Consider the following 115426-nt stretch of genomic DNA (forward strand, 5'->3'; position numbering starts at 1 on the left):
GGGGAATTCAATATTCCACTGATAGCACTGGACAGGTCATCAAGACAGAAAGTCAACAAAGAAACAATGGACTTAAATTGTACCCTGGAACAAATGGACTTAACAGATATATACAGAACATTCTACCCAACAGCTGTAGAATATGCATTCTTTTCATCAGCACATGGAATATTCTCCAAGATAGACCATATGATAGCTCACAAAACAAGTCTCAGTAAATTCAAGAAAATTGAAATTATATCAAGTACCTTGTCAGGCTACAGCAGAATAAAATTGGAAATTAACTCCAAAAGGAACCCTCAAAACCAGGCAAATATATGAAAATTAAATGATCTGTTCCCAAATAATCTTTGAGTCAACAATGAAATCAAGACGGAAATTTAAAATTTCTTTGAACTGAAGGATAATCATGACACAACTTAGCAAAACCTCTCGGACACTACAAAAATGGTGCTAAGAGGAAAGTTCATAGCATTAAATGCCTACACCAAAAATCATGAGAGAGTACAAATAGACAATTTAAGGTCACATCTCAAGGAACTAGAGAAACAAGAACAAACCAAACCCAAACCCAGCAGAAGAAAAGAAATAACAAAGATCAGAGCAGAACTAAATACCATTGAAACAAAAAATTACAAAAGCTAAATGAAACAATAAGCTGGTTCTTTGAAAAAATGAACAAAATTGAGAGACCATTAGTAAGATTAACCAAGAAAAGATGAGAGAAGATCAATCAGAACTGAAATCGCTCAATTAGAGCTGAAATGGGAGCTACTGCAAACAATACCACAGAAATACAAAAAAATTATTGAAGGCTACTATAAACACCTTTATGTGCACAAACTAGAAAATCTAGAGGAGATGGATAAATTCCTGGAAATATGCAACTCTCATAGATCAAGCCAGGAAGAAATAGAAACTCTGAACAGATCAATAACAAGCAGTGAGATTGAAATAGTAATAAAAACTTACCAACAAAAAAAAGTCCAGGACTGAATGGATTCACAGCTGAATTCCATCAGGCATTCAAAGAAGAATTGGTACCAACCTTACTGAAACTGTTCCAAAAGATAAAGAAAGAGGGAATCCTCCCTAAATCATTCAATGAAGCCACTGTCACCCTAATACATAAAACAGGAAAAAAACATAACAAAAAAAGAAAACTACAAACCGATATCCCTGATGCACATAGATGCAAAAATCCTCAACAAAATACTGGCTAACTGAATCCAATAGCATATCAAAAAGATAATACACCATTATCAAGTGTGCTTCATAACAGGAGTGTGGGGATGGTTTAACATATGCAAGTCAATAAATGTGAAACATCACATAAACAGAATTAAAAACAAAAGTCATATCATCATCTCAACAGATGCAAAAAAATCATTTAACAAAATCCAGCATTTCTTTATGATTAAAACCCTCAGTAGCTGGCGCAGTGGCTCACCCCTGTAATCTCAGCACTTTGTGAGGCCAAGGCAGGCGGATCATGAGGTCAAGAGATCGAGACCATCCTGGTCAACATGGTGAAATCCCGTCTCTACAGAAAAAAAAAAAAAAAAATTAGCTGGGCATGGTGGCATGCACCTGTAGTCCCCACTACCCAGGAAGCTGAGACAGGAGAATCGCTTGAACCCGAGAGGTGAACGTTGCAGTGAACCGAGATCGCTCCACTGCACTCAAGCCTGGTGACAGAGCAAGACTCCGTCTCAAAAAAAAAAAAAAAAAAAACCCTCAGCAGAAACAGCATAGAAGGCACATACCTCAAGGTAATAAAAGCCATCTATGACAGACCCACAGCCAACATTACATTGAATGAAGAAAAGTTGAAACATTCCCCCTGAGAACTGGCACAAGACAAGGATGCCCACTTCTACCACTTCTATTCAACATAGTACTGGAAGTCCTAGCCAGAGCAATCAGACAAGAGAAAGAAATCAAGGGCATCTAAATCAGTAAAGAGAAAGTCAGCTGTCAGTGTTTGCCAATGATACGATTATATACTTAGAAAACACTACTCATCCAAAAACTCCTAGAGCTAATAAATGAATTCAGTAAAGTTTCAGGATACAAAATCAATGTATCAGTGTACAGAAATTAGTAGCACTGCTATACACCAACAATGACCAAGCTGAGAATCAAATCAAGAACTGAACCCTTTTGACAACAGCTGCAAAAAAGAAAAAAAAAGAAAAAACAAAAGAAAAGAAAGAAATACTTAGGAATATACCTAACCAAGGAGGTGAAAGATCTCTACAAGGAAAACTATAAAACACTGCTGAAAGAAATCATAGACAACACAAGCAAATGGTAAAACATTCTCTGCTTATGGATAAGTAGAATCAATATTGTGAAAATGACCATATTGCCAAAAGCAACCTACAAATTCAATCCAATTTCCCTCAAAATACTATCATCATTTTTCACAGAACTAGAAAAAAAATTCTAAAATTCATATGAAACCAAAAAAGAACCGCATAGCCAAAGCAATACTAAACAAAAAGAACAAATCTGGAGGCATCACATTACCTGACTTCAAACTATACTACAAGGCCATAGTTACTAATATAGCATAATACTGGTATAAAAATAGGCATGTAGACCAATGGCAAAGAACAGATAACCCAGAAATAAAGCCAAATAATAGAGAACCCAGAATTACAGCTAACTGATCTCCAGCAAAGCAAACAAAAACATAAAGTGGAGAAAGGACACCCTATTCAACAAATGGTGCTGGAATAATTGGCAAGCCATGTGTAGAAGAATGACTGAATCCTCATCTCTCACCTTATACAAAAACCAACTCAACATAGATCAAAGACTTAAATCTAAGACCTAAAAATAAGAATAAAAATTCTAGAAGATAACATCAGAAAAACTCTCCTAGGTATTGGCTTAGGCAAAAAGTTTATGACCAAGAACCCAAAAGCAAATGCAACAAGAACAAAACTAAATAGTTGGGACCTAATTAAACTAAGAAGCTTCTGCACAGCAAAAGAAATAATCAGCAGAGTAAACAAACAACCCATAGAGTGGGAGAAAATATTCACAAACTGTGCATCTAACAAGGGACTAATATCCAGAATCTACAAGGAACTCAAACAAATCAAGCAAGAAATAATAATAATAATCCCATCAAGAAGTGGGCAAAGGACTGAAATAGGTAATTCTCAAAAGAAGATATACAAATGGTTACAAATGGCTAACAAACATATGAAAAAATGCTCAACATCACTGTCAGGGAAATGCAAATCAAACCCACAATGAGATACCACCTTACTCCTGCTAGTGTGGCCATAACTTAAAAATCAGAAAAATACTATCATATATGTTGGTGGGAATGTGGTGAAAAGGGAACACTTTTACTGCTGATGGAAATGTAAACTAGTACAACCACTATGGAAAACAGTATGGAGATTCCCTAAAGAACTAAAAGTAAAGCTACTGCTTGATCCAGCAATCCCACTACTGGGTATCTACCCAGAGGAAAAGAAGTCATTATATGAAAAACACGCTTGCACACATGTTTATAGCAGCACAATTCATGATTGCAAACATATACACCAGTCTAAATGCCCATCAACCAATAAGTAGATAAAGAAAATGTGGTATATATTTACCATGGAATACCACTTAACCATAAAAAGGAACAAAATAGTGGCATTTTCAGTAACATGGATGGAGTTCTAGGCCATTATTCTAAGTGAACTAACTCGGGAATGGGAAACTGAACATCGTATGTTCTCACTTATAAGCAGGAACTAAGCTATAAGGATGCAAAGGAATAAAATGATATAATGGACTTTGGGGACTCAGGGGAAAGGGTAGGAGAGGCTGAAGGATAACAGACTACACACTGGGTAGTGTACACTGCTTGGATGCTGGGTGCACCGTAATGTCAGAAATCATGACTAAATAATTTTCCATGCAACCAAATACCACCTGTTCCCCCAAAACTATTAAAATAAAAAAGATTTAAGAATATTATCTTGTGATAATATTAATAAAATATTTAGTTATTTTCTGATTTAAAATTATATGGTCAGAAACATACTTCATATTTTTCAGTTATTTTAAATTTGTTAAGTGTCTTTTAATAACATAAGATGTGCTCTGTGTGACTATTCCATGTGCACTCGAAAAGCACGTTTACTATGCTGTTGTTGGATGGAGTGGTCCACTATCTTCAATATGGTTCAGCTGAATGGGGATGCTGTTTGCCTCTTCTTTATCCTTGCTGATTGTCTGCTTATGGTTCTATCAATTATTAAGCCAGGCATGTTGAAATATTCAACTAGTATTGTGGATTTGTCCTTTACTTTCTTCAATTTTGTCAGTTTTTCTTTTGTGCAATCTGAAGTTCTGTTGTTAGGTGTCTTCTTGATGAACTGACACTTCTCTCATTAGGTAATGTCCCTTGTAATCCCTGGTAATTGTCTTTGCTCTGAAATCTATTTTGTCTGATGCTAATTGCCCAGCTTTCTTTTGATTTGTGTTTACATAGTATGTCTTTTTCATACTTTATTTTTTGTTTTTTTTGGGGGGGGTTAGGTTTAACAACTTTATTGAGATATAATTTGCATACCATACAACTTTTTGGTCTTTCCGCTTAAACTATACAATTCAGTGAGATTTATTGTTGTTGTTTTGGTTTGTTTTTTGAGATGGAGTCTCCCTCTGTCACCCAGGCTAGAGTGCAATGGCGCAACCTCAGCCCCCGGGGTTCATGCTATTCTCCTGTCTCAGCCTCCCGAGTAGCTGGGATTATAGGCACCTGCCACCACAGCACCTTAGCTCATGCCGGTAATCCCAGCACTCTGGGAGACTGAGGCGGGTGGATCACCTGAGGTCAGGAGTTCAAGACCAGCCTGACCAACATGTTGAAACCCTGTCTCTACTACAAATTCAGTGGCTTTTTAGGATATTCAGAGTTGTACAACTATCACCACAATCAACTTCAGGACATTTTCATCTCAAAAAGAAACATTATACCCTTTAGCACTCATCACCTTATCCTCACCCCCACCATTCCTAAGCAGCAACCACTAACCTACTTCCTGTCTCTATAGATTTACCTATTCTGGACTCTCATAGGAATGGATATACCTGAAGCTACCTAGGAGAATCCAACCATCAGCCGATCATTAGCATACAAAAAGACATCACTTTGGCTATACTAAGGATTTCAGAAGTTATATGCCAGGAAATTGGATCAAATACCAAATATATATTTCACAATATCACAATTTGTCTTGGATATATAGCTACGAGTGGAATTACTTGGTCATATGGTAACTCTATGTTTAATCATTTAAGGAACTGCTAAACTGTTTTCCAAAGCAGCTACAATATTTTTCATTCGCAGCAGCAGTGTAGGAGGGTTCTGATTTCTCCATATCCTTACCAGCATTTGTGATTATCTGACCTTTTCATTCTAGCCTTCCTAGTGGATAAGAAGTTGTACTTCATTTTGGTTGATTTGCATTTCCCTAATATTCAAGCATCTTTTCAAGTGCTTGTCTTCCACTTGTTTATCTTCCTTAGAGAAATCTATTCAGATATTTGCCCATTTTTCAATTGGATTATTTAGGGTTTATTATTATTGAGTTGCAAGAGTTATTTATATATTCTAGATGTATGTACCTTTTTTGATTTGCAAATATTCTCGCCCATTCTTTGGGTTGTTCTTTTCGTGTTTTTTCTTGATGTCCTTTGGGTCGCAAAGATTTTAACTTTGATGAAGTCAAATTTACTTATTTTTCTTTTGTTCCTCATGCTTTTGGTATCATATCTAAAAATCCTTTGCCAAATCCAAAGTCATAAATATTTCTCTGTATGGTTTGTGATGGTTAATATTGAGTGTTAACTTGATTGGATTGAAGGATGTAAAGTATTGTTCTTGGGTGTGTCTGTGAGGGTGTTGCCAAAGGAGATTAACATGTGAGTCAGTGGATTGGGAATGGCAGACCCACCCTCAATCTGAATGGGCACAATCTAATCTAAACACTGAGCTCTCAATATGGCACCATTCCTTGGGATGATCAGCCAGCTGGTTGGTGGCAGGGTGATTATACTGACTTCCTCCATCATGGAAAGGGCAGCAGTTTGTTCTCACCAGAATAGATACTTACCCTGGATATGAGTTTGCCTATCCTGCATACAATGCGTCTTCCAAGACTACCAACCGTGAACTCACAAAATGCTTTATTCACTGTCATGGTATTCCACACAGCATTGCACTCACTTTACAGCTAAAGAAGTGTGGCAGTGGGTTCATGCTCATGGAATTCACTGGTCTTACCATGTTCCCCCTCGTACTGAAGCAGCTGGATTGATAGAACAGTGGAATGGCCTTTTGAAGTCACAATTACAACGCCAACTAGGTGACAATACTTTGCAGGGCAGCAGCGAATTTCTACAGAAGACCATGTATGCTCTGAATCAGCGTCCAGTATATGGTACTGTTTCTCCCATAGCTGCAATTCACAAGTCTAGGAATCCAGGGGTGGAAGTGGAAGTGGCACCACTCACCATCACCCCTAGTGATCTGCTAGTAACATTTTTGCTTCCTGTTCCTGCGACATTATGTCCTGCTGGCCTAGGGGTCTTAGTTCCAGAGAAAGGAACACTGACACCAGGAGACATAACAACAATTCCATTAAACTGGAAGTTAAGATTGCCACCTGGACACTTTGGGCTCCTCCTACTTTTAAGTCAACAGGCTAAGAGAAGGGAGTTACAGTGTTGGCTGGGGTGATTGACTCAAACTATCAAGATGAAATTAGTCTACTACTAATTTCACTCCACTATGGAAGTAAGGAAGAGTATGTGTGGAATACAGCAATCCATTAGGGATCCATGTAGTATTACCATGCCCTACGATTAAGGTCAATGGGAAACTACAACAGCACAATCCAGGCAGGACTACAAATGGCTCAGACTCTTCAGGAATTAAGGTTTGGGTCACTCCTCCAGGAAAAAAACCACAACCTGCTGAGATGCTTGCTGAAGGCAAAGGGAATACAGAATGGGTAGTAGAAGGGTAGTCATCAATACCAGCTATGACCATGTGACCAGCTGCAAAAATGGGGACTGTAATTGTCATGAGTATTTCCTCCTTCATTAAGAACACGTCTGTGCACATATACACTTGTACTAAGAAAATATCTTCATTTTATTTCCTTTTTTCTTTATCATGTGACATAAGATTTATTGACTTCATGTCAGCATTTAAGTATTGTTAACTTTATATAATAGCATTTGAGTTGGGGATTGGTGTGTTTCCAGTTATATGAAAGATAGTTGTATTATGTTAGCCATAATTATTATTACCTTATTATTGTCTTTATTTGAAGATTATGTATGATTTCAGGAGATGTGTATGGGTTCAAGTTGACAAGGGGTGGACTTGTGATGATTAATACTGAGTGTCAACTTGATTGGATTGAAGGAGGCAAAGCATTGTTTCTGGGTGTATCTGTGAGACTGTTGCCAAAGGAGATTAACATTTGAGTCAGTGAACTGGGAAAGGCAGACCCACCCTCAATTTGGGTGGGCACCATATCTAATCAGCTGCCAGCTCAGCCAGAAAAAAAACAGGCAGAAGAATGTGAAAAAACTAGACTGGCTTACCCTCTGAGCCTACATCTTTCTCCCATGCTGGATGCTCCCTGCTTTCAAACATCAGACTCCAAGTTCTTCAGCTTTGGGACTGGGACTGGCTTCCTTGCTCCTCAGTTTGCAGACGGGCTATTGTGGGACCTCACCTTGTCATTGTGTGAGTTAATGCTCCTTAATAAACTCCCCTTTATGTACACATCCATCCTATTAATTCTGTCCCTTTAGAGAACCCTAATACAGATTTCTTCTAAGAGTTTTAGTGTTTTTTTTTACATTTAGATCTTTGATCTATTTTGAGTTAACTTTTTGTACAGTGTGAGGTAAGGATCAAACTTCATTCTTTTGGATGTGACTATCCATTCCACCTAGTATAATTTGTTAAAAAGACTATTATTTCCCCCATTGCATGGTCTTGGAGCCCTTTTCAAAACTCAGTTGACCATAGATGTATGTATATACTTCCGGACTCTCAATTCTATTTCATTGATTTGTATTTCTATCTTTATGCCAGTGCCACACTGTCTTGATTACCATCACATTGTAGTAAATTTTAAAATCAGGAGGTATGAGTCCTACTTTATTCTTCATTTTTAAGATTGTTTTGGCTATTGTGGATTCCCTGCAATTCTATATGAATTTCAGAATCAGTTTGTCAATGTCTGCAAAAAATCGCTGTGATTCTGATAGGGATTACTTTTAATCTGTGTAACAATTTGGGGAGTATTGTCATTTTAACAATATTATGTATTCTAATCCATGAATATGAAAGGTATTTCTTTTTGTTTAGATCTTCTTTAATTTTTCATTGTGTTTCATAGTTTCAAAGTATAGTAAGTTTTGCAATTTTTATGTTAAATTTATTCTTAAGAATTGATGTAAATGATGAGTTGATGGGTGCTGACGAGTTGATGGGTGCAGCACACCAACATGGCAGAAGTATACATATGTAACAAAGCTGCACGTTGTGCATATGTACCCTAGAACTTAAAGTATAATTTTAAAAAAGAATTTATTTTTGATGCTATTGTAAATGAATATTTTAATTACATTTTCAGATTGTTCATTGCAAATGTGTAAAAATACACAAAATTGATTTTTGTATATTAATCCTGTATCCTGTACCCTTGCTAAACTTGTTTGTTAGTTCCAATAGTTTTTTTTTTAAGTGAATTGCTTAGACTATTCTATATACAAGATCATAACATCTACAGTTTTATGCCTTTCTTTCCAAAGCGATGGCTTTTATTTTTATTTTTCCCTAATTACCCTGGCTAGAACTTCTAGAACAATGTTGTATATAAGTGAAGCGAGAGGTTATCCTCGTCTTGTTTCTCATCTTGGGGGAAAGCATCCATTCTTTCACAATTAAGGATAATAGTAGCAGTGGGTTTTTTATGGTTACTTTTTATCAGGTTGAGGAAGTTTTCTTCTATTCCTAGTTTCTTGAGTATTTATATTATGACAGAGTGTTGGCTTTTTCCAAATGTATTTTCTGCATCTTTTGAGATGATCATGTAATTTTTGTATGTATTCTATTGTTATTATGTATTACTTTAATTGACTTTCAAATGTTGAATCAACTGTGCATTCCTGGGATAAAAATTCCACTTGGTCATGGTGGATATCTCCTTTTACATGTTGTCAGATTTGGTTTGCTAGTATTTTGTTGATGATGTCTGCATGTATTCATAAGATATATTCGTCTTTAGTTTTTATTTCTTATGAGGTTTTTGTCTGGTTTTGGTATCAGGGCAACTAGCCTCCTAAAATGAATTGGAAAGTATTCCTCCTCTTTTTTGAGAGAGTTTGTAAAGAATTGGTGTTAATTTTTTAAAAAAATTTTTTGGTAGAATTCAGTGGTGAAACCACTTGATACAGGGCTTTTACTTTGTGGGTAGATTTTTTGCTTAGCTATTCCATCTTGATTATTACAGTTCTTTTTAGGTTTTTGATAGTTTATTAAATCCGTTTTGGTAGTTTATATCTTTCTAGAAATCTTCCCACTTTATCTAAGTTATTTAATTTGTTGATGTACAATTGCTGTCACAGTCTTCCTTTACAACCCTTTGTATTTCTGTCAAGGTCAGAAGTAACGTCTTCTCTTATTGCTGATGCTAGTAAGGTGAATCTTCTCTTTTTCTTGGTCAATCTTGCTATAGGATTGTCAGTTTTGTTGGATTTTTTTCAAAGAACCAGTTTTTTATTTTATTGATTTCCTCTATTGTCTTTCTATTCTCTATTTCATTAATTTTCATTTTAATCTTTATTTTCTTCATTTTGCTTGCTTTAGATTTAGTTTGCTCTTCTTTCTCCAGTATCTTTAAGTGGAAGGTTAGCTTATTGATTTATTTTTTTCCTTCTTGATATAAGCATTTATAGCTTTAAATTGTCCTCTAAGCCCCCATCTGCTTTCACTGGATTCCATAAGGTTGGTGTGTTTTATCTTCATTTTCATACATCTCCAAGTATTTTCTGATTTCCTTTTTGAGTTCTCCTTTGATCCATTGGTTATTTAGGAGAGTGTCTTTACATTTCTATATATCTGTGAGTTTCCCAGATTTTTTCCTGCTATTAATTTCCTATTTTATTTCAAAGTGACTAGAGAACATATTTGTGTTATTTCTGTCCTTTTAAATACATTGAAGTTTGATTTTGGCCTAACATATAATCTATCCTGGAGAAGATTTCATGTATATATACAGAAAAATGTATATTTTGTTTGTGGCTAACATGCTTTATAGATGTCTGTTAGCATTGATGTATTTGCCTTCAGGTTTACCATTTTGTTATTTGTTTTGTTTTACCTTCTGTTTTTCATTCTTGTTTTTTCTTTCCTACCTTCCTTTGGATTATATGAACATTTTGTAGCATACTATTTTTATTTATCTATTATATATTTATTTAACTATGTATTTTTTCATAGTTTTAAAAGTGTTTACTCAAGGAATTACATTACACATAGTTAACAAAATTTTCACAGTCTACTTACAATCAATATTTTACCACTTCAAGTTAAATGGAGAAACCTAAGCATCATATGGGTACCTCACATCTCATTGTTTTTACTTCTAAAACGTGTGACACCAAATATGTGGGCTTTTTCTACACCAATGACCAATATTTCAACTCTTCTGACACCAGCTGGGTGTCCAGCTATATATAATAAAGAACATATATTTGGTTTTTATCCCCAGTTCCTGGCACAGAGCTCCTAAAATTCTTATAATTTTCTGAGTGACAGGAGTGAGAGAACCATCTTTTATTATTGACAATAAGCCCTTTTCAATCATACCTGAGTTTATGCTAGTAAGATGACTCTTGGTATGCCCCTAGATGGCTCCAGGATGGGGTCTGGTTATCAGACAAAACAACTCTATAATCAGAGGGTTGGACTTTCAGCTCCATCTCCCCCTCCAACCTCTGGAAAAGGGAGAGGAGGTGGATACTAAGTTAGTTACCAATGGCCAGATTTAATTAATCATGTTTTTGTAGGAGAGCCCTCAAAAAGCCCTTAGTAAAAGGGTTTGGAGATCTTCCAGGTCAGCAAATGCATTCGCATTCCAGATGGAAGGTGCACCCCCAACTCCATGGAGACAGGAACTCTTACACTCAGGACCCCTTTGGATCTTTCCCTATGTACCTCTTCATCCGGCCGTTTATTTGTATACTTAATGATATGGTAAATAAACTGTTTCCCCTGAGTTCTGTGGGCAAGTCTAGCAAATTATTGACCACAAGGGGCAGAGGGTCATGAAAATTCCCGATTTGTAGCCATTTGGTCAGAAATATAGAAGGCCCAGAAGTTGTAATTAAAATTTGAGATGGGACATTCTTGTGGGACTGGGCCCTGAACCTGTGGGTTTTGACACTAACTCTAGGTAGTCAGTGTCAGAATTAAATTGAATGCTAGATACCTCGTTGGTATCCAGAGGGTCGGATAATTGGTTGCTGGTGTGAAAACAAAAACATGTATTTAGTGCCAGAGTGTTAGGAGTAAAAGTAATTCATCATATTACATCTACATATGATGCATACATTGGAAACCCCAACAGATATTATAATTGTTGATTTCAACCATCAAATCATAATCATTTTTAAAACCCAAGAGACTAGTCTTATATTTCCTTATATAATTACCATTTCTGATGTTTAATGTTTTTGTCTGGTCACACATCTCTTTTGTGTGAAAAACTTTAGCAGTTCTTTTAGAACAGACCTCCTACCAAAGGATTTTCTTTCTTTTCCTTAATTTGGGAATATCTTGATTTCACCTTCATTCCTGGAAGACATTGTCCCTGGATACAGAATTCTGGCTGACAGTTCCTTTGTTTAAGCACTTCCTTCTGGTCTTCATGATTTCTAATGAGAAATCAGCATCCATTTGAATCCTTGTTTTCCTAATAAGTAATGCATTATTTTACTGTGGCTGTTCTCAAGGCTTTTTTTGTCTAGTTTTCAGTAGTTTGATCCTGATGTATCTTGACATGGATTTATCTGGATTTATCCTGTCTGGGGGTGCTGAGGTTCTTGAATCTGTAGGTTTAAGTGTTTTTGCTAGATTTGGAAAGTCCTTTGCCATTATTTCTTTAAATATTTCTTCTGTACTCATTCTTTCTTATCTCCTCCTAATATTCCAATAATACAAATGCTAAGCCTTTTGGTAGTAATCCAAAATTCTCTGGTTCTGTTCATTTTTATCAGTTTTCTTTCTCTGTTGTTCAATTTGATAATTTTGTTGGTATGTCTTCAAGTTAGCTGACTCATTCCTCTTTTATCTTTGTTGTGTTTTTGAACCTGTCAACTAAAAATACAATTCAAAACCCTGCAACCGACTGAATGGACTCCCCCTCTCGGCCAAAGACATTCCAAAAAATCCTGAAAATGTAGCTCAGGCCATGATGTGAAGGGGGAGTGGGGCGGAGCGGGGAACATGCCTCATTATACTCTCCTCCCTTTGAAGTTTCAGCATTAACAATAAAATAGAGCTTTTTTTTTTTTTTTTGAGACAGAGTTTCACACTTGTTGCCCAGGCTGGAATGCAATGGCGCAGTCTCAGCTCATTGCAACCTCCACCTCCTCACCTCCTGGGTTCAAGTGATACTCCTGCCTCAGCCTCCCAAGTAACTGGAATTACAGGCACCTGCCACCACACTGGGCTAATTTTTGCATTTTTAGCAGAGATGGGGTTTTTCCATGTTGACCAGGCTGGTCTTAAACTCCTGACCTCAGGTGATCTGCCTCTGTCTGCCTCTCAAAGTGCTGGGATTACAGGCATGAGCCACCATGCCAAGCCAAAACAGAGACCTTAAGAATAACAAAATAGGCTCTTTGTACCAGTAAGATACCAAATTCCACATCACATGACATAGCAGGCTATGAAACAAATCAAAATATATTTTACTCCAAAAATCGGAGAAATCAAAATATACTTTACTCTGAAATATATTTCTTCAATATATTTTGAAGTGGCCCTGTAAACTGTCTCTTGCAAAGACAAGAAACAGCTTTATAAGGCCATTTCATTCCTTTACTTTCTGTACCAAGTCCCCTTCCCTTTCCAGTCTTTTTTGATCCAGAGAGATTTAACTAAGAGCCTGACAATTTTTAAAGTCTGATGATCTGTTGTCTCTGAAGCCTGCTATCTGGAGGCTTCATCTACATAACAAGAATCTTGGCTTCCCCAACCCACCTTACCTTAACCCCAAATATTTATTTCTGCTGACTTCAACTCTTTAGGCTCTTTCAACCAATTGCCAATCAGGAAATCGTTGAATCTACCTATGACCTGGAAGCCTCCCACCCCACTTTGAGATGTCCCACCTTTCTGGGCTGAACCAATAGAAACCTTATGTGTATTGACTTATGTCTTTGCCTGTAATTTCTGTCTCCCTAAAATGTACCAAATCAAGCTGTAACCCAACCACCTTGGGCACATGTTCTCCGGATCTCCTGAGGCTGTGTCATGGGCCATGGTCCCTCACATCTGGCTCAGAATAAACCTCTTCAAATATTTTACAGAGTTTGGGTCTTTTTGTCAACTAACCCATCCAGTGAGAATCTGTTCCATTCATTGAAGTTTTAGTTCCAATTTCCACTGAGTTTTCTTGATATCTTCTCTCTTTGCTGAGAATGTCCTGGCACACATTTAGCCTGATATTTTATGATTCTTAGAAAATGGAAAACGTGTGTTAATTGAGGTGTAAGTTAAAATCTCAATGACGAAGCACACTAGAACCTTCTTACACAGGTAAAAACCCAATCATCTAATCAGCTTTTCTGAGGAGAATCTGCTCCACCCAGTAATTCAGCACCCAGGCTCTTTCCCACTCCTGGTTCCCCCATTCTGTATGGACTAAGGGTAACCCAAAGATCACAAACAAGGTAACAGCTGGGAAACAGCAGCCTTGGGAGGTTTTATGCAGGGCTTTCCCTTCTCTCCTATGGCAACAGCTGAGGTATGAAACAATAACTGATATTTAGGATGATGACCCTGAATTAATAAAAGGTCTTAAGTCATTAAAAAGTTAAATCATTAAAGATTATGAAGTGTACTAATGAATGTACTTGCATTTTAACTATGTATTCAATATTAAAGTTTCCAATCTTTCATTTAAGAAGAAAATTCAATTAATGAGAGCACCTGTCTCTGAGTCATCTCATTAACCAGGGTGTTACTTTATCCTAGTATGAGTGAGCACTGACAGACAAGCACATCCACAGTATGGTTGCTGTTACATAATAGTACACACTCTCAGTGCACACATTAGCTCTGAAACCACAGAAGTCAAACCACAGTGGAAAATGCAGCTACCCTGGAGAGAAATGGCAAGATAATCTTCTGCAAGGCTTCCTATTCTAGTGTGCTCTCTATGGTGGCCTATATTTCTACTACTTCTTCAAGCCCACACAATTAAGGAAAAGTTATTATTTATGCAAATATATATATATATGTGTGTGTTCTCATATGCTGATGAGAACATATGGTGTATTAAATAGTGTCTGCAATACTATGCTTTGTAGAAAACAATTAGGAATCCCGGCAGTTAGAGCTTGAGGATATACAGCTTGGCTCTGTATTCCATCTCACAGGAAGGTTTAAGTATTATTGAGAAAATTTAAATAGTTCATATAACTTAAGGTTTTGCGGCTGGCTGCAGTGGCTCATGCCTGTAATCCCAGCACTTTGGGAGGCCGAGCGGCCATATCACTTGAGGTCAGGAGTTCGAGACTAGCTTGGCCAACATCATGAAACCCCGTCTCTACCAAAAATACAAAAATTAGCTGGGCGTGGTGGCACACTCCTGTAGTCCCAGCTACTCAGGAGGCTGAGGCAGGAGAATCGCTTGAACCCAGGAGGCAGAGGTTGCAGTTAGCTGAGATCACGCCACTGCACTCCAGCCTGGGCAACAGAGTGAGATTCTGTCTCAAAAAAAAAAAAAAAAAAAAAAAGATTTTGCTCCTTTTCAATACACAAATAAATCTCTGAGAATTCTGAAAATCCTCAACTCATTTTTAGAAAATTACTTAGGTTGGGAAGTAAACATCACTTATAAAAATGATCTGTTAAGCATTCATTTCTGTATATGTTATGCTTTCTACATATTATGCGTATACAGTCAGCCTGTGTATCCATGGGTTCTGCATCTGTGGATTCAACCAATCATAGACCAAGATATTTTAAAAGAATAAAACAAAAGGTGATCAACAATAAGAAAATACAAGTTAAAAAACAATAAACAACTATTTACATAGCATTTACATTGTATTAGATATCATAATAGAGATTTAAAGTACACAGGAGGATTCGCATAGTTTATATGCAAATATGACGCCATTTCATACTAGCGACTTGGTATCCTCAGGCATCCTGGTACCAAGCCCTATGGGTGCTCAGGAATAACTGTATTCCATTTATATTCCAGTGTTCTCGGAACTAGGATGTGGAAAGTCTACTGGATTTTATTCAGTCCTGAAGCAAGCACCTCACAAGAGGAGATTATTTTTTCCACACTACTGCAGTTGAGAATATTTCCTCCCAGGAGGCTTCTGTGACTAACAAATACAGTAAAGTCAATCACTGATAGAAGTGATAAGGATATTGTGTGTGGTGGTGACACATGAATGTCATGGCAGCAATATCGGTTGATAGCCCCTTCTGATAAGAGCAGCCAAAAAACCCCAATTATTGTAATGAGCGCAAAAACCCACTACTGTTCGCTTTCTTTCCCCTTGGGAACACTGACTCGCAGTGGGCTCATCCCCACCGTGTCCAGCGTGTCCGTTCCTGCCCTTCCTCCTCCCCTGTCCCCAGCTCCTCCTCTCCTTATTGAACTTTCTCCTCCTGGCCCTGGATTCTGTCTCTCACATTCTGTTAGGCTCTGCCACTTTCCCTCTCCATCTTTACCTCACCTCAAGGAATCAACCAAATAGTTGATCTTGTAAAGTTGCTCATTTAAACACTATTTTCCTCTACAAACCTGTATTTTTTTCAAAGTCTTCTGAGCCCTCAATTTATTTCCTCAGTAGAAAAATAAATGTAGGCCAGGTACAGTGGATTCATGCCTGTAATCCCAGCACTTTAGGAGGCCAAGACGGGCAGATCATCTGAGGTCAGGTGTTCAAGACCAGCCTGGCCAACACGGTGAAATCCTGCCTCTACTAAAAATACAAAAATTAGCTAGACATGATAGTGTGCCTGTAGTCCCGGCTACTCAGGGGGCTGAGGCAGGAGAATCACTTGAACCTGGGAAGTGCAGGCTGCAGTGAGGCGAGATCACGCCACTGCACTCCAGTTTGGGCGACAGAGTGAGACTACGTTTCAAAAAAAAAAAAAAAAAAGAGAGAAAAATAAATGAAAGGCTTTCTACTGTTTTTTAGGAGATGCATTGCCAAATATTTTTCTAAGCCCATGGCAAGATTTTTTCTTTCTCTTTTTCAAAGAGGTGGAAATAGCTGCAGATAAACCACTCCCACAACTCAAGTGGTTTGACTTGAAAATGTGAGCTGGATAAATGACCTATTTTTTCTTGTCATACTAGTAGTTATTTTATGTAGATGATCTTATTAAATACCTACAAACAAGTAAAAAAAGAAAGTAGTTTTAGCATTTTGGAAGAGGAGGTGCTTTCAAGATATTAAATAATTTTAGTCATTACTTTCACTGACTTTGAACACAGCTTCCCTAGACATGAGCAGGCATGCTTGTCTTCTAACGGAGGCCTGAACGGTCTGCCTTGAGCATCAGGACTTGATGTTGCCTCAGAACATGTTCAGCTGATAACACAGAGGTCACACTGGCCTTCTCTAGAAGGCTTTGCTTTCCCTCCCAGGTGATCGCACCATCCAGGCAGCTTGCTCGCTGCAATCCTAACTGAGGCCAGCCACTCGGTGGAAACGGACAGTTCCCAAAGTGCCAGAAAGTTAAGACTGGGAGAACTTAGTCCAGTAGCTTTCCCTTTGTAAATGTTAGGAAAAAAGTGCTGTTTCTCTCCCTGTCCACAGCCCCCTGAAGCACCCTGAGAGCCCTGGAGCTCCAACAGCCCGGAGCGGAAACACTGAGAAACAGTTCCGCTCCCACTGGTGAAAGGTGGAGCCCGGGGAAGCCAGCCAGGCTGCCAGGGAGTGGCATGGCAGGATCCAGAACCCTAGGATTCCGACCATGGCCCACAGTACTTCCCTTTAGACAAGGCCACCTTTAATTTCCCATGAGCACTCCTTCGTTCATGTACTGCATTTATTTGCTATTGCACCTAAAACATAGATGTGTGCAAATTGACAAACTGTTTTTCCAAAGGCTCATTTTAACACCTATTCTGACTTAGCACTTAAAACTCAGAATGTTCCCATTTCTAGGGAATGTCTAGACTCTAAGAAATCATCATTTGATTTTAAGGCAATGTATGGGTCAATGAAGCCCAGCAGACATTCATTATAGACATTATAGACATTCATTATATCTATTATAGAACATATGCCTCCTCCACTGATACAGAGTACAACAAAACAAAGTTACTCAAGCTTCAATTTTTGAAAGGTTACATTTCAAAAGTTCCCTAGTATGTCAGTGGGTTATGTACATCTCTCTGTAGGAATATGTGTACTAAAATGTAGAAAACAGGGTCCAGGCCGGGCGTGGTAGTTCATGCCTATAATCCCAGTGCCTCGGGAGGTCGAGGTAGGTGAATCACCTGAGGTCAAGATCAGCCTGGCCAACATGGCAAAAGCCCGTCTCTACCAAAAATACAAAAATTAACCAGGCGTGGTGGCGGGCACCCATAATCCCAGCTATTCGGGAAGCTGAGGCATGAGACTTGCTAGAACCCGGAAAGCAGGGTTGGAGTAAGTTGCGATTGCGCTACTGCACTCCACCCTGAGGGACAGGGCAACACTCTGTCACAAAAAAAAAAAAAAAAGAAAGAAAGAAGGAAAGAAGGAAGGAAGGAAGGAAGGAAGGAAGGAAGGAAGGAAGGAAGGAAGGAAGAAAGAAAGAAAGAAAGAAAGAAAGAAAGAAAGAAAGAAAGAAAGAAAGAAAGAAAGAAAGAAAGAAAGAAAGAAAGAAGGAAGGAAGGAAGGAAGGAAGGAAGGAAGGAAGGAAGGAAGGAAGGAAGGAAGGAAGGAAGGAAAGAAGGAAAGAAAAAGAAAGAAAGAAAGAAAGAAAGAAAGAAAGGAAGAAAGAAAGAACAAAAAAAGAAAATGGGGTCTAAGCTCCAAAAGCATATTCATCTTCTAATGCACAAGTGTACTTCTACTTCCTGCTCTGAGGCTTTGCAGAAGATACATCCTTAGAACTCATCATCCTGTACATGTTTACATTTTTTAAAAGATCACAGACAGTCATGAAAGGTTTGTGCATAAAATTTATTTAATTTCAACTGAACAAAACCCAGATAGTAGGAAACTGCAGTAAGTGGAACAGTGTTTGACTATCGCAATGAGGTCTATGATGAAAACTAGAAGTATGTGGAATCATTTTGAAATCCACACAATCAGAAGTTCTGCCTCTGGTATAGGGTCACCTGGTGAAAGGCAAGGGATGTCCTCCAGGATACATTGTTCTAGTAAGATGCAGGAAAGGGAGGGATTTCATCTTCCAAAGAGTTGTCAGTGGGAGTTCACAAAGGCCCCTGGAAATAAGCTCAGGGTATCCACTAAAGGAGGTGCAGCCCCTTTCACATGGTTTTTCTTCCTCTTCCTTCCTTCCTGCATGCTCTACTTCCCTCACTTCCAGTCTCAGGTTCTTTAAAAAACATAAAATTTTATAAGTAAGTATAATAGTATTCTTGGGTTTGTAACATATACAGAGGTAATAAGTATAACAATAATAGCACAAAAACAAGTGAAGAGGACCTAGAGCTATAAAGAAGAAATTTGTTTATATCTCACTGGACATAAGTTAGTATAAACTTAAGTAGATTCTGATAAACTGAGAAGGAGATTGTATGCCCTCAAGCATTCACTAAGGAAATAAGTAAAAATACAGTTAAAAATAATTTAAGAAATTAAGTTGTTAAACTAGAAAATACTTAATGCAAAAGAAAGCAATGAAGAAGAAGCAAAGCCACAAAAAGACATGAGACATATGGAAAACAAAAATTAAAATTGCAGACACAAATCCAGCCATATCAATAGTAACACTAAAAATGAATGAATTAAACAATCCAATCAAAAGAACTAAAAGTTATCCAACTACATGCTATCTACAGGAGAAAAACTTGAGATTCAAAGATATAAATAGACTCAAAGAAAAAGGTATCATACAATTTGCCACAGTAAGAGCAAGAATAGCTATGCTAATATCAAACAAAATAGACTTTAAATCAAACAGACAAAAAGTACTAAAGATAAAAAGCAATATTTTACAATGATAATAGTGTATTTTACAGTGATTACAATACCAATCCATCAGGAAGATATAACAATTACAAATATGTATGCACCTAGCAACAGAGTTCCAAAATACAAGAAGCAAAAAATGACAGAACTAAAGGAATAAATAAATAATTTAACAATAAACGTTTCAGATTTTGAAACTGCCTTTGTAAATTTTAACAGTGAGAAAATTATAACAGTGAAAGAGATCTGATCTAACCAACTCCATCTTGACTTTAATCTCCAAATTGCCCTGGGTCATTCTTGGGCATGGGCCAAGCTAACTTTGGGAGAAATGATTCCAGTTTATAGTTTAGATGATAATAGCCCTGCCCCCCAAAATTAAACTGCCTTTGTAAAACTAATGAAAGGCTACCAGGTTAGGAGAATGTGAGGGGCCTGAATTCTGCTAATATATAGGTGTAAAGATTATCACTTATTTTTTACAGAGGTCACAAGATTTGCAACTTTCCCAATTACTATAAATAACTTGACTATTGTAGACCCTAACATTTGAGATGACTTTCCAGGCTTTTGCATTTCTGACAACCAGATGGCCCTACTTGAACCTGTACCTCTTGAATTCTTGGTTCAACTCATCCTCTGGCCCCTACCCAGAAGCTTAGTACACAAGAAACATTTGGTTTCTTAGTACACAAACTCCTGCCCACCAAACTATCCTTGAAAAGCCCTAGCCTCCAAATTTCTGTGAGGCTGATTTGAGTAATAATATAACTCCAGTCTCTTGTTTAGCCAGTTCTATGTGTATTAAACTCTTTCTCTACTGCAATTTCCCTGTCCTCATAAATCAGCTCTATCTGGAAAGCAGGCAAAATGAACCTGTCAGAAACTTACAAATCCAATGCCCCGTTTTCTTTCTTCTTCTTTTTTTTTTTTTTTTTCCTCTTTTGAGTCTCACTCTGTCACCCAGACTGGAATGCAGTGACATGATCTTGGCTCACTGCAAACTCCGCCTCCAGGGTTCAAGCAATTCTCCTGCCTCAGCCTCCCAAGTAGCTGGGATTACAGGCGCATGCTGCCACACCTGGCTAATTTTTGTATTTTTGGTAGAGACAGGATTTCTCCATGTTCGCCAGGCTGGTCTCGAACCCCTGACCTCAAGTGATCTGCTGGTCTCGGCCTCCCAAAGTGCTGGGATTATAGGCGTGAGCCACCACGCCCGGCCAATGCCCCATTTTCAATAATGGATAGAACAACTAAGAGTAAGATCAACAAGGAAATAAAAGACTTGAACGACACTATAACGAGACCTAAAAAACATCTGTATTAGTCCGTTCTCACATTGCTAAGAAGAAATAGCCACAGCTGGGTAATTTATAAAGGAAAGAGGTTTAATTGAATCACAGTTCAGCATGGCTGGGGAGGCCTCATGAAACTTACAATCATGGCAGAAGGCAAAGGAGAACCAAGGCACCTTCTTCATAGTGTGGAAGGACAGTGTGAGTGCAAGCAGGGGAAATGCCAGATGCTTACGAAACCATCAGACCTCGTGAGACTCACTACCATGAGCACAGCGTAGGGAAAACCACCCTCATGATCCAATTACCTCCACCTGGTCCCACCCTTGACACATGGGGATTACGGGGATTACAATTCAAGATGAGATTTTGGGTGGGGACACAGCCAAACCATATCAACATCTCTCGAACAGTTTACCCAACAACAGCAGAATAGATGTTAATATTTTCAAGTGCACATAAGACATGCTCCAAATGCAAATCTAAACCACAAGGAGATACAATGTCACACCTGCCAGAATGTCAATATTTAAAAGGAGCGATCATAAGGAGTATTCGTGATGATATGAAGAAACTGGAAGCTTCATGCATTGCTGGTAGGGATATAAAATGGTGCAGCTGCTTTGGAAAACAATTTAGCAATTCTTCAAAATACTAAACATAGAGTTATTATATTACCCAGAAGCTCCACTTTTATGTACTCAAGAGAAAATAAAGTATATTATACATCTACACAAACATTGCATATGAATGTGCTTAGCAGTGGTATTCACAACAGCAAAAAAAAGTGGAAACAATCCAAATGTCCATCAACCAATGAGTGGATAAAGGGTGGTCAATCCCTACAATGGAATATTGTTAGGAAACAAAAATAAATGAAGCACTGACAAATGCTACAACACAGATGAATCTTGAAAACGTTTTGCTAAGTGAAAAAAGCCAGTCATAAAAGGCCACATAGTGTATCATTCCATTTATATGTAATGTCCAGAAGAGACAACTCTCAAAAGACAGGAAGTGGTTGCCAGACAGAGAGCTGAGAGGAACAGTGGAGCATAGGGAGTTACTGCCCATGGGTACAAGGTTTCTTTTTGGGGTGAATTTTTCAAAATGTACTGTGGTAATTGTTTTTTTTTTTTTTTTTTTTGAGACGGAGTCTCGCTCTGTGCCCCAGGCTGGAGTGCAGTGGCCGGATCTCGGCTCACTGCAAGCTCCGCCTCCCGGGTTCACGCCATTCTCCTGCCTCAGCCTCCCGAGTAGCCGGGACTACAGGCGCTCGCCACCACGCCCGGCTAATTTTCTTGTATTTTTAGTAGAGACGGGGTTTCACTGTGTTAGCCAGGATGGTCTCGATCTCCTGACCTCGTGATCCGCCCGCCTCGGCCTCCCAAAGTGCTGGGATTACAGGCTTGAGCCACCGCGCCCGGCCCGGTAATTGTTTTATAGCACTTGAAGTTCATAAAATTTAGAGTTGCCTTCTTTTCAAAAGTGAATACAGAAGTATATAAAATTACCTGTGAATGAGGAACAAATCCCAACAAATCACAAATTTTAAAAATCTGACAAATACCACAAACATCACAAAATCCAAAAAACTAGGTTATCTGTAACTGCCTGGCATGCCTTTTTGAGACATGTGTGCTACATTAAACAGCAAACGTTTTCATATCACCTTTCCATAGGACAATGCTTTTAAAAATATCTTTCAATAGAGATAAAAAATCAGTTTACTGTGTTGATCAAAAATGATTTTTAATTATTGAGAGGTTTTAAGGGTTTCATCAATCTTTTTTTTTTTAATGTCATGAAAGTGTTAGAATTGTCACATTTCTAAAAACCTTTTTCAAGTTCTTTTTTCACATATGAGTTTAGAGGATATTTCACACTTTCAGTGACTGAGAACATTTAGTGATATACATGTTCTTTCAATGACATTCATTATCCAATTTTTCATTAATGTCATCATAATGGCATATTACAGTTTTATGTTATTTACTTCAATATTTTGTGTCCAATCAGTAATAATTTGAATATTTTTACCATGTATTTGCACGGTGTCTTCCCCTTCAGTAACTGCACTGTCAAATCACGGAAGAGCTCCTCACCATCTCTGGGCAACACGGAATTTACGAACTACTGTTTTGATATAATTTGAAAGATAATTTGTTACAATTAGTTCTTTTTTTTTGAGATAGGGTCTTACTCTGTCACCCAGGTTGGAGTGCAGTGGTGCAATCTCAGTTCACTGCAGCCTCGACCTCCCTGGCTCAAGCAATCCTCCTGCCTCAGTCTCTCGAGTAGCTGGGACCACAGGCATGTGCTACCATGCCCAGCTAATCTTTGCTTTTTCTTTGTAGAGACAGGGTTTCACCATATTGCCCAGAATGGTCTCAAACTCCTGAACTCAAATGATCCTTCTGCATCAGTCTCCTCAATAGCTAGGACTACAGGTACAAGCCAAGATGACTAGCTAATTTTTATATTTTTTGTAGAGATAGGATCTTACCATGTTGCCCAGGCTGGTCTCAAACTCCTGAGTTCAAGTGATCTGCCTGCCTTGGCCTCCCTAAGTGCTGGGATTACAGGTGGGAGCCACCACACCTGCCTACAATTCAGTTTTAATGTCCAGATGATTTCTAATGTTGGATCACTCATCTTTATCATGCAGATATCTAAAAGGAGAGCTAAATAAAGATGCTCATCATGTGAGTTAAAGCTTGTGTGTTATTCCTGGGCAGCACAGTCTGTGGTATACTAAGAATTGTTGTTTATCTAATCTCATAATTCTCTTGTGAATAAAACGAAAATGCAGGTTTTTGTGAAAATCCTTTTCAATGTAAACTCTTACAGCTTCCACCGTGAAGCTCCTCTGAGTGGTAGTAGAGTCAAGACCAGAAATCCATGGTTTCTGATTCTGTGTCTCATGTTCTTACCACAATACCACTAATAGGGATATGAGAAAAAAGCTACCAGGTCATAAAAATACATCACAGTAGCTTAGGGGGCGAGAACTTTGAGGAGGAAGTGACATCTGAATTAGGTTTTGAAAGGGGAACAGATATTCATCAGAAACTGAACAATCATCCGAGAAATATTCTCTCTTCTCCTCACTCTTAACATTTAGTTAAGACACTAAGTGCTGCGAATCTTACCTTCTTAATAAAAATAGTATTTACTGAGTACTGGTGACTTGCCAGGAACAATGCTAAGCTCTCTGCAGGCATTATTTAATTTAAGACCAGGGCAACACTGTAAGGGAAGGAAGCATTTAATCCCCTTTGCAGATGAGAAAACTGAGAATATTGATATTAAATAACTTGCCCAACATCACTCAGCCAAGTTGCCCATCCAGGCTTCTAACCACTGTAGTGGAGTTGCATGATTTATATTCAATTACTCTGCTTTTCCGCTTTCCTGCAGGCGCCTGTTGCCCCCACAGCACCTCCCTGCTGGTAGGGGACCCCTCCCCTGTCTAGGGTGGCCTGTGCTCATCCCTCATGATTCTGCAAGGGCTGCCAATCACGGGCAGATCCCATCAGCCCATCAGTTTTTCAGGTCCCAATGTTCAAATATCGCATTGAGCATCCCCTCCCTGAAGGTTGGCTCACAACTTTGCACCCCCATGCGGAGCACACCGGCATTCTCCCAGCCACGTTTCCACAAGGACACTGCAGGCAGCACCCCCTATTTAGCACATGCTGAGAGCCAAGTGCTTCCATGGTCCCCACTCCTAGGGGTCACAAATTGGGCTCCCCAGGAAATGGACTCTGACCCCCACAGATTGAGTTTCCTGCCAGCAGTTTATCAAAAGTGCCCCAAAGATCAATGCCTGCTGGAAGCTAGAATAGCAAGAGGAACTTGCCAGGCAAGCTCTCAGGGAGCTTTGGAGCCAGAATGGACTCAGGCTGAGAGGGCCGGGCCTCTTACCCTGAGGCAGAACGGTTGTTGGATGGAGCCCCATGGGAGGGCCTGGCCTTGGTGACATAGGTCTCTACAGCGGAGGCCATCCCTGGAGGAGGCCATGAGAATGCCCACAGCAGCCAACAAAGCCCTTCGCTGAAAGGGATGTGGTGGCACATCACAGGATGGGGCCACCTCTGCATCTGTGGGCAGAGTGGACAGAAGAAATCAGCCAACTGCTTGTTGAAATGTACGGAGTGTTAATTTGCATAAGCAGTTCTAATTTAGAAATTAGGCTAAGAAATTCCGTTTCCAAGCCTGCAGTTTAACTCCAGGAACACACTTTCTGCCAGAACTTACTATGAAGAGGTTTAGGTTTGTAGGAACAAATGGCTTTCTTCTTTCTTTCCCTTCCCTCCTCCTTCCATTCTTCCCTTCCTCCATTCCTTTTCCCTTCCCTTTCTTCCTTCCTCCTTCCCTCCGTCCCTCCCTTCCTTCCTTCCTTCCTCTCTCTTTCTAGTGTGATGGGTATTTTCTTGGAAATGTGTGTTAAATAAGTTGGGGTAGATCAAATAAATGAGCCCCGCAACAAATGATGACAAATAAAAATAGTGGAGAATGTCTTCCATATATACCTAACCTCTATAAGTGTAATTAATATATAGTTAATATATTTACACATAATAGTGTATGTTAAAATGTAGAGAGAAAACTAGAGGGAAACGTGAAGTTCCACCACTTACCTGCAGGGGGAGCACAGCCCCTTGGTAGAGCAATGCCTGCAGCAGAGATGAACCCAGGGGAGCTGCTAGAAAAGGCCTGGTGCTGGGGCAGGAGAGGCGCATGGGCAGGAGGGGCGCTGGAACAGGAGGGGCGGGGAGTAAAAGCGAGGGAAGGACCACAAAGGCAAATGCAAAGTAAAAGAAGCAGGAACGGGGTCGAGGCATCTGAGACGAATGCCCAGCGCATCAAAAATGTGGAGACTCCCCAGCACAGCCGGAAGTGTGGCTTTCAGGAGCTGCTGTGATACTTTTGCTATGGGGAAAAAGAGTGTTAAATGTGTAGTGCAACTGCTTCCTCTTCTATCGGAAGAGCAAATCCAGAGAGAAGCTCTGTACCTTAAGGCCGTATTCCAAATCCGTAACTGCCTGCAAGAACGGCCAGACATGATGCAAAAAGCTAACCATTTCTGCAAACCTCAAATTCTTGGAGCTTTCAGGGGCAGTTCCTTCACCTCTTACCCTGTTCCACTTTGGCCACTTTCCACTGAAAGACAACGGAGAGGACGATGCACTGCTTGTACCTTTATCTAGGGAAGAGAGAATGAACTCTATTACATGCCTGAAAAAAATATTTTCCCAAATCGGATGCTAAGAAATCTGTTGTGAACAGTGCTGACAGTAAGGAGATCAGCACGCCTCGTCCTGCACATTCGCACCTGGACTAGCTCCTCACACTCGGCACCTGAACACTGTGGGCGGGACCAGCACGCCTCGCCCTGCACATCCGCACCTGATGCAGCACCTTCCGTGCATCACTCTGGGCATTTTTTGAAATATTGGTAACATTTCTCCCATGACAGGAATGTGCAGGGAGAAAACGAAATAGGTGATGATGACCTGGCATGCCCTGGGAACGGAGACAAGTGGCTTTCTCTAACCTGGGGCCTTGAGACAGGGGAAAAAGATGAGGAGTTTCCCAAGTTGGGTTAGATGGGGACGATGGATGGAAGGGCAAAGCGGATAGAGGAAGGTGGGGCATCCCAGGCCCCAGCGACGTGTGCAAGGACCTGTCGCAGCACATGGCGTCTTCAGGACCCCAAGGTGCAATTCGGTGTGGCTGGAGAATATTGTTCTATCAAAATTAAAAACTTAAGTCAGATAAAAAGGATCAAAAGACACATACCACATGGTCTGAGAAGGATGGGGGAACAATGTTCAATGCTTTAAGTGAAAAGGGAACTTATTCATTAAAAATCTTCCTTTCAGAAAGCTACTAGTGCTTTAGAAAGCACAAAGGATTTCAAACAGAGTATGATTAAGATACATATCCAATAGTCTGGCAACTTATAAAACATGCCAAAACTGGTTTTTAAAGAAAATACAGGGCTGGGTGCGGTGGCTCATGCCTGTAATCCCAGCACTTTGGGAGGCTGGGGGTGGGGGGGTGGCAGATCACCTTAGGTCGGGAGTTCAAGACCAGCCTGTCCAACATGGTGAAATCCCGTGTCTACTAAAAATACAAAAAATTAACCGGTCTTGGTGAAACACACCTGTGATCCCAGCTACTTGGGAGGCTGAGGCAGAATTGCTTGAACCCGAGAGGCAGTTGCAGTGAGCTGAGATGGTACCACTGCACTCCAGCCTGAGCAACAGAGTGACTCAGTCTCAAAAAGAAAGAAAAAAATACAAGTGTCTGAGAATTAAACATTTATGGAAAAAAGTTTCATCATCAAATCTGATGATTCTATAAACTACCAAAAGCAAACCTCCAGCGAAAACCGCAGAATGACTGACCTCCTGCATGCCACCGTCCTTGTTCCTCCATTCTCCTGCCTTGACCCAGCCCACTAAGCTCAGGCCCTCTCCTGTTCCCTGGTTCTTGGGAAGCACGTCTGGTGTGCAGAGGGCAAACCTTGCCCAATGCAGCTGTTACACTAGCAGGCAGAGATGTGGTCAAGCACAGCGTGTGTTAGAAGCAGGGTAGTAGTTAGGAACTCGCCCCTCCTCCCTGGGCTGTAGCAGAGCACACGTTGCCACAGGCAGGGCCACAACGCAAGTCCAATGACACATGCGGGGGGGCAGCTCGACCTTACCTTGTTTGGGGGTTCATTTTCTAAGGGCAGCAAGATTCATTTTTGAAAACATGTATCAGGGCATACATTTCACATTCAAAAACACTGCCTCTCCTACCTCAGAGGCCTTGCTGTTTCCTTCTGTCTGCCACTCTTATTTACCGAGTACACACCCAGGTTTCCTTGAACCTGAGGACACTTTTCCAATCTGACTTCCTCGGGGAAACTTTGTCAGCCTGGAGGTCCTCTGGACAAGTCTCTTGGCTGATCTTGTCATCTTGCTAAATCTTGTCATCTCTATGTTAAACAGAGAGATTTCTTTGACATTGCCTTTGAGGTTACTGATTTTGAGTCATCCCATTATTTAGCCCTGCTACTGAATTTTCTTAGGCCAACAATTTTTTAGTCAAAGATCGTTTTAATTATAACCTCTTTCATACAGCCTCTTTTAGGTTCAAATGTTACCTCAAATCTCAGAGTGGCATAATCAGGTTTATCTTAATCCATTTAGGTTCTTAAAGTACCTTGGACTGGATAATTTATAAAGAATGGAAGTGTAGTGCTCATAGCTCAGATGGCTGGAAGTCCAAGGTCAAGGCACCGGCCGGTTCAGCATCTAGGAGGGCCTGTTTCCTCATCAGCAACACCTCCTCACTGTGTACTCACACGCTGGAAGGGGCAAAGCAGCTCTCCAGGGCCTCCTATAAGGGCACTAGTGACTTCATCAACTTCCAGAGGCCCCACCTAATTCCATCTATGTGGGATTAGGTTTCGACATACACATTTGGGGGACACACTCAGTCCTTCACAGGTTTTTGTTCTTGAATTATCGTGTTCCCTAATTACATTTTCTTCAAGATCAGTTATTTGTTCATCTTTCGTGACATGCTATTCACTTTCCTTAAATGTCAGATATCCTTGTTGAACGTGTGGAACTCCGAACGCAGCATTAGGACAACTCACAAATGTAGCTGCCCTGGATTTCCTCCCCAAACATATCCCTTCCTTGAGCAGGGAGACTAGGCTGGGCGCCGTGGCTCACACCTGTATTCCCAGCACTTTGGGAGGCTGAGGCGGGTGGATCACCTAAGGTCAGGAGTTTGAGACCAGCCTGGCCAACAAGGCGAAATCCTGTCTCTACAAAAAAAATTTAAAAATTAGCTGGGCATGGTGGCAGGCACCTGTAATCCCAGCTATTCAGGAGGCTGAGGCAGGAGAATCACTTGAACCCAGGAGACAGAGGTTGCAGTGAGCCGAGATCGTGCCATGGCACTCCAGCCTGGGCAACAAGAACGAAACTCCACCTCAAAAAAAAAAAAAAAAAAAGAAAAAAGAAAAAAGAACAGGGACACTAGGAGAATGGACTGCTCGGAGGGCAGGAGTGAGATTAGCATGCATGGACAGAGAACTGATGGGGAATCCCTCCCCACCCTATGCCACAGGAGGGCTCCAACTTAGGCTGGGTGCATTTTTCTCCAGGAAGAGCTGCCTCTCCTCTCCTGCCCCTTTCCCATGTCCTTCATGAACCACCACCACAGCAGAGCCGCACAGAGGGTACCCCCTTCAGAGGCCCTGCTCCAGCTGAGCCTGGTGGGTGGGGCAAATTCACAGGACAGCCTTCTCCTGAACCAGATCCCCTTGCTGCAGACTTGAACTTAAGGGTCTCTCCAGGTTTAGGGTAAGAACAGCTTTCCCCCCAGATTTTGTAGATTCTCCCAGCTGCCTAGCCAGAAACCACATTTTCCAGGCCCCATGTCAGTGCTCAAGCCTGTTTACAGCCCCAAAGATACCGAGCTCATACTAGGGGACAAATGTGCCAGGTACACAGCGGTTTAAAAGAAAATCCCTGTTCTCACGAGCTCATAGTTAATAATAACAATAAAAAACACATAATAAGCAAGACCATTTCAGAGTATGCTGAAGTGAATAAAATAAAAGGGGTAAATGCAAGTGGTGGGGCAGGGACAGGGAGGAGAATGGACATCTCCCTTAGGTCTGGAAGCTTCTTTGAACATGAGACCAAAACAAACCAGCTTCATGCAGTTCTAGGGGAAGGACATTCCAGACAAGGAGGGGCAAATATCACATCGTGAGGCAGGAAGGGCTTTGGCAAGCTCAGGTGCAGAGGCCGTGTGGCAGTGGGCTGGCCCAGCTCTGGCGCATGGGCAGGAGAGGGAAGAGAGGAGGCGAGGAAGAGCTGTGGGCAAGCACGTGGCAGGGACTCATGGTGGCATCCACACAACTGCCCACAGGTTGTTATCCAACATAAAGTATAAAAGAGCAACTGAATATCAACAAAGAGAGAATAAATGCTTTTTATTCATTTGTAGTTATCAATAAAAGACCTAGCATTTAAAAAACTCCACTGTAAAACAAAGGTTACCATAAAAATGTATTTCGTGGGTTAATATTTCAATATTTATTTTTTAACAGAAAACACTCATCACATGCAAAACCTGTCACTTCACATCTTCAAGTTGAATAAGTTGACAATACCTAATCCAAAAGTACATGTGAAAAGAAAGCTTTTTCATAGTTGAACTTTAAGTCATTCAAAATTATTCAATAAAATGGATGTAGTGCTGGCCTGGCACGGTGGCTCATGCCTGTAATTCCAGCACTTTGGGAAGCCAAGGCGGGAGGATCACGAGGTCAGGAGTTTGAGACCAGCCTGACCGACATGGTGAAACCCCATCTCTACTAAAACTACAAAAATTAGCAGAGCGTGGTGGTAGGCACCTGTAATCCCAGTTACTCAGGAGGCTGAGGCAGGAGAATCACTTGAACCCGGGAGGCGGAGGTTGCAGTGAGCCGAGATCACACCACTGCACTCTAGCCTGAGTGACAGAGTGAGACTCCGTACCCCTGCCCCCGCAAAAAAAAAGATGTATGTAGTGCTGACAAAAAAGTTTCATATTTGGCATTTTTCTCTTACCCTCCCAAATATTATCAAAAGGTCTGATTCTCTGGGTAACAGAAAAGTGACAAATTTCAGTTGCTACTGTTTGACAGTTTCATAAATTTAAAAAGCCACATCCTGCTATGCTTTCAAATCATTTCACTGAAACCTAGTTCCTATCAAATATTAAAAATAAATCATACATGTGATCCCGATTCCAGAGGGCCAGAACTATAGTGCTTTTAGAAAGTGACTGTTTACAGAGATGACTTACAAATAAATGCATTTTATAACAACCACACTGGGGGACTGCAACAAGATTCCATCTGCACATGGTGCTGTTTACTAAGACATGAAGAGCTGAAGGAGACTGAGATAGCAGCTCACAGACAGAGGGCAGAAATACGCAGGGCTTCTAGGCTGTACCGGCCCAGTTTATGTCCTACTTCCTCTTGATGTTTACAGCTGTTTCACTTAAAGTTTAAAAAGCCAGATTCTGTTACACAGCCTTAATCCTTACATTTTCATTTCCTCTACATGTTAGCGCCCAAGGAGTAATTTCTATAATATTTAGGCTAATATGAAATGAGAAACTGGCATTGCACAAGTCATGCAGTCTGCTCGCTTACTGAGACCAATGAATTAGGTCTAATTTCTCCTTTTACTAATAAAGGTAACTTGTAGTAAAAAGTCTCAACTTAATTGAAATGATAAAGTGCAAAAACAGCATAATCCTAGCTTTACTTATATATAAATATGCATGCATCACTTTCTACTGTTTTTTCTACTTGCACATTTTAAAATATTTTGGTATTATAAACGTCCGTGACCTACATAATAGCAATAATGCTTTAACCGTATAAATGAGACTGCGGAAATTCTATTATTGGCTCTATTTTTAAGGATTACAATGAAATTATGTACAGTATATAAAGCTTGTCAAACTGAACATGGTCTTAGGCCATTACTACTATTTCATTCCAATTTGGATTTTAATACAATTAACTTACAGATCTGAAATAAAAGCACTGCTTAATGGTTTCAGATGCATTTTGGTACTGAATATGTTTCAAAGAATCTTTACAAATAATAAATTATAATGAAGAGAACCTACGACTAAAGCTGCTTACATGGACAACAGGAGGAAAGACGATTGCAAATGTTATCTGTTATTGACAATTCTATGAATTAAAACTCATAACCACTTCTAGATTTCTTTAAAACAAGCAAAACTAAATAGCACAGACAAGAGTACTTTAATATAACCTTAATGGTCTAACAAACCTTCCAAATGGAAGGAAATACAAAATAAAGTTGACACATCAAATTTAACTTATACTAATATACTTCAGTATTACAAATTTACCAAGTCATTTTGCCAACTATGTGTAGAACCACCTAATATCAAAATATACTATGGTGGGTAAGCTCTGATTCCAGAGGGCTGAAGCCAAGGTTTTCAAAGACCACACGTACCAGCAGCCACACACACACAGGGTTGTGCGATCCTACGGCTTTATTGACACCTTTCATCATGCTCTTAACACTGATGTTTTCATGGGTTCCTTCCCTGTAATGAAACTGTGTAGATAATCAATTTCCATAAAGAAATGTACAGTTAAATTAAGAATATTAAATCTTTCACACATGGGCTCAAATAGGAAGTATTTTGTTTAGTAAAATGAAAATTACTTTTAAAAAATATCTGCAATGTTTTTGAAATGCAAGGCACCAATAGAGAGCAGACATTCCAGCTGAGTGATTGTCTGGGGAAAAAAAAAAAAAATGGAACTGGTCAGTCCTCTGTCCTTGTTAATGAGAATACTTCCTTCTTCGTGACTATGCAACATCTTCCAGATAATCTGCAACATCACTGAGCTGGGATACAGTCAGGTCTTGTGTGAGGTCATCAAGCTTTGTTGTTCAAAAGAAAGAAAAGAATTAAGTGTCAGAATGTGAGTAGTCTTAAGTTATTTTTAAAAATCTAAACCACAATGAGATACCACCTTACTCCTACAAGAATGGCCATAATCAAAAACTCGAAAAATAATATAAATGTTGGTGAGGATGTGGTGAAAAGGGAACACTTTTACACTGTTGGTGGGAATGTAAACTAGTACAACCACTATGGAAAACAGTGTGCAGATTCCTTAAAGAACTAAAAGTGGAACTACCGTTTGATCCACCATTCCCACTACTGGGTATCTACCCAGAAGAAAATAAGTCATTATATGAAAAAGATACTTGCATACGCATGTTTACAACAGCACAATTCGCAATTGCAAAAACATGAAACCAGCCCAAATGCCCATTGATCAACAAGTGGAGATAAAGACATTGTGGTATATACACACGATGGAATACTACTCAGCCATAAAAAGGAACAAATAGGCCAGGTGCAGTAGATCATGCCTGCAATCCCAACACTCTGGGAAGCTGAGACAGGCAGATCACCTGAGGTCAGGAATTCAAGACCAGCCTGGGCAACATGGTGAAACCCTGTAGCTACAAAAACACAAAAATTAGCCGGACGATATAGCGTGTGCCTGTAGTCCCAGCTAGTTGGAAGGCTGAGGCAGGAGAATCGCTTCAATATGGGAGAATCGCTTGAACCCGGGAGGCAGAGGTTGGAGTGAGCCGAAATTATGCCATTGCACTCCAGCCTGGGTGACAGAGCGAGACTCTGACTCAAAAAAAAAAAAAAAAAAAAAAAAGAAGTAACAAAACAATGGAATTTGCAGCAACCTGGATGGAATTGGAGACCATTATTCTAAGTGAAGTAACTCAGGAATGGAAAACCAAACATCACATTTTCTCGTGTATAAGCAGGAGCTAAGTTATGAGGATGTAATGGCATAATAATGACACAATGGACTTTGGGGACTCCAGGGAAAGAGTGGGAGGAGGGTTAGGGATAAAAGGCTCAAATTGGGCCCAATGTATACTGCTAGGGTGATGGGTGCACCCACGAATCACCATTAAAGAACTTATTCATGCAACCAAACACCACCTGTTCCCCCAAAACCTATGGAAATAAGAAATAAAAAACTAAAAATTAAAAAAACTGTTGCTGTAATTAAAGTATTACTTTATACTTCATAAACCAACTCATATTTAAACCTGTGTTGAGAAGTGATTTGCCTAAAATCATGTCTAATAAGTTAGTACAATCGTTTGAGTTCAATGTTTTATGATTACTCTCAAATATTTCAAGTGAAAATTTAAAATAAAACACATCTTAGACATTATTCCAATTTAATCTAAGAAACAAATTAGTGAAAAATCGTATTAAACTTCTTTACCTGAGCATAGTCCCAATGTATGATTCTGTTCACAATATCACTCTATGAATTGCTAACTCTAAAACCAAAACTTACCCACATTAAATTTCACAAAAAGTTACTAAAAGGTATACTTTGGAAACTATCCCTTCTTCTGTTTTCATATGATGGCATAGAACATTAAGTTTCTAACATCAAGCTCGATATGGTGTCACACGTTAACACTGTGCCACCTGAAGCCAGATCACAAGTCCTTTTGGAGGCTGAAGTGAAAACAGAAGGGCAGACAGGACCGCCCATGGAGTCTCAGACTCCTAGCCCCGGGTTCACAAAGTGTTGTAAGAAATGACTGATTTTTATTTCTGTTTAAACTACTTGTAAACTAGAAAGTTAACCTATTAGCCAACTTATACCTATTCATTTGTATAAACAACTTATGATGATGGAGAAAGGAAATATTAATAGCTATTTAAGCATAATGCAGGCTGAGAAAACATTATTTCTTAAGTAAGGAAAAAACCTTACTTAAGTAAGGGTGAGGATACAGGCTCCAGAATATTGAACATACAGCTAGGCAGGTCTCACTGACAGCTGAGCAAGGACAGAACTCAACCTTTCCAGTCTCACCTAGACTCATCATTGTGGCGACAGACCAGGGGACAGCCACAGCCACACCCACACACACACTCTTAGGCATCATCTATGGCTGTCTTCTCCATACAATGGCAGGGTGGAGTAGTTATGGCCTGCAAAGCCTAAAATATTCACTATGTGGCCTTTTAGAGAACAAGTGTGCCAACACCTGGGCCAGATAATAACACACAAGAATAGGAACATCTTGTAGAGATGCAACAGTTCCATCCTGATATACTGTGAGATGCTTTTGTCTGTTAATCTGCCCCCCACATATCCTCTCATTTTGTTATTCTTCAGATACTCAGAAATTTAAGTTATAAGTAAAACCTTTTTCAACAGATAAGTCCTTGCCCTTCCTCTTGGTCCAAATACAGTCTTGCTGTAAAACTATCTCACAAAGAAAATTACTAGGAATCTTAATTACAGTTCTTATGCATTCAATTCAAATTCAGTTTACACAAAAACCGAAGAGTCAGAAAAGCTTGCAGACAGATTATAAAACAGACTCTGATACCTTGGAACTGTATTTTCTCCTCCCATCATTATTACAGAGTGAAATCGGTAAGGTATTCCATTTCGTTTACAAAGTAATTGAGTGTTGTATTAACACGAATGTCAAACTACAGACGAGTGAATACAGGAAAAACCGTGGATTGAAAAGGATCTTAATCTAGATAATTCCGTTATTGGAGGTCATTAATTTAGTTTTGCTTTAAGGCAAAGAAAAGAACACAGTAACAACCAGAAACTTCCAAAAAGAACAGCTTCATTTAAAGTAGTTACCAAGAAAGAAAACTGAATGAACAAAAGCTAACTAGAAATAAACGGCTATTTAATAAAGCCTTTCCACCAGGTACAGTGACTCACGCCTGTAATCTCAGCACTTTGAGAGACCAAGGCGGGGGGATCACATGAGGCCAGGAGTTTGAGACCAGCCTGGCTAACATGGGTGAAACCCCATCTCTACTAAAAATACAAAAATTAGCCAGGTGTGGTGGTACATGCCTGTAGTCCTAGCTACTCAGAAGGCTAAGGTAGAATTACTTGATCAGGAGGCGGAGGCTGCAGTGAGCCAAGATCCAGCCATTAGCCTAGGCAACAGAATGAGACTCTTATCTCAAAAAAAAAAAAAAAAAAAAACTAATAAAGGCGGCTTTCATGCCTCATTAGTTTTAGAATAAGAACTCAAAGTGGGCAACTTAGTTCAAAACTATAAAAATAGATTTTATATCACAAAATAAAAATATCTAAAAGGTACATTTTGAGTCTTGAAAGGGAAATAAAGGATCCCTGTGATAGCAAGTTTCATACAAATCAACAGGAATTTTTTGTAAGATTTTGAAAAGTTTTATGAAGTGTAAATGTTCACGTTTGCTGAATTAGATTGCTGTGCATTAACAGAAACCTGGGAAGCACACTTATGTTCTGTCCCTTAAACACGTGTGGCCCTCTTCCTCCAACGTCTACCTATGTCTTTGCTCACGCTGGCTCTCGTGCAGGGACTACCCTCCCCAGGGCCTCTGTTCCTAGTTCATCCTCTGTCATTTCTGGTTCAAAGTCACCTTCTAACAACCCTGCTCCTCCCAACATTCTGTCTCTTCACACAGCGCCCTCCAGTGAAGCTCTGCAGTCAGGGCGGCACAGACACGTCCCTGGATCTCCCTTCTGTTCTCATGGCGCTTACCATGTTCCTCCTCAGCCCTCACAGAACCAAGTCAGTCATCTTTCAAAATCCCGATCAAATATTAGTTCCTGCTTCTGAATTTTCATGGCCCATGAATGATTGGCATTTTATGGCACCTGTCACTATAAAAAGTGATTACTATAAAAAGTGTCACTATAAAACTTGATTTTCCTATGTTTGTGTACATGGCTTTTCTCTCTCTGATCCTGCATAAATTTGAGGGAAGAAGTCTGTATCTGTGCCTATGACAGAAATGTCTATTGTGACTATAATCAATAATAGTATTAGATACCATTTATTGAATGCCTATTCTGCTAAGCACTGAGCTATATGCTTTACACGCTTATCTCTAATTTTCACAACCACCATCTCTCTTGCAAAATAGATGTGAGACCCAAGGGCCCAAAAGTTAAACAACTTGGCCAAATTTGTGAGTGGTAAGTAGCAGCTCCAGGACTCAAACCCAGATGTGATGCACTTACAGAACTTGCCCATTCCACTGAGCGATCTCCTTCCTCACACCCCCACATCCCCAGCCCTGTGCTTTCTAAATAGTAGGTGCTTAATGGACACTGGTTTTGGTCACCTTGGCTGAAAGGTGACCACATTGTCTGCTGTATTCTTACTGCAAAGAACACATTTGTGTTCCCCAGGTGCCCAGTATCAATTCTCTGCACAGAAGGCTTTAGAAAATGCTTCCTGATGAAGTACACTGACTGTCAAAGTCCATTCTATGTAAAAGGCTGCTAATAAATGGCAAAACTATCTAAATTTAAGCTTTTAAGTGAAAATTTCTAGGAACATTGATGTGCCAAACCCAGTTAGTAGGACCCAGTGAGAAGCAGCCTAACAAAGCCCAGACTCCTGGACGCCATCCAAGGCCTTCAATGGCAAAGGGATGCCACGCCTCCTCTTCGACCCACATCATTTCACAAATCCTAGTTTAACAGTCATTTATTTGAGTCCTCTACCTCACATTTAAAGAATTCTTCTATAGTTTCTTTGGCATAACTTTAAAGCAACATTTTTCAGGCCTCTTCAGGATGATGCAGGGTGAAAAGAGAAAGCTAAATTTATAATTATAAGGATATAATACATCAGGAATTAGAGAAGTGCTTTACATATTATCGTTTAACCTTCAAAATAATCCTATTGCATAGGTATTAATACTTCCACCTTACAAGTAAAGAAACTGAGGGTCAAAGGTTAAAGCTTAACTAAGAAAATATATGAAAGAATAAGAATGCAAACATAGATGTTGCTAACTTAGATTGTGTGGTTGCATTGTAAACACTACCTCTCTCAAAGGCCTTCTCCCTGTGTGACGATCACAACGCTTAGAGAATCCCACCTCGTTCTGGAAAGCAAGTCCCCTCCCAGCCATGGCAACCTCTGACCTGACTGGTAAACTCATCTGAGCTGGGGACAGCTTGATGTGGGTGCTGACAGGTGACTCTGCAATGCTACAGCTCACCATCGAAGGATCTTCTGTTCTCTGCCTACATAAAAAGGTCAAGTTTGGATCTCAAATACGGACTCTTACAACTTTATGGCCTACTGTCTTGTCTCCTGCGGTTTTTAGCCCAGCGTGGCTTGCATGTTCAGATGTCGCAACTGGCCAAGATGACCACACTCTCTGCACTGCAGGCTCAGCTTCATCCTGTGATCACAGTACCCTATACTGACTTCCATCTACGATACCAGGTGGTCAATTCTCACCAGGCCTGACCCACCCTGACCCCTCTTAATCCACAGCAATTCCAGTGCCCCAGGAATAATCCTCAGGTATTTCAGCAGCGTGACTTGGGTACCAAAGGAAGTGACAACCAAAACCAATCTTACACATTCATCAAAGACATTCTTTATAAACTCGAGCCAGGACTGTGTCATGACTTTTCATAATTTTCAACTGTTTTTCTACTAATTAGTATGAATTTTTGAAGCTTTACAGTAAATCAACAAATAGGTTAAAAAAAAAGCACTCTATGGGATATGCAGAACACCACACCTTATCACTGGTATTGATGTCATCTATTTCCACAGAAAGGTCTTCTTCAATCTCTTCACCAATACTTATCTCACTTTTCTCTGAGCGATGGCTGGTACTAATTTCAGGAGGGGAAAAAAAAAATAAGAACTCTGAAAATAAACATTTAAAGAGATTAACTACCATTCTTTAAACATTCAGATATTTCTTTTCATCCTTTAAGTAAAATATAACATTAACTATAATTAATTTCATACATACTGTCTTGCTTGACCCTTAAAATAATGTGGCAAGGGCAGCAGCAGTCAAGTCAATGTAACAGATGAAGAGATGAAGGTTCAAAGCAGTGACTTTGGTCACAACAGCAAGAAAGAAACCAACCCAGATTTTTACAGTTTCATCTACTACATCATGCTCTTTCTCAAAAACTGTATAGTAAATTATAAAAAATATAGACTTCCAATTGGAAAGATAATCTGTCAACTAAATAAAATTCTCAGGCATCTAATTTAAAATTTCGAATCATATCCACAACAAATATTACTTCTACCTTACATATTATATTTCTGTGTATAAGAAAGGAATCAACGGGCATGGTGGCTCTTGTCTGTAATCCCAGCACTTTGGGAGACCCAGGTGAGTGGATCACTTGAGGTCAGGAGTTCAAGACCAGCCTGGCCAACATGGCAAAACTCTGTCTCTACTAAAAATACAAAAATTAGCCAGGCGTAGTGGCACACACCTATAATCCCAGCTACATGGGAAGCTGAGGCAGGAGAATGGCTTGAACTCGGGAGACGGAGGTTGCAGTGAGCCCAGATTGCGCCACTGCACTCCAACCTGGGCAACAGAGTGAGACTCTGTCTCCAAAAAAAAAAAAAAAAAAAGAATGGCAATCTTACTAGGGCAGACCACATATTAAGAAATGTGATCTGAATCAAAAACCTAATTTGAGAGCGTCATTATTTCAAGTCAAATGGAGACAATTCCTGCCACAAAAAGGTATGGAAGGAAGAGAAATTCAACACTTACAACATGGCAACTGTACTGCTTCTAAATGACTTCTCAGTTAATTCTTCAATGTTTCTCTTCATCTCATTCTTACCACCAAGTTTCCTGAACATAATGTGTCTATATTCTAATGTAAAATCAAAAACATGCTCTAAAGTCAAATATTTAATTTTGGATTAACTATCTTTTCTTCACCTTCAATCAATATGAACAACAGAATCAAATACACTAAAATAAGCACCAAATATAATTTTGTCTTGTTTGTGTTTGGAAATTGTTTACAAATATGTATATATTTATGTATTTGCCTAATAGTTTTTCTTACCTGTTAAAATCATCCACATAGTCATCGTCTTCTCCAGTTCCTGATAAGTTTAAGAAAAGATATGTTATATCTAATACACGTCACAATTTACCTACCATTAAACACACATTTCCTTTAAAAAAATTAATTATATTGCATCATTTAAAAAGTCCCGGACTAGAAATAACATTTTTAGCATATATAATATGAAGACAAATGACAAATGAAAGACCTAAGAAATAATAAACTGTTACAAGTCACTATAAAATGTGGTTAACACCTCATCTTTACTCCAGGTACTCTAAGGCAATTAACATGGGGCACGCTCACGATTAATAAGGTCCCTCGACTTAATGGCATATAGCAATAGCAAGTCATCATTAATCCCCTCTAGGTACTAGATGAACTACTGAGGGTTTTCAACATGCTAATTGTTTCGTTATAAAAGTTAAAAACACTCACGAAGTGTGAAGAGGCCACGGAGCACAGCAAAAAGGGCACCTTCAGTCAGACAGAGCAGGGCTCAACTGCCACTCCACAGCTCTGCCACCTGAGAATGTAAGGTGCCCTTTCTTGGCCATGTCCTCAGCTCTGACGTACAGCCAAAGCCACACCAATCAGAGTTAACACAAGGATGCAGGTACATGGTGTGCTTAACAGAGACCTTGGTCCACAGTAAGATCTTAATAAAAGGCAACTGAATGAAGGTGGGATGGTGAATGGTGAGGCAGTGTTACCAGTTTCTCAAAGTGCACCACGAGCCTTTGATAGAGTCACCTTAAGATCAACTTAAGGCTATAAAGCACAAATCTGCAAATCAGCAGCCCTTCCCTCCCAGGACTTCTGAGGGCTAGATAAGGAAAAAGGGCTGTCAGCCTCAAAGCAGACTTGGAGGCACATGAGAGCCAACTTAAAATGTGAATGGATGGCCTATGAAAGACCCGGGAATTATGTACAGCCACATGCAGAAGATGTGGATCACAAAAAGAAGACCTGGCGTGACAGAAAGCTGTTCAAAGATCCTGTGGGCCTTGTCCTCGATCCTCCCTCAGATAAGGCTGGACTGTCTCTAAATCGGTTGGACTGCTGTGGGGATTCAAGCTCTGTCCAGACAGTTAGATAAGGTAATTCTCTTATGGTCAAATCTTATGATTAATTTATCAAGCAGATGAGTGATGACTAGGTCCCCTAGAGGTATAGCAATGACTAAGATGGTATCTCAGATCTCAAGGAGCAAACACTCTAGTGAAGAGAAACAGTGGAACAAACCAAATACTGCTAGTGCAACTGGGAAGAACTCCAAGGATGCAACTGAGTGGAAACCTAGGTTGCAGAGGTACAAATTATTGGGGACAGTGTGTTCCAACAAGAGGAAACATGTGACACCCCTGAGGTGGGGAAGGGTGCGGTGGTTTGAAAAACCACCAGTGCAGCCCAGAGCAGTGACGCACGTCTGTAATCCAGCTACTTGGGAGGCCAAGGCGGGAGGATCACTTGCACCCAGGAGTTTGAGACCAGCCTGGCATTGCAAGATCTACCCAAAAATTAAAAATTTATTCTATTTTTAAATTTTAAATTTTTAAATTTTTAAAATACTGTCTCAAAAAAAAATTTAAAACCACCAGTAAGGAAGTCACACAACATAAAACAATGAATTTGGGGAACAGAATGGGTGGAGGGAGGAAAAAAGGAGTCGCAATAAGAGGGGTTGGCAGAAGCCAGATCATGCGAGCTTGGCTGGTCAGGGAAGCTCGTCTGGGGTGGGGTGGGGGAAGACAGGAGTGACAAAGTCCAGGGAAGCACTATCTCACTTCTCTTTTCCCGGAGATAATCTTACCACCGCAAGAAGAAATGTGCTTACAGGAGGCAACAATGAAAGTAAGGAAAGCAGAAGGCTGTCAGAAAGTCCAGGTCAAAGATAACAGGGGTAAAGGCTTGGGTCAAGGCAGGTGTCCCACAGATAAGACAGATGGGTAGATGATATGGGGTGGGGAGAATGTCAGCAAACAAAGAAAACATGAATCCTTGTTACTGTTACACTCAAACCTTGCCCAGTAATGAACTGGAAATCCCTGACCATAAGCAGTCAGGAGGGACGTTTCCAGCTTCCTCTCCTCTCGAGAATCAAGAGCTCGTCTCCACTTAGCCTCAAAGGTTAAAGGGCTGCAAGTGCTTGACAGAAACTAGGCACTGTCAGGGCAAACTAGGCACTGTCAGGGCCGAGTAGGAGAGGTGGAAATCTGATTAAACAAACCATGTATGTGGCTGGTTTGCAAGTGCTAAGTAAAACCAGCAGTGGCAGCTACTAAAATGTCAGCCTACAAGGACCCATCATGGTGTTCCTATGTATGAAGGCCAGTGAGGAGAGCAGAGGTGGACACTGAGCTGAGACAGCAAGGACAGCTGTGGCTGCAATGTGGACTTAAAGGAAGCTAACTGGATTCCCCACCTGCCAGCATTTGTAGTCAATTCAAAACACAAGGTATTTACTGAATAATGTGCTATAACACATTAGATTCTGACTTCTTCGTTATGTATTGTTTAGTATCAACAATAATTTAAGCCAGTGTCAAAATGATTAACAGAATACATATAGGTTGAGCATCCCAAATGCAAAAATTTGAAATCCAAACTTGAATGAAATCCAAAACTTTTCGAGTGCCAATGTGATGCTCAAAGAAACTGCTCATTGGAGCATTTCAGACTTCCAGATTTTCGGATTTGGGAGGCTCATCTGGTAAGAAAAATGCAAACATTTCAAAATCCAAAAAAATCCAGATTCCAAAACACTTCTGGTCCCGAGCATTTGCGTTACGGGATACTCAACCTGTACTACATTACTTTAAGGGTCAGCAAATTTTGGCCCTCAGGCCAAGGATTCTTGTTTTCTTCCTTTTTTGACAGTCTCTCCTCCCCATCCCATACCCTCTGTCTTATCTGCCCTTACCCTAGTCATCTTTGGCCTGGACTTCCTGACAGCTTTCTGCTTTCCTTACTTTCATTCTTGCCTCTGGCTGATGACCTGCTTTTTTTCAGCCTGTAAACTAAGAATGGCTTTTACATTTTTAAAGATTGTTTAAAAAAAAAAAAAAAAAAAGACCATATGAGACACAGTACATGCCGTCAGCAAAGCCTAAAACATAGACTATTTGGCCCTTTACAGAAAAAGTTGAGTAACTCTTGCTTTAAATATGCAAAATACCTATCTACAAACACTCCATTTGGGCACTTTTAATTAATATTTGTCTGCCAAACTAAAATAGATTGTGCTCTAAAGCTTTACTTGTAGATTATTTCTTTGGAACTCAGAATGTAAGTTCCCATTGAAATGGTTATTTCAGTGCTGTCTACGTAACACACGGGCAGTAAAACACAGCGGTGAGGCTCTGTGTGATGTAGCAGGACTCCAAAAGCAGCATGCCCTTGGGCAAGTTACTTAACCTCGATTCTTCATCTGTAAAACTGGAGATAGTAATAAAACCTACCTCATAGGATACGAATTAAATAAAACAATTCCTTGGTACAGTGCCAGACACTTATCACTAACATCATTATTCTCCTAGGCTAGTCCACTAGCATGTCTCTATGTATTACTCAAAATACCTAGAGTACGGTATATTTAAAATGTGAAAAACCCAGACAGAACACAACATGGTTGCAAAACTAAATAAATCTTTATTTCTAGTGAATCCTAATGCCTAGCTAAATGACAAACATCCAGCTAGTGAACTGGTAGTTCTCACCTGCGTAACTACCCCAATTCCAACCCGAGGTAAGCCTAAGTCCCGAAAGAAGTGAAGTGAAGGAGCACACCACCCTCCTGCCTGTACCCAGCAACTCTGCAGCCCCAGTAACCACGTTCCCTCCTAAGGATGAGAATTCTCAGCAGCTCCCCACTCAGAAACAGGCGGGAAAACCCTCACTTTGGTAAGAGAATAGAGCAGTCAAGAGAAAAAAGCTAAAAGGTTTGGCAACAGAGTGAAACACCACAAAGTGAAAAAAAAAACAGAACACAAAGGGGACAGGGCAGCCATCACGGCGCAGAAGTCAGGAGTAAAGTCTCCAGTGGCAGTTAGCCATTGAGGTCGAGTGGAAAAGAACATCCAATGGCAACCACAACCACAGCCGACAGGAAAAGCACAAGGGAGGGAAAGGGGGCAGGCCCACCGAGCTGGCCAGCCAGCAACCAGGACGCACAAAGAGCACAGGGCGGCACAACCAGCAACTCAGTTACCAGGACTCCAGGGCACTGTGTGAACAAGAATCCGGGCGGCTCAGGGAACATTTATTCTTCTGCAAATGGGGGAACAAAGTAACATAAAAAGAAAACTAACATTTACTAGGCACCTACCATGCCAGGCACTGTACTTTAATTTACGTATGAAGAGATATTTAAATCCTATTTATTCTTTAAAACAAGGCAGATGTTACTAGTTCCACTTAACAGATGAGGAAGTGGCAGTTTAGTTTATCTCCCTACGCTACTCATCAATCAGTGCCACATCTGAGATGTCACTTCCATCCAACTCCAAGCCCAAGTTCTTTGCACTATCCAAAACGTCTCTCCAGAAGGGGGAAGGGCGTTCTCGGAGCTGCCCTCGGACAGGGCTGGGTTTTAAAAGCATATGGGACACAGCTGTCTTTCTCCCCAACCTGCCTGTGCAGCTGTCTTCCAATGCTTCCATGTGTGAGTGATTACAGACCAGGAAGCGATGCCATCACATCCACAGAGAGCATAGGAAGTGGCCATCGAGAAGCTGGCTGCACCGATTCCTTCAGGTCACCAAGTTTGCCTTTACATAAATGAGTCTGCCGTAAGTATGCCTGTCACCCTGCTACAGTCTAGTACAGAACAGAACACTCAATGAGAACTGTGCTCTCAGCATATGGTCCAGGGCTCGGTAATGTTCACACTGACACTCTTACTTCCATAGGAAAGAACGTACTTACATGGCAGGCTTACCAACTTCTGCTCCATAGAACAGAACTGAACACGTCTCACAATTTTTCTTTCAATAAGTCTGTTTCCCCATTAGACTGAATTCTCTGAGGCCTGGACCATGTACTACCAGCATCTAGCAAATGGCTCTGCCTCTGCACAAATTTTTCTATCTGAACTGAAATATCTTCCCTTCTCTCTTATACATCTACTTAACCATGAAGCTTCTGCACAGAAGTCACTTCTTATAAAAGGTCTTCCCTAAATGCCAAGACTGGACAAAGGTAACCTACTAGCCATTTCCATACAAATATATACTGACCCTTTTACACTCAAAATATCTGTAGATGCCCGTTTCATGTTCATATTCCTGACCAGAATTTAAACTCCATGAAGACAGAGGTTCATGAGGACATGATGGCTGTTGCTGTAGCCATCTCTCAAATAGGGTGTAATCCTGAACACGTAAAAGCCATTCAAACACCTGCTGAATGAGCAGCGGCAGGAAGGTGTTCAGCGTAGGCAGACTGAGTCACTTCTTTTACAACCTTACCCTAAAAATAATCACTTTAAAACGATCAACACAAAAACTGGAAATCTAGTTACCTAATCCAAGTGATCCAATTTTATCACTGATCAATTTCAGATCTTTCAAAACTGTATTTCCCCTTTTACCTGTGAACAGGAAAAAATACTAGCATTAGAGTGACTTTTAGAATACAACAGTCTCTAAACCACATCAATTTTTGTTGTTGTTCAATATGGGGGCTTCTTTATGACAGAAGCATAATAACCTAAAACTAAGGAAAAAATAAACTGTGATTAATGAATGCTTAAACTATGCATTACAACCCTTTTTTTGAGACGGAGTCTCACTCTGTCACTCAAGCTGGAGTGCAATGGCGCAGCCTCGGCTCACTGCAACCTCCGCCTCCCAGGTTCAAGCGATTCTCCCGCCTCAGCCTCCTAAGTAGCTGGGACTACAGGCGCATGCTACCACACCCAACTAAGTTTTGTATTTTTAGTAGAGACAGGGTTTCCCTATGTTAGATAGGCTGGTTTCAAACTCCTGACCTTGTGATCCACCCGCCTTGGCATCCCAAAGTGCTGGGATTAAAGGCGTGAGCCACTGCGCCCGGCTACAACCCTTTTTAAACCATAAACAATACTACTTTATTGAAACACAACCACCAAAAAATATTTTTGCCTAATTATAAGACATCACTTTCCATAAACAGCCCTGTTAGGTATGAATTCATAGACTACTGTTAATTATTTTCATGAATCTTATTTTTCCTTTGAACTTCTAAATTTTTCTTCAATACAACTGCTATTTCATTTACTAAAGTGACAATCCTCACTGGTTTTTGGTCCTTTGTTCTCAACGTCCTCTCTAAATGATCATTCTCTAATCAGTGTCAGAATGACACGTTCATGATGTCCTGGATTCCTTTCTTAAAGGCGGCAGTAACCACGGGAAAGAAGCAAATGGGAAGGGATACGAACCTTATAAATACATAACTGGTTTAAGAGAAGCAACAGGTCAGCTCTCTTATGTGCCCTAGGAAGTCCCACAGTATATCAAGCAATACAAAAAGATTCGGAAGTACTGGACAATTATGCAAAACTCACACTGCAAATTCCTAGTGAATCTACTTTCGGAAACTTTCCAAAAGAGGTACACGAGCTCTGAAACACCACGCTAATTAAATACAACATTTACTATGATATGGTTTCCAAAGGACCTCTGCCCATCCTACCTGTTCAGGGCTATGCTGTTTAAATTCCTATCACTGTGTGTGGGGAGAGGTGGGAAAGTAACTGGTGCCAGAGCTAGACTATTCCACATGTAATCACTGCTCTTTAGCTCTGCTGCATTTACGATGACATGTCAGGTCATTCTTGAAAATGATCTGCAGAATAATTTTTTATTTAATATTTTATGATACTTACTGTGGTCTCACTAAACAAATTTTTTAAAATTAATTGAAAGCAAATCCGACTCAAGTCACTGTAAATGTCCAAAAAAGGAGAGATGATTTAAAAATTATATTTCTATAGATAATACAAATCAGCTAAAAAAATCAACTAAAAAGTATTCCGATGGTATGTAGGTATAGGAAGGGGCAGAATACAAACCAACATATAAAATATGACCACATTAGAAGTAACAAAACATTAACAGGAAAGATTTCCAAGTGATAAAATTATAGGTTATTTTAGTGATTTTCCTGGAAAAAAAAAAAAAAATCAACAATAATCACAGAGTGCTTAATTAGAGAAAAAATATCCCGAGTATTCAAGCCCACATCTTTGGGCACTTACTCTCAGAGTCTTTTAAGGAAGGGGCCCCCGCCAGGGAGCTGAGTCCACTTTTTAAGGGGGGTGCATCCGAGAGCGAGGCCAGGCTTCCCGGTTGCTTCCTAGGTTCACTCCTCCTAGCAAGAAACAAGGACAGTTAATCGGTGCTCTTATGTTCTGCCACTAAACACTTTTATTCTGCCACTGAAACAAAAGCAACTTAAAGATACTTTATATGCACAGTGGCTGGAAATCAAGAATATAGACTTTAAAAATTCAAAACCATAAAGTATACCAAGGGAGTGCAAACTACAGATCAACCACAATCAGCACAGCCAGGGTGTAAGAAATCAGCTCACCTCTCTTTAGGATTCTGTTTGATAATCTTATAAACTAAATTGACCTCTGCACTGTGATTTTTTTCAGAAGCCCTTTTCCATCACCCAGACATGCAGCCAAGGGACAATATAGGAGTTTATTAGCAAATAAGTGCCACCTCTCAGATTAAATATTGTTTACAGAAGCCACAAACAGCCATGCTGATGAACTCCCCTTAAAGTCATGACCACTAACCTCAAGGGTACCTTTGAAACTGCCCAACAACCCCCTGGGTTTCCACAGTCCCTTCTCGCTTACTTTGTTATAGAAAGATTTCACACTTTCTCCACTCTCTTCAAATCTCCAACCTCCGTCCTCCATCCTCACTCAACTATGAACTAAGGTGACAGCTTGTACAGGTGCCACCATCATATCCACCCCCTGCCTACAACGGGACCCACATGCTCTCCACTTTTCCAGCAAACACAAGCCCCTGCATGGGATTCCATTGCTGTGCAGCCCTCCAGGAGTTCTCCTCTCACTCCCTTACATCATTAATTCTTCCATCTTTAAAGCTGAGCAGTTCTCGTCTGCATACATGCTGTTCTTTCTCCCACCTAAACACGGTTTTCAGCCCTAAATCCTACCCCTCCAGCCACCACCCTGTTCCTCTGTACACTTTTACAACTCATCAGAAAACTATTTGTCATCTACAATCCTTTCCTGTCTTGAATGCACTCTAATTCTCTCACCTGCCTCACACCCCGATTCCAACAAAACTGTGTCAAGGTCATCACTGACCTCCAGATGGCTAAATCTAATGGCATCATACAGCTACTCCTCCCTACCGCCACCTCCAAAGACACCACTCTCCTGGTTCCATCTCCTCCACTGCTTCCAGCTCCCTACTCTGGCCTCAAGGTGTGCAGGACCTGCTTCCTTGGTGATCCTCTGTAGTCTCCCACACCCACATTATCTACAAACTGAAGACTCCTAATTTACATCTCCAGCCTAGACCTCTCCCAATCCCAACTCATATACCCAAAAGCCTACTTCGGACTTCCACTAGCAATCTTCTCTAACTTAGCACAGCGACAGGGGCCTCCAGGCTTTCATGCCACCTGTCTGTGCAATCCACTCTTCCTCTTGCCATTCTTCATCTAATGGGTTTCCAACCTTCTAGTTTTGCAGGCTAAAAACCATGATGCCACTCTGGATATTACTTTTTTCTCTAGCACTTACTGGCAAATCCTTTTCCATCTAACCTCAAAATACTTCCAAAACCCACCTATTTCTCCCCACCACTTCTATCACTTCTCACCTGAATAATCATTAATGGCCTCCTACCTGGAAACTCCAAGTCCAACCTTCCTCAGCAACCCTGGGATCCTTCTGTAATGGATGCCGGATCAAGATCCTCAGGGCTTCCAGTCTCAAAGGAAAGCCATCCAGCCCCTCATCTGAGTCCACCTCATCTGATCCCCATCTTGCTCTCTCTGCTACGCGCCCCCCCTCACCTCCCTGCTGTCTGCTGTTTCCTCTCCCCAGAGCTCCATCAACCCATGGCAACTCCCTCATCTCCCCTAGTTCTTTGCTCACTGGGCAGCTCCAAGTGAGGCCCCCACCAATTTGGACAGCTGACATGCACCTGCCCTGACCACATACTTGGGCTTCCATCACTGCTTTGCTCTCATCACCCAACACACCGCAGCATAACCCTCACTGCCTGACTCTGTTGCCAGAGCGGGAGCTTCCTGAGGGCAAGAGTCTTCCCTCTTCTATCATTGCTGTACCCCACCCTGGAACAGCCCTGGCAAGTGGCTGACAATCTACACTTACCTGTTAGAATAAATCATGTCTAGGTTTTTCTAAAACCTGGGGTTGTTTTACAACATGAAAGGCATTAACAATGCATAGTTAGATTTATGGATCCAATAATTATAAACCATCCATAGTTCATTATTTTTTAACTATAAAATGAAAACATTTATTTTTAAACCCCCAGTCTCATAGTTCAAAAACTATTTACTCACAAACCATAAGTTTTCTCTGGCTTGGGAATGGGATCATCAAAGAAAGAATCTCCTTCCATATCATCCTCATCTGGACAAAGGCCGGCTTTGTCTTTGCCATCTAAAGTTTTGTTGCTTAGAAAAGATCCAATTTTTGTTTCATGGGACAGTAAGTGAAGGCTGCTTTTGCTCTTGGGTTCTGACAGGGAGACACTTGTATCACTCTGATTGGCCTCATTGTTGGCTTTCTAGAAAGAAAGAGAAAAGGCCTCCTTGGTGAGATAAAACTTTAAGATATTTTAAATAATAAAAGAAGTCTCATGAGCAAAGGGAAACCTGTGTTTGTGTGTGTGCAACCTCTGTGTGTGTGCGTGTGTGGGTGTGTGTGTGTTGGGGGCACCTCCCAGCAGTGTGAACTGCAGAGCAATGCCATGATTCATCACTCCATCCCCAGGATTCCTAACATGGCAAACTTTCAAAGGGGGAAAAATATTAGAGAAATATATTAATACCATTCCTTTCCTCTTTCCCTAAATGGAAATACCTTTAGTATACCTATCCCATTTATAAACACTTTCCCATTGAGAAACAATTTCCCATATCCTCTTCCATATGTCATTGCTTTATAAATTATCTTAAATTAATACATTTTTCAACTTGAAAACAGGAGAGACGATTACTATTAAAGGAGAAAAGAAAGATTACATATGAATAAACCAAGCATTAAAGTAGTCATCCGTAAAAATAGCCATTTTCCATCCAGTGCTAAACACAACAGGCATCAAGGTGAAAGACACTGCCTTCCACCACTTGTGTTTCTAACATAAATATTTGCTAATTAAAATAATTATCTCAATTCTGACTTCCAGGGTAACTTCCTAACCTATACTTATTTTGATGTCCATGGACATATATATCTGTGTGTGTGTATGTGTATATTTCTCTACGTATCTTAACATCAACATTATAAAAAAAATTCTGAATCGAATCATCCTCATCCATGCGCTTGAATATAGAGTGATGTTACCACTTTTCTTTTCTTGTTTTCAGGGAGTCCTAACCTTCACAGCTGACTTTCACTCCATTCTTGGTCAGATTTCTTTCTGCCCTTAGACGAGTCTATGTTAATAATAATGAAAAAATAAATAATGCTAGTAATAATAAAAAGCAGCTAACATTTATGGTGAACATTCAAATGCTTCACCTTATCTCATTTAATCTTCAAAATGGCCCTGTGATCTGGAGATAGCTTTATCTCTGTGGATATAAATAAGGAAACACAGAGACAGACATTTATGTCACTTGTCAAAGTCTCCAGGTAGTTAAGTGGTAAGGTCAATATCAAAGTCAAAGCCTGATTCCAGAGGCTAACTCAATATTTATGCTATTAGGCTAAATTATAATAAATTTGTGGGCTTTATGGGTTAAAAATGGCAATTTCCCAAAATTCAGCCTTGCGTACTAAAGAGAGCAGTATTGTGTAAAATACCTGTGGAGTACTAGAAAAAGCACTCAACTGAAACAAAGAATCTGGAATGTAGTCCAAAATTATTAACTGCATTTTTTTTTTAAGAAACAGGGTCTCACTACGTCACCCAGACTAGTCTTAAAACTCCTGGGCTCAAGCAATCCTCCTGCCTCAGTCTCCCAAGTAGCTGAGTTTATGAGATTACAGGCACAAACTACACCCAGTCGTATAATCTTTTTTTTTTTTTTTTTTTTGAGACAGAGTCTTACTCTGTCACCCAGGCTGGAGTACAGTGGGGTGATCTGGGCTAACTGCAACCTCTGCCTGCCAGGTTCAAGCAATTCTCCTGCCTCAGCCTCCTGAGTAGCTGGGATTTCAGGCATGTGCTACTATGCTTGGCTAATTTTTGTATTTTTAGTAGAAATGGGGTTTCGACATGTTGGCCAGGCTGGTCTCAAATTCCTGACCTCAAGTGATTCACTTGCCTTGGCCTCCCAAAGTGCTGGGATTATAGGCGTGAGCCGTGAGCCACCGTGCCCGGCCCATATAATCTTAAGCAAATTAATTTCCTAGGCATGAGTTTCCTCAAGAATTGAACTAGATTCGTATTTTTCAGACCAAATTATATCTAGGAGTTAAGAAAGAAGGGATGGATGGCTGAGAAAAAATTAAAGAGTAGTAACTACTGAACCATGGTGACTAAAGTCTGGGTTAGACATCATCAAACAAGATGTTCTTGAAGGATGGTTTCACTTTTCATATGAGTACAGACAGAATGCATTATGCATGTCTTATGATATACGTTTACATCTTTACACCAGGTAGAGGTCTTGACTAGTTGACAGTAGGCAAGATACATGCTGTGCAAATTTAGTGCCTTCTAGAGAGCTATACATTCCATTTTATTAATATAAATTAATGATTATAAAGAGATGTCTGAAAAAATAAATACCAAGTTATAATTTTAGACAACATATTTTCAAAGAGGCAGAAACTTTCAAAAATTTCCTAACAACTTTCTTGACGTTTTCCTGGTATTATCAAATATAGAAAAGTATTATGTAATTCACACCAGTTGTAATTTCTGATTTTTACATTGTTTTAATAATGGATTTATTTAGAAGAATATGCATTTGGAAATAAATACCCTGATGTGACATTTAAACATATGTACAATGACAGAGCCTGTGGCCATGACAGATTCCCCTTCTAAACACTCATGAGAAAGTGCCAAAGAATAACTGGTATGAAAGAAACTGAAAAATGTAAATGTAAAGCAACATTATGAGAAACAATAATTATTCTGATTTCCCCAAGAATTCACACTGCCAACGTAACTGAAATCCACATAATGAACTATCTAATATCAAAGCTGAACAACTAATAGGTATCCATGATTATTTTTTGACAGGTTTGACCAATATCCCTGCTATAGACAGAAAGACCAGTTTTAGGAAGACAAGTTTTACAGAGAATTACTATATTACACAACACATACTTGTAAACATAACATAATTATTTTGTTTTAAAAATATAGTTCTCTTAATCCAGGAAGTAAAAATAAATTCTGAAACAATCTGCTTTGGAACTGCTCTCAAAATCAAGTTCTAAACCACACAGTACACGTTACTGCTTTATAACTATGGCTCCTTTTTGCCAAAAGATCATTACCCAACTAGGTTATTCACCAAACTTAATTCCTAATAAACTTCACTACTTAAAAAATCTACACAAAGAGGAGAAATATTTGTCATCAACACATTTTGCAAATTAAAACCAAAGTACTGAAAACGTTGAGAGCAGTTTCAATGGTTCCTCCAAGTATACAGCAGATGTATGCGTGTACACAGATGCTCAAACCACAAAAGGCCTTACCTGATAAACTGTCAATTGAAAATATCACAAAGTTGAAAATGGGCACTTCATAGACATGATGAAGTGCAAAAACACAACATCCAAAAAATGTTGGATATTCAGTCCCCTGGCATCAGACTGCCTCATGACCATGTGGCTGACTGGAAGCCATGGTTCAAGGTCACTGCCCCGCCCCAATAGAGAATCGTACCACCGATTACTGTCCTGGGAAAAGATCAAAACTCAACGTATGGTATCTACTTAATGTATATCACTTTTGTACCATCATAAAGTCGAAAAAGCATAAATCAAACCGTTGTAACATTGGGGACCATCTGTATACGTATGTACACCCTGGAATCCGCTTTAAAAACCCTTATCATGAGCTAAGACGAACTTATGTTACGTACATAAACTTCAGTTACTTGGGTTTTATATCACCTGGATTTAGCTAAGTTGAAGATTCAAAATGAAGCTAAATAAGGTTAAGTATTGCTTAAAAACTAAGAAATATGATTTAAAAAATATAAGGCCAGGGATGGTGGCTCACACCTGTAATCCCAGCACTTTGGGAGGCCAAGGTGGGCACGAGGTCAATAGATTGAGACCATCCTGGCCAACACAGTGAAACCCCGTCTCTACTAAAAATACAAAAAAAAATTAGCTGGGCATGGTGGCACACACCTGTAGTCCCAGCTACTCAGGAGGCTGAAGCAGGAGAATCGCTTGAACCCAGGAGGCAGAGGCTGCAGTGAGCCGAGATCACACCACTGCACTCCAACCTGGTGACAGAGTGAGACTCCATCTCAAAAAAATAAATCAATAAAAATAAATAAATAAATAAAAAGTATATACACTGGCTGGGCCTGGTGGCTCACGCCTGTAATCCCAGCACTTTAGGAGGCTGAGGTAGGCAGATCACAAGGTCAGGAAATCCGAAACCATCCTGGCCAACACAGTGAAACCCCGTCTCTACTAAAAATACAAAAATTAGCTGGGTGTGGTGGCACGTGCTGTAATCCCAGCTACTCAGGAGGCTGAGGCAGGAGAATCGCTTGAACCAGGAAGTTGGAGGATGCAGTGAGCCGTGATCGCACCACTGCACTCCAGCCTGGCAACAGAGAGAAAATCCATCTCAAACACACACACACACACATATATCATGGCAATGCCTTAGAATTCATTCTCTGGACAAGCACAAAAGTTATGGGTCAAACTGTATCCCACAAACGAAATACGTTGAAACCCCTAACTCCCAGTAGTTCAGACTGTGACCTTATTTGGAAAGTGTCACTGAAGATGTATTTAGTTAAGATGAGCTCATTCAGGAGTAGGGTGGGCCTAGGTCCTAACCTAATGACTGGTATCCTTGTTGGGGGGAAGAGACACAGAGAAACACAGGGAGAAGTCCATGTGAAGAGAGAGGCAAAGACTGCAGTAATCCATCTACAAGCCAAACAGCATGTGAGTCTAGCAGCCACCAGAAGCTAGAACAGGAGCCACACCCCTCCTGGCACCTTGATTTCACATTTTTAAGCCTCTAGAACTGTGACACAATACATGTGTTGTTTTAAGACACTCAATATTGGTACTTATATTACATCAGCCCAAGGAAACAAATCAACTTATTTATAACAAAAAACTAAAACAAGTTTTGTCTTTTCATAAAAGTGAAGGACTTATTGCACAGCACTACAACGGTCATTAAGTTCTCTTGGCTGGAGCTCAAAACTAATAATAAGCTCTATGGGAAATTACAGTGCAGCCATAAGAAAGCTTTAGCATATATTTAAATTATCCAACAGTACACTCATATAATAAAGAAGCCAATCATTTCTGGACTAACAAAAAGGCAGCACTACAGAAGTTTCACAGTGAAAAACCTTAATTTTTCAGTAGTCAAAAACTAAATTGTATCACCAGACTGTCTTAAGAACCTGAAAAAAAAAAAAAATTTTTTTTCCAAACTGTTCATGTAGGAGAAACATCAGTCAAAGAAATACTATGGTGTTGCAAAAGTATTCAAAAAATTCATGCAATACAGTTGTCCCTCAGTACCCAGGACCCCTGCAGACACCAAAGTCTGAGGATGCTCAAGTCCCTCATATAAAATGCTACAGTATTTGCATATAGCCTACACACATCCTCCCATATGCTTTAAATCATCTCTAGATTACTTGTAATACCTAATAAATGTAATGTTATGTAGACAGTTGTATACCATTCTTTTAAAATTTGTATTATTATTGGCCAGGTGCAGGGCCTCACACCTGTAATCCCAGCACTTTGGGAGGCCAGGGCAGGTGGATCACGAGGTCAGGAGATCGAGACCATCCTGGCTAACACAATGAAACCCCGTCTCTACTAAAAAATTAGCCAGGCGTGGTGGTGGGCGCCTGTAGTCCCAGCTACTCCGGAGGCTGAGGCAGGAGAATGGCGTGAACCCGGGAGGCAGAGCTGGCAGCGAGCCGAGATCACGCCACTGCACTCCAGTCTGGGCAACAGACAGAGACTCCATCTCAAAACCAAAATAAATAAAAATAAATAAATAAATAAAATTTGTATTATTATTTTTTAACCATTTTCCATCTACACATGGTTGAATCTGCAGGTGTGAAAGCAATGCGTGTGAAACCTGCAGATATGAGGACTGCCTGTATTTAATTCTCTTCCCCACCCATGCCTCTGTCCCCCACCTCCCTCTCTGCCAACGACAGTTTCCGATCCATGACTTACTAATGAATTATTTAGAGAAGTAATTTTACTACAGTTCTAACAGATATATATTTTGAAAGTTTAATTTGCTCACCTAGAAAAGTAAATACTGTAAAATTCCAGGACCACAAAACAAACCTTTCTAAAAACTCAACTGCTTCTAGAGAAACTCTACCCTTTCCATCTATAAGCAATCTGTAATTCCTACAGATCACAATAGAACCATGATTTTCTAGCTTTAGGAGTAAGACTTAAAGAGGACCCTATAAATAGCTTTTCTATTTTCTACATCCTCAGCCCTCCCACCCTACCCAACCAGCAGCTCATGGAGTTCAGTTAACAAGTGGTGCCAAGATGGCAAGTCTAGAATCTCGAATGATTAGGATTACAGAGCTGCCCAGGCAGAAATGGAAGGGCTAAGTATGGGAACATTCATGTATCCACGTATCCATTCATTCAGGATGGTGTGGAGTGTGATAGGGAATGATAACATCTGGTTTGGAAAATCCTGAGGTTGAGTGCCAAAGATACAAAAACATACATGCCCCAAAACCTACATGTGATGTGAAAAAGCATCTCAATACATATTAGTTTTAAAACACCTGAAAACTGGGCCAGGCACGGTGGCTTATGCCTGTAATCCCAGCACTTTGGGAGGCCGAGGCAGGAGCATCACTTGAGACCCACAGTTGAGGATCAGAATGCACAACCAGAGCAAGACCCCTGCCTCTACATAAAAACATTTTTTAAAAAATTAGCCAGGTGTGCTGGCATGCACCTGTTGTCCTAGCTACCCAAGAGGCTGAAGTGGGCACTTGATCCCAGGAGGACAAGACTGTGGTGAGCCATGATCACACCAGTGCACTCCAGCCTAGGCAATAGAGTGAGACCTTGTCTCTAAAAAGAAAAAGACACCTGAAAACTATTTGTAAGAAGAAAGGATGATCTTTCATATTACATTTAGTATAGTGATAAAGAGCAACTAATTCTAAATATTAAAAACAAAAAAAATATAAATCTTACTCAACATTTCCAAATGGTAAAAACCTAAGCTAGTAGGGCCTATCAAAAGTCTGTTATAATTTTCTGATACTTTTTTTTTTTTTTCCAAACAATTAGGATGTTTGGTACAATGAAATGGTATACAATGAGATAAATTATCACAGATGACACTTTGGAAGTCAACAAGTGTTAATATATATTTCAAAATTATTAATTCATTTAAAAATTGCCCTCCCATTTCATATTTATACTCCTTGTATGCCAAATCTTTTATCTGTAACCTTCATTTTTATCTTTATTGTCTCTCAGCAACAATAAAAATAAGAACTTCAGTTTTGCCCAAGTTATATCAGTTCAAAAACCCTACAAATCAATTCTAACTATACATATTAATGATTTTTTAAAGTTTATTTATAATATGAATATAGCTTCCCTGAAGAAAGTGCCCAGGATCTCTGAATGAACCACTAGTACTTGCCCCCTCCTGCATTCGAAAGCAATTGGACACATGCGACACTCCTGATCAGTGCTCCAGAGTTCCGGGAGCAGCGGTACCCTTGGCCCTCCTGCATCGCATGCCCAGTTCACGTCTGCAGGACAGGCGGGGCTCCCACGATGGCTTTGCACACCTTGGGAGGCGCCACTCACCTACCATGTGGATGGCTCCATCTGGAGTCTTGCTGTGTACAACCTCAACCACATGCAACATAGCATCTGGATGAGGAAGATGTTGAGAATGTTAAGGCTGCTAGGAACTTACTGCATGCACAAGGCAAAGCAGAAAGGCAGGGGAACGAAGAGCTAAGGGCTTACCCATATAAGTAACGCTGGCAATAGGACACACAGGCTACAATACAGACTTCTCACAAGGCAGTTCAGAAACAAGATCAGAAATGTACAGGGAAAAAGATTTCCAAGTAATTGAGGAAGCATCCTGGCCTCAGGAACATAACAATGAAATAGAAGAGACCCAAATTATGGACTAAATCCTGGGATATGGGCCCATCTAGGTTCTTCAATCCCCTCTCAAGTCAGGGCACACACTACACTCTGCCCAAAATACAGCGAAAGTAAAAGTCTGGCCCTTCACAGTTACATCACATCACACAAAGTGAAAACCACATCTCCTAGTACGCCTAGGCTCTATGTATAAATTTCTTGAAAATGTTTAAGTTGTTTAAAACCCACAACAGCAATAAGATTATAAACGCTTAATGCTATAAAATATGCTTTTAAATTTTAGAAAAGTCCAAGAAACTGATTTTTAACATCTATTAAGTTTTATATCTTACTTAAGGTATGTCTCATCTCTCCAATTAAACTATAAACTCCTTAAGTGAGAACTGTTACATGTGTTGTCCAAAGCACTGACACACAATAACTTTCACTATGTAAATGTTAAAAAAAAAAAAAAACTTAATCATTATTTTAGAGCATCTTCTTATTTAATAACACATAAAGAACAGTGTGAACAAAGAGAATACAATAATAGGAATTTACCTTTGAAACTACTAGAACTAAAGCCAGCTAACACAACAGGTGGAATTTTTAAAAAGCTTTAATTTTGAAGATTTTCAACTTAGTGAAAATATTTATACATAACCGAAGTTCAACATAGGACTAATGAATCTCACAGAACTGAAAATTAAACATTTTGTCTTATCCTAAGTAGATGTAAAAACTGTACTGATAATGTTTCTAAAACTTCTAATATTTAAATTTCATAAGCAGCTAATCTACCAGATTAGTCAATTTTTTCAATCTTTAAGGGAGGAGGAGAAAGCAGCCAAGGCCTTGGTGGTATGCAGCACTGGCCCCCAGCAGTCTACTGTGAGCAGGGGCCCTGAATAAAGGGTCACGAATGTGCAATTGTCCGAAAAATGACAGAACACAAAAATGTCTTGGAGGAAATAAGTTTAATTTTTAATTTATCAATGGGAACTTATCCAAAAAATAGTTTGATATTCTATTTTCCTCAGATAAAAATCAATGTTAATAATATGTGTTTAATCATCCATTCAAAAGAAAAATCCGTATTTTCAACTCTTTTTTAATTGCCAACAAAACAGGAATTTTCAAAGTAAAACTGAGAGCATGGTTTTAAGATTTGACAGTATGATTTTCACCTGGATAAAAGCTGACAGTGAAATTTACTTTTTATTTCATGCCATCCTTACTTTTTTGTGTTTTTAGACAGAGTCTTACTCTGTCACCCATGCTAGAGTGCAATGGCACGATTTCAGCTCACTGCAACCTCGCTTCCTAGGTTAAAGTGATTCTCCTGCCTCAGCCTCCCGAGTAGATGGGATTATAGGCATGTGCCACCACCGCCGGCTAATTTTTGTATTTTAGTAGGGGCGGGGTTTCATCATGTTGGCCAGGATGGTCTCGAACTCCTGACCTTAAGTGATCCGCCCGCCTTGGCCTCCCAAAGTGCTGGAATTACAGGCATGAGCCACTGTGCCCAGCCTCAAGTGACATTTCATAAGAAAACTGAGAACCCAACCTGACAGGAGCCCAGTGCTCCAGGAGGCCCCAGAGTCGAGACCTGATGCCCACAGGCTGCTTTTCTCCTCTGCCCTCATGCGTGTTACCTTGTCACCAGCCTTCTGCCCGCTTGTCTTCTTCTTACCTTGTCCTTTATACCTTGGTATCTGAGCATGAGAATAAAATGAGATTTTACCACAAAATAGAAATATTTAAAAATAAATTAACTCATTACCAAACAAAGATGCCTATTGAAAAATGTCTCAGAAGTGCAACATCTAGTGAATATGTTCTGTGAGGCCTGCTTTTTTGGTCCTCTCTTAACTCTATTCCTAAAGTGATCTACCTCATGTTTACTGTTTCCAATAGTTACCAGGTCAAACACAGATACTGCAGCCTCCACCTGCTCAGCTTCTACTGGGTGGAGAATCACCTTTCATGCTACATTTTAGCAGCATACTAAATAAGCCTCACTTGAGTTCCTAGGAAACTTCCTTGAAGACTTGTCCTGACCTCATCTGATCTTTCTCAGGAGCACACAAAGCTGGTTCCTAAAGGTTGGGTGGATGCTACTCTTGGAGAGTTTCTAGCATTCCCCATGGGCCCTCAAGGCTGATTAGGTGGCAGTAGGAGGTAGCTAGCAAGAAGGGGTTAGGGAAAGTACTGGATCCCAAATCCAGGTCCTTTAGTACTAGAGAAATTGCATTTTACGTGTCAAAATAAGCGTTTATCTTAGAACAGATGCAACCCTACACAAGGACTATCTAGGGTGTTTCTGAAAAGGGTTTATGAGGCCACCTGAGAAATGGGGACTCAACTATATAACAGGATGGCAGCAGGAGAAGCAGAGACGGCTGTTAGGACAAACGCTGTTCTCAAAAGCAGCCTCAGGACAGTCCCCGCTTCTCTGGAAAAACAGCATCATTTCCTGACTGACCTAAAACACTGAGATTCTCATTTTAATTCTAGATCTTAAAATGTATGTAGAGAGAAAAAGAGTACATAAAACAGACTTTAATATTTTACCCAGAAGACATACCCTATATGTAGAAGGTTAGGATTGCTAATTTGCTTTAAACACAGTAATAATTTGCTAAAAAGAGCTTCCAAATAGTCAAATGCTATAGGTACTGATAAGTATTTTGGAATATTCATTAATTTTAATTTTTCTAAAGCCAGATATTTTCATGAAAAGTAAAGCTTACTTACATAGGCTGTTTTATTTGCAATTAATTTAAAGAAATTTTAAAAACTTACTCATGACCTTATTCTGTCTTTGGGGTTATAGCCTCCTATGAGTATTTAGGAAAAAAAAAATTTAAAAACAGGCCGTCCCTACACCAACTAGAAATCTCAGAGGGAGCAACCATAAACAATACAATAGTTGTTCCCTTGGTTAGAAATAAAGTATAAAATTCCTTTAGTTTTCCAAACTTAAATAAAAGGAGAAACAACATCAAAGAACAAGCAAAAAATAACAGCAATCATTCAGCAATGTTCTGTGCCTAGACATTTAAAAAAGAAAGGAATCTTGCAGTATAATCACTACGCTCTAGAATTTCATCTATTTAAAAAGATGCAACTATATCTGAGAGTCGATCCACCACCATAAACCCACATGGGGCCTCATCTTTTGGAATGGACTCCACAGCATCACTCTGTTCTTATGGGATGAAAATCAAAGGGAAAGTCAAAGAATACAAACCTGACCTGTCATGGGCTGCAGGTTTGTGTAGTCCACAAACCGCCAGCTCCTATGTAGAAATCCTAACCCTCGATGTGATGGTATCAGAAGGTGGAGCCTTTGAAGGGTGAGCAGATCATGAGGGTGAAGCCTTTGTGAATGGGATTAGGGCCCTGACCCCAGAGAGCTCTCTCACCCTCTTTCCACCACATGAGGACACAATGAGACGGCAGCTCTCTGCAACCTAGAAGAGGGACCTCACCAGACCTAACCACAGTGATGCCGTGATCTTGGACTTCCAGCCTCCAGAACTGTGAGGAAAACTTTGTTTGTAAGCTGCCCAATCTATGGTACTTGGCAGCCTGAACAGACTAAGACAGACCCAAACCTATCCTTTGATAAGACCGCCTGGGACCACCAATTCAAGCTACACTCTTGAGAAAACAAATGTCCTGACAATCATCTTTCTATCCATTCCTACATATCCTGGATCTTAACTTCAAAGTGTATAGCTCATTTTTTTTCTTTATGCTTAACCTCTGAAATCAAGTCTTACTTTTAACAACTCATAAACACACAAACAGATGCACACATGCATACACACATAAATGTAGCCAAAGTACATACATTTTCTTAGAAATTCTATCAAAACAGCCCATGTATATTAAAAACCATCAAGATTTACAATTCTGAATCTCATCACCCATCTAGAAGTCTAAAATATTCATTCAATATTATATCCTGTAATACATATTCCTAGCTTAATATTCTCAAGCTAGGAATTTATAAATGAAAAATAAGTAAATCCTCTTGTTAATAGGAGAAAAATGTCCAAAGTACCAAATAAATCCAAATATTCTGACTCTGTTACTTACCAGCACATTCCTTTCTACGATACAAATGTCAAACCACCACCAACAAAGCAAAAAAAAAATTTGTTTTAATGTATACTTAATGGAAAAAAAGCATCTTCAAGAAACTAAAGAGCCCATGTGTTATAAAACAATACAACTTGTAACAAGAAAGACTAGAGAGAGAAGAGCAGAGCCCTCTGGAGTTGAGTCCAGACACGACTTCTGGGTTCTCAGCTCACTCACCTTACTTGATGTTGTCTGTGCACTGGTTTTTCCCTCTGGTGACTTTGGTGGAGGATGTACATCAGATAGATCTAGTGCACCCTAAAATATTTTAGTTTAAAATTAAAATACATTTAAAAATAAAACACGAATATACCAACTATACTCCAATAGAATTTTAGCATTTAGAAATACTACACAATGTTGGTATTTTATTTCTTCTTTATTAAAGTAACCATTCTTTTTAGATTTTCCTCTAATTTTACCCCCTCAAAAACCTTCTACACATCCCTAGATTCTAATTACCTGCAAAATATTTCATTCATTCACTTTGAACAGGATACTGTCTCCACTGAAATCTGTCCCAGGTCTACCATTCCAGCATTTACTTCCTCACCTCCCTTCTCCCTATTCTCCAGACAAATAATATCCTATAATTCTCTAAGATCTACTTTTCGCCCTCCTTGAATTTGTTTCCCTACTTCATTTTATCTCAAGAAAAAATACTAAATAACAATTTTCATTAAAAATACTTTACCCCTTCAAATAGTAGTACACTCTTCCACTTTTCGACTTCCACACCTGTTCTAGCCCGGCTTCCACAGGAGTCATCTGTGTCTGCTGCCCAGTGCCCTGTCACCACAGGGTTCTGAGCACTGTGGTTAATGCCAAGGAGGAGGTTTTTAAAATGTTTCTTAAATGAAAATCACTTCCTACAATTCATCCACTACCAGCACAAGCTCTATGACACTGTGTACATATTAACTATTGGCTGTTTGTTACAAAAATCCTTTTATGACTGACAGTAACTTTTTAAATAGGAAAATGTGCTGCTCTTCATAACTTCAGTTCTCCCTCTTCAGTCCCACTATTTCTGGTGGTGACACTATCTTTTTCTAGGCTAAAATCCTTAAACTGGCCTTTGAGAGCTTTTCTTTTCTCATATTGCCTTCTATGACCCTGCCCCATGCCAAAATATTAGTTTACCAAGTCTTGTTGATTCTTAAAAGGTCATCTTAATCTATCCATTTCTTTTTCTTTCTTTCTTAATCTTTCTTTTTTTTTGAAACAGGGTCTCAGTCACCCAGGCTGGAATGCAGTGGTGGATCTCGGCTCACTGCAATCTCCGCCTCCCAGATTCAAGTGGTCCTCCCACCTCAGCCTCTCAAGCAGCTGGGATTACAGGAATGCACCACCACATCCGACCTTTTTTTTTTTTTTTTTTGAGACTGAGTTTCATTCTTGTTGCCCAGGTTAGAGTGCAATGGCGAGATCTTGGCTCACTGCAACCTCCGACTGCCAGGTTCAAGCGATTCTCTTGCCTCAGCCTCCCGAGTACCATGCCCAGCTAATTTCTTGGTTTGTTTGTTTGTTTGTTTATTTTGAGACAGTCTTGCTCTGTGGAGTGCAGTGGCGTGATCTTGGCTCACCACAACCTCCACCTCCCAGGTTCACGCAATTCTCCTGCCTCGCCCTCCTGAGGAGCTGGGACTACAGGTGCACGCCACCATGCCCAGCTAATTTCTGTATTTTTAGTAGAGACAGGGTTTCACTATGTTGGCCAGGCTGATCTCAAATGATCTGCCCGCCTCAGCCTCCCAAAGTGGGATTACAGGTGTGAGCCATCACACCTGGCCAATTTTTTTGGATTTTAGTAGAGATGGAGTTCCACCACGTTGGCCAGGCTGGTCTCGAACTCCTGACCTCAGGTGATCCACCCGTCTTGTCCTCCCAAAGCACTGGGATTACAGGCATGAGCCACCATGCCTGACATTAATTTTTATATTTTTAATAGAGACAGGGTTTCACCATGTTGGCCAGGCTGGTCTCAAACTCCCGGCCTCAAGTGATCCGCCTGCCTCAGCCTCCCAAAGTGTTGGAAGTACAGGTGTGAGCCACCATGCCCAGCCTGTATGTCCACTTATTTCTATTCTTACTGCTACCATTCTTGTCTAGATTTGCCTTCTTATGTGTTTCACTTCCTTCTAGTCTGCTAACTTCTCCATATTTTACCAATCCAACCTCTACAAATCTTCCAAATGGGTATTCCTGTTCGAATTTTCAAAGGCTTCCACTGACTGTGAACAGTATGTTAAAAATCACTATGCCAGCCGGGCGTGGTGGCTCACGCCTGTAATCCCAGCACTTTGGGAAGCCGAGGTGGGCAGATCACATGGTCAGGAGATTGAGACCATCCTGGCTAACACGGTGAAACCCCGTCTCTACTAAAAATACATTAAAAAAAAAATTAGCCAGGTTTGATGGTGGCCGCCTATAGTCCCAGCTACTAGGGAGGCTGATGCAGGAGAATGTCATGAACCTGGGAGGTGGGGCTGCTGCACTCCAGCCTGGGCAACAGAGCGAGACTCCGTCTCAAAAAAAAAAAAAAAGAAAGGCATAAGGCTAGAAAGAAAGGTTAAGGCCACATCACACAGAACATTTCATAAGGGCTGAAGAATCTGGGACTCCTGAGTCGGCAGTGCAGTCACTACAATCGTACAGAAGAAAGGAACAGAGGAAGGGCTGAAGTTTAAAAATAATTCTGCAACAGTGAATGACAGACTGAAAGCGTAAGAACCTTTAAGAAGAAATGACCCTGGACAGACATAAGGACCTACATGGTAGAGGTGCTGAAGGAGATGAAAATGATCCGAGGGGCTCAGAAAACAAGAAAGGGCTTTAATTACCTACGGCTGGGGAGCATCCAATAAAATCAAACCAAAGTCACATTAAAGCGGGTGGGGCATAGCAACCTAATTCTTGAGGTGGTTAAAATGCAGTTGTGGTAAAAAGTATCAGTCATTTAGTTTAGTGAACTTAACCTATAGCTAGTTTTCTACAGCCAAAGTCAAAAGCTAATAAAAGCTCTAATATTTTATTTCATTATAAACGACAGGTTTTCTTCCAAAGTAATAGAAAACACTAATAAATAATGAAGAGCCAAAACATACATCTTTGAGATCTCTATTTTAAATAATTTATCTATTTGTTTATATACATACACACAAACTATTAAAATTAAATACCCAGATACTAGGAAGGGAAAACTAGCAAAAAATGGAGATGAGATGCCCAACTTAGCGGTTCAGCAACTTGGGGGAGTAAAACAACTACCTTTTGAGGATACAGAATTCCTATCCTGGGTCTATTTGACAGAATCACAGCTACAAAAAAGTCAAGGCAAACTTCAGGGGAGGTCTCAAATCCATGAGTCAGAATGGAGTACTGAAGAACAGCGATTCTGTGTCCATTTTCACATCACACCCACTACACAGGAATGCTACTGGGTGTCATTTTGAGGTACACATCTTACCCAGCAGAGAACAGAAAGCCCTCCAGCAATTCCTCTTTCTTCCACAGCCTGTTACCAAAGCTACTGGGTGCAAGGTGGAGAGTGAATCCTTCCTGACAGAATAACTGAATCTAGAGCACATGTGAACAGTCGGCTCCTTGGGATGAAACCAAGGAGTCACAGGAATAGAATCAATGAAAACAGAGAAGTGAGCAGGAAGAACTGGAAGAGGGTTATTTGCAGGGAGTAAGGTGGGATTTGCTTTTGTCTTTATGTTTTTACTTTTTTAGAGGTAAAGAGAAGAAAGTAAGTTTTTCCACACAGGATTCGAATGTACTATTGGGTTATCTGGGGAGGTATGTTTTGTGAAGAGCTGGAAATTCTAGTTTGGAGCTAGGATAAAGGACTGAGCTGGACTTAGGCAGACTACACTGAACTTAAACAGTCATCCATACAATAACAAGAAACAGTAATACTAATACAGTCGTCCCTCAGTATCCACAGGGGATTGGTTGTAGGACTCCACTGTGGACACCAAAATCCAAGGATGCTCAAGTCCCTTATGTGAAATGACATATTTGCATATAACCTATGTACTTCAAATCATGTCTAAATAACTTATATCTAATACAATGTAAATGCTATAAAAATAGTTTTATACTAGATTTGCATTCTTTTGTTGTATTGTATCCGAACATTTTTCTTTGAGATGGAGTCCGCTCTGTCGCCAGGCTGGAGTGCAGTGGCACGACCTCGGCTCACTGCAACCTCCACCTCCTGGGTTCAAGCAATTCTGCCTCAGCCTCCCAAGTAGCTGGGACTACAGGCGCACACCACCGCGCCCAGCTAATTTTTTCTATTTTTAGTAGAGACGGGGTCTCACCATGTTGGCCAGGATGGTCTCCATCTCTTGACGTCATAATTCGCCCGCTTTGGCCTCCCAAAGTGCTGGGATTACAGGCACGAGCCACCGCGCTCAGCCAATCCGAATATTTTCAATTCGCAGTTAATTGAATCCACTGATGCCTACTATAATGACACACAGAGTCCTCCGTGCCAAGCACTGTGCTCAAAGCTTCACACATCTTGCTTCCTTAGATCCCCTCCAGACCTATAGGCATGATACTTCTGTGATCTCCATGTTGCAGATAAGGAACCTGGGCACACGGAGGCTAAGTGACTGCAGGCTCACAGAGCTAGAATGTAGCAGAGCTGGGGTTTCACCCAAGTAACCTGGTTCCAGAGTCCATGCTAGTGGTATGTTAAGGAAGAAAGATCAATCTAGACACAAAAATGTGCATAAACACCACTGCAATGAGGTGAGCCAAAGCACAACTATTAAACAGAAAAGAAAATGAAAGGGCAGTTAGAAAGAGAAGTGAGTTCTTCAAGGGCACAGAAGCCAAGAGGGGAGAGCCAATAGAGGTCATCATGACCTACAGATTGCTGGCCCCAGGAGACTGGGTTCTTTACTTTGTTTTTGATTGCCTAGTCCCCAGCACAGTATCTATCAAATAAGCACACAATAAAAGCTTGCTGAATATTGATAAATGAAGGAATGAAATTATATGCACAAGCTGAAGTGACAACTTGTGCTCTGGGCGAGCCGCCTCACTCCCAGCCAGCCCGGGATCTGGCTATGCTCTCCTGCTCCCACACTTGACTGGCACTGTTCCAACTTCTCGGAACACCCTTCCCAATCCTCGCCCCACAACTGACATCCTACTCTCACTTTAAAATTGACTTCAATAAAATTTTGGCATGTGACAATCGCTTCCTCCTCTAAACTATTCATAAAATGTTTGCAAATAATGTGTTAAATGACAATTCCTCCATAATCTTAAACTGTTATTTAAATGTTAACTTCCTTATTTGAGCACATTTTATAGCTTAAATAGCTTTGCACTCTTCAGAGACACAGAAGTTTCTTATATTTTATCTTATGGTACCCACGAAGTCTATTTACTGTGCCTTATATATATTAGTACTCAGGCAAGCTTTATCAATTTTCAAAAATTCTAATAGAAAGTATCCTCTGAGATTCACCAAAGAAAATAAGTAGGAAACCTATATAGCCCTCCACATTCTTACCTATAAATTGGACTAAAAGATCACATTTAATCAAATATCTGTAACAGTTACAGATGTTACCTATGTCTATAAAACAGAGTACCTTTATGTAAAATTAATGCATGAAAATAAAAATTAGATCATTAATCTCATTAGCACAATTTCTAAAAAAAAGGTTGAGTATGAAAAGTACTACTAATCAAAAAAGTATAAGTTTGAACTGTTTCTAAACAGTTTAAAGCAAAATCAACAGCTTAGTTTTAGGCTTAAAGAGGCCTTTAAGTCCAAAAATTTATTAACTATCCTATAAATCAGCCCTTTTATATTTAACTAAGATGTTTTAATAAAAATAACAGCAAGTTGAGTGCTTCTGTTGGCTTATGCAGAGAAGTCTCAGAACACCGAGGTAGGGCCTGGCAGAGCCCACTTCATACACAGTATGAAATGAATGGAGGATCAAGCGAGGCAACGAGGAGTTGGGATTTGTTCCAGACAGTTTAGCTCATGACCCAACACTCTTGAGGATCAAAAACCAGAACAGATGTGCCACAGAATCAAGAGTCAGCACATTCCTAATTTTCATTAAAATTTGCATTGATACAATCTGAATGCATTTCATTTCGTTTTTAAGGAATATCTTCCAGTATGAAAACCTTAATTTACTATATATGCACTAATCTGCATTGCTAAACTAAGTAGCCAATAATTAACATAGAAAAAGATAACACAGAATTCTACTTACTTCCCCAGTGGTTGGCCCTTTTTCTTTCTGTTGACAGCGCCTGATCACTTCTAATAATAATGGTCCACCCACAGTACCTTCTGCTTCAATTATACCTAAATCTCGAGCTAAATTCTCTCGACCTTCGAGACCTTGCAGCTAGAAAAGATGCAAGTGCACAAAAAAATAGCAGAAGTTATTTTCAAAGAGTAAAGAAAATATTTTCAGAGTTTAAAAACATCTTTAAACTCAGAGACCGTCTTACTAATGAATGAAATGTCTATTTTAAAAAATTATGCCTATTTCTTTTACAGAGCCTCTACTTTCAACGTTTTCATTAACAGGTGCAATCTAACATCGTATCAAAATTAACCCTACAGTAACACTTTTATTAGCAAGCTTTCAAGTAACACAAAGTAGCAACACTTGTGCCAGCTATCGGAAAGCTCATATGGCTTTTAAGAAAAACAGATAATCAACTACCAAAAATTATCTAAATATAAAAAACTATCAGTTGTCAAATTCTATTAACTTTCAGCTTAATATTGACTCATTTGTATCAAAGAAGGTTTCAAAGGATAGATGTAAAAATCATTATTCTTACTGTGCTAGTTTCAGGTTGAAAAACAGCCAAAGTAAAGTCAAGGTTAAAAAACTGAAGAAATTCTGCAACAAGACTAGCCACTAAACGACCTATAAAGATCAAGAAAAAGGTAAGTAAGCAAACCTTTAAAAACCGAATTTTTTAAATTAACATGAAATAGATACACTAAATTATGGAAGAAAGGTTTCTAAATTTTTTAAGTTACAAATTTCTTCTTTGAATAACATGATTAAATAATGAAAATCTCAATCTTCTAATTTTTTCACTGGGATCATCAGTCTGTAACTAACTGTAAGACAATCATCTCATAGATTTCAGTGTTTCGCTTTTTAATAGTTAACATTGGCTTTTTGTAGTAAAACTGGCTTTAAGCAACATCCCAAGTACGAAAATATGTAATAGCAACACAACTGTTGTACAATGAAATATTTTAAAATGAGGACCTATAAGAATTGCAGACTTAAAAAAACTCCCTGAAATTCCTGATTTCTCCCAAATGGTATCAAGATTCAACAATTCAGAGAGAGATAAACAAGAACAAGCTGAACATCTTACCATCTTTGGTATTTAAAAACTTTTTCAGGCTCTCATTGACTAAAGGAGTTTTGTTCTGTTAAAAAAAAAAAAAAAAAAGTTAAGTGTCCTGTGTTTACCCTAAAAACAACTACAAAATATAAAGTTTAACGTTTTCATCGATAAAATTATGGTATTACAAAATCCATTCTATAACTGTTAGTTACTACAGGACTTACTTTGTGCTATTTAGTAATTTCTCAAAGTTAATATAACAAAACCATACATGAAGATTTGTATTTATTTTTGATTTTAAATGTTTTATAAACTGCTTTTGAAAATATTTGCAAATACCTGTGTGAAATAAAATTAAATGTCAACAACTGTTTATTATTTCAAATATATGAAGTTCGATGTTTTGTCATCTCAGGTATCTACCATTTATAGCATACTCATTATGAACAAGAATTTAATTATACACTTGTAATTCCCAGTTTATCCATGAAATGTGAGATGATCTTATGTGGCCCATAGGCCAATGTATTTTTCTAATTGTACATTTATTTGGATAAGTATGGAAAAAATACTTCTAGACCAGCAAGCCTCTGAGTGTTGCTGAGAACAGGCTACAATAGGTAGCACATGGTAAGCTTCCTTAAGACCACATTAATTGCTGCTACAGTGGCAGCCTCATACACTGCTGATGGGAATACAAAATGGCATAAGGAGTTTGGACAGCAATTTAGTTGTGTTTCTTAAAAGTCACAAATATTCCTAGCATGTGACCTAGTCACTTCACCCCTACTTATTTTCTCAAGCGAAATCACAGATCCAAGCAAAGACTTGTACATGACTGTTCACAGAAGCCTTACTTGTAACACTTAAAAACTGGAAACAGCCTAAATGTCTGTCAACAGGTAATGGCTAAACTGTCGTATCTATACAATGTATTAATGAAATGATTTATTAATACATATTACAATATGAATGAATTTCAAATGCATTATGTTGAAGAAACCAGACCAAAAAAAAGAGCACATACTACATGATTCCATTTATATAATTCTTAAAAAGGTTTGGGGTGGGGGAGAGGGTTACAAAAGGGGCACAAGGAAAACTTTTGAAGGTCATGGATATGTGCAGTACCTTGATTGTGGTGATCATTTCACAGCTGCATAAATTAACTATTAAAAAATCAAACTGTACATATTAAATACTTTAACTTTATTGTAGGTCAATTATACCTCAATAAAGTTGTTAAAATAAAAGACAAGGAGAGGAGAGATCATAAAGGTAGTTGGTAGGCTGGTTTAGGGAATTCTAAGATATTAAGTCAACTGAAATATTTAAAGAGAATGGAGGGACAAGATCAGATGTGTACTATAAACAGCCAATCTAGGAGCTATGTGGAAAAATGACTTCAGAGAGATGGTGAGGGACACCACGGAAAGGGAGGCTGGCATGTAGGAAGGGGATAAAGCAATCTGGAAAAGAAAAAACAAGCACAAAGGAGGCAGCAGAGCACTCCCTTGGGGACACTTCAGATACACACCTGACAGACACAGAGCCAGGTGATGACTGAGCAGGAAGTAAAAAGAGCAAGGCTTAAGAAACGCTTAGATTTCTTGCCAGATAAATGATGGTCCCATTAAGGGCATAATATAGTGGGCACTTTAACAGAAAGGTCTGAAGCTCAGGAGAGAAATATGCATGAAAGTTACAGGGCTGGAGTTACTGGATGAATAAGGTCAGTCTGTGAGAGAGTACAGAATGACAACTGTAGATAAGTCTCAGTCAGGTGTACAGGAAAAAGATCATGCTAAACAAACCAAGGAGTAGTCAAAAAAAGAAAAACAGAACAGAAAAAGGTCTCAAAGGTCAAGGACATTTTCAAGAAGGAGGAATCAAGAATGTCAATTACAGGCCTAGCGTGGTGGCTTACACCTGTAATCTCAGCACTTTCGGAGTTTGAGGTGGGAGGAATGCCTGAGCCAGGAGTTCGAGACCAGTCTGGGTAAAAGGAGAGACCCCATCTATATGAAAAAAATTTTTTTAAAAAACTAGCTGGGAGTGATGGTGTATGCTTGTAGCTCCAGTGACTTGGAAAGCTGAGGCAGGAGGTTGAGGTTTCAGTGAGCCATGATCGTGCCACTGCACTCCAGTCTGGGTGACAGGGTAAGACTTTGTCTCAAAAAAAGAACAACAAAAAAAAGAATGTCAAATGCCACAATCATCAACTAGGATAGGTAGGAACTAAAATGTGCTCACAATTAGGAGACTCCTCTTGACTGCAGCAAAAGAAATTACTTAGGGTGGTAGTGGTAGATTTAAGATTTTAAGGGATTGGCCGGGCAGGGTGGCTCACGCCTGTAATCCCAGCACTTTGGGAGGCTGAGGTGGGTGGATCACGAGGTCAGGAGTTCAAGACCAGCCTGGCCAAGATGGTGAAACCCCATCTCTACTAAAAATACCAAAAAAATTAGCCAGACACAATAGCAGGTGCCTGTAATCCCAGCTACTCGGGAAGCTGAGGCAGGAGAATTGCTTGAACCCCACCCAGGGGGCAGAAGTCCCAGTGAGCCAAGATCGCGCCACTGCACTCCAGCCTGGGTGACTGAGTGAGACTCTGTTTCAAAAAAAAAAAAAAAAGATTTTAAGGGACTAAGGGGAGCCCAGGACATAATAAATAGAATAAGCATGCACATTCTTTTAAAATGTGGTTGTGCACACCTGTAGTCCCAGCTACTCCAGAGGCTGAGGTGGAAAAATCAAGCCCAGGGAGTTGAGGCTGCAGTGAGCTATGACTGCACCACTGCACTCCCGCCTAGGCAAAGGAGTAAGACCTTGTCTCAAAAAAACCAAAGCAAACCAAACCAAACCAAGTTGTGAAGGAAAAAAACCACAGTGGTATTAAAAGCAGAATGTGAGTAAAGGAAAACAGTTTACTCCTAATAGTTATTTAAACATGTTTTCATGCTCAAAAGAAAAGCCACCAGAAAAGGATGGGGTCAAAGATACAGTAAATAATTAAAGACTTGAAAGTGTACAGAAGACAGAATGATTATTCTTAGACAGGACAGAGCCTCTTCTAAAGCAGTAACAAAAGAGGTACAGATAAATATAGACACAGGTAAGCATTTTCACAGATGAGCAATAGATTGAGGGATAGGAGAGGAGGACACAAAGTTAGGATCTAATGGCTTCTACCTTCCCTGTGGAGGAAGCGACAAGACCAAGTGTTCAGAGAGAAGGAAGCAGGGGTGACACAGAAGGCTACTGCACAGGGAGGGTGAAGAAGAGAGCTGCTGGGCCTGCTCAGGACCTAACCAGGTTGGTACCTGCCAATTTGCAACATCAGCAATCCACATGGTTGACTGACTCTTCTCCAGGAGCACATATGTGTAAAATGGGAAGAGAGTTAGTTTGCTGGGTTAAATGATCATTGAGATTTCTTCCAGACCCCATATGACTGTAAGGCAAGGTAATTAGGGGTCCAGACCCATAGGGTCCAGAACAAAACGCCGCCAAGAGAAGACTGACGCCTGCAGAGACATGGAAAGGGCAAATAACTGAAGATTTTGATGAAATTAGAGATTAGGTATACAGGTCTAACGAAGTGAGAGGACAGGCGACTGATTTGTCATAAAGCAAGAGTTTAAGACTTTGATGATGGTTCTATTCCTGTTGACAAATTCCAGAATATTTACTCAGGATGGTTGGTGGGACTCAGAAAAACTTAAATTACCCACGTAAACACAGAGAAGTGGTTGCACTTTTAAAATAATCACTGTCTTTTTCATTGTCAAAATAATTGAGTGGTCAGATAATTTTGGGAAAAGTTGCATACTACATACCCCGTTTCATAGGAATTAATAACATATTAGCTTATTAAAAGATCTGAGTGAACCTGCACTTAACACAATGATAATGGAACCATTTCTTCAAGAAACTCCTATGAACTTTTGTTTCAGATTTAGCATTGGTATCAGAGTTACTGTGGTACCTTAACTTTAAGATTACCCCCAAATTCAAAAGCTATACGAAAAAAATAATTTTGGCTCTCTCTCAATAGTAATACAATCCTTAACAGTTCAAAATTATCCCTAGCTATACGTTAGTATAAACTATTTTTTAAGACGGTTTTTAATGAACAAGAAATTAAGTATTAACGAATACAACGATGTTAAAATCTGGAAACTTCATACCTCTACTTTTTCTTGCTCCTCTAGGGCTAAAAACACAGCTGCTCGGAGTTCAGCCTTAAAAAAAAAGTTAAGAAACAAGAAATTACCATTTCAAGACAATTTTCACAACAAGCTCACATTTAGCCAGCAACAAACACCAGCAAGCCAACGAGCTGGGTGGGCAGGTGCAAAGGCCAGAAACGCCTTCCGAAACGTTCTCAGTCACACAAGCTCTGTGACCCCCGGGCTTCGGCTGGACGCGCTGGTTTCCCGCCGCGGATCATGCCTGAGTCTGAGAAAGAGACGCTGGGGCCGCGCTCCAGGGCCGAGTTGCGGGCCGCCCGTGTGGCCCCCAGTCCCCACGGTCCCGCCCCCACGGAACGCAGCCGGGGATGGACCAGGCGCCCCCAGTCCGCGGTGCCCTCCGGGACCACACGAACGAACGAACGAGCCGACCTCCACTGTGGGGCTGGCAGGACGGAGGCCCTGCCGGGGCGCGCCCCCAATGCCCCCCGGTCCCGGTCCCTCGCCAGGGAGGCGGCCTCCTTGCCGCGACCGTTGTGACGACCGCTGTCCACGCAGGCCGTGCAGATCCGCCAGACCCGGCCCCAGCCTCTGGCCTCACCTTGATGCGGTTCAGGACCCCGCTGTTCTCCAGCGTCTGCACCAGCAGGTCCCGCAGCTCCGTGTCCTCCTCGGCCACCACTGCAGCCGCCGTCGCCGCCATCTTGCTTCTCCAAGACAACCGCCCAAGCCACTCTAACGGCCAACGGCTGCAGCACTGTCCGATCGGCGCGCGCGCTACGCAGCCGACGCAGCCAAGGCCCCGCCCCGACGCCCAGCGCGCTATCCCCGCCCCCTGGCGACGGGAGGCAGGGCACGGAGACCTCGGGGTTGAAGCTAGGCACCCGGCCTTGGTGAGCGCCGGCCCACTGAACAGCGAAACTTAGGGTGGGCGCTGGGGGCGAGGCTGCGGGGCGCGGGTGGGCACGCAAGGGGCGGGGCGTCGAGGCGTGGGGGGCGGGGCGTCGGCGGGGCCTTCAGCGGCGAACCAGTTGGCCGCCATCGCCTGAGGCGCGAGCTTTGAACCCGGCGAGCGGTGAGGAGGAGGCGGCCTAGCGCGTGGAGAGCTGACTCCGCCTGGACTCCGCCGCCCACGGCCGCATTCCCTAGCCGCACAGGATCGCCGGAGTCATATTATTGACATAATTAAAGCATACTAGCCTAGAGCCGGGCGGACTGCGGAAAGGAGGCCCCGAGACCGAACCTGCAGCCCCGCGGGCGTCGGGGAAGGGACTCCCGAGAGGTCGCGAGGGGCGGAAGGCCCTGCGGGTTGTCACCCAGAAATAATGTCCTGAGGCCCCCCGGCCAGGCGAACGGACACTGCTCGGCCAGGGTCTCCGAGGCTAACCGGAAAGGCACTAGGCCCTGGTGCAGGGGCGGGACGGCCCCAGAAGAGCCGAGGGCCGAGGAGGGCGTTAGGTGGGTCCGCGCTGCGCGAGCTGGGGCAGCAATCTCCACTCCCTCCTGCCTCGCGGCCCTCCGCCGACCGCCGGACGCCCGCGGAGAGTCCTGGACCCCTTCCGGGCCCTGGAAGCCCCGTCCCGCCGGAGACTACGCGCTCTCCTGGTGTCCATCCCGCCGCCTGGGCTGCCCCGCGCCCCTCGCCTTGGCAAAACCAGCTCCCCGGACCGAGTCCTGCCTTGGAGAGTGCGGGTGCGCAAGGTCAGCCGAGCTGTCGGTCCCGGGGTTTCGGGGTGCGCCACTGTATGGCGGCGTAAGCCGAGAAGTGCCCGAGGCCGGGCTCCAGCAATTGAGAGGCTGATTTGGCCACGGTGAAGGACGCTCCCGGAGGAAGGAAACGGGAATCAGAAACGGGCAGTGGCCGCGCCTCTCCCGAGGATGGCGTCGAGGGCTTCAGCGCCTCAGGGTGGGCGGGAGGGGAAGGCGGTGTGACCCGCGTGGCCGACGGAAAGGAGCAGCGGGAGCCGTCGCCTTAGGGAAGCTACAGGAAGACAGCCGGCCGCGCTGCGATGCGCAACACTCACCCTGAAGCCCTCGGCTCAGGCGCCAAAGGAAAGGCTCCTTCGGGCAGGACTCAGCTTTCAGCTTAGGTTTTTTCCTTTTGGCTAAGTCAATTGCAGTGCGGAGTTGTATTTTCCTTTCACAGAGGTGTGTCCAAGAACCATTCTTGGGAGACGCCTGCCGGCCGCTTTGGAATAGGGCCTGTCTGCCCATACTGGCTTCCAAACGCCTCTGTGTGTTCCTGTATGTGGGTGTGCACAGACCACAGGATGTCCACACTGGCTTCCAAATGCGTCTCTGTGTTCCTGCCTGTGGGTGTGTATGCACATGTCACGTGTACACACAGATCACAGGGTGTCCACACTGGCTTCCAAAAGTGTCTCCGTGTTCCTGTCTGTGGGTGTGCACGCACGTGTCACATGTGTACGCACAGATCACAGGGCGTCCACACTGGCTTCCAAAAGTGTCTCCGTGTTCCTGTCTGTGGGTGTGCACGCACGTGTCACATGTGTACGCACAGATCACAGGGCGTACACCCTGGCTTCCAAATGTGTCTCTGTGTTCCTGTCTGTGGGTGTGTACACATGTGCCACCTGTATGCATAGATCACAGGCGTCCACTCTGGCTTCCAAATGTGTCTGTGTTCCTGTCTGTGGGTGTGCACGCACGTGTCACATGTGTACGCACAGATCACAGGGCGTACACCCTGGCTTCCAAATGTGTCTGTGTGTTCCTGTCTGTGGGTGTGCATGCACGTGTCACGTGTGTATACACAGATTACAGGGCATCTACACTAGCTTCCAAACGTGTCTCCGTGTTCTTGTCAGTGGGTGTGTATGCATGTCTCACGTGTGTGAGCACAGATCACAGGGACGTCCGCACTGGCTTCCAAAAGTGTCTCCGTGTTCCTGTCTGTGGGTGTGCACGCACGTGTCACACGTATACGGGCATTCACACTGTCTTCCAAATATGTCTCTTTTCCTGTCCATGGGTGTGCATGCACGTGTCACATGCGTACGCACAGATCACAGGGTGTCCATGCTGGCTTCCAAATGTGTTTCCATATTCCTGTCTGTAGGTGTGCACACGTGTCACGTGTACACACAGATCATGGCGTGTCCACACTGGCTTCCAAACATGTCTCTGTGTTCCCGTCTTAGGTGTGTATGCCCGTGTCACGTGTACACACAGATTACATGGCGTCCACACTGGCTTCCAAATGCATCTATGTGTTCTTATCAGTGGTTTTGCATGCATGTGTCATGTGTACACACAGATCACAGGGCATCCACACTGCCTTCCAAATGTGTCTCTGTGTTCCTGTGTGTGGATGTGCATTCACGTGTCACGTGTGCACACAGATCACAGGGCACCCACACTGCCTTCCAAATGGGTCTCCATGTTCTTGTCAGTGGGTGTGCACTCACGTGTCATGTGTGTATGCACAGATTACAGGGCGTCCACACTGGCTTCCAAATGCATTTCCATGTTCTTGTCAGTGAATGTGTACACATGTCACATAGGTACACACAGATCACAGGACATCCACACTGGCTTCCAAATGTGTCTGTGTGCCTGTCTGTGGGTGTGCATGCACGTGTCACGTGTATGCACAGATCACGGGGAATCCTCACTGGCTTCCAAACGTGTCTCTGTGTTCCTGTATGTGGGTGTGTATGCACGTGTCTCATGTGTACACACAGATGACAAGGCATCCACAGTGACTTCCAAATGCATCTCTGCGTTTCTGTCTGTAGGTGTGTACGCCCATGTCACATGTGTACACACAGCTCACAGGGCACACACACTGTCTTCCAAATGGGTCTCTGTGTTCTTGTCAGTGGGAGTGCATACATGTGTCACGTGTGTGCACACAGATTACAGGGCGTCCACACTGGCTTCCAAACACCTCTGTGTTCTTGTTAGTGGGTATGTATGCATCTGTCACATGTGTATGCACAGATCATGGGTTGTCCACACTGGCTTCCAAATGTGTTTCTGTGTTCCTGTCTGGATGTGCACACACGTGTCACGTGTATGCACAGATCACAGGCTGTCCACATTGGCTTCCAAATGTGTCTCTGTGTTCCTGTATGTGGGTGTGTATGCACATGTCTTATGTGTACACACAGATGACAGGTCATCCACAGTGACTTCCAAATGCATCTCTGCATTTCTGTAGGTGTGTATACCCACGTCACATGTGTACACACAGATCACAGGGCGCCTGCACTGGCTTCCAGATGCATCTCCGTGTTCTTGTCAGTGGGTGTGCACGCACGTGTCACATGCATACACACAGATTATAGGGCATCCACACTGGCTTCCAAACACGTCTCTGTGTTCTTGTCAGTGGGTGTGTATGCGTGTGTCACATATATGCACAGATCACAGGGCATCCACATTGGCTTCCAAATGTGTCTCTGTGTTCCTGTATGTGGGTGTGCGTGCATGTGTCACGTGTGTATGCACAGATCACAGGGATTCCACACTGGCTTCCAAACACATCTCTGTGTTTCTGTCTGTGGGTGTGTACGCAGGTATCAAATGTGTACATGCAGATCACAGGGCATCCACACTGGTTTCCAAACACTTCTCTGTGTTCCTGTATGTGCATGTGTATGCACGTGTAATATGTACACACACATCACAGGGCATCCACACTGGCTTCCAAACACATCTCTGTGTTTCCATCTGTGGGTATATACAAGTGTATCGCATGTGGAAGAGGTAGGAAGAGCCTGGAAGAAGTAAGGGTCGTGAAGGTGCAGTGCACTGTTGTACTGTTTGCGCTTTGTGTGTGTTTGGTTAGTTTTGCAAGAACATGTTGGTGAAGGAGAGAGAACCCCAAACAACTGATGAGCAGTGCTACTGAAACTCAAATATACACAGGAATGACAAGGAAACATCTATGAAAAAAAAAACAGATTCTGGAACTCCATCCCCCTGAGATTGTCCTTATGGGGTCTGCAGGAAGTTTCAGGAATCTGCATTTTCTTCTAATAAATGTAATCTACAGGTTATAATTTGAGATACAAATAGAATATATACAGTAAAAATTTGAAGTTTCCTGCCTAGCCCAACTCTTCTCACTGGTAGTGTCTGTTAAATTGGAAAGATATCTCTTTCCAGACATATTAATACCTTTTATACAGTTGACTTGAACAACATTAGTTTGAACTGCTTGGGTACACTTATATGTGGATTTTTTTCAGTAAATGGAAAATTTTTGGCAAAGGCAACAATTTTGTGAAAAACCTCACAGATGAATCTCTTAGCCAAGAAATATGGGAAAAAAAGAAAAGAAAAAGCTAGATATGTCATGAATGCATAAAATATGTGTAGATACGAGGCTATTTTATTATTTACTACCATAAAATATATACAAACCTGTTATAAAAAGTTAAAATTTATCAAAACTTGCACATACAAACAGACAGTTACATGGCACCCATTAGGTTCAAGAGAAGTGTAAACAGTTGTAAAGATGCAATATTAAATCATAACAGCATCAAATTCACTGTAGTACATAGTGTACTACTGTAATGATTTTGCAGCCACTTCCTGTTGCTATTGCAGTGAGCATCAGTGTTGCTGGTATTGGGTAAAAATTCCAAGTAACATAATCATCTCTGAGTGAGCAGTTGATCTCTCCAGTACCTTGCATATCACAGTAAAAGGTAAGGCTCTCACATATCTCTCGTGGTTAGTGCAGTACTGTAAACCTTGAGTAACACCATGGGACCCTTATGAAGTGCCATTAGTGATGCTGGAAATGCTCCCAAGAATCAGAGAAAAGTTAATGACATTACAGAAAAAGTTGAATTGCTTGCTATGTATTGTAGATTGAGGTCTGCAGCTAAGGTCGCCCGCCGTTTAAGATAACCCAGTATAAGGACTGTTGTATAAAAACAAAAGGAAGTTTATGAAGCCATCATTGCAGCTACACCAACAGGCATGAAAACCTTGCACTTTTTGGGAAATACCTTTTTATTTCATATTGCAAATGTAGCTTTTTGTGGGGTGCAGGATTGCTATGAGAAAGGCATACCTATATAATCTAATGTTCAAGAAGAAGTGAAGTCATTATCTGACAAAGCAAAAGGAAGATGAAGGATGGTATGATAACTTTAAAAAGAGGTTTAGCTTTCAAAAAATGTCAAGATAACAGGAGAAGCAGCTTCTGCTGACCCAGATGCAGCCGATGAGTTCCCAGACACCATTAAGAAAATCATTGAGGACAAAAGGCCAAGCTTGGTGGCTCACGTCTGTAATTCCAGCACTTTGGAAGGCTGAGGAGGGTGGATTGCTTGAAGCCAGGAGTTCAAGACCAGCCTGGCCAACATGACAAAACCCTCTCTCTTCTAAAACTACAAAATTTAGCCAGGTGTGCTGATGCACATCTGTAATCCCAGCTACTGAGGAGGCTAAAGCATGAGAATTGCTTGAACCCGGGAGGCAGAGGTTACAGTGAGATTGCACCACTGCATTCCAGCCTGGGAGACAGAATGAGACTCTCTCTCAATAAATAAATAAATAAATAAATAAATAAATGAAAATTTTAAAAATAGAGAAAATCACTGAGGAGAAAAGAGATCTGCCTGAACAGATTTTTAAGGCAAACAAAAGTGACCTATTCTGGGGGAAAATAGTGCCACAGAGGACATTTATTAGGAAGAGAAGCGAACATCAGGATCCAAGGCAGGAAGGGATGGGCTAACTGTACTGTTTTGTGCAAATGCAGCCAGATTTATGATCAGGACTGCCGTTATCTATAAAATTGAGCCTTGAAGGGAAAAGAAACACCGCCTGCCACTCTTTTGGTTCCACAGCAAGATGGCTGAGCAGCAACTCTTTTTCTGGATCAGTTATATAAATGCTTTGTTTCTAATGTCAGGAACTACCTTGCCAGTAAGGGATTGCCTTTAATGTTCTTTCGATATTGGACAATGCCCCTGGCCATCCAGAACCCCATGAGTTCAATACAAATACGTTGAAATGGTCTACTTGCCCCTAAATACAGCATCTCTAATTCAACCTCTAGATAAGGGAGTCATAAGGACTTTAAGGATCATTACACACAGCACTCTGTGGAAGAGAACCCCAACTGAGAGAATATCATGAACATATGGAAGGATCGCACCATTGAAGATGCCATTGTTGTTTCAGAAAAAGCCATGAAAAGCCATCAAGCCCAAATAAATTCCTGCTGGAGGAAACTACAGATGTTGTGCATCACTTCAAAGGATTTATGACAGAGCCAATCAAGGAAATCATGTGGATATGGCCAAAAAGGTTTCAAGATACGAATCTTGGAGAAATTCAAGAGCTAAGAGACACCATACCAGAGGAATTAACAGAAGACCACTTGATGGAGATTACTCCTTCTGAACCCAGTGCCAGATGATGAGGAAGACGACGCAGTGCCAGAAAACAAATTGACATTAGACAATCTGGAAGAAGAGTTCCTCTTATTCAATATGGCTTTTGACTTCTCTTATAACACGGACTTTTCTATGAAACAGGTACTGAATCTAAAGCAAATGGTGGAAGAAAGATTGTTGCTAAATGGAAACATGTTTAGAGAAATGGAAACGCAAAAAAGTCAGACAAATTATGATGTTATCCCCATCAGGTTACACTTACTGTGCCTGCCTCTCCTGCCTCCTCTTCCACCTCTTCTACTTCTGCCATCCCTGAGATGGCAAGGCCAACCCCTGCTCCTTCTCAGCCTATTCAAGGTGAAAATTATGAGGATGGAGATATTTATGATGATTCACTTACACTTAATGAATAGTAAATATATTTTCTCCCCATGATTTCCTTAAAACGTTTTCTTTAGCTTACTTTATTATAAGAATACAGTATATAATACATGTAACATACAAAATTGCCAGATGCGGTGGCTCACATCTGTAATCCCAGCACTTTGGGAGGCTGAGACAGACAGATCACTTGAGACCAGGGGTTTGAGACCAGCCTGGCCAACATGGCGAAACCCTATCTCTATTAAAAATATAAAAATTAGCCAGATGTGATGGTGAGTGCCTGTAATCGCAGCTACTCGGGAGGCTGACTCAGGAGAATCCCTTGAACCCAGGAGGCAGAGGTTACAGTAAGCCGAGATTGCACCACTGCACTCCTGCCTGGGTGACAGAGCAAGACTCCATTTCAAAAAAAAAAAAAAAAGTGTTGTTTATGTTGTTGGTAAGACTTCCGATCAACAGTAGGCTCTTAGTACAGTTTTGGGGAGTAGAATTTCGACTGTGAGGGTCTGTGCCCCTAGCCTCATGTTGCTTAAGGGTCAGCTGTACATAGATAATGTTACATACACACACATACTTCCTCCCACTCCGTAATTTGGATCCTAGGCCTATTGTCTTTTAGTTTACTAAGGAAGTCCTGATCATTTTTTGATGTTCATACATACTGTATAGATCCTACCTCATTTGATTTGACTCCTGCAAAATATTTGTTAAGGGTGTTCTAAAAATTACTTTTTGTAGTTAAGCTACACTTTATTTCCATTTGTTTGTTATGGAAATAATGCATAATAAAGGTTAAAAATTCAAACAAAAGGAGGGAATATATTAAAAGAAAACTAAGAGTCTCCCACCTACCCTTCCTACCTACCCACTTACCTTATGTGTTACCATATCCTAGACCCAACTGCAATTAACAATTTCTGGTTTTAGTTCTTCTGGTTCTTTTCATTATAACCTCAAATACCGTACATATACATCTTGATTCACCAGCTGAAAATCCTTCAAAGGGATAAAAACTTATTCTTAGCTCCTAATTTAAAAAATTGTATTTTAGTTTTGTTAGAAGCTTTCATGACTTTAGGTTGTTTACCTAAATCATTATTTATGAATTTTACACACTGTGTATTGGCTCCCTACTAGGAGAGGTGAGGAATTGGTGCATTCTTACTTTCTCTTGTCTTTTCTTCCCCTCCTAATTTTGTTAGTTTCATTGTTATTTTTAGTCTGTCAAGAATTTGCATTCTTTTTGTAAGTAAAATTACAGACATCCCTTGATATCCATGGGGGATTGGTTCCAGGACCTCTCGTGTACACCAAAATCCACACATACTTAAGTCCCACAGTTGGCCCTGTGGAACCTGTGGATATGACCATTGGCATCCCAAGAATACTGTATTTTCCACCTACTCTTGGTTTCAGTTGTGGAACCCACTGATATGGAGGGCCAACTGTATATATTGAAAAAAATTTGCATATAAGTTCACTGGTTCAGACCCCTGTTGTTCAGGGTCAGCTCTATATCTTTCCAGCTTTGTGCATTGATTGAAAAACCAACAACAGCATAATATTAGGGCTATAACAGATCTGTTAGGCCAAGCCCATATGCCCCTGAACAGAATGTTCTGCACATTGGGCCAACTTCTAACTGCCAGCACCTGAAGTTATTTGCATATCAGCTTTCTTTGTCCACCACAGCCTGCTTTGCCTGCATTTTCGGAAGACCTAAAGTGCCAAGGAATTAACACACCCTGAGAGTATGCTCAATTGAAGGCAATGAATAGAAAAAGACCTCCAACTGCTTCTTCCCTGGAGTTCAGGGAGGTAAATCCAAGGTGTGTGCTAAGGAGGTGACAATGTCAGACACACACACTTGTTATGAGAGTTTCCTGATTGAAGAAGAAAGAGGCATTCCAGGCAGAAGTAACCGAACATACAAAAGTGCAAGACCAAGAGGCTAAGGCAGATTTCTCTGGCAAGAAGTGGCAGGTAGTGTGATGTGGCTGGAGATGATGAAATGACTGGATTGGGAAGGACTTTATCCACTAATCTAATGAATTTGACTTTCATCCTGAAGATGTGAAATAGTGTGCTAAACAAGTTTAAAAGCAGTTTGTCATTAGCCTATTTGTATTTAGAAAGAGCACTCCTGAAGCAAGGAGGGGATGAATGAATTGGATGTACTGACACTGGAACAAGGAAATTATTCCAATAGTCCAGGGAAGAATTAAGGACATCAACTAAGATTGCATGAGTGAACATGGGAAAAAGAGGATACATTTGAGAAATATAAATATTGGCCAGGTGCCGTGGCTTACACCTGTAATCCCAACACTTTGGGAGGCTGAGGGGGCGGATTGCTTGAGCTCAGGAGTTGGAAACCAGCCTGGGTAACATGGCAAAACCCCGCTCTACAAAAAATACAAAAATTAGCCAAGCATGATGGTGTGGCCTATAGTCCCAGCTACTCAGGAGGCCGAGGTGGAAGGATCACTTGAGCCTGGGAGGTTGAGGCTACAGTGAGCCATGATCTTGCCACTGCACTCCCACCTGGGAGACAGAGTGAGACCATGTCTAAAAACAAAGAAATATAAATATTGTATTAGGGTTTACCAAAGAAACAGAACCAATACGATATATGGATGTGCATGGATGTGTATATATATAAGGAGATTCATAAAAGAAATTGACTCACAAGATCATTGAAGCTGGCAAGTCTACAGGATGAGCCAGCAAGCTGGAGACCCAGGAGAACTGATGCCTTGGTTCCTGTCCAAAGGATAGCAGCCTTGAAATCCAGGAAAAGTCAATGTTTCAATCTGAGTCTGAAGACAAGAAACAAGCTGATGACCCAGTTGAAAGACCAGAAGGCAGGAGAGATTCTTTCTTACTCAGGGAAGATCATCAGTCTTTTTGTTTTATTCAGGCCTCCAACTGATTGGATGAGACTCACTCGAATGTTAGGGAGGTCAATTTGCTTTACTCAGTCTATCCATTTAAATGTTAATCTCATCCCCAGACACCCTCACACATACACCCATGATGATGTTTCAGCAAGTATCTGGGCACTCTATGGCCCAGTCAAGTTAACACATAAAATTAAACGCAAATATGTTCCAGTAACTTAGTTTTTAAATAACTAGATTCTTATGAGAATAAACTCAGGATAGGATAGGGGAAATGCTTTCTGGCTTTCCACTTGCTTATTCTTGGAATGTCACTTTTTCTTAAATTTAAAAATTGAAGGCTGGGCATGGTGGCGCATGCCTGTAATCCCAGCACTTTAGGAGGCTGAAGCGGGTGGTTCACGAGGTCAGGAGTTCGAGACCAGCCTGACCATCATGGTGAAACCCTGTCTCTACTAAAAATACAAACAATTAGCTGGATGTGGTGGCACGTGCCTGTAATCCCAACTACTCAGGAGGCTTAGGCAGGAGAATCACTTGAAACCTGGGAGATGGAGGTTCCTGTGAGCCAAGATCATGCCACCGCACTGCAGCCTGGGCAACAAGAATGAGACGCCATCTCAAAAAAAAAAAAAAAAAAAAAAAAAACAATTGAAAATGTGTCTTTAATCATCAAGATAGTCTTTCAGTCTGCACTCAGTAATATGAATGCTTTCATTAATATTGAAAGTCATCTATCCTGTTCCCATAAAGATCAGGATAGTTTAGGTAGTGGAGAATAAATAAGGTTCTCAATGGCCTATTAGTTTTTTTTAATGTTTTATAGATTGTTGAAAAGACAGTAGCATGTTGGGAAAAAGAAATGAATTCCACATTTTTCTGGTACAGTACACCTTACTGAAATTACTTTCTTATTTCAACAAGGATTTACCAGGTTGTGTGTAGTGGTTAAAAGCATAGACTTTAGACCCACATTACATGGTTTCAAATCCACTTACTAATTATGTTAACCACAGCAAGTTAGCTAATGTCTCTCCGCCTCAGTTTTCTGTTTGTAAATTAGGATAAAAATCTCTGTAGATGTGAATATGTGTAGCTAGATAGTAGATTGTATTCAAAATCTCAATCGTAACACAGTAAAAATATTAACTATTATTAGTTGTTTTGAATATACAACCTAATTTCATTCTCTCCATGATCTGAGCTTGTTGAGTTATTTTTAAACAACTCCATTTAACAGATGAGACAGTGTTCCGATAAGCTAGGTAGTATGCCCACAGACACACAGCTAGCAGCTGAGATGAACCACCCAAGTCTATTTGGTTTTCAACTCATGCTCTTTCCATGATATTTTGCTTTCTCTCGATATTTATAGAATTTAATTTAATTGACTAGAATTAAATAAACTAATTTATTTTAGTTTTATTTTATTTTAGAGGAAATGATTGAATGAAGAGATACAGAAGTCAACAGATAGAAAAGGTCATTCTGGGCCAGGCATGGTGGCTCACACCTGTAATCCCAGCATTTTGGGAGGCCTAGGCGGGTGAATCACCTGAGGTCGGGGGTTCGAGACCACCCTGGCCAGCATGGTGAAACCCCGTCTCTACTAAAAATACAAAAATTAGCTGGGTGTGGTGGCAGGCGCCTGTAATCCCAACTACTTGGGAGGCTGAGGCAGGAGAATCACTTGAACTGGGGGAGGTGGAAGTTGCAGTGAGCCGAGATGCGTCATTGCACTCCAGCCTGGGCCATAAGAGTGAAACTCCGTCTCAAAGCAAAAAAAAGAAAAGCTACCTTACCAAAGACAGTCAAAATGAAGGCCACCAGGGGGCAGTGTGCAGCAGGTCAATGGGCAGAGAAGGTGGCTTTTAAAATTATTTTTCACTGTCTACTGAGACAAAGATGTTACACCAGAATATGCCACCCTAACATATGCTTCTTTGGTATAAGGATTATTTTGAGCTGAAGACAATTGAGAAGAAACAAATATAAGAAAAACTCTGCCTTCCCCATCTTTGCCTAAAGGCAGGACATAAATTGATAAAAGTTCACCACCTGCCCCCACCAGAAAGGACAGAAGCAAATTACCAGAGACAACTCTAGACCCCATATCAACCTGGGGAAGGCACCAGAATACCCACACAACAAACGTTACTAACTAGCCTTCATCTTCCATTAGTTTCCCATTGTATTAGTCTGTTCTCAGACTGCTGTGAAGAAGTACTGAAGACTGGGTATTTTATAAAGAAAAGAAGTTTAACTGACACAGTTCCACGTGGCTGGGGAGGACTCAGGAAACTTACAATCATGGCGGAAGGTACCATCTTCACAGGAACGCAGGAGAGAGAAAGTTCCAGCAGGGTAAATGCCAGATGGTTATAAAACCATCAGATTTCATGAGGACTCACTATCAATCAGGAGAAGAGCGTGGAGGAAACTGCCCCATGATTCAGTCACCTCCCACCGGGTCTCTCCCATGATACATGGGGATTATGGAGATTAAAAATGGGGGTTACAATTCAAGATGAGATTTGGGTGGTGACACAGCCAAACCATATCACCCATATACTTACTTTCCCACAGTTTGCTGCTCCAGAAACTCAGTCCTTTTCTTTTTTCTTCTTCTCTAAAATGTATTGGTCTTTTGTTAAAATGCTATATAAGCCCAGCTTCTGACAACCCCTTGGAGTTACTCATGGCTGAGTCCTCCTTTGTGTGTATGGGATGCATGTGTGAATAACTTCTGTTTGTTTTTCTCTTGTTAACCTAAGGGAGGAGACCACCCCTCGTCTTATTCCCAATTTCTGCCGCCAAAGAAAGAAGAAGTAAAAACTAAAAGGCAAAAATGAAATCCACAGGCAGACAACCCGGCACCACACCCTGGGCCTGGTAGTTAAGGATCGACCCCTGACCTAATTGGTTATGTTAGCTATAGATTACAGATATTGTATAGAAAAAAATCCCTGTCCTGTTCTGTTCGGTTCTAATTACCAGCGCATGCAGCCCCAGTCACATACCCCCTGCTTGCTCAATCGATTATGACCCTCTCACGTGGACCCCCTTAGAGTTGTAAGCCCTTAAGAGCCCTTAAGAGGGACTTGGGGAGCTCAGTTTTTGGAGACATGAGTCTGCCGATGCTTCCAGCTGAATAAAGCCCTTCCTTCTACAATTCGGTGTCTGAGGGGTTTTGTCTGTGGCTCGTCTGGCTACAAACCTGTCTTTAACCAGTCTAATTTACAGGACTTCAGCCAGAGAACTAAGATGGGTAGAGGCAATACAGGAGATAGAAATAATTTAGGTAGGTTGATAGGGTGAAAGAGTCCCTGGCAAAAGCTGTCCTTCTGACAAAAAACAGAAGGTCAGAAATTACTTCCTTTCTAACCACAGGCAGTTCACATAAATCACTTCTCTTCTAACAAAGAGCAGCCTGGAACATTGGACTGTATAACGTAGATAAGCATCTCCGACACAGAGGGAGAGTTTCCTGGGTAATCATCAGACTTACATAAATGGGTCCCAGTAAAAACAGTAGGCTTTAATGAGCACATTCCTTTCCCCTTTTTTGGACAAGAACACACTAAGGTTAGCTAGAAGCTTGCATGGTGGGATAGGGAGAATGCCTGCAGCTGCAAGGAGGTACCTGGGACCAGGCATGGAAACTCCCCCTCTTCTTGTTAGCACATGCAAGGTGGAAGGAGATAGGCAGTGTGGAGTAGCCCAAGCTAAGAGCCTGCCTGCATGGTAAAAGAATGGGGTGGGGGCTGCCAGAGATTCCACTCTATACAGATGACACACCTGGTCCTAACCAGGTTTTCATGCCGTATATAGATAAGATACCCACTCCCGAGTAGCTCATTTATAAAAACCCTTACATTTTATTGCAGTACAGCAACCTGTTTGGGACCCCTCTTTGTGAGAGAGAGCTGTCCTTTTCCTTTTGCCTATTAAGCTTCTGTAACTTCACCGTTTGTGTGTCTCAGTTCTTGATTTCTATGGCCATGAGACAAAGAACCTCAGCTGATATCCCAGACAACGAGGCTGCTTTAGAGGGAAAATGGATAGCTAATATTATCAGTTAATTGGCTGTGTTAATTAATACCTTCAAATTCGATGTTTTAAAATAAATGCTGAGAACAATATGAAAGTGTTTTTCTTCTACTAGTTTCTCTGAGGATTTTGTTATTTATTTAGCTTTACAATGCCTAGCCCTCTTTATGAATGTAATTATTGTGTTGCTAAGTGCATGTATACAAAAAATTCATTGGTTCAAAAGCCATGGGCCTAGTACCATAGCCATATGTGGTACATTCAAACATTGGAAATGCACATTCTCAGTGTGTCGGAAGCTCTGTACTGCTCCTTTTTGAAGAACGACTTTGATTTGAAGTTAACTCACTGTTTTGACTCACTATTTTAACTCCCATTACTTCAATATCTGACATTCAGGCTCAGAATCTGGCCAGTATATCAGGGCTGGAATTAATTGATTAATGCCATTAGATGGCAGTATTATTTTAATTCCAAAAATGGTTATAAATTCATTCTTTAAAATGTGTGTGAAACAGAATATTGGACTGATTTAATTGATGACTCTAAGAGCACAAAAAGATTAAACACACACAACACAAAGTTTGGGATACAGCCATTGGAAAAACCCTTGGTCACTTTAAATCTTCTTTCATATGTATGTATGTTGCACATGTTGCCAACCTCTTTACCTCTTTTTCTGTTTTTGTGTTTGCTTTTTGTTTTATATTTTTTTGAGACGGAGTCTCGCTCTGTCACCCAGGCTGGAGTGCAGTGGCGCGATCTCAGCTCACTGCAAACTCCACCTGCTGGGTTCACGCCATTCTCCTGCCTCAGCCTCTGGAGTAGCTGGGACTACAGGCGCCCGCCATCACGCCCAGCTAATATTTTGTATTTTTTGTAGAGACAGGGTTTCACCGTGTTAGACAGGATGATCTCAATCTCCTGACCTCGTGATCTGCCCGCCTCAGCCTCCTGAAGTGCTGGGATTACAGGCGTGAGCCACCGCGCCCGGCCTCTTTTTTTTTTTTTCCTTGAGAAGGAGTCTTGCTCTGTCACCCAGGCTGGAACACAGTAGTCCAAACATGGCTCACTGCAGCCTTGAACTCCTAGGCTCAAGCAACCTTCCCACCTTAGCCACTGTGCCCAGCCTTCTTTTCCCTTTTGACTTTGTTATATCACACTGACTCTAGAACTGTGCTTCTTTATTGGGGCGATTTTGCCCTCCCCCTGGGACATCTGACAAGGTCTGGAGACATTTTGGTTGTGGGTAGGGGGAGGGACACTCTGCTACTGGCATTTAGTGGGCAGAGCCCGGAGATACTGCTAAACACCCTACACTGCCCAGAACAGCCCCTATAGCAAGGAATTATCAGGCCCAAACAAATACCAAGTTAGTTTTTAATTTCAAAGTTTATGTGTAACATTATTTTTTACATATAAAAAATATTCACATATTAATTTGAGATACAAAAAATATTCACACATTGATTTGATCACAAGAAATTTTAAAGAAATTTAAACACTTTCAGAAAAGGCTACTTCAAGATGTCATGATAGCTTTGACCCAAACATTAATGTTCTATATGACTTTGGGCAAGTCAGTCATGTTTACTAGACTTAATAACCCATGTAACGTTAACTGTTGGAGGGTTTTTTTAAAAACGTTTTCTTTTGAAAAAACTTCAAACTTACAGGAAAAATGGCAAGAATACTACAAAGACCTATTTATTCAGATACACAAGTTGTCACAATCTTGCCATGTTAGCTTTATCTATTGATCAGTTTCTCTTTCAGTCTATTGACTTATCTATCTTGAACTATTTGGGATTAAGTTGTAGATATCAGATCCCCTTACCCTTAAACACTTTACATGTCTTCCTAAGAATAAGACCATTGCACCGCACAGTACAGTTATCTAAACCAGGAGACAGCATCGTTATAAAACTGTTACCAAGTGGCAGCTGGTGCACTGTCCAGAGAGGGTGAGAGGGAGAGAGGACCTGATTTGTAACATTTGCCAATTCCCATGTGTGATGTTTTGCTTTGATTCATAACTACCATAGCCCTTGTTACAGTCTTTTATTAAAACTTGGGGTGTGTTAGGCTGCAGGGGCAGGTCTCAAGAAACAGAATCTGTCTCCTGCCCTCCTTTCACCTGCCCCAAGGCAGGACTCCATCTTCTCCCACCTTTCCAACTGTGGGTCTGAAGACTTTTCAGAGAGGGTCCTGCCCTACACAGTGGTGGAAGGAATGCTGATGTCATGAAGCTTCCATGAAAACTCAAGAGGACTGAGTTCAGAGAGCTTCTGGATAGCTGAAAGCATGGAGGTTCCTGGTTCCTGGAGGGTGGTGCCCCAGGCATGGAAGGTCTGAGCCCCTTCCTCAGAGCTTGAGATGAGCACCTCATCTCTTCATCTGTATCCTTAGTAATATCTTTTATCATAAAACAGCAAATGTGTTTCCCTGAGTTCTGTGAGCCACTCCAGCAAATCAAACTCAAAGAGGGGGTCGTGGGAACCCCAACTTGAAGCTCAATCAGAAGTTCCTGAGGCCCAGATTTGCAACTTGTATCTGGGGTGAGGGCAGTCTTGGGGTCTGAGCCCTCAATCTGTGGGATCTGATGCTACCTCCAGAGAAATAGTAAAGGAACTGGGGTGGAGGTCCCGGCTTTGTCTGCCTCTTGGTGGTGGGGAGAAGTTCCCACACATACGGTCACAGGAGTCTTCTGTGTTAATGATTGCTGTTGTAGTGTGAGAGCAGAGGAAAAACACAGTTTGAGAGAGTTTTCCCAAAATACCATGGTAAGTGGCTCATGATGGCTGATTTCAGGTTATCAACCACTTAACAACCAGCTCAAAACATGCTTTGCTGTTTAACAATCAGCGCTCAAGGAATCAGTGAACTGGTGAGCACAAAGCTACTGTTAACGAATCCATGGTTCATATGCAAAAGTTACCAGCTGCTCCAATAATGTCCTTAATAGTCATGTTTTTTCCAAGTTCATGATTCGGTCTGTATCATCATTTGTCACATCTCTTTAGTATCCTTTAACCTGGAGGGGTTCCAGCCTCTTTTTGTCTACTGGGGCATTGCTGTTCCTAAAAGAGAACAGGTCAGGTGTTTTGCAGAATGCCTTTCAATTAGGGTTTACCCAGTGTCTTCTCTGGATTAGATTTACATTATGCATTTTTGGCAGGAATACCATGTACACGATGTTTACTTGGTTCTCTGGATCAGAAGCCCATGATGTCCGTTTATCCCGTTATTGGTGATACCAATTCCAATTTTGGCCACTTGGTTAAGTGGCGTGTGTGAGGTTTTTTCATTGTAAAACTGTTATTTCCTCTTTGTAATTAATATGAGACGCTTTGAGACTATGCAAATATCCTCTCCCTCATCAAACTTTTCTCCACCAACTTTAGCATCTGGTAGCCATCCTCCAAAATGGCCCCAGTGATCCCATCTCCTGACACTTACATGTCCATGTGGTCCTCTCCCATACTGAATAGGAATGGCTTACGTAACCAATAGGGTGTTGAGGAGGTGATGCAGTCTGACTTTTGAGGCTAAGTTGTAAAGAAAGACACCGTGTCTTCCTCCTTGTAGTCTTGGAGCACTTGCTCTGGAGAAGCCAGAAGTCATGGCATGAGGGTACTCAAGCCGCCCTTTGGAGAGGTGCACATGGTGAAGAAATGAGGCCTTCTGCCAATGGCCATGTAAGTGAGCCACCATAGAGATACTCCCATAGCCCTGATCAAGCCCTCAAATCACTGCAGCCTCAGCTAGCATCTGGACTTCAATCTCATGAGTAGGCCCAAGCCAGAATCACCTGGAAAAGCCATTCCCAAATTCCTGTCCCACAAAAACTGTCCAAAAATAAGTAATAAATAGCCACTAAGTTTTGGAGTAATTTGTGACATGGCAGTAGATAACTAATATAGCATCCATTGGAAACTTTTTTCTTGGCCGTGCACCGTGGCTCATGCTTGTAATCCCAGCACTTTGGGAGGCCGAGGCAGGTGGATCACCTGAGGTCAGGAGTTAGAGACCAGCCCGGCCAACATGGCAAAAACCTGTCTCTATTAAAAATACAAAATTAGCTGGGTGTGTTGGTGCACACCAGTAGTCCCAGCTACTTGGGGGGCTGAAGCAGGAGAATCGCTTGAACCTGGGAGGCAGAGGTTGCAGTGAGCTGAGATCCCGTCACTGCATTCCAGCCTGGGTGATGGAGCAAGACTCTATCTCAAAAAAAAAAAAAAAAAAAAGCAAAGAAAAGAAAACTTTTTTCTTGAATGAGTTACGAATAAGATGGCTGCAAAAGGGTGACGTTTCATTGTTTTGTTTCACTTCGTTATAACATCTGCATTTATTAGTTGGCATCTACTCTAAAGAAGAGCTTTTTCTTCTTGTTTTATTTATTTATATCAGTTTGGTGTATAGACTCCTATTTTACTCAGTGAGTTATAATCCATTATTTTCATTGTTGCTGCTCAGATTGTCCCAGCCCTGGCTGGTGTCTTTCTGACTCCTTTGTCCTTTGACAGAGTCCCGTTGTCTTTGAGCATGTTCTTCCTTCCCAGCACAAGACACTCAGGTTCATCTTATATCTTCCCTCTCCCAGCTCTGGAGCCAGCCATTTCTCCACGGATCTCTATTTTCTTCTCGTGGAGAATGGTATTCAGAAACCAAACTTACTATCTACAAATATTATTCTGTGTATTCTGCTGAAAATTTAAAAGTGTTGCTTTTTATATTTGAATCCTTAATCTCTCTGGAATTTAGTTTAGTGTATGGAGTGAGGGAGGTATCAACTTTTATTTTTTTCCACATACATAACCAATTATCTCAGCATCTCTTATACTGAGGAGTCACTTCTTTACCCAGATAGCTACAATGCTGACACTAACATAAATCAGCTTGATATATGTCAGTTTTTTTCCTGGGTTCTCCATTCTGTTTCATTTGTATATGTTTCTATAACTACACTAATAGCAGTGTTAAATTATTAAAACTGTATAATATGTTTTGACATCTGATAGGGCTATCTTTCATTTATTCTTCTCTTTTAGGAATTCTCTGGCTATTCTTAGGGCTTTTCTCATCCAGATAAGATATTGAATCAGTTTATCAAGGGCCAACCTATTGAATTGTTATTGAATTTGAGATGAATCAAGAAAGAAAAAGGAGAGCCATGAAATTAGAAAAACTACCCTAATTAAGTCTTCCCTTCTAAAAGGTCAGGAAAACTAGCATTACATAAAGGTGAGTAACAAAAAAGTTAAGGTCAAATCCCATACAAAGTCATTATGAAGAAAAGAAGAATACAAAATAATTTCTATAAAAAATAAATTGTGACAGAAAATCCGGGCTTCGAAACAGATGAAAACTAAAATATTTTAAAATAAGTTAATAAGCATCTAAAATGACATAAGACAGGAAAAGATGACATGTGTCAGATTTAGAAAAATACAGAAAGGAGATGACAAACTCAGAAAAGAAGTAAAAATTTAAAAAACATTTCAGAAATGAAGAGAGAAAGAAACACGAGCAAATAAACAGAACTGATAATGCATTAAAAGAAAAGATGAAAAAATATGAGGCTATAAAAGAGATGTGTGGTACAGGATAACGGTCACCCAAAGATGTCCCCATCCTAATCTCCAGAACCTGTGACTGTGTCACCTGACATGGCGAAGTGACAGCAAATGTGACTACATTATGGATCTCCAGAGAGAAGCCTGATCCTGTATCATCTGGCTGAGTCCAGCCTAATCACATGGGTCCTTAACAGTGGAGAACTGACTGCAGTGGTATGAAGGAAATGCAGCTATGGAAGAAATGGTCTGAGAAACGAAACATTGCTGGCTTTGTGGATGGATGAAAGTGGTCATAAGCCAAAGGACGTGTACTATCTCTAGAAGTTGGAAAAGGGAAGAAAACAGATTTGCCCTAAAGCCTCCAGAAAGAAATCCACACCTGGTTTTAGCTCAGTGAGACCCATGGTGGGCTTCTGAAAGGCAAAATTCTAAGATAATAAATGTGTTTCTTAAGACACTAAATTTATGGTGATATGCTACAGCAGCGGTAGAAAATTAGTACAAGATGAAAAAGATTTAAGAAGAAATGAGAGATATACAATATAGGAAACAGGCAAGGAAGACCCTGTACACACGGACACGTGCACATGCACGCACGCGCGCACGCGCACACACACACACACACACATATATTAGTTCCTAAAGAAACAAAATCAAAGTAATAGATCCAAACAAACAAGATGTATAATTCAGGAAAAGTTTTCTGAAATAAGCATACACTTGAAAAGACATATTGAAAGATTATCTATACACCTTGGAAAATGGAGTCCAAATATCCAATACCAAGACATTCTAGTAAAATTATTGGAAGAGAAAAGAAAGAAGGAAGGAAGAAAGGGAAAGAGGGAAGAAATAAAATTTCTTGGGGTCCCTTTCCCCACCAAAAGAAGATGCAGTGACATTTTGAAAGAAAATTAGTTTGACATCAGATTTTTCAACAGCAATGGCTTACGTCCGAACAAAATGGAATTACATATTCAAGCCAAGTGTGGTGGCTCACACCTGTAATCCCAGCACTTGGGGAGGCAGAGGCGGGTGAATCACTTGATCCCAGGAGTTCAAGAGCATCCCAGGCAATGTGGCAAAACCCTGTCTCTACAAAAAATTAGCCAGGCATGGTGGCATGCACCTGTAGTTTCAGCTATTGAGGAGGCTGAGCTGAAAGGATAGTTTGAGCCCAGGAGGTTGAGGCTGCAGGGAGCTGTGATCTGCACTCCAGCCTGAGTAACAAAACGAGACTCTGTCTCAAAAAAATAAATAAATAAAAATAAAAAAGATACTCGAGGAAAGTAAAGATGAGCTAAAATAATTTTCAGGTATAAAAGCAGCAAACTGTTACCAAAATGCAAAGACTCAGGAAATACAGTTACCATAAGCTATTCCTAAGGAATCTACTAGTAAACAAGTTTCAAACAGTCACAATGACTGCAGAGACATTGACATAAAGACAGATGGCAAATATTAAGTGGGTGGGTAGATAGATACAGGTATAGATATGACCAGCTGTTTGCTGGAGGCAATTTGGACAAGCTTATGAGAGCCAATTAACTTTTCAAGAATTTTATGAGTTGGTTATTAAACACAGACATTATGAACAGTTAAAGTATATAAGTGAACATACATTTAAATAAATTATATTAAAAACAATAAACACTAAAAACACATCACTTCATAATTATTTTACTACATTTTACAATTATCTATGCTTTTGAGGTTATTTACATTAACTGTGTCGGATGGTGGGGATATAGTCAGCTTCTGCACATCTTTTCCCGAACTCCACATTTAATGACGTCAACTTGATAGCTCACACCTGCAATGGTGAAAGTATTTACTCCATGGAAATCTGCAAAATGCTATGAATCAGGGCTTTTTCCCCCTTTTTCTGGGAGCCACTTGTTAAACATATCCTAGTACATCAATGGATTCAAAAAAGAGAAGATAGTATGCAACAGATGTATGACTTGACAATGTAGATACACCACCACTCTGAAGACATATGAGGAGGGCACTGGGAGAGCATATGAAAAATGTCTTTTTAGCCTTTCAGTAATCATTTTGGGTGATAGTGATGGCATCGTTATTCTGAGAATGGATTGTGTGCAAGGTCAATTAAAGCAAATTAATAATCATATGATGTATTCAATTGTGTTATCCTCTCTGTTTTGAAAACCAGGACTTGGCTGTGGATGGTGGCTCATACTTGTAATCTCAGCACTTTGGGAGGCTGAGGCAGGTAGATCACTTGAGGTCAGGAGTTCTAGATCAGCCTGGCCAACATGGAGAAAACCCTGTCTCTACTAAAAAATGCAAAAATTAGCCAGGCATGGTGGTGGGTGCCTATAATTCCAGCTACTTGGGAGGCTGAGGCAGTACAATTGCTTGAAGCCAAGAGGCAGGGGTTGCAGTGAGCCAAAATCATGCCACTGCACTCCAGCCCAGGCAACAGAGCAAGACTCCATCTCAGAAAAAGAAAACCAGGACTCTTGGTGTTGGAGAAAGAGGACACCAGATATAAGACAAATTAATTAAATACCCTGTGTCTTGAATTTTAATTACAAATATCAGTTTAAACTCATGAGGTATATCTTTATCTAAGTGTGTGTGCCCACGCATATCAATTCATCAGCTATGTGCATATATACACACATATACACATGAATAAATGAATGTATACATATAGATAGATGTACATATATGATACATTAATGTGTTCAATGGAAAAACTCAAAAACAATGATCAATCCAATAGAAGTGAATATTCTTCATTCTCATATTTTTCTCTTAAAATAACATTTCTCACTAAAAATAAATAAATAAATAAATAAAATAAATTCCAAAGGCCAGTCGTTGTGGCTCACACCTGTAATCCCAGCCCTTTGAGAGGCTGAGGTGGGCGGATCACGAGGTCAGGAGTTCGAGAACAGACTGACCAACATTGTGAAACCCCATCTCTACTAAAAACACAAAAATTAGCCGGGCATGGTGGTGGATTACAGTAGCTGTAATCCCAGCTACTCAGGAGACTGAGGCAGGAGAATTGCTTGAACCCAGGAGGCGGAGGTTGCAGCAAGCCCAGATCACGCCATTGCACTCCAGCCTGGGTGACAGAGCAAGACTCCATCTCAAAAAAAAAAAACAAATTCCAAGAGTTTTTGGAGAAGTAGCTGATTCCAGGTCTGAGGCATAATATGTACAAAATGAGCCTGGAACATTGTATTAGAGAGCCAGAAAGCCAGCAAAGACTACAAGTGTCATACCCATGGGATTCAGAAGCCGACTTGAAGACGTTCCACCTGCCAAAATGGGACAATTTGAGCATCAATAAAGATGTTAACTGCAATGGATTGAAAACACCTTCAAAATTACTAAAGCCTCTAAAATATACAAACATACACATACACACACACACACACACACACACACACGTGTCTGGCCACCTTCAAAAGATGCTAGGTGCTGAGCACATTGGCTCATACCTGGAATTCCAGCACTTTGCAAGGCCATGACAGGATGGCTTGAGGCCAGAAGTTTGAGACCAGCCAGGGTAACATAGCAAGATCCTGTCTCTACAAAAAGTAAAAGACAAATTAGCCAGGTATGATGGCTCATGCCTGTAGTCCCAGACATGTGGGAGGATGGCTTGAGCCCAGGAGTCCAAGGCTGCAGTGAGCTATGACTATGCCACTGCTTTCCAGCCTGGCAACAGAGTAAGATACCATCTCATAAGAAGAAGAAAAAAAAGATACTAGAGAATCAACTCTTTATTTTGAAAATTAAAAGAAAGAGAATTGAGACAAAATTTATTATGCCTTTTTATTCAGACTGTACTATTCAGTTCGAAAAGAGTATATGTGGGAAAGTTTCACTTTATAGAAATATTTTGACAAATAAAGAATGACAGAATTGGGATAGTACTATTGTTCAACCTCCAAGGGTCTAGTCATTGAGCAGTAAAGACTGCAACACACACACACACACACACACACACACACACACACACACACAAAGATACAAGGCAATATGTTCCTCTTGAAGATGAATAGAATGCCACCCATGAAGTAGTTTTGTCAAAAGAGTCAAACCTGCCGGGCACAGTGGCTCACTCCTGTAATCCCAACACTTTGGGAGGCTGAGGTGGGTGGATCACTTGAGGCCAGGAGTTCAAGACAAGCCTGGCCATCATGGTGAAACCACGTCTCTACTAAAAATACAAAAATTAGCTGGGCATGATGGTGCATGCCTGTAGTCCCAGCTACTCGGGAGACTGAGGCAGGAGAATCGCTTCAACCCAGGAGGCGGAGGTTGCAGTGAGCCAAGATCATGCCATTGCACTCCAGCCTGGGTGACAGAGTCAGACTTCATCTCCAAAAAAAAGAATGATAATAAAATAAGTGCTTTTTACATTAGATACAAAATATGCTCCACTTTCATCTAAGATTTTGTTTTGCTTTAAAAATGTTTCCTCAGCCAGGTGTGGTGGCTCATGCCTGTAATCCCAGCATTTGGGAGGCTGAGGCGGGCGGATCACCTGAAGAGTTCGAGACCAGCCTGGCCAACATAGTGAAACCCCATCTCTACTAAAAATGCAAAAAAAAAAAAAAAAAGAAAACAAAGCCGGGCGTGGTGGCACGCGCCTATAATCCCAGCTACTCGGGAGGCTGAGGCAGGAGAATCACTTGAACCTGGGAGGTGGAGGTTGCAGTGAGTCAAGATCATGCCATTGCACTCCAGCCGTGTCAACAGGGGGAGACTCTGTCTCAAAAAAATAAAATAAAATAATAAAATAAAAATGTTTCCTCATCAAGTTACAATGTATAAAGTGAAATAAATATTATACTTACCCTCTTAAGTTTTTGTTAGCTTCTTAGGTTTAATACATATATTTTATAGTAGTTTTCATGTGACAAAGATACTGACTTCCCAAATGTCATGACAAAGGAACTAACTTTGCAGTCAATTAAAGCATTATTATTATTATTTTGAGACAGAATTTTGCTCTTGGTGCCCAGGCTGGAGTGCAATGGCGCGATCTCGGCTCACTGCAGCTTCTACCTCCCAGGTTCAAGCGATTCTCCTGCCTCAGCCTCCCAAGTAGCTGGGATTACAGGCACCTGCCACCACACCCGGCTAATTTTTGTGTTTTTAGTGGAGATGGGGTTTCACCATGTTTGCCAGACTTGTCTCGAACTCCTGACCTCAAGCGATTCATCTGCCTCAGCCTCCCAAAATGCTGGGATTACAGGCATAAGCTACCTCACTCAGCCAAAAGCATTATTTTGACAGATAATCAGCCATTTAATACAGCTCAAAAGATTTTAATTTTGGGTTTGATTTAACATTTTTAAGTGTATACTTTTGTCCTACTGGTCAGAATTTTATGACTTATTTTCAGTCAGTAACCAAGCCTTACTCCGTTAATGTGCCCAGCATCCTAGAACAGTTAATAAGTGTGATTTTTTTATTTTATTTTTATTTATTTATTTATTTATTTATTTTTATTTTTATTTTTATTTTTATTTTTTTTTTTTTGAGACGGAGTCTCCCTCTGTCACCTAGGCTGGAATGCAGTGGTGTGATCTCGGCTCACTGCAGCCTCTACCTCCCAGGCTCAAGCAACTCTCCTGCCTCAGCCTCCCAAGTAGCTAGGATTACAGGCTCCCGCCACCAAGCCCAGCTAATTTTTGTATTTTTAGTAGAGGCGGGGGTTCACGGTGTTGGTCAGGATGGTCTCAAACTCCTGATCTCAGGTGATCCGCCCGCCTCAACTTCCCAAAGTGCTGGGATTACAGGCGCGAGCCCCCATGCCTGGCCAGAAGTATGAATTTTAATTGTATTGACGTGAAGAAATCAGAAGATATAGTTTTGCATTTCTGGATTTTAATTTTTAAGTGGTATTTCTCTTTACAATAGTAGCGTGTTTTCGTTATAAAACATTTGAAAATAAGTAAAAGAAAATTTTTTTCAGGGTATTTCTCTAGCCTTTCTTTCTATAAAAACATTATGTGTACACATATATGTTTAGTTCAGTTACTTAAGACAAAACAAACATTCTTTTTTTTTTTTTAGATGGAGCTTTGCTCTGTCACACAGGCTGGAGCGTAATGACATAATCTCGGCTCACTGCAGCCTCCGCCTCCTGGGTTCAGTGATTCTCCTGCCTCAGCCTCCTGAATAGCTGGGATTACAGGCGCACACCACCAAGCCTGACTGATTTTTCTATTTTTAGTAGAGATGGGGTTTCACCATGTTCATCAGTCTAGTCTCAAACTCCTGACCTCGTGATCCACCTGCCTCGGCCTCCCAAAGTGCTGGGATTACAGGCCTGAGCCACCACGCCTGGCACAAAACAAACATTCTTAATGAGAGTACCTCTAATATAGCACTTACGTGCAGTCAACTCCAGGATAAATCACGTAGATATATATTCTAGCATACCATAGAGTCAATTCTTACCTCTCTGCAAAAGGCTGATGGTTTGGATTTTTAATGAGAAGAAATAAAACTGGTAGAAATACAGTAATGTTGAAAGTATTGGCTGGGCGCGGTGGCTCACGCCTGTAATCCCAGCACTTTGGGAGGCCGAGGCGGGCGGATCACGAGGTCAGGAGATCGAGACCATCCTGGTTAACACAGTGAAACCCCGTCTCTATTCAAAATACAAAAAACTAGCCGGGCGAGGTGGCGGCGCCTGTAGTCCCAGCTACTCGGGAGGCTGAGGCAGGGGAATGGCGTAAACCCGGGAGGCGGAGCTTGCAGTAAGCCGAGATCGCGCCACTGCACTCCAGCCTGGGTGACAGAGCGAGACACCGTCTCAGAAACAAAAAAAAAAAAAAAAAAAAAAGTATTTTATGAGTTTTTAATTATATTCAATAATTTTCTCAATTTTAAAAGAAGAATAACATGTGAAACAGTGTATATGAGTCAGCCTCATATTTGAATACTTATTGTATGGGGTAGTAAGTTGTGTAACAGTTAAATTCCCAAGAGACTGAAAAAAATGATAATTGCCTGCATTTAAAAACACTAAATTGAGGGTGAAAAGACTCAATCATTTCCTCAGAATGTTTTCTTGTAACTGACTCATATAAGTACAGTCTTCCTGTAGATGATTTTAATTTTACCCAGTGAAATTCACTATAGAGATTATCACTAGCCAGGACATATTCTTGTGTTTTTATCACATTGTTTTTGGTGACATTTCAAGGCCCTATAGTCATAATTTAGTGTGGAAGCTATGTCAGTATTCACAGCAGGCACATACACACAAAATAATGTCTTTTGACAGCATCCAAATGCTTCTGTCCAAATCTGCTCTTCCATCTAAGAAGCAATTCTCTTTGAAAGAGCAGCTTTACATAAGCTTTAAAACCCTAATTATAAGCTCAGAAACTCAGCTCTAAATTACTTTAATTACATAAAATTGATGTAAATCATAAAGTGCAGAGAAGTCACTTTTCCTTTTGTCTGTTGGCTGGAGCAAGCATCCTAAGAACTGCTCCAATGTCTAAGCCAGGATAGAAATAGAAAGGAATGCTATAAAAATGCCTAAGGATGAAAAATTCAGAGAGGAATTTCTATTCATCATCGAGTTTGTCCTGCAAAACAGTGCCTGGGAGATATACACGAATGGGCGTGCACATGCATATATACACGTACCCCACACCCGCATAAACATATACACATATATGTGTATGCTGACCTAAAAGAAAATATTTCTCAACATCATAGCACTGCAGTCATTTCACCAATCTATTCACTCAACAAATTCGTTTCCTACTCTAAGCCAGGCATTCATTTCAGGGAAATAAAGAAGAAAAGGAATTGCCAGATACCAAAGCATTAAAAGAAAGGTGGGCTGGGTGCGGAGACTCACACCTGTAAACCCAGCACTTTGGGAGGTGGGTGGATCACAAGGTCAGGAGTGTGACACCAACCTGGCCAATATGGTGGAACCCTGTCTTTACTAAAAATACAAAAGTTAGCTGGGCTTGGAATTAGCTGGGCATGGTGTCGGGCGCCTGTAATCCCAGCTACTCAGGGGGCTGAGGTAGGAGAATCGCTTGAAACCAGAAGGCAGAGATTGCGGTGAGCTGAGATCGCATCACTGCACTCCAACCTGGGTGAAAGAGTGAAACTCTGTCTCAAAAAAAAGAAAGAAAGAAAAAGAAAGAAAGGTGATGCCCCCAGCTACAGAGCAGAATGAGGTGATGTCCTGTGACTCGAGGAGGCTGGAAAGCAGCTGGAGTGCTGGTTCCCCGGAGGCCCATCTTGGGAAGATTTTTTGCAGAATCCAGCTGCTACTTCAGAAGGATCCCAGAGACACGATGCTGGGGGGACTCTGGTGGAGGAGAGGACACGTAGGGGGACTCTTGTGGTGGGGGGCCTTGTGGGGGGCTCTATGGAAGAAGAAGGCACATGGGGTGGGGCTCTGTTTGACCATCTCAGCTGGGCCTGTCTTCCCGCCATTGCAGCCCAGTGCCCCATGTGGGAGGAAGGGCCCTCTCCAGGTGTGTGCACTCTCCAGCCCCAGCTGTCCCAGGGTCCAGCCATTTGAACAAATTGAAACTACGTGAGTCTTCCCAGCAGAGGCTCCAAACACCATGGAGCAACGGCAGCCATCCCAACTGGGTCTTTTTGGAATGCCAGACCCTCACAGTGTGTGGGCATAACAACATCATCATTGGCTTATGCTACAAGGTATGGGGTGTTTCTCAAGCACCTAAAGTGACAGAAACCCAAGACATTGGTGTTGCAGCTGAAGAGGAGAGTGCAGAATCAAGGACATTTCTTAGTTGGAATTGACAGTGTTTCTGGGACTGTTTCAACATGGGTATGAGTGAGGGGGTTGTCTGGCTGATTAGTCCATTTGGGCTTAAGGAAAACAGTGGCGCCTATTTCTGAGATGGTCTTTTACTAACACTGTGCATTGCCTGTGTCTTCCCGTGCATGGTTTTGTTTGCTCCTATCTGCAGGTTGATGAGCCCCACAGGGCAGGCTGTACTATGCACTGTCATAGCCCAGGACAGCCACTTCAGACCAGGTAGCTTGCTCCAGAGCCCAAGGCTAGTGAGGGGCAAAGCTGGGTCTAGAACTTCAACTTTCTCTTTTTCTACTCCATGATATGACTCACATTTAGGTTTGCACACAGCAGCATTACATCTATGGGTTCTTATGTAATAATGACAAATAATTTTTTTTTTTTTTTGAGACAGAGTCTCGCTCTGTTGCCCAGGCTGGAGTGCAGTGGTGTGATCTCAGCTCACTGCAAGCTCCACCTCCTGGTTTCACGCCGTTCTCCTGCCTCAGCCTCCCAAGTAGCTGGGACTATAGGCGTCTGCCACCACGCCCAGCAATTTTTTGTATTTTTAGTAGATATGGGGTTTCACCATGTTAGGCAGGATGGTCTCGATCTCCTGACCTCGTAATCCGCCCATCTCCACCTCCCAAAGTGCTGGGATTACAGGCGTGAGCCACTTCGCTCGGCCAATAAATAATTTCTTATTATTTTGTTGACTTAAAAGAAGGAACTGAGGCACAAATCCACTTTTATTTTATTTTATTTTATTTTATTTTATTTTATTTTATTTTATTTATTTTGAGATGGAGTTTTTGCTCTGTTGCCCAGGCTGGAGTACAATGGCACAATCTTGGCTCACTGTAACCTTCATCTCCTGGGTTCAAGCAATTCTCCTGCCTCAGCCTCCCAAGCAGCTGGGATTACAGGCTCCCACCACCATGCCTAGCTAATTTTTGTACTTTTCAGTAGAGATGAGGTTTCACCATGTTGGTCTTGAACTGTTGACCCCAGGTGATCCACCCACCTCGGCCTCCCAAAGTGCTAGGATTACAGGTGTGAACCACCATACCCAGCCACAAAATATAATTTTAAGGAGTTTATACAGCCATAAAGAAGAACAAGATCATGTCTTTTGCTGGACTATGGATGGAGCTAGAGGCGATTATCCTTAGCAAACGGACCCAGGAACAGAAAACCAAATACTACAGGTTCTCACTTGTAAGTGTGAGCTAATTGATAAGAAATCATGAACAACGTAGGTTGGAAACAAGACACTGGGGTCTACTTGAGGGGGGAGGGTGGGAGGAGGGAGAGGAGCAGAAAAGATAACTATTGGGTACTGGGCTTAGTACCTGCGTGATGACAAAATCTGTACAACAAACCCCCGTGATGCACGTTTACCTTCACATGTACCCACAAACCTAAAATAACAGTTAAAAAGAAAGAGTTTGCTTGAGTGAAGTTGAGAGCAGAGCTGCCTGGAAGACTCAGACCCAGGTAACCTTGGATATGAGCTCTAAAGACCTTTGAGAGAAGCAGGTTTTCCAGAGTAGAAAGGGGAACAGGGAGTGGGCTGATACAGCTGTTTGTCAGGAATTCCCGTTGGTTACACAAATAAGATTGATTAGTGATTGACTATACATTGGGGAAGTGTGGGGTATGCGGTATGGTGTCCAGTGAGTGGCCTTGCTTGGTTAGCTGACAGCTGCCTGTGGCGGCAGCTGGTCTAGAGTCCACATAGCAAGCAGCTTCAAGAGCTGATTACTTAGCTCAAGGAGGGGAAGTGGGATGCGACTGCTGCCTCACCCTCCTGCCTCTGTGGGTCTGATAATTTATAGCTGGCTCGCGTTCCTCAGATAAAGTTTCTTTTCTTTCTCAATGTCTATTCAGGGATCCCTCAAGTTGCAGGAAATATGAGCAGGTACTCAGGCCTTTTGATTTCCAGCACACAAGTTTCTCTACTCTCGCCAAGAGTTAGTTGCCCGATCTTTTCTAAAGGGGCTCAATGAATGCAAACGTCAAACTTGTCTTTGCAGCTAGATCCAAATGATCACCCTACATTGGTCTGTTCTCACACTACTCTAAAGAAATACCTGAGACTGGCTAATTTATAAAGAAAAGAATTTTTTTTGTGTGCTGACTGCAAACTCCGCCTCCGGGTCAAGCGATTCTCCTGCCTCAGCCTCTCCAGTAGCAACAGGCGCCTACCACCACACCCGGCTAATTTTTGTATTTTTAGTAGAGACGGGGTTTCACCATGTTGGCCAGACTGGTTTCAAACCCCTCACCTGGTGATCCACCTACCTTGGCCTTCCAAAGTGCTGGGATTACAGGCGTGAGCCACCGCGCCTGGCAAGAAAAGAGGTTTAATTGGCTCACGATTCTGTAGGCTGTACAGGAAGCCTAGCAGCTTCTGCTTCTCCGGAGGTCTCAGGAAACTTCTGATCATGGTGGAAGGCAAAGGGGAAGCACAGACATCTTACTTGGCGGGAGCAGGAGGAAGAGAGAGAAAGGGAAGGTGCTCCACACTTTCAAACAGCGGATCTCATGAGAACTCACTCACTTTACGGTACCAAGGCGGGATGCCGCTAACGTGTTCATGAGAACTCTGCGCCATGATCCAATCACCTCCCACCAGGCCCCATCTCCAATACTGGGGATTCCAATACCCCATGAGATTTGCTTGGGGGACACAGATCCAAACTGAGTCAGGAAAAGAGGGTCTGGAGGCAGGGAACATAAGGCCGATTCACACTTCAGCTATTACAGGAAATACCTTCTCCACAGGGGGCACGCTGAGTAAATGACTTTGTAACTTTACTCCATCCTCTTCATTTACACAGGGTGTACCCAAAGTAACCAATGAAATACAACCTCTAGAGGGCATCTAAACTCCCAGAAATTCTGTAACGGGGCCCTAGAGCCCCTGTGTTCAGCCCCCACTCACACTGTGGAGTGTACTGTCATTTTCTTTTTTCTTTTTTTTTTTTTGAGACGGAGTCTTGCCCTGTTACCCAGGCAGACTCACTGCAACCTCCACCTCCCAGGTTCAAGCAATTCTCTGCCTCAGCCTCCCGAGTAGCTGGGATTACAGGTGCCTGCCAGCATGCCCAGCTAATTTTTGTATTTTCAGTAGAGACGGGGTTTCACCGTCTCGGCCAGGCTGGTCTTGAACTCCTGACCTTGTGATCCACCTGCCTCAGCCTCCCAAAGTGCTGGGATTACAGGCGTGAGCCACTGCGCCCAGCTGTGTACTTTTCATTTTCAATAAATCCTTTCATTCCTTCCTTCCTTTGTTTGTGCCTTTTGTCCAATTCTTTGTTCAAGACACCAAGAACCTGGACACTCTCCACCGGTAACACACTTTGGCAAGCCAGCCATGAGAAGGTAGACCCAAAGTTGGGGATTTATTTTTCTCCTTTCCCCTTTTACATACAGGGACATCTTTCTCTGCCTGTCTTTTCCTTTCCAACTCAAGACCCTTGGTAGGAAGCATAGAAACACGGAAGCAACTGCAGGTTTCTGGCTGTGGCCAGTGAAACTGAGGGGTTTCCATATGGAGGCGCCTAGCCACCACCACCCTATTCGCTTAAGGGACCTGAGTGTTTTCCTTTTTTTTTTCCCCTTTGTTTTTCAGTCTTTCAGCGACTATTTCCTAGTGCTTCTTGGAAATTGAGGGCAATTCGCTGGGGTCACTCCCTGGTATTGCCTGAAGGCCAAAGAGTGAATGAGAATAATTGCCCTACCCAGAAGGGGGAATGACTCTTTTTAAAAATCTTTTCCGGGTGTGGTCCCTGATCTCTGTGGTGGTGCGGCTCAGAGAAAACTCACAGTTGTTTCGGGTGACTTAAACCTTTTCTTATGCTAAGTTCTTTCCTTGTCCTATTCAACTGTCTAAGGACAAAAAGACCCACCCCAGCATCTAGTTCCTATGTATCATTACAATTGAGAGCTATGTTTATAAAGCTCATAGCAGGCTCTGGAGGGAAAACATGCAAGTGGCCCCAGTGCCCACCTAAGGTCAAAGATGTCTGACATTCTAAATTGGACCCCACAGGGGGACGCCCTGGGGATCCTCCGAATCTCAACCTCTCCAAAGGGGATGCTCTCGGCAGAGGTTCTGAGGTCTAGTACTAAGCCCCCCTTAGAATTTTCTCTTGAATTTGCAATACTGTTTAGCCCCAGTATAGTCTGGAATCTGGAGTTACCTGTTGAATGGGAAAGTGGGATGGCGTTGCATGTATCCAGCCTTTGGTACTGCTGTTCTAAGCAGGGGGCCTGGTGAACATGTGACGTGCTCCTTGGGTGCTGTTTGGCCCCAGTGTTCTTTGGAATCTGGAGAGGTTTGGTCTTTTAAAATCAAGCTCCATGGAGACTGTTTTACCTGAAATTTTAGTTCACAGGCTTCGTTGGATTATCTACTGGGACAAAGTAAATAGCAACAAGCTTGTATTGCTGTCTCATAGCTGAGGTTCCAAGCTGTTGATTCTTCATTTACGTGTAGGTATACATGTCTAGATGTGTTTATTTGTGTGTACACCTATTGCTATACAACTGGCTTATAAGTAAAAGAGCGCTCATAAATTAAGTAAATAAGTTTAAGCAATTTCAAGTTCACCTGACTTAAATATAACTTCGCTAAACAAGCTGACTGTAAAGTTATTGGCAGAATAAAAATAGAAATGTAGGAAGGGCACAGTGGCTCATGCCTGTAATCCCAGCACTTTGGGAGGCTGATCTGGGTGCATCACCTGGGGTCAGGAGTTCGAGATTTAAAATGCTACTACTGCACACAATGTGTTTTTAAAAATGTTAAGCCAGTGAGTACTCAAGCACCAGAAAAAGCCTCCTAAACATGCCCTGACATAACCCTTCACAGAGAAAGGTCCTGTAAAACCAACCCACACACTACCCTTGGGGAGCAGCTTGTTCCTTTTTCCTTCTTGGTGCTGACTTCCTTGTAAACAAGCTAAAATAAACTCTCTTTGCTACCATGTCTGGTGATCTCTCTTGATTTCTATCCTGGGAGATTACAAGGACCCAGGCACCTGTAACACCAGGGTGCAATGCCAGCCACAGTTGGCTTCCTAAACTGGGCGTGTGGCAGGTGTCTGGGAGCATTTGAAGCCAGGGATCTAGACCAGTGGTTCCTGATTGGAAGCTTTTGGTCCTCAGGGGACATTGCAATGTCTAGAGGCATTTTGTGTTGTCACAACTTGGGTAGGGAGTGCTCCTATCTTCTGTTGGGTAGAAGCCAGCAATGCTGCTAAACATCCTACAGCGCACAGGGCAGTACCCCCACCCACCCCACACCAAAGAATTACACAGCCCAAAGTGTCAGTAATGCTGAGATTGAATCTTGATCTTGAGGGTCAACTTTATTCAGTATGAAGTTATTTAAAACATAACCCCCAAAGCTTTGTATATTCATGAATTCTTCTGGTCAAGAATTCTTAGGAGACAGAGTAGGCTGGTCCCTGCTCCATGATGTTTGTGGCCTCAGCTGGAAAGAATTGAGTGTCTGAGGTGACTGGTACAGCCATAGTAGGCCCTAGGCTTCCTCACTCACATGCCTGCCCTGGGGTCACCCAAGGGCAAGATGAGCTACGACTGTCCCTGGTACATGGGACAAGAGGTGCATGCAGCCTCTCTGTGTGGCTGGGCTTCTTTATACCTGATGACCTCAGAGCAGTCATCTCAGGGCTCTGAGGGTGAGTGTTCCTGCGCTCAGGGTGGGATTTTATGATGGGACCTTTATAGGAACCACCTAGGGTCCCTTCTGACATACACCGTTGGCTATAGCAGTCACAGCCCTACCAGATTCAGAAGGACGGAACACAGACCCCATCTTTCTATGAAAAGAGGGTTCAATAATATGTGAACTTGTGTCAAAATTGCCACAGATATGGCCCTCCCTTTTCACGACTCAGTTCAACCATGGTGTGACCCAGTGCTTGGGCTCAGTGTGTCCTGGAGCACCGTCCCTCCCACCCCTGCAAACCTGGGGCAGAAATGCTCCTGGTGTTTATCCTACCCGAAGCCTCCATGTCAAGCCTCCATGTATAGGTTTTTCTTTTAAATCTCAACCAGAAATGTCTCTGTCCCTAGATAGCGGGGCTACTTACAGTAACCCAGGTGAGTTCTCTTGCTAAGGGAAGGCTTCTCTGTACTCCTCCTTCTGCCCCAGACTCATCTTGCTAAGGGAAGGCTCCTCTGTACTCCTCCCTCTGCCCCAGTGTGCGACCCTTACTCTTGACATGTGCTTTCTGCTTCTCCTGAGGGCTGGAGGGGTGCACACAAAGCTACCTGCTGCCATGATTTCCAGATGTCATGGTTACTTTATTTATCAAAATATAATTTTCAAGAATTTGTAAAACACAATCCTCATACCAATGTATGAGTATGCAATGTAAGTGCATGTCAAAGACCTAATACTAATATGGAAAAAATCAGGTGATAAACTGTTTGTCTTTGAACTAGCTTTATTTTCTGAAGAAAGATGAGGAATGAGATTGCTAGATACAAAACTGGTAAATGCACCTTCAGAGAACTAAAACTTCACTTCAGAAATTATCTTTTCTATGAGACAAAAATAATTTGCACATGTACCCTAGCAAGATTCTAAAAGTTGTTGGAAACAGTGAGTTCCTCTTCAAAGGTTCCTCTTGTCCTTTATTTTCAAAGCCTAACTACCTTGCCTCCTTGCCCTTAGTTACAGTAAACAACCTTCCAGCCATTCCCAATCTGTAACCCACATCCATTCCCAATCTGTGATAACCCACGTCTGTTCCTTATTTGGCACCCTTAATTCTGAAATGGCTCTTCCTGCTGCTGCAGTCCCCACCCCTGCTCCATTTTGAAGTAGCTGATCCGGATCAGCTTAGATTGTGCTGTCTGACCCTAGCCAATGGGGACCGGACACAGTAGCAGGAACTGACTGCATTAAGGATAAAAACCCGTTCCCTCCTTTGTTCGGTGTGCTCTCACGGTGACCAGAAGAAGGAGCAGCACGCTTCTGCAAAAGGGTAACTCTATTACCCTACAGCTCTACAGTTCTGGAGTCTCATACAAGCCTTGGTGGGCTGTGTTCCTTCTGGAGGCTCTAGAGAGAGTCTCTTTCCTCATCTCTTCCAGCTTCTAGAGGCCACAAGCATTCTCTGGCTCATGGGACTCTTCCTCCACCTTCGGAGTCAGTGACGGGGGCTGAGTCCTTTCCACGCTACGTCTCTCCGATTCTCTTCTGCAGTTACAACTCCCTCTCAATGTCTTTAACAATCAGATCTGTAAAAGTTTTCTTTTGCCATGTAAGGAACATATTCATAGGTTCTGGGGAGTAGGACGTGGGTGTCTTTGGGGGCCATTATTTTGACTATCACACATGGGCAAAAGAGCCATTCAAAATTCCCGATAGAGCGATGGATTCTAAAGGAAGAGTGAGAAAAGAGTCAGAGATTCCACGTGGCAGCTAACCTTTTAGAAGCTTTAGAGTTTGTGTCTAGTATCTAAAAAGGTATTAAGATACTCCTCCCCTCCCCAACTACATTTCTGTGTAGAGCTGAGTTTTCTCTGTAAACTTTAACCAAACACCATATTGTAACAGACTGCATGCAGAAGCAAATATAAAACTCCAACTTCCTTTTATTGAACCAGACATTAAAAAGATTTGCAAGAATATAAAGCAATGCTATTTTTCTTTGGAAAACATTTTTAAAACAAATTTTTAATAAAAATATGTTAACATAATGGATCATTATAGTTACTTTTAATTAATAAATATTTTTAAATATTCTCAATTTTAATTTCTAATAAGGTAAATATCATTAGACATAATGTATAGACACTGGAGTTCTTTTGGCTCCTCCACAAGTTTTGAGAATACAGCAATCCTGGCTGGGTGAAACGGCTCATGCCTATAATCCCAGCACTTTGGGAGGCCGAGGCGAGTGGATCACCCTGATGTCAGGAGTTCGAGATCAGCCTGGCCAACATGGCAAACCCTGTCTCTATTATAAATACAAAACATTAGCTTGGTGTGGTGGAGGGCACCTGTAATCCCAGCCACGTGGGAGCTGAGGCAAGATAATTGCTTGAATGTGGGAGGCGGAGGTTGCAGTGAGCCAAGATCCATATCACTACACACCAGCCTGGGTGACAGAGCAAGACTCCGTCTCATAAATAAATAAATAAATAAATAAAAAGAATATAGCAATCTTGAGACGAAAAAGTTTAAGAACCACTGTTCTAGAGTATACACGAATCCTTGATGGGCCTGTTACACAATGTGCCTGGATGACAATGGAAAGACATGTTATCATCTCTTGGTGTTATTTCCAAATTGTAAATAACATCTCTTTTTTCTTTTTTTTGAGATGGAGTCTTGCGCTGTCACCCAGGCGGGGGTGCGGTGGTGCGATCTCGGCTCACTGCAACCTCTGCCTCCCAGGTTCAAGTGATTCTCCTACCTTAGCCTTCTGAATAGCTGGGACTACCGGCACACACCACCACACCCAGCTAATTTTTGCATTTTTAGTAGAGACCAGGTTTTACCATGTTGGCCAGGCTGGTCTTGAACTCGACCTCAAGTGATCTGCCTACCTCAGCCTCTCAAGGTGCTGGGATTATAGGCAGGAGCCACCGCGCCTGGCCTATAGACAACATTTCTTAACAAATATTTTCTGGAACGTCTGTGTCATGGAAGAAATGTTGATAAGGACTTGGCATTGGACTGTGTCACTGTTAATGCATTAACTGGCTGTGTCTCCCTCAGCACACACTGAACTTCACAAAGCCTCAATCTTCTCCTTTGTGAAATGGGCATAAATACTTGTTTCATCCAGCCACAGGGTTGTCAGAAAACAAAACAAGATAACTAAAGTAAAATGTATTCTAATAAAAAAATTGCTACTTAAATGTAAATTGATTTTTAAAGCATCTATAGGAGGGTATCCAGGGACAAACTGCTTTTGGCTGAGTGGATAAAGGGATACAAAAATAATAAATGAACAAATGATACTAAAACAATGAATGCCTACCCTAGTCACAGCACAGGGGTGTGTAAGAATTATAAGACACAGCTGTGTCCTGAGGAGTTTATAATTTGTTGAAGAAAGTGATAAGTCAGTATATGAGAGTATATTTTCAATGGCTTTAGCTTTCAAGGAAAATAAAAGTTCAGATAAATAACTGAAGGCCTTAGATGAAAGCGGCCAAGTTTCAAGAAAAAGATGAAATATGAGTTGCATTTTGACAAATGAAGAGGATGTGAAGGGCAGAAGGAGCAGAAACTACCAGCAGAGATGCTAAGATGAAAGGTTAGCATACCAGTAGACAGTTAGACTGGGGAAAAGCCTAATATCTAGTATTCTGAGCCATGAGCCATGGCTGGCTTTGGTTCTGGTGCATTTTCTATTCCTGTTGCTTGTCTGGTACAGAGCAACCTTCAGTCTCTTCCCCTGTACCTTCCTTTAATGTTCTTTCCCCCGATGCTTCTGTTTGATGTTGATATTAACAGACATGTACAGAAAGGTAACACTATGATGAGCCAATTAGCCATCCCACACACATACTTATTAGGACAAAAATGAAAGCCAAAAGATGATGACACCTGGTTTACTTCAAGCTAGTGAAGACAAGTCATAAGCCACCATCTTAATCTGGTCCAGGTAAACAATTTTGTGGTTTAACTAGCTTCCCAAGCCAAAATCAGCTCCAAGGGTACAAGTAAATTACTTTAATGACTAACTATATTTTGAAGAAGGAACAAGATAGTATTTAGACTAAATAGACTCTACTTTTTAATCTGTGGCCAAATGCTTGAAAGAGATTAAAGGAAAATGCAAAGATAAATCAATACAAGGAAACAAAATAAAATAAGAAACAAAATAAGAAAGCTCTTTTATTCCTAAACTTGATTTTTAAACATTAATATGGACTTGTGATGTATTTTCTTTAAAACAAACATAAATCAAGGCTGGGCACGGTGGCTTACATCTATAATCCCAGCACTTTGGGAGGCCAAGGCAGGTGGATCTCCTGAGGTCAGGAGTTCAAGACCAGTGGAGACAGGGTTTTACCCTGTCTCCCGGGAGGCAGAACTTGCAGTGAGCTGAGATCGTGCCACTGCACTCCAGCCTGGGAAACAGAATGAGATTCCATCTCAAAAAAAAAAGAAAAAAGAAAAAAGAAAAAAACCCATAAATATAGCAAATGAGCAAAAAAAATTTATTTCCTAGCTCTATCTGCTGAAAAGAGTTAGAAACAAGGACCAACCCAGTGGCAATAAGCACCCCTTGGACCAGGACTATAACCTCTAAATACAAATTTCAACTAAAAAGAATGAGGGTTCCTTTTAACAAACTAAGGCAGGAGTAGCAATATGTGTATTAACTGATATGAAATTTGAGGCTAAACGTATGACAGTACAAAACAGGACTTTAATGACAAAAAGATGAATTTTATAAAGAAAATCAAAAGAAACTCTATCAAGAAAAATAACATTTTATAAAGAATGTCAGCCGGGCGTGGTGGCTCACGCCTGTAATCCCAGCACTTTGGGAAGTCGAGGTGGGCAGATCACGAGGTCAGGAGATCGAGACCATCCTGGCTCACACGGTGAAACCCCACCTCTGCTAAAAATAAAAAAAATAAAAAAATTAGCCGAGCGTGGTGGCGGGCGCCTGTAGTCCCAGCTACTCGTGAGGCTGAGTCAGGAGAATGGCGTGAACCTGGGAGGCAGAGCTTGCAGTGAGCCGAGATTGCACCACTGCACTCCAGCCTGGGCGACAGAGTAAGACTCCATCTTAAAAAAAAAAAAAAAAAAAAAAGAATGTCATGGCCAGGCACAGAGACTTATGCTTGTGATCCTTTGGGAGGCTGAGGTGGGTGGATTGCTTCAGCTCAGGAATTTGAAACCAGCCTGGACGACAAACTGAGATCCTATCTTTATTTTTTTTGAAAGGCGCAGAGAGGCAATTTGGATTGAAGAAGCAAGACCTATTCGAGTGCTGACTTCAAAAGACTCATCTCATACATAATGACACCCAGAGGCTCAAAGTAAAGGATCGGATATTTATTACGCAAATGGAAAACAAAACAAAAAAAAGCCAGGGTCACTATTCTTACATCAGATAAAACAGACTTTAAACCAACAAAAGTAGAAAAGGACAAAGAAGGGCATTAAATAATGAAAAAGATTTCAATTAAACAAGAAGACTTAACTATCCTAAATATATATGCACCCAACATTGGAGCACCCAGATTCATAAAACAAGTACTTCTAGACCTATGAAAAGACCTAGACAGATATACAATAGTAGTGGAGGTTTTACACACCCCAGTGACAGCATTAGAAAGGTCATTGAGGCGGAAAACTAACAAAGAAATTCTGGACTTAAATTGGACACAACCAACTGGACCTAATTGACACCTACAGAACACTCCACTGATCAACCACGGAATATACATTCTTCTCATCTGCACAAAGAACATACAACAAAATCAATCACTAGCTTAGCCATAAAGCAAGTCTCAATAAATTCAAAAAATCAAGATCATACCAACCACAATCTTGGGCCACAGTAGAATAAAATAGAAATCAATACCAAGAAGATCTCTGAAAACCACACAATTACATGGAAATTTAAAAACTTACTCCTGAATGACTTTTGGGGAAACAATAAAGTTAAGGCAGAAATTTAAAAAATATTTTAAATAAATGAAAACAAAGACATAACATACCAAAAATCTCTGGAATGCAGCCAAAGCAGTGTTAAGAGGAAAGTTTATAGCACTAAACGCCTACCTCAAAAAGTTAGAAAGATCTCAAATTAACCATCTAACATAATTCCTAGAAGAATTAGAAAAACAAGAACAAACTAAATCTAACACTAACAGAAGAAAATAACTAAAATCAGAGCAGAACTAAACCAAATTGAGACCCAAAAATCCATACACAGAATCAAAAAAACCAATAATTGGTTATTTGAAAAGATAAACAAGACTGACAGACCACTAGCTAGAGGAACAAAGAAAATGAGAGAGATTCAAATAAGCACCATTAGAAATGACAAAGGTAACATTGCATCCAATACTACAGAAATAAAAAAGGTCCTCAGAGACTATTATCAACACCTCTATGCACACAAACCAGAAAATCTAGAGGAAACGGATAAATTTCTGGAAGCACACAACCTCCCAAGATTGAACCAGCAAGAAATTGAAACCCTGAACAGAACAATATCAAGTTCCAAAATTGAATCAGTAATAAAAAACCTACCAAACAAAAAAAGCCCTGGTTCATATGGATTCACAGATGAATTCTACCAGGTGTTCAAAGAAGAGCTAGTACCAATCCTACTGAAATGATTCCAAAAAATCAAGCAGAAGAAACTCCTCCCTAATTCATCCTACAAAGCCAGAATCACCCTAATACCAAAACCTGGCAAAGACACAACAAAAAAAGTGAAAACCACAGGCTAACATCCTTGATGAACACAGACAGAAAAATCCTCAACAAAATACTAGCAAACCAAATCCAGCAGCAACGTACATAAATCAACAAAAGTAATACATCACATAAAGAGAACTAAAGACAAAAACCATATGATCATCTCAATAGACATGGAAAAAGCTTTCAATAAAATTCAACATCCTTTCATGATAAAAGCCCTCAACAAACTAGGCCTCAAAGGAACATACTTCAAAATAAGAGCCATCTATGACAAACTGATAGCCAACACACTAAATGGGAAAAAGTCAGAAGCATTCCCCCTGAGAACCAGAACAAGACAAAGATGCCCACTGTCACCTCTCCTATTTAACGTAGTCTTGGAAGGGCTAGCCAAAGCAATCAGCCAAGAGAAATAAAAGGCATCCAAACAGGAAAAGGAGAAATCAAACTATCTCTCTTCACTGATAATATGATTCTATACCTAGAGAACCATAAAGACTCCATCAAAAGGCTCCTGGAACTGATAAATGACTTCAGTGAAGTTTCAGAATACAAAATCAAGATACAAAAATTAGTAGCATTTCTATATACCAATAATGTACAAACTGACAGCCAAATCAAGAATGCAATTCCAGGGCCAGGTGTGGTGGCTCACACCTGTAATCCCAGCACTTTGGGAGGCTGAGGTGTCCAGATCACTTGAGGTCAGGAGTTCAAGACCAGCCTGGCCAACATGATGAAAAGCTGTCTCTACTAAAAATACGTTAGCCTGGTGTAGTGCCAAGCACCTGTAATCCCAGCTACTCAGGAGGCTGAGGTGAGAGGATGGCTTGAATCCAGGAGGTGGAGGCTGCAGTGAGCCGAGACGATGCAACTGCACTCAAGCCTGGGCAACAGAGTAAGACTCTGTCTCAAGAAAAAAAAAAAAAAGGCCAGTCGCAGTGGCTCACATCTGTAATCCTAGCACTTTGGGAGGCCGAGGTGGGCGGATCACCTGAGGTCAGGAGTTCGAGACTGGCCTGCAACATGGTGAAACCTCGTCTCTACTAAAAAGTACAAAAATTAGCCAGGCGTGGTGGTGGGTGCCTGTAATCCCAGCTACTCAGGAGGCTGAGGCAGGATAATTGCTTGAACTTGGGAGGCGGAGGTTGCAGTGAGCCGAGATTGCACCATTGCACACCAGCCTGGGCAACAAGAGCAAGACTCCATCTCAGAAAGAAAAAACAAACAAACAAAAAGAATGCAAGTCCATTTATGATAGCCACAAAAACAATAAAATATCCAGGAATACATCTAACCAAGGAGGTGAAAGATTTCTACAAGGCAAACTATAAAACTCTGCTGAAAGAAATCATAGATGAGGCTGGGCG

At 41.2% G+C, this 115426-nt stretch overlaps 1 protein-coding gene across 3 annotated transcripts; it reads right to left on the reverse strand.

The window, feature by feature from the left end:
* Positions 1 to 29743: 29743 nt before the first annotated feature.
* Positions 29744 to 73455, reverse strand: CEP43 (centrosomal protein 43). 3 transcript variants are annotated; one of them, XM_008007803.3, is made up of 13 exons: positions 73112 to 73396; positions 72508 to 72561; positions 68345 to 68399; positions 67790 to 67878; positions 67207 to 67344; positions 61124 to 61204; positions 58450 to 58509; positions 48838 to 49064; positions 46511 to 46623; positions 44792 to 44860; positions 39268 to 39307; positions 37953 to 38049; positions 29744 to 32257 (listed from the first exon to the last, which is right to left on the reverse strand). In XM_008007803.3, exons 1-13 carry the CDS (start codon positions 73211 to 73213, stop codon positions 32183 to 32185), a joined length of 1200 nt encoding a protein of 399 aa, XP_008005994.1. In that variant the 5' UTR covers positions 73214 to 73396; the 3' UTR covers positions 29744 to 32182. The 3 variants fall into 3 exon arrangements, with proteins under 3 accessions (XP_008005994.1, XP_008005995.1, XP_008005996.1); XM_008007804.3 differs by having other exon boundaries at positions 46511 to 46620; positions 73112 to 73293; XM_008007805.3 differs by lacking the exon at positions 58450 to 58509 and having other exon boundaries at positions 73112 to 73455.
* Between the last annotated feature and the right edge of the window lie 41971 nt (positions 73456 to 115426).

The sequence above is a fragment of the Chlorocebus sabaeus genome, chromosome 13 (genome assembly GCF_047675955.1).
Source record: "Chlorocebus sabaeus isolate Y175 chromosome 13, mChlSab1.0.hap1, whole genome shotgun sequence".
NCBI lineage: Eukaryota > Metazoa > Chordata > Mammalia > Primates > Cercopithecidae > Chlorocebus > Chlorocebus sabaeus.

What these genes read in the sequence shown, in the direction of transcription:
- CEP43 (XM_008007803.3), bottom strand. Translation starts at nt 73,213, where the DNA reads ATGGCGGCGACGGCGGCTGCAGTGGTGGCCGAGGAGGACACGGAGCTG. An exon ending in AGGAGCAAGAAAAAGTAGAG is followed by an intron (nt 68,400 to 72,507) that starts GTATGAAGTTTC and finishes TTTTTTTAACAG; the next exon opens with AACAAAACTCCTTTAGTCAA. An exon ending in TTCCTTAAAAGACTCTGAGA is followed by an intron (nt 44,861 to 46,510) that starts GTAAGTGCCCAA and finishes TCCTGTTCACAG; the next exon opens with GTAAAAGGGGAAATACAGTT.